Source organism: Thalassophryne amazonica, chromosome 11 (assembly GCF_902500255.1).
Source record: "Thalassophryne amazonica chromosome 11, fThaAma1.1, whole genome shotgun sequence".
NCBI lineage: Eukaryota > Metazoa > Chordata > Actinopteri > Batrachoidiformes > Batrachoididae > Thalassophryne > Thalassophryne amazonica.
The window spans coordinates 33,831,049-33,975,227 of NC_047113.1; the positions used below are offsets into that span (position 1 = coordinate 33,831,049).

The following is a 144,179-nucleotide window of genomic DNA, read 5'->3' on the forward strand; positions in this document are numbered from 1 at the left end:
AATAGTCCAGCCTAGAGGAAATAAATGCATGAATTAGTTTTTCAGCATCACTCTGAGACAAGACCTTTCTGATTTTAGAGATATTGCGTAAATGCAAAAAAGCAGTCCTACATATTTGTATATAATGTGTGTGTATGTATGTACGTATACAGGTATATATGCACGGCCCAAGCAGAGGGTCACCCCCTAGAGCCTGGTCTGCTTGAGGTTTCTTCTTAAGAGGGAGTTTTTCCTCACCACAGTTGCCTAGTGCTTGCTCTGGGGGTCGGCAGGGTTAATATGGAGTGACTTGGGCCAAGTTTGTTGTGATTTGGCGCTTTATACATAACATACTTATACATGAATTGAAATGTAATTGAATATTGAAGTGTATGTCTGTGTTGATATGTAGTGTGTTGTGAATTTGTGTATATGTTGTTATGACTGTTATAATTGTTGGACTCATTCTAGCAGGGGTGGCCGTTGATAAGCTTTGCTTCTGCCCACACCCTTTCGGACTCACAGGCTTGTTTATATAACATTCATATTATTGGTATGTTTCTGTTCTTTCAGATTTGTGTGTGTGCCGAATAAATCCATTCATTCATTCATAGTTAAAACCATTAAAAAGGGAAAGAAACTAGGAAATACACTGGCGGTGCCAGGAAATGTTTGTTGGGGGGGCTGAGTGGGGACTGGGGTAAAAGTTGGAGGACCTCCACAAAATGTCATCAAAATGAACAATATATAGTAAATTGCTTTATAAATACCAAGGCATATGTTTTAGTCACTCGTGCTCCCCTAAAATATGGTATCAATGCACACACACATCACGTAGAATGATTGCAAGTTCAGTAAACTTGCACATAGGTATACAAACTGAATTCACTGAAATGGTGCTCAAGACAATGCATGGAATCAACCTTACACAAATTGTCTATATCAAAGATTTATTGCCAATTTAACACCAAGGTTTTGGCCGAACAACGATATACAGCTTCTGTATATTCTGTGTATATTCTGTGTGCGGCCAACGTGCTTGATGAATTCCTGCACAAAAAGTGCTTCCAAGATAGTAAGTAAGTAAGTCCCTTCAGCTGCTCCCTTGTTTGCACTCGGGGTCACCAGATAATTGTGATATATTCCTGTGAGATAATAAGTATATCGCATCTAAATCAATTCTAAAATTTACCAGTAATAAAATTATAAAGATAAGTGAAGTTTTAAGAGTGGCCGTAATAAATATTTAGGAAACCTAAATTTTTGGAGTATGGAGTTAAATTTGTCTCATTAACACTTGCAAATGCACAGAGGGTGATTTACAAATATCCTTTGATTTGTACACGTGCTTTGTGATCCACAAACACAAATTTCTGATTCGTAACTTGTGTGTGGGTTTTTAAAAATGAATGTTTATTTGGAAAACTGAAACTTCTGTTTCTGAAGGGTGATTCAGCATTGGTGGATCACCGAAAACATACATTCATCACTTTGCTCAGTTATGCAATATTGAGACATTCTCAGCGCAAAACTGCAATTGAGATCCACAAATATGTCAGTCACTATTCACATTATTAGCAGAATTATTGGGGGGGACTGAGGGGGGGCCTGGCTCATTATTGGGGACTTAAACTCAGATAAAACTGAAGTTATTGTACTTGGCCCCACAAATCTTAGAAACATGGTGTCTAACCAGATCCTTACTCTGGATGGCATTACCCTGACCTCTAGTAATACTGTGAGAAATCTTGGAGTCATTTTTGATCAGGATATGTCATTCAAAGCGCATATTAAACAAATATGTAGGACTGCTTTTTTGCATTTACGCAATATCTCTAAAATTAGAAAGGTCTTGTCTCAGAGTGATGCTGAAAAACTAATTCATACATTTATTTTCTCTAGGCTGGACTATTGTAATTCATTATTATCAGGTTGTCCTAAAAGTTCCTTGAAAAGCCTTCAGTTAATTCAAAATGCTGCAGCTAGAGTACTGACGGGGACTAGAAGGAGAGAGCATATCTCACCCATATTGACCTCTCTTCATTGGCTTCCTGTTAATTCTACACTCAACAAAAATATAAATGCAACACTTTTGGTTTTGCTCCCATTTTGTATGAGATGAACTCAAAGATCTAAAACTTTTTCCACATACACAATATCACCATTTCTCTCAAATATTGTTCACAAACCAGTCTAAATCTGTGATAGTGAGCACTTCTCCTTTGCTGAGATAATCCATCCCACCTCACAGGTGTGCCATACCAAGATGCTGATTAGACACCATGATTAGTGCACAGGTGTGCCTTAGACTGCCCACAATAAAAGGCCACTCTGAAAGGTGCAGTTTTATCACACAGCACAATGCCACAGATGTCGCAAGATTTGAGGGGGCGTGCAATTGGCATGCTGACAGCAGGAATGTCAACCAGAGCTGTTGCTCGTGTATTGAATGTTCATGTCTCTACCATAAGCCGTCTCCAAAGGCGTTTCAGAGAATTTGGCAGTACATCCAACCAGCCTCACAACCGCAGACCACGTGTAACCACACCAGCCCAGGACCTCCACATCCAACATGTTCACCTCCAAGATCGTCTGAGACCAGCCACTCAGACAGCTGCTGAAACAATCGGTTTGCATAACCAAAGAATTTCTGCACAAACTGTCAGAAACCGTCTCAGGGAAGCTCATCTGCATGCTCGTCGTCCTCATCGGGGTCTCGACCTGACTCCAGTTCGTTGTCGTAACCGACTTGAGTGGGCAAATGCTCACATTCGCTGGCATTTGGCACGTTGGAGAGGTGTTCTCTTCATGGATGATGCGAAGGAGATGTGTTGCACTGCATGAGGCAAATGGTGGTCACACCAGATACTGACTTATCTCAGCAAAGAAGAAGTGCTCACTATCACAGATTTCGACTGGTTTGTGAACAATATTTGAGGGAAATGGTGATATTATGTATGTGGAAAAAGTTTTAGATCTTTGAGTTCATCTCATACAAAATGGGAGCAAAACCAAAAGTGTTGCGTTTATATTTTTGTTGAGTATAGAATAGAATTTAAAATTCTTCTTCTTACTTATAAGGTTTTGAATAATCAGGTCCCATCTTATCTTAGGGACCTCATAGTACCATATCACCTCAATAGGGCGCTTTGCTCTCAGACTGCAGGCTTACTTGTAGTTCCTAGGGTTTGTAAGAGTAGAATGAGAGGCAGAGCCTTCAGCTTTCAGGCTCCTCTCCTGTGGAACCAGCTCCCAATTCGGATCAGGGAGACAGACACCCTCTCTACTTTTAAGATTAGGCTTAAAACTTTCCTTTTTGCTAAAGCTTATAGTTAGGGCTGGATCAGGTGACCCTGAACCATCCCTTAGTTATGCTGCTATAGACTTAGACTGCTGGGTGGTTCCCATGATGCACTGTTTCTTTCTCTTTTTGCTCTGTATGCACCACTCTGCATTTAATCATTAGTGATTGATCTCTGCTCCCCTCCACAGCATGTCTTTTTCTTGGTTCTCTCCCTCATCCCCAACCAGTCCCAGCAGAAGACTGCCCCTCCCTGAGCCTGGTTCTGCTGGAGGTTTCTTCCTGTTAAAAGGGAGTTTTTCCTTCCCACTGTCGCCAAGTGCTTGCTCACAGGGGGTCGTTTTGACCGTTGGGGTTTTTATGTAATTATTGTATGGCCTTGCCTTACAATATAAAGCGCCTTGGGGCAACTGTTTGTTGTGATTTGGCGCTATATAAATAAAATTGATGATTGATGAATTGATGATTTAAGCCCCCCCCAAGTCCCCCCTTGGTGCCGCCACTGAGGAAATAATTCCATGAAGTTTGAAGAAAATTGATGCGCAGGTTGTTTTGGGTCATGGCAGTTATAGGATGTAATGAGTGCAACTCTAGTTTTTACTCAGTTGCAAATTGGCCAGTGACAAATCTTATTAGTGTCACTGTTATATTTAAAGCAATGGAACAAACACACCTGGTGTGATCACCACTTTGCTTTTAAAGCTATTTCTGAGATCAGTGTGGTTTACAAAAAAATCCTACTAAAATTCTATTTTGGGGTTACTGATACTTGTTGTGTCAGGAGCCCAAGATAGTTTATGACAAACAAATCTATGAAAATAACTTCCAGAAACCAAGTATGGTATTTATTTAACACATAAGGGTCAAGGAAAGCAATATATTGTTACGAAACTGTGCCCATAAATACTGTAATCCACCCAGGCATTGGTTTAAGGTTGATTTATTAGTGAAATTATTTTGGCATTATGACAGTTTACACATAACCACTAGAAGTGAGGTGTGAGTTTGTGGTGTCAACCTGTCACACATTCTTATGTATCTGTAAAGTGGTTTTTGTGTTTGTGTATTTGAGCGGCGTGTGCTCCACAGTTACACCACTGATACACACACCTTGTAGCTGCTCCAAAAGGTCTACAAATGCTTTCTTTTTGTTGTTATCAAGACTGTGAACTCAGAATGTCCACTATAATCTAAGCTACACAGACCAGTTCGACTACACTGTAGCTCTAGTTTTTGATGAATTTTATTTATTTATTTTAGCTGCTTTCACACTAGGAAAAGTAACACGTGAGGGACTAAAATTTCAGTTGCTTCGCTTTTATATTTTCTTCCTGTTTGTCTCTCTGGTCCTTCCTCCAACTCGTGTCCCCGAACTGGTAGAGGTGCAGCTACACACACACACACACACACACACACACACACACACACACACACACACACACACACACACACACACACACACACACACACACACACACACACACACACACACACACACACACACACATGCTACACGAGTAGCAGTTTCAATTTCAATTCAATTCAATTTCAGTTTATTTTCATTTATATAGCACCATATCACAACAGAGTTGCCTCAAGGCACTTCACACAAGTAAGGTCTAACCTTACCAACCCCCAGAGCAGCAGTGGTAAGGAGAAACTCCCTCTGAGGAAGAAACCTCAAGCAGACCAGACTCAAAGGGGTGACCCTCTGCTTGGGCCAGGCTACAGAACATAAATTACAGAACAATTCACAAAACGAATATACAGGCAATGCAGATGGTGCACAGGACAGGAGGGTCTCCAGCACAAATACCACACCCATCTCTGGATGGAGCTGCACCTTAAACAGAGAGAAAAAACAGAATCAGACATCAGAAAGACAAGAAATACTGTATAATTTGCCAGCGTTAAACAACAAGAAAAACAGGACATACAAAGGTGATCGCCTACCACTAACCCTGAGCTTCACGAAAAGACCCAGAATTTAGGTAAAGTTGAGGCTGTGGCACGCTCCGTTTACTAATAAAATTAATTAAAAGAGTAAAAAGCATAAAACTATACTATGCCAGTATGCTAGCCATACGAAAGGCAAAATAAGTGCATCTTAAGTCTGGACTTGAAAGACTCCACAGAATGACTGTTTTATTGACACAGAGAGATCATTCCACAGAACAGGGGCATGATAAGAGAAAGCTCTGTGACCCGCAGACTTTTTATTCACCCCTCAGCCACAGCATCATACCTCTTAAAGGAGTATCTTCCTTTGGCTGACCTGCAGCTTCCATGCCTGCAACCCTCTCTACAACCAGTATCAACATCTGTAAAGGTGTGATGTTTAAAGTTGTTCATTTACAAAGTCCTGACTAATGATCCAGTAACTTCAGTTCAACTCAATTCAATTTATTTATGCAGCACCAAATCACAACAGAGCCATCTCAAGACACTTCACATGGGTAAAATTTAATCTTACCAACCCCCTGAGCAAGCACACATTGGCAGTGGTAAGGAAAAACTCCCTCTGGCATTTTGAGAAAGAAACCTCAAGCAGAAAAGATTCTGAGGGGTGAACCACTGCCATTCTAACAAATAACAGAGACAACAATAACAAAAACAACCAAAATAAATAAATAAATAGACTGTAAATGGCACCATACGAGGTGTATTAGATAAGAAACCGACACTTTTATTTTTTTATAACTATATGGATTTGAATGACATGCGATTACACCAATCATGCTTGAACCCTCGTGCGCATGCGTGAGTTTTTTCACGCGTGTCAGTGACGTCATTTCCCTGTGGGCAGGCCTTGAGTGAGATGTGGTCCCGCCCTCTCGGCTGAATTCCTTTGTTTCACACGCTGCTCGAGACGTGAGGAATATCTGAGTGGACACTATTTGAGAAATTTAGCTGGTTTTTGGTGAAAAGTTTAACGGCTGATGAGAGATTATGGGGTGTTTCTGTCGCTGTAAGGACTTCCCACGGAGCGGGACATCGCGCAGCGTTTCCAGGCGCCGTCGTCGGCCTGTTTAAGGCTTAATTCACCCAGGACGCCGTGAGAGAACAGAGAAGATTCAGAAGAGGCCGGCATGAGGACTTTATGTGGACATTCCACTGTTTAAGGACATTTTGTAATGAAAGACGTGCGCGCAAATTCGCCGAGTTGTTTCCGTGACGACTCGGCGAATCTGTGTGCGCCGCGACAGGAAAAACACCTCCGTGTTGTAAAATTCAGGCGGCTTTTGATGGCTTTCAACAAGTGAGTAACTGAGAAATTGTTTAACAGCTTGGGCATGTTCCAACTTGCCCGTTAAGTTTTCCAACGGAGGTGTTTTTCCTATCGCGACCCCCCGCGGTCGGGTCCGGCCCGACGTGCGACTCTGCCCGCATGTTCTTTCATTACAAAATGTCCGTTAACAATGGAATGTCCGAATAAACTCCTCATGCCGACTTCTTCTGAAAGTTCTCTGTTCTCTGACGACTTACTGGGTCAACAGAGCCTGAAATGTGGAGGTTTTCAACTTGAAACGGCGAGACGCTGCCGCCTCGAAGCGCAGATCACCGTCAGGCGCCATGGGCCGTCCTTAAAGCGACACTACCAGACCAAAATCTCTCATCAGCCGTTAAAATTTTTACCGAAAACCAGCTGAATTTATCGAATGGTGTCCACTCAGTTGTGCCTTACAGTTTTTGAAAAAATTTTTATCAAACAAAGCAGCAGTCTCTGAGCCATTCCTAAACAATGAAAAAATCAATGAGAGGGTGGGTGACTCCTCACTCAAAAGACTGCCCACAGGTGAAAGACGTAACCGACAGGCGTGAAAAAACTCTTGCATGCCCACGAGGGTTCAAGCATGTCTGATGTAATCACACGTGATTCAAATCCATATGGTTTTTGAAAAAAAATAATAAGGTCGGATACTTTTCTAACAGACCTTGTAAAATCAGTGAGAGACATTTTGGATGTCCCCTTGTTTTCACTTGGGGTTGCCATAGCACATCAGAGGCTGTTGTGGCTGAATGTTGTATGAAAGTCAACAATTATATTGTCCCAACGAAGTCCAAGTCCTCCAGTGATACTATTCTGTGTTGCTCAGATTCTTAATGTCATCTGCATGGTGCAGGTAGCACCCCATCCAATCGTTCAGCATGCGGCTCTGTACAGTCCACAGCAGGGCCCAGTCACAGCCATAGTGCCTCATAAGAGAACACAAGCAATCAGGCAGAATTACCAGCAAGGTTGGGTAGGATTACTTTGAAATGTAATCCAAAAGTAATCAGATTACAAGTAATCCAAATGTATGTACATACATACATGTAATCCACATGTATTCTTTCAAAGTAATCCTACCCAACCTTGATTACCAGCATTTTAAAGTATTAGTTTCACTAACAGTAAATCAACAGAGAAACAGAAAGGGTATAAATCACCAGCAGCTAACCCTATGCTTCACCAACAAACCCAGAATTTAGATATATTGAGGCTGAGACCTGTTTCCTTGTTAATAACACAAATTAAAATGAGAGGAAAGATCATTCAACACTATGCACATATGTTAGTCATATGAAAGGGAAAGGAGTGAGTCTTTAATCAAGACTTAAAAGAATCTAGAAAATTAAACTGTTTTATTTCTACAGGCAAATTGTTTCACAGAACAGGTACATGAAAAGAGAACACCCAATGGCCTGCTGACTTAGTAGAGAAGCTTGAATCTTCGACTGGACTGGGTTGCTTGATGCGAGGACGTTTCGCTTCAAATCGCAGAAGCTTCCTCAGCTAAAATTCTTGCTGTGGTGGTCTGACTTCTGTCTTGACTCAGAAGTCCCAAAAGCTGGAGTTTTAAACCTAACCAGACCCCTCCTACCGAGAGGCAGACTGCTATAGGCTAGTGACTAAACAAAAGCTCTAATTAGCACCTATTGTGCTCTAGTTAGCACCCTCCTAATGACAGGGCAGCTGTCCCTCCTAATGATGGCACGGACCCTCTCCTGATGGCTCCCTTGATGACTCTGCTGATGACGTGGATGACTCATTACCATGAACAAAAGACTGAAACTGCTTTGACCTGAGTACCCCATTGTAAACAGGGGATAAAGTGTGTCTCAGACCCCCTCCCTGGTTAAGGCTGGGTTTCAAACGTTTCACAAAGAATGCTTCAGTCCTAATGATTTCTCTAAAGTCTACATCAGTGGTGTCCAAAATATTTTAGAAAGGGCCAAGGGGGTGCAGGTTTTCTTTGCAGCCACTGACTCCAACAGGTGATTTCATGCAATCACTTTAAGCAGATGGGATGCATTCGTCAGTGAAGAATGAAAAGAAAATAAATATTTTAAGTCTTTTATTTACTCCCAAAAATTGCTAGCGAAAATGAAAGTGTTGCATTTATATATTTGTTGTGTTAAGGAACTAGCTGAGTCACAACTCTGCATCCAGGCACTCAGTCTATACTAACGTTGATAAGTGACTGTGTCATAGGTACACCATTTGACTCAACTACACTTGTCCTTTGACCAGGATCTTAACAGATTATGCATATGTGCATACGCTTGGATGGTGCAAAAAATTTTATTTAGCAACTGTAGATGTTTTAAAATGGTTGGTACTTAATAAATAAATATTTCTGCAATGTCACAGCATCTTGGATGCCACTACCATTTTCATTTATGCCCATTATCTTTGAATTTTTCTTTTCTTTGGTTACCAGGCTCCAGTTGCCTCATCTGATAGTGTAGTGTTGTCCGTTTGTGCACTATGAAGGGTAGTACATTATTTAGATATTGTTCGACTACTACAAAGTGCCTACTGAGTATTTGGATACGCACTGTGGCATACTGCTTTTGGTCTAAGATATAGTAAGCTTCGTACAGATGTATGGCGTCTTTCCCTGCTACCTTGGCTAATTAGTATGTACTTTAAATCACAGCTCTTGTTGAGATTTAACTTCAATGCATCTGGAAAGTATTCACAGTGCTTCACTTTTCCACATTTTGTTATGTTACAGCCTTATTCTAAAACAGAGTACATTCACTTTTCCCCCTCAAAATTCTACTAACAATACCCCATAAAGACAACATGAAAAAGTTTTTTTTTTCAAATTTTTGCAAATTTATTAAAAATAAAAAACCAGGAAATCACATGTGTACATGTATTTACACCCTTTGCGCAATACTTTGATGCACCTTTGGCATTAATTACAGCCTCAAGTCTTCTTGAATATGATGTCACAAGCTTGGTGCACAGCCATTTTCAGATCTCTCCAGAGATGTTAAATCAGATTCAGGTCTGGACTCCGGCTGGGCCAGTCAAGGACATTCACAGAGTTGTCCCAAAAACACTCCTTTGATATCTTAGCTGTGTGGTTAGGGTCATTGTCCTGCTGACAGGATGTCTCTGTACATTGCTGCATTCATCTTTTTCTCAATCCTGATTGGTCTCCCAGTGCCTGCTGCTGATAAACATCCCCACAACATGATGCTCCCACTGTTGTGAAAGTGTAGTGACACGGACCCACAACAGGGGGCGTAAATGAACGGACAATAGAAGGAGTTAAATTCGAACACTTTACTGTTGTGAATGCCACAACCACACACAGCAGATTATAGAATAAATACAAAGTCAATGGATAAAGGTGTCGTGTGGGCAGGCTCGACGATAGGAGACGTCCGTCTAGAGAAGAACCGGAACCACACGATTTCCTCCGCCACCGAACCTGAAGGATACTGGAGCCGCCAGGTCCTGAGTCCCTCAGGTGGCCACCGTCTCCGCGTGTCGGATCTGGTACTGCTGGCGAAGAGCAAAGACAGTCAAGTGTGGGTGTGTGTACACCCAGTAACAACAACGGTGGGAATTCCACCTCCACCTCAAATCACACACTCGTGCAGCTCCTGTTTAACCACTTATCTGGTTGGGGTGTGAGGCGAAGCCATTGCTAATCACACCAAATGCCAATCCAGCAGATAAGGAAACACCACAGGAAAACGGCTGCAAAAAGAGCTCAGATTATTTGTCAGAGTTGACGACAGCTGAGAAGTTACCTCCGTAGAAGAACGATATCTCAGCGACGTGGTGGAGGTGTCATCCTGCTTTTATCCGGGGTGAGTGCAGATGATCGGTGACAGCTGTCATAGTTGATGAGTGACAGCTGTCACCTCGGCTGTTCCTGTGAGGCGGCAGTGCCCTCTCGTGCCTGAAGCCCGCACTTCAGGCAGGGCGCCCTCTGGTGGTGGGCCAGCAGTGCCTCATCTTCTGGCGGCCCACACAACACCCACTACCATGCTTCACTGTAGGGATGGTGCCTGGTTTCCTCCAAACGTGACAGCTGGCATTTATGTCAAAGAGTTCAATTTTTATCTCATCAGACCAGAGAATTTTGTTTCTCATGGTCTGAGAGTCCTTCAGGTGCCTTTTGGCAAACAACAGGTTGGCTGCCATGTGCTTTTTACTTTTTGAACTTCCATTTATGGATGATGGAGGTCATTGTGCTCATTGGGACCTTCAAAGCAGCAGAAATATTAATAATATTTAATAATATTAATTATATTAATAATAATATATGGCAAAGGCTGTGAATACTTATGTACATGATTTCTTAGTTGTTTTTTTTAAAAACATTGTCATTATGGGGTACTGTGAGTAGAATTTTGGAATAAGGCTGTAACATAAAATGTGGAAAAAGTGAAGCGCTGTGAATAATTTCCGAATGCACCGTAAATATGTAAAACTTTAGCTATAAAAAGACTTGGAATTATTGAACAAATTGGGGGGCATTTAGCATGATTGCTGACCCTGTTTTGGCACAAACTGGGCTTGGTGCCGCATTGTACCACTGGTGAGGTTTCAACCAAAGTATCATAAGAAACAAGTGCAAATTCAAACTGTTTTGAACATGTTCCAAATTAAAATAGCGTAAAATAAAGCCTTCTCTGTCTTCAGCATCCATGTTCCTGTTCAACAGGGCAGTTTGTCCCATGGTCCAGTCATTTCACACACATTTCAGCATGGCTCAACAAATGCTTATTGGGCCACTGACCCATCAGTCACATTCTCTGTTTGCCGACTGTTCAATTACAGTGAAAGATTTTAAAATTTAACACCCTCAGAAGTTATATCATCAGGAATCAAATGCTCTACGTTAGGCGGGAGGCTGTCTTGTGTTTTCACTGGATTTATTTGGGGATTGTTTGGTGACAAAATGGCTTGCTCTGGAAAAGGTTGACTTTCTGCAGATATTCAAATATTTTGTTTTAAATGTGCTAAAGGAGACAAAAGTAGGAACACACTGATTTTTCTCATTAACTCCAAGGGAAGACAGATAAAACGAGTCTTGAGGCATTTTCAGTGCTGAATCTGTTGTTGTTCACTGTGACACACTGCAAGGAATAAAACAACAAGCTGTGCCTCTGCTGTGCTTGATGAGGTTTGTTCATAGTATACTTTATTTATTTATTCAATGTACACTTAATGCATTCAGTATCAGTTTATTTTAAACCCTAAATTGTCTGATTAACCACGCTAGTCCAAAGTAAATTTATTTAGTAAATTAACATACAGTGAACACATAGAAACACACACATTTGCTCAAAAAACAAACTCAACAGACTTGTTTTAGTGCCAGCTGCATACTAATTTGCAAGATTGTCAGGAACGTATGTTGTGATTGAGACAGGTAGCAACATTCCACGTTACGGCTGGACCAGACCTGAAATAAGAACTCAAATGCGGGAAGCAGAATGAGTGAAATAGATGATTCGATTTATTACAATACGCAAATGTGCAAACAACAATTTGGAGAATTTTGCTGAGGTCTGGAGCGTGGAGACCCAGGCTGACCCATTGTGGAAACAGGTAGACGCAGTTGCTTCATATGTGTCATATTTAGCGCCCGCTCTCAAACGAGACTATGTGCCAGGTGGCCGCCCATGGAGCTGATGAGGTGCTGGATCTCTGGAGGTGAGGAGCAGACACAGGTAAGTGGCGTGCCAAGCACATGAGGACAGTTTGATCGATGGGGCGCTCACAGTTCAAACACAGATGATCAATCACAAGGTGCGCTAAGCGCTGGAAATTACTATAATCTGCGTAGGAACGCACTGAGTGTGGAAGATGTGAAAAGGCTGTGTGGGAAAGCACAAACTCTATCAAACACAATAGAGAGGCCAGGTTACCAAGTAATGAGAACTAAGTTTCTGGTGAAGGTGGAAGCGTTGAACCGGGGAATATACACTGCAGGAACTAATGAGTGTCAGGTGCGATCAGCTCAATGACACGCCACCTGGAAACAGAGAGAAAAGAGGCAGGACCAAGCAGGAACCAAGACGACACACAACAATCACATATGTAAATCCAATGAGTTGGCTTGTTGTGTTCTGAAAATAATTATTTTGAAAAAACGTACAATTTCAAATAAAATGCTGAGCTATTTGAAGGTTTTTTTTTTTTTAAAGCTCATCATTAGTGAATCTGAGAAAGTCTGAAGTTGAATCCACCTCATTATCCTGAAATTTTACAAGGTTTTCTATTAGTTGGCACAAAGTAAATGACTTCTTTATTGTACTTTTCTGTACTAAAGCCTTGGGCCCACCAAATAATAAGCCATGAATAATGAGCCACACATGGGTAGTGATTATTCGAAGAATGACCCACGTTTTCATCCATCATGTATCCACTACTAAAGCGCCTCTATGTGCCATGTAGAAGCCTCTAGTGAGCATTAGAGCCTCGAATGGCTCGTATCAACCACGCTAAGCCATGTATGAGCCATACAGTGCTGTGTAGCGTGACATTGGTGCACAAACGCACGTTTGGTCCTACCCTCCACCCCTCCCACCCTTGTTTCCTCACTGAGCAGGAGAGAGAGGATGAAACAGTCTTGGGATTCCAGAAGCGATTACAGGTGTTTTCAGCATCCATGTTTGGCAGGAAATGGTTATAATCCGCTACAAAATAATTTTTTTTATATACAGTGTGGCCAAGTGGTTAGTGCGCTTGGTTTCAGTGCGGAAGGTTCCTGGTTCAAATCCCACCCCTGCCACATTTCTCCATGTAATGTGGAGGTGCGTCAAAAGGGCATCCGGTGTTAAACCTGTGCCAGTTCGACATACGCGACCCCAAGTGCAAACAAGGGAGCGGCCGAAGGGACTTACTTTATATACAGCGCCTGGCGCACAGAGCAGGTGGAACTGAGTGAGGGCAAGAGGGCAGCCGCTCCAAAAATAGCCTCTCAGGTCCTGCGTAGCTGCCAGGTGCTGGGATAACAGCCTCAGAAGCACCACACACGCCTCTAAAATCCTTGTTAGTCCTCGTAGTACCTCGTAGACAAACTGCCCCACGCTGTTGTTGCTAAATTTTGAACATCTTGAAATTAGTGCCACACTCAGAGACGAGCCTCATTAGATAATGCCTCGAGCCACTATTCTCCCATAGGAAAAAAAATGCTGCGTGGCTCATTATTCATCCTTCATTATTTGGTGGGAGCAGGGCTTAATAAGCCTTTCCTTCAGAAGATGTCATTCTGACGGAAATTGCTCAAAAACACTCATGGGTCATGAAGGGTTCAATATTCTCCATCTCTTAAATTGCACCACACCCTTTCTTGTTGACTCACGAAACTGAATCTCCAGTCAGATTCGAGACGAAGTGAAGGGCAGCGGTGAGTGATGAGCAGCGACTGTGCTTTTCTGTTTAACATTTGGCCACTTTACAAATGTGTCTTGATGCCAGGAGCCATCTGCAACAGCTCCTGTGCGCTCTGATCCTGCTCTGTCTCTCTTTTCGCGCTGGCAGTGCTCATAACACAGCAGGAATAATAAAAGTGTGTTTGTGAGCCGAGTGGAGGTGGAGTGGAGTCGGGGGGTAGAACAGTGTCTATGATTGTATGTGAAGGGCCCCACAGCCGCCATCAGACCCAGATCTCCCCCACAGCACATGTTTTTCTGAGCGAGACTCTGTAACGCCTCTGTCATTCACAGTTAAACCAGCTCAGGTGAGAATTTTTTTTTCCTCCCAACTTTCGAGCAATTTGTAAAGTTTGCGGCGAAGTTCACTGAACAGAAATGACCAGGAAATGTCATGAATGAAGTGCGGATTAGATGCGATGTGATGGCTGTGGCTGGTTTCATTTGTCAAGTTGTGTTTTTCTTCAACGAGGGCTGCACAACTTACTTTGTAGTATTTTTCAGCACAGTAATGTAAAAATAATATGTTAAATATGCCTCAAAGGATCCCAAACGAGATGTAAAACCATGATTAACATCTGGATACAGTCATTTGTTCACGTGTGTGTTTGGGGGAAGTTGGGCGGGCGGGGCATGTTATTGCAGAGCAAGCCAAAGTAAAGTGAATGGGCGGAGTTAATGTAACCACTAGGGAAGGTAAAATGTTTTTAAAGGTGGATGAAACAGTCGGACAAGTTTTACAGTCAGGATGAAACTTCCTTCTGAAGGACATTTTCGGTAGCTCACACAGAGACGGTTTCACTTCAGATTTTTCCTCATTCGGTGTCCTACTGCATAATGATTTGGGAACAACATCTGGAATAAGATCTAGTGTTGTCACAGAAGCAATGGCAACGTCAGCTCTGACAGGTTTCTCTGTGCTGAGTCTGCTCAGCCTTGGGTATCTCAGCTGGGACTGGATGAGTCCAAACCAGGTGGACAGTGAGTCTGCCCAGACTTTGGGGGGCAGACCTCTGGGCCAACAGCCTCCTCACATCATATTCATCATGACGGATGACCAGGGATTTAATGACATTGGCTACCACAGCTCTGACATCAGGACGCCAGCACTGGATAAACTGGCAGCAGATGGAGTGAAACTGGAGAACTATTACATCCAACCTATCTGCACGCCGTCCCGCAGTCAGTTCATCACCGGCAGGTAAAGTGTCCTCAAAATAGAACATTTGGGAGACGTCTGTGGCTCTGACTACATGTTCATTCAGTGCCATTATGTGATACCAAATCATTTGAGGTAGAAATTCATTTCACAAACCCTCTCATGGGAGCTCACAAGGCACAGACCTCAATCAAGCTTTTCTAGATCAAATTTATGTCAACACTTTTAAACTAGGTCATCCATATGTTTGTGGCCTTCGTCATATGAGTACTCCACACCAAATCATTGAAGACGTAGATGTTAGGGATCTACTAACATCTGCTCATCTCCCAACCATCTTACATGAGTTCAGAGGGGACTAGCCCTAACCTACTTGACTGATTCAAATCAGGGAGGATTCAAGTGTCAGTAAGTGACCAAATCCACGCCCCTCTGCTGTGCAGTGCCAATTCAGTGGGAACTGCTGGTCCAAATGACTTATCGACAAACAGCAGACCAGCAGCAGACCACGTAGGTTATTTAAATTAAACAGAAAAAAAATACTAATATTGAAAATATCCAAGTCTTAGACAAAGACTTTAATAATTGTTCAAAAATTCAAAAACGTAGGTTTTTGCAGAATTCTCCATTCATCTTACATTTTTTGAAATTTGTTTACAAATCATAAAGATTAGGAACTCAATGTGAAAAATCTGTTTCCTATGTGCTATGCTTCAACCTTTGATTACAATCAGTCCTGGCGCCAGAAAAAAAATATTAAGGGGGCGATGAGTTTATCACAGGGGGCGGGGTCGCCCCACCCCAAAAAAAGTGCGCACCGGAGGAGACGTGCCTCTGAGCGTGCGTAATGAATTGGGTGCGCTCCTGGAAAGCTTGTGTATTTAGGCTACACCGTTGTAAGAGACTGACTAAGAGTAAAGAGTGATGACAGTATTTTTTTAATTATTATTTGAACGTATAGACTCGGTCAAGTGATCTCCTGCATACCACACAGAGCCGGTGTTCTGTCGAGATGAGGTGCGCCAACTTTCGACACTCTGAGCTGTGACGTACCTTCGTGTTGTCCAATAGGAACGACGTGTCGGGCCGAAACACGGAAGACTCGTGGCAGAAACCACTGATTTGTACAAAATGGATTGGACCAATCCGATTGGTGCAGAAACCACTGATCTGTACAAAACATTAACATGTGACAGGACTGCTCATTTAGAGAGCAGTTTTCTGAAGAAAAATCATTGGAAATGTTTTTTGTTGTTGTTACCTCAAAATTTCTGATTACTGTTAAAAAAAGTTTAGAACACTTGTAATTAAAATAGCTAAATAAATCAATAAATGGTTCTTTAGAAACCTTTCATCTGTAAATTAAAACCACCTGTTATTTCATATTAGATAATTTCTTGTTTAACATAAGGAACCTCAGACATTTATTTTTAGACAAATAAAACAACATGGAATCTTGTATATTTTTTTAAGTCTGGTAGATTATTTATATCTCATTTCAACCAGAAAAACAAACACTAAATAAATACAAATGTTTATTATAAATGCAAAAGGAAATAATTTAACAATGACTGCAGTGTGATTGTAAAGTAGGATTTCTGTGACATAAACCTCGTGATTAATTTTTTTATAGTCATTTAAACTTGTAATTTCGTCAAAATATGTAATTTCCTTTAATGTTATCAGGACAGAGTCATTTCTAAAATATGAATTTGAGCACAATAAGTGGAGAGCTTCTACTTGTGCAAATGTCTTTTGACTTTGATTCGTGGACTTTTTAATGATCCTTTAATGTTAATTTATTGTTAAAATATAAAATGAAACAGCTTTTTAAAAAATAATAAAATAGTTGCTGTTGAAAGAGCCTTTTATTTAGAAGCAGGTGATGTTCTGCTGGATTCTCGGGACCAGATGAAGGTCTCTTCTGCAGTTTTTAACTCTTGTGGTGTTGCTGAAAAGCAGAGATGTTTTCTTTCAACTGGACTTTGCGTTGTTCAGCTCATCAATGGAAGTTTGGTTGTCTGCACAGCAAATGTTCCTGATTGGGACAAATAAAAATATTTCTTTAAATATAAAGAAACACTAAACAGTTTATACATAAAAAAGGGGAAAAACGGCAAAAAAAAAAAAAAAAGATGGAAAAAACGCCTGAAAAAATAAGTTATTTAAAGCTGAGCTTTTGTGGTGTCTGAAAAAAAGCTGTAGCTTTATTTGGTAAAAGCGTGATTCTTAGACTACGGGCACTTATTATGTCCTTTGATCATATTGTATGAAAAACAGAAAAAAGGGGAAATTTCACACTTTTATAGTTATCTTTAAAATGAAAGTGTGTTAAGAAATTTGTTCTAGTAGTCTATGATGACTTTTTCACCTTTTTTCAGCATCATTATATGCAAATATTGCTGTTTTGTGCTTGTCCCACACCCAGACTTTTGATCTTCAATGATAAAAATGAATGGTAAAGAAACGTTTTTTTCTAATGTTTTAAAATATCTCTGAATAAAATATCAGTAAAATAATCAAAACATAATTGGGGTATTCAATGTCATACAACTGTTGTGATTTTTTTAAACAAAATGTAGTTGTCCCACACTATTGCCGTAATTTCCACCACAACACTAATGTCCCTTTAAACAGTTTGTATGAAAGATTGTTTGGGTAGTTTCTATGGAGATAAACAGTGACATCAGAGCACATGTATATAGCGCCAAATCACAACAAACAGTTGCCCCAAGGCGCTTTATATTGTAAGACAATGGTGTGGTGGAAATTACATTTACAAGGCCAATAGTGCCCGTAGTTAAAGGATCACCCAAAAATAAAAAAAGACTGAACCATTTACAAATTAAAAGTGTTCACTCAGATCAACTGTGCTAAAAGGCTAAGCTAACGTTAGCCGATCATTAAACTTTCACAGTTCAGTAAACGTCACGTTTTATTTTTACATTATTCTCACCTCAGTAAAGCTGCAGAACTAAACTCTGTTGGGCAAACTGGGACTTCGCATGTATCTAAAACGTGGGAGATTTCGGACTGACTGGGTTTGCTCCATCACCCCGGCGGCCTGGATCCCTCTGCCCAGTGATGATGCCTGAAGGTCGGCTTCTCCGTGCGGGTCGGCCTGCTGTCGCGGTTTGATCGATATCCCACCAAGACGTCAGTCCTCCCTCGGTCAGTGTCACTCCGAAAAGTAGCTGAAAAAAGCTTCTCCCAGCAGGGTGATGGGAGAATCGTTCTACTGCTGTTTTTTTTTTTTTGTGGTTCAGGTGACGCAAATTCAAGATGGTGATCGCTGAACTTTATACAGGTTGTGGAAACAGCCAGAGTGTGACGTAGCAATCTCCCCTTGCCGCTTCAGAAGCGACGCGTCTGACGTCACAACGCGTTGGAAACGCACTGCCATCTGCCGCACTGACAAGCGCAACCCTCAACCTATCAAATCCCTTGAACACAGACACACGCCATATCCGTTTGTTTTAAAATTAATTACTTTAGTTAATTAATTTGGTTTAACTCAGCCACATGGGGTGTGCAGCCAGTACATTCTGAGTGCCGGTCCCAAGCCCAGATAAATGAGGAGGGTTGCGTCAGGAAGGGCATCTGGCGTAAAACAAGCCAACCGAACTATGCAGACTCAGAATCGAATTCCCATACCGGATCGGTCGCGGCCCGGGTTAACAACGTCCGCCACCGGTGCTATTGCCCAACAGGGTGCCGGTGGAAATTGGGCTACTACTAGGCGAAGACGACGAAGAGGAGGAGGAAAACGTTGCCATGAACAGCGGGAGAAGAAGAAAACTAGAAGGGTGGAAATGAGAGTGGGGACTTTGAATGTTGGTAGTATGACTGGTAAAGGGAGAGAGCTGGCTGATAAGATGAAGAGGAGAAAGGTAGACATATTCTGTGTGCAAGAGACCAAGTGGAAGGGAAGTAAGAGCAGGAGCATCGGCGGTGGGTACAAGTTGTTGTACCATGGTGAGGACAGGAAGAGAAATGGTGTTGGGGTCATTTTAAAGGAAGAGTATGGTAAAAGTGTGTTGGAGGTTAAGCGAGTGTTTGACAGGGTGATGAGTGTGAAGTTGGAAATTGAAGGGGTGATGATGAATATCATCAGTGCATATGCCCCACAGGTTGGTTGTGAGAAGAAGGAGAAAGATGATTTCTGGAGTGTGTTAGATGAGGTGGTGGAGGGTGTGCCCAAGCATGAAAGAGTGGTGATAGGAGCAGACTTCAATGGGCATGTTGGTGAAGGGAACAGAGGTGATGAGGAAGTAATGGGTAGATATGGTATCAAGGATAGGAATGGGGAAGGACAGATGGTAGTTGATTTTGCAAAAAGGATGGAAATGGCTGTGGTGAATACCTACTTTAAGAAAAGGGAGGAGCACAGGGTAACATATAAGAGTGGAGGAAGGTGCACACAGGTGGACTACATTCTTTATAGGAGATGCAAGCTAAAAGAAATCACAGACTGTAAGGTGGTAGCAGGAGAGAGTGTCACTAGACAGCACAGGATGGTTGTTTGTAGGATGACTTTAGAGGTAAAGAAGAAGAAGAGAGTGAGAGCTCAACAAAGGATCAGATGGTGGAAGCTGAAGGAGGAAGACTGTTGTGTCAAATTTAGCGAGCAGGGGAGAGAAGCACTAGTTGGAGGGAAGCAATTTTGGACAACTGGAAAAGTACTGCAGATGTGGTGAGGGAGACAGCTAGGACAGTACTGGGTATGACATCTGGACAGTGGAAGGAAGACAAGGAGACTTGGTGGTGGAATGAAGAGGTCCAGGAAAGCATAAGGAGAAAGAGGTTGGCGAAAAAGTTTTGGGATAGTCGGAGAGATGAAGAAAGTAGACAGGAGTACAAGGAGATGCGGCGTAAGGCGAAAAGAGAAGTGGCAAAAGCAAAGGAAAAGGCATATTGCGAGCTGTACAAGAAGTTGAATAGTAAGGAAGGAGAAAAGGACTTGTACCGATTGGCCAGACAAAGGGACAGAGCTGGAAAGGATGTGCAGCAGGTTAGGGTGGTAAAAGATGCACATGGTAATGTGCTGACAAGTGAGGAGTGTGTGCTGAGAAGGTGGAGGGAATATTTTGCAGAGTTGATGAATAAAGAAAATGAGCGAGAGAAAAGGCTGGATGATGTGGTGAGAGTAAATCGGGAAGTACAAGAGATTAGCAAGGAAGAAGTGAGGGCTGCTATGAAGAGGATGAAGAGTGGAAAGGCAGTCGGTCCAGATGACATTCCAGTGGAGGCATGGAAATGTCTAGGAGAGATGGCAGTAGAGTTTCTAACCAGATTGTTTAATAAAATCTTGGAAAGTGAGAGCATGCCTGAGGAGTGGAGACGAAGTGTGCTTTTCCTATTTTCAAGAACAAGGGTGATGTGCAGAGCTGCAGTAACTACAGAGGCATAAAGCTGATCAGCCACAGCATGAAGTTATGGGAAAGAGTAGTAGAAGCTAGGCTTAGAAAACAGGTGAAGATCTGTGAGCAGCAATATGGTTTCATGCCAAGAAAGAGCACTACAGATGCAATGTTTGCTCTGAGAATACTGTTGGAAAAGTACAGAGGAGGACAAAAAGAGTTACATTGTGTGTTTGTGGACTTAGAAAAAGCTTATGATAGGGTGCCAAGAGAAGAGCTGTGGTCTTGTATAAGGAAGTCTGGAGTGGCAGAGAAGTATGCTAGGGTAGTGTAGGACATGTACAAGAATAGTGCGACAGCGGTGAGATGCGCAGTCGGAATGACAGACTCATTCAAGGTGGAGGTGGGATTACACCAAGGATCAGCTCTGAGTCCTTTCTTGTTTGCAGTGGTGATGGACAGGTTGACGGATGAGATCAGACAGGAGTCCCCATGGACTATGATGTTTGCAGATGACATTGTGATCTGTAGTGAGAGTAGAGAGCAAGTTGAGTCTAGTCTGGAGAAGTGGAGATATGCTTTGGAGAGAAGGGGAATGAAAGTCAGTAGAAGCAAGACTGAGTACATGTGTGTGAGAATGAGAGGGAGCCCAGTGGAATAGTGCAGTTACAAGGAGTAGAAGTGGTGAAAGTAGATGAGTTTAAATATTTGGGGTCAACTGTTCAAAGTAATGGAGAGTGTGGTAGAGAGGTGAAGAAGAGAGTGCAGGCAGGGTGGAGTGGGTGGAGAAAGGTGGCAGGAGTGATTTGTGACTGAAGAATATCAGCAAGGGTGAAGGGGAAAGTTTACAAAACAGTAGTGAGACCAGCTATGTTGTATGGTTTAGAGACAGTGGCACTAACACAAAGACAGGAGGCAGAGCTGGAGGTGGCAGAGCTGAAGATGTTGAGATTCTCTTTGGGAGTGACAAGAATGGACAAGATTAGGAATGAACATATCAGAGGGACAGCTCAGGTGGGACGGTTTGGAGACAAAGTCAGAGAGGCGAGATTGAGATGGTTTGGACATGTGCAGAGGAGGGACCCAGGGTATATAGGGAGAAGGATGCTGAGGATGGAGCCACCAGGCAGGAGGAGAAGAGGGAGACCAAAGAGGAGGTTCATGGATGTGCTGAGAGAGGACATGCAGGTGTTTGGTGTGACAGAGGAAGATACAGAGGACAGGGTGAGATGGAAACGATTGATCTGCTGTGGCGACCCCTAACGGGAACAGCCGAAAGACAAAGAAGAAGAAGTTAATTAATTTGATTTATTTGTTAAATACGTGATATTATTGAATAACTAATATTTTGCTATATTTTCCAGTATTTCTTTTTCTTTCTTTTTTATTTTTTTGATAACTCTAACATCCGAGGGGGCGAGGTTGATGACGTGAGGGGGCGTCGCCCCCAACCACCCCCTCGTGGCGCCGGCTATGATTACAATCTGATATAATTTCAACTTTTTGACACTTTCCTTAACTGTCATTTCTGCAGGTATCAAATTCATACGGGCCTGCAGCACTCAATCATCCGACCACGCCAACCTAACTGTCTGCCTTTTGACCAGATCACTTTCCCTCAGAGACTGCAGGAGCTTGGCTACGCCACCCACATGGTTGGAAAGTGGCACCTGGGCTTCTACAGGAAGGAGTGCTTGCCCACTCGCCGTGGCTTTGACACATACTTTGGGTCCTTAACCGGCAGTGTGAACTACTACACCTATGACTCCTGTGATGGCCCCAGGATGTGCGGCTTTGACCTCCATGAAGGAGAGACTTTAGCCTGGGATCAGAGGGGTAAATACTCCACACATCTATACACTCAGCGGGTCCGTAAGATCCTGGCAACTCACAATCCACACACTCAGCCGCTGTTCATCTTCCTCTCCTTTCAAGCTGTACATACACCACTGCAGTCCCCACGAGAATACCTTTACCCGTACCGTGCGCTGGGCAACGTGGCGCGTAGGAAGTATGCTGCTATGGTGTCCACAGTAGACAAGGCGGTCCATAATGTAACATACGCCCTCCGCAAGTATGGTTACTATCAGAACACAGTCATCATCTTTTCTACTGACAACGGTGGCCAGCCATTGTCTGGTGGCAGCAACTGGCCACTCAGAGGACGCAAAGGTACATACTGGGAAGGTGGAGTCAGAGGTCTTGGGTTCGTTCACAGCCCTCTGTTGAGAAGGAAGAAAAGGGTGAGTAAAGCCCTGGTGCACATCACTGATTGGTATCCCACATTAGTGGGATTAGCAGGTGGTAATTTGTCCCTGATGGAGGGGGTGGACGGGTATGATGTTTGGGATGCGATCAGTGATGGCAAGGAGTCGCCCAGGTTGGAGATCCTCCACAACATTGACCCTTTGTATAACCATGCTCGCAGCGGCTCCATGCAGAAAGGATATGGGATTTGGAATACAGCTGTACAGGCCTGCATACGAGTTGGAGACTGGAAACTCCTAACAGGAGACCCTGGCTATGGAGACTGGATCCCACCTCAGCTGCTTCCAGGATTCCCAGGTAGCTGGTGGAACCTGGAGAGGCAGACTAATAATCAGAAATCACTGTGGCTGTTCAACATCTCTGGTGACCCTTATGAACGCTGTGATGTTTCTGAGCAGAGGCCAGATGTGGTGAAAGAGTTGCTGGCTAGACTTGTATACTACAACCGCACTGCTGTGCCAGTACGGTACCCATTAGAGGACCCACGTGCAAACCCAGTCCTGAATGGAGGTGCCTGGGTGCCCTGGATGGGAGAAGGGGAGGAGGACCGCTGGGACAGTATCTACTACAAAAAGAACAAGGACTGGAAAAATAAGCTTAAACTGTCTGAAAGCAGGTGGTTTTTCAGGAGACTTAACACTAAGATTATGTCCAACAGGATTTAAGAAAGGATCTAAATGAAAATCACTAAACGTTCGTTATTATGTATGTTTGTTGGTGGCACTTTCTAAAGATGTCTATTATGCAATAAATAAAGAGAAGGAGATTGTGCAAGATTTGCACACATCTGCAGTTACTGGTCTCTGGAGAAATTGATCAATAAGTAGAGGCAAGACATTTATTTTGAGGATTTCCTTTGCTAAAAGATATGCATTCACTGTTGTGCCACACAACCCCCTTAAAGCATGAGCCCAACTTATGGTACTTTTTGTTAGCATATAGCATGAGATTGATCACTTTATAACATGAGAATCATTGTATTTGTGGTAATAAAGAGCAATAGGCTGCATGCAGTTATAGTAAGTGAACATAAATCATTTCTATAACTGCCTTTTTTATATAAACTTATTACACACCTACTGTGTTCACGGCCCAACACCAATTTATGTTACTGTTAGATGCAGAATAAATTAGATGGGGTAAAATTAGATTGCAGTATTTACAAAAGATTATACATAAAGTCAAACACTTTGCTAATGCAAATCTTTGACATTTCAACGAGCATTCTGATGGTTTTTTAAAGTGTATAAATTTTTTTCTGATTTGAGGATATTTATTGAAATCAGATATGTTGGCTTGTTACTGGTGATTTCTTATTACAATTTTATTAGTGGTAAATGTTGATATAAAAAATATTTTGCAAGTGGGAAGAGTCTCATTTTTTTTTATATAAGTTAATATATTTAAAGCTACAATGTGTTGAATGTGTACAATGTGATTTAGGGGTGTTTATTAGGAGAAATGTAATGTAGCATTCACAATCATATATTCATTTGTCCATAACTGCCTGCAACAATGAACTGATGTGCTCTTATAAGCTTAGAAAGGGACTTTCAAATCTACATAGGAGCAGGGCCCCTCGTGGAGGCTGCCATGTTGGTACAGTAGCCCAAAAGAGACAGGCTTACTCCACCTTTTGCATTTTTTTTTAGTATGGCGGTGCACCTCGTGGAGACTGCAATGTTGGTACAGTAGCCCAAAAGAGACAGGCTTACTCCACCTTTTGCATTTTTTTTTAGTATGGCGGTGCACCTCGTGGAGACTGCAATGTTGGTACAGTAGCCCAAAAGAGACAGGCTTACTCCACCTTTTGGATTTTTTAGTATGGCAGGGCCCCTCGTGGAGGCCAGCATATTGGTACAGTAGCCCAGAAGAGACAGGCTTACTCCACCTTTTTTATTTTTTTAGTATGGCAGGAGGACTGATGAACAAAAAGAAGAGGAATCAGTGGTTGCTCCCCTATACACTGTCTACCGGTTGCTTGTATAGGCCAACAAGTTTATTTTTGTGAAATAGTGGGTCATACATAGCATTGTTCATCACAAGAGAAGACAAGGGAGTATGATATTGCTATCGACAAAATGTCAAGGTAAACAAAATGCAGTCTGCAACCTCAACACTAGAGGACACTAAAGCCAACACACTGTAGCTTTAACACAAAACATGGGACAAAAAATAATCTATAACACACTCCACTACACAGAAAAAAACTGTAGTGTTAAATCTTTTACAGCAAAACATTTTAGAATTAATTCTCACCCTCTTAGTGTTATTTTAACACTCAGTTTTAAGCCTTGCACAGTGTTGGAGCTACGTATTTGCAGCGCTGATTCATCTCTGAATGTAATTCAGTTTTCTTGAGGTTTAATTTGAACTCTATCCATGCATTGTATCCGAAATGAGAAAAACCCAACCTGCCTTTGTATGTGGTATTCCAATAAACAATTCCTGAACAGTTACACTTTTAAATTCAAACCATGTTAAAATGCCCTCCAAAGCATTGAAAATTACATTTTTTTTTAGATGAAATCTGAACTGTGACAGTGTTGAATAATGAACATTTTTGGGATGTATGATGAGACATCCTGCTTGCTCCCTGGGAGTTGCATGAAAAGAAGTCAAATTAGAATTGCTGTCACAATACCATAGTATGTCATAATATGTTTTGTCGTTGGACAAATTGAAATGTCTGCATATCACCTCACATGCTACTGCAAAAACAAATCACTGCTCTGCAGCGATTTGTTTTCTGTTCCTCTGGAGAGGTGTTGCAAATCTTCCTGCCATTGTCATGCAAGAATGCATGCAAATGCAGAAAAAATGTTTCCATAGATCATGACAACATTTTACAATGGGGGATTGTGAAAATAAAAACGGTTTAAGTGCTGTGCATTCTGTCTCTGTGCAACATCAAGGTTAAATGATGAATTTTAGCACACACATCGTATGACATTTAACATGATCTGTCCCTTAATTTGCACTTAAAGATTCGGACCCGCACCAGATCTTCAAGAATAGAGCAGTGTTTTATCTCTTTATCTGTCTGATGCTGTGGTTTGTCTGTGCTGTACTTACTCGTACAGCTGTTTTAGGGAATAAATACTCTAAACCCGAATCTAATGCACACCTAACATCAAATATAACATGATTTCATTGGATTGACATTGACACTGGATTTCTTCACATGCATGTAAGTATTGCCCAAGACTGACACTCTGCAGCAGGTTGCCAAACAGATGTGAGAAATGTTTCATTTCCTGTATTACGCCCCTTTAACTTTGCTTCCTTTCAGATTAGTGCAAACTTTTCTGAGTGTGCATTGCTGTAATTTGGCGGTTGTAGCACAGTATTCTCTGTTGCCTCTGTGGAGCTCACAGTTGATGATCCTATGGAGGATGTTCTTATTGTCTTTCTGATGCTGGCTAGAATAAGCCACGGTAAGATCAATACAGTAAAAAAAATCAATACAGTGCAATTATACAACTTTGTTAACATCTAAAAGTTAAGTGAATAAATGCTTGTTTCCAGCTTTCTTTCCGGTTGCTGACACCTCATGCAGTGCCCTGCAGAACACATCTGTATGCTCTGTTTCTGCTGGTGGATCGGTGTATATCCAGGTGAAGGTCAGTGGCAGCAGCCATAAGCTGAGATGTATGAAACAGCTTCAAAGCAGAGCCATAAATGTGTTCACCGTGAAGAAAGGAAAGGTGGACATAGCTGAGGCTTTGAGGAACAGAACTCAATTCTTTGTCAACAACTCCACACTCAAGATCACCAACGTGGACACCACTGATTCTGGTCAGTACACCATAGAGGACTTCAATTCTGATGGCATCCTCTTGAGCAGTACGAGTGTGAAATTGGAAGTTAATGAGCACGGTAAGGAAATAAATTCTTTAATGATTGAGAAATGATTGCTATCTTTGTAGAGGGAGAGTGAAAATATAAGAGATTAGTTTGCACTAAATGTAATAGATGAAAAGGTCTCAGCTGTCATCTTATGCAGAATGTTCAAGTGGCTGAAGGCATCTTACCATAAACTGAAAAACAAGAAATGCCAATTCTTTTATTTCCTCAGTATTAGTTTTTTTTTTTACTGTTGTAATTTGCAGCAAAATAATGCTTTAACCTTCATTTGATTTTTTTTTTTTGCCCTGCATGCCAGCGAAGTGATGGTAGCATGGTATTGTTTTCACTCAGAAACAACTCAAAAACAGCTAGAAGGATTTCCTTCAAACTCAGCGGGGATATTACTTGGATAGATATCTAGAGGTGATTAGATTTCGAAGTAGATTTGTTAAAGGTCAAAGGTCATAGTCAAGGAAAACATGGTCTGAAAAACAGCTTTTTTGTATAGTTCAACAACAAAGAAACCTCGCTGGATGATGTAAAGTGCATATTGAGCAAAATATTTGTGACTGACTGGTATTGAAGGACTTCACAAAGAAGTCACACGGAAGTCATACGATGAAGTCATAACATGATCAAAGACACCATTACACACACACACACACACACGTATATTTACTGTGGTGCATATCCTGTTTTTTACTTCAAGTGGATGCTGATTTTGTGATGGACTGTGCTACTCCACATGATATTTTAAGTGCTCTTTCATGAATAATGCACATACAGACTGCAGTTTGATTTTTGGCCTATTGGTGGCACTGTGGTGCAAAGTCACTTGGTAATGACAGAATAAGAATCTCCAGGATTTGTGCCCACTAACCAAACTGGCTGATTATTTAGGGGTAGAATCTTGTTGAATAATCAATTTGTGTGACTCCATATGTGATGGTCTTGCATGGCCACACTGACCAATACATGCTGTGGTGTGTCTCTGTCCAAGTTAAGTAAAAAGCAGCTTCAACAGTGCACGGATGCCCTGGTTGTTAGGTCTGCTTTAAGAAACTTAGGAAAGTGTAAATGCAACGAACAAAATCTTAGAAAGACGTACATGTAGCTTTGGACCCCTCAAGCTTGACACTGAACTAAGCCAGAGTGTAATTATTGTATGTTGTACTTCAAATACGTATGCACATGAACTGAAACTTGAACATCCTGCGTGTGTGCTGTTGTGCGATAAAGCAGTTTCTGCTTTTTCCATGTGTGAGATGAATGAAAAAACAGAAAAATACACACCAGAAGTGGTTATGGTGAAGAAACTTTTTTTTTTTTAAATGTACTGAACCTGCATCACCTTTCATGTCATAGGTTCAATCCTCAACCAAACAGGAAAATGTGGGCAGGAAAGGTATAAGAACACCACAATTTTTTTAAAAAAATCACTCATTCTGAAGTTGTGCTTTCTCACAGTTATTACATGCTAAATCATAATAAGTCATAATTATGAGACTAATTGTGAGCTAAGTCTTGTGCCGATCACTATTAGAATTATAACTTATCTCACAATAATGATTTGTTCTAACTTCCACAGTCCACATGCAGTTTGTTTTTTCTTGTTCTTGATGCAAGCAATGTCCTTTTAGTTCTTGTATCAGATGTTTTTTGGAAACATTTGCAGCAATCTGCTTTTGTTTTTGGAAGAGTCTTTGACACAGTGCTGAAACTGTGCATCTGACATATAGTGATGGAATTGCATTTTCCCAGTTGTAATTTTGCATGATGGCGAGTCGACACTCAGGTGTGAGCGCTGTGCCGCTATATGAATTTGATGTATGATAATTATTTATTTCCATTAACCTTGCGTATCGGCTTCAAAATAATTTATTGTGTAAGGAACTGCGCTTATGTTTAGAATTGTTTCATAATTAAGCTTCATGCCGTCTTACTCGTGATTGATCTCACTTTATGTTTCAAAAGGTGAACTATACGAATCTGCTGTCGTTGTTGTGGCAATCTCTCAGTGGGGAGGAAGATTGTCTCTTGATCAGTTCCTGGACATGCTGACTGGACAGGCCCAGTCTGTTTTCCTTCACTCAGCTAAGAGTAGAAGATCTGCTTGGGAAGTTGGCTGTCATCCATCCTGACAACACAATCCACCCACAGAAGCTGGTTCTAGATGATGACACACTTGATGTTCTGGAGCTTGGCTTCAGCTATGAGGCTGATGTTGGTACAGTAGTCTTCCCAACCTGATGAGGATACTCCTCAGGCAACATTGGATGGAATTGCTCAAGGGTCTTAAGGTTTTGGCGGTATGTGGTCCAGGTCTCACATTGGTACATCAAGGTTGACAGGACGAAGGATTTGTAGAGTTTTGCCTCGTGTCAAAGGTCTCTGTTGTTGAAAACATTTTATTGGAAAGGCAGTTTCTCCACACTTGAGTCGGTGTTGGATCTCATCAACGTCAGCGTTTGATGACACGTAGTTTCCCAGGTACTGTCCGTGCAGTTTCACTGCATGGAGCTTTGTTCTGACGATGCTGGGTGGAGGCTGTTACAGGATCTGTGTCTTCTTCAGGTTGTGTGAAGACCAAGCTTGGTGTAGACTTTGTCTAATGTTTCAAGGGTTTTTCGAAGACCTTTTTTCTGTAAAGGATGACACAATGCTGTCGTTGGCATCCTAGAAGTCCTGGAGTGAAGTGTTGATGGATTTCTTCTTGGCTCTCAGTCAGCTCAGTATCAGACTCAGTGGGTGCCAGGCATCCGAAGTGTTAGGACCCATAATGCAGACTCCCGGACTAGGCTTGGATGTAAAAGAAATCATGGTCTTTAATTCAGGCTCAGGTTCGGTACACAGATGATCAGTCGGCGAGGGAGAAGCACAAACAGGGTCAGGCAAAAACGCAGTCATGGGCAAGCAGGGTTCAAAGGCACGAGCAGACACAGACATCATGGATGAGGCAAAAGGCGCAGTCAAAAAACACAAAGCAGGATCTGGATACACGGCTAATCAAAAACAGGACTTGATACAGAGCTGTGGTATGTGTACAAAGTCAACAAACGAGCAAGGTGTGGTGGCTGGGTGGAGATTAAATAAGACACAAGGTGCATATGAGGAACAATCAAGAAGGGGGCGTGGCTAGTGAACGAAGATACTACATTGTGCAAGACAGTAAGGGAGGACAATACAAGGTGGAATGAAGAAAAGACAAAGATATGAGAACAGGTGCACAGTGCGTGGGTGAACGGAAACACAAAGCAGACAGAGTTAAAGTGGGAGAGAACATAATCAACTGGGTGTGAGAGAGGAAGACAGGAATGCAGGTGCAGGATGTGGAGTGAAACAGAAATAAGCACAAAGCTACAACTGAATATAATATTACTGTGAACAAGAACCAAACATGAACATGAGAACTGATACAAAACTAAACTAAACATGAACTGACAATGCGGACTTGAACAGGACAGAAAAGCAAACCAGAGGATAAACTACCTACAAACTGATCAGAGAATTATAAGAAATTAAACACAATGACAAAACTAAACTGGAACAGGCAGACATAAACTATAAGTAGAACAGAAACTAAGTGATAACAAAACCTGACATTAAAATAGTACAAATAACAGAAATGAAAACAGCAAAAATAAGTAAATTATAAATTAATGAACAATAAATGAAAACACAACTGACTGCAGAATCTAGAACTAACATAAATCATAACAAAAAGAACAAAGTGACAAGGAAACATAACAGAATAAATCATGATGAAAATAAATATTAATAAATCAAAGCTGAAGCAGACGGGAGACAACAAAAAGGGGGAAAACATGGGCTCAGCGCCCTGACCCGGCCAAATCCCTGACACTCAGGTTGAAGAGCTTTCCATCTGTTCTGTACAGGATGTCAATTAATGGTGGCACCTTGTACTTGATCAGGTGGAGGATTGTTACCACAAAGATGATAAACAGTGTATGGTCGATGACTCAGCCCTGCTTTACTCCTGAAGATTGAAGGCTTCAGTTTTTGTGGCATTTACCAGAACTGTGGCAGACATGTCTTGAAGAAGAAGCCTCAGGATCTTTATGAATTTTTCTGGGCAGCTTTTTGCTCAGAATCTGCCACAGAAGTGAGTGTGGCAGGCTGTCAGTCACCTTTGTCAATTCAGTGAAGGTAAGGTACAATGGTTGGTGTTGTTCTCAACAATTTTCTTGCAATTGGTGGACAATGTGTTTGTTTGTCTATATGTGGCCCTATATGTGCGATAGACTGGTGTCCTGTCCAGGTTGTACCCCGCCTCACGCCCTGTGACTAGTGGGATAGGCTCTAGCCCCGCGACCCTCAGTTTGGACTAAGCGGTTGAAGATGTGTGTGTGTTTTGTGCTAGTGGTCTCAGATGGTTGTTTGCAATCTGTAATCTGTACCTTGTCTGCAGCAGACAGCAAAAAGATTCCACAATGGTTTCCACAGTCAGACTTGCTTTCTTTCCACTTGTAAATGGTGACAGTCATTGAGTCTTTCAGGTCTGCGAGTGTTTCTTCTTGAATCCAGATTTTGACAGCGAGTTGGTGCAGTTGGCATTGGCAAAAGGGACCTCCTTCTTTTAAAGGAGGTCTTTTGTAGGTAAATGGCTGAGCACTTCCTCCTCCTCCATGACTGGGTTGGTGTTCAAGAGGTCTTCAAAATGTTGTTTCCATCAAGCACTGATGTCATCGCTATCTTCAGCTAGCTCAAGCCTGGATTTCAGCAGCCTGGTTGATCCATCACTGATTTTCAGTTTGCAAGTTTCACTTTGCAGAGTTGCTTTGCTTTCTCTCTTGCGAGGTCAGATATTTCTGGAGGTCGATGAGTTGTTGGAGGACCTGGCCATTCTCATCAAACCAGTCCTGGTGCTTCTTATTCTGGTGTCTGAGTATTTTCTTGGCAGTGTTTATGGCTGTCTCCTCCCAATGATTAGGATCCGAGACAGAGTACTTTGTGGGGAGTTCTTTAACCAGGCACTGCTGAAGCTCTGCTTTTGTTTCTGGGTCTTCAAGCTTGGTGATGTTGAATATTTGACAGTTTTGCTGTTTTCAGGCCTTCTCTTGGGGTGGATACTGGAGCAAATCAGATGATGATCTTTCCAACAGTTATCTGCACCAGTCATTGCCTTGGTGGACAGGACACCTTTATGGTCACGCTTTTGGATAATGATGTAGTCGAGCAGGTCCCATTGCTTTGAGTGAGGGTGTTGCCAGGAGACTGAATTTTACTTTTTCCTGAAGATTGTGATGGTGATGACAAGATCGTGTTAGGTACACTTCGTGAGAAGCAGGGTACCATTGACGTTGTACTTACCTACTCTGTTTCTCCCAGTGGTCTTTTCCAGAGCTGGTGGTCCTTTCTGAATTGGGTTTTGAAGTAGCCGAGGAGGATGATCTTGTGAGATGCTTGTATCGCAGACAGAATGGTTTCCACCTTGGCATAGAAGGTTTCCTTCTACTCATGGTTGTCATCAAGCGTTGTTGCATAAGCACTCCTGATGGTGGCATGGCAGTCACTCACAGGTTGGAGATGGAGTTTCATCCATTGTTCACTGACACCCACTGGGACTTCAGTCAGTTTTGGAAGGAGAGAGTTTTTGATGGTGAAACTGACACCGTGGATTCTTTGTTTCTCCTCAGGAAGTCCTTTCCAGAAGAAAGTGTAGCCCCTTGCTCCTCCTGTAGCTGGTCTTTGCCTGCTCTTCTTGTTTCACTCAAGGAAATGATTTTGAGGTCAAATTTCTGGAATTTGCGAGACTTAAGACCTATTCATGTTTCTGGTTGGTCCAACATTTTGTTGTCCATCAATGTTCATATGTTCCATGTACCAAATTTCATCACTTATGTTTTTGTTTTTCTACCGCAGAGCTGAAGACCCTTTGACCATGACAATCCTCACAGGTTAAGGTGAAGCAGATTATGTTTAGAGCATCTTTTCTAGCCCCCTCCCTGTTCAATGTGAGCAGAGCGGATCCTAATAGGGCTGCTCAGTTGTAGATGCAGATTCAGCTACTGAAACCTTCCTGCGTCTTCCAAGGGTCTGATGACTGAATCACACATCTGCTGCTCCCAATCGGACCGGGAGTGACATGTTTAGCCGCATGTTCTCCTTGAATTGCTGGCTGTCTGAGTGGTGTCCAAAAAATGAGGTGGGCTTCATAGATAATTGGCAAAGCTTCTGGGGAAAACCTGGTCTTTTTAGGAGAGACGGCATCCATCCCACTTTGGATGGAGCACCTCTCATTTCTAGAAATGAGATGCCATCCCCTCATTACCCCATCCCCGTAGAGACGGTGCCTGCTCCCAGACCACCAATAACCAGCAAAAATCTATTTAAGCATAAAAATTCAAAAATAAAAAATAATATAGCACCTTCAACTGCACCACAGACTAAAACAGTTAAATGTGGTCTATTAAACATTAGATCTCTCTCTTCTAAGTCCCTGTTAGTAAATGATATAATAATTGATCAACATATTGATTTATTCTGCCTTACAGAAACCTGGTTACAGCAGGATGAATATGTTAGTTTAAATGAGTCAACACCCCCGAGTCACACTAACTGCCAGAATGCTCGTAGCACGGGCCGAGGCGGAGGATTAGCAGCAATCTTCCACTCCAGCTTATTAATTAATCAAAAACCCAGACAGAGCTTTAATTAATTTGAAAGCTTGTCTCTTAGTCTTGTCCATCCAAATTGGAAGTCCCAAAAACCAGTTTTATTTGTTATTATCTATCGTCCTCCTGGTCGTTACTGTGAGTTTCTCTGTGAATTTTCGGACCTTTTGTCTGACTTAGTGCTTAGCTCAGATAAGATAATTATAGTGGCTGATTTTAACATCCACACAGATGCTGAGAATGACAGCCTCAACACTGCATTTAATCTACTGTTAGACTCGACTGGCTTTGCTCAAAATGTAAATGAGTCCACCCACCACTTTAATCATACCTTAGATCTTGTTCTGACTTATGGTATGGAAATTGAAGACTTAACAGTATTCCCTGAAAACCCCCTTCTGTCTGATCATTTCTTAATAACATTTACATTTACTCTGATGGACTACCCAGTAGTGGGGAATAAGTTTCATTACAGTAGAAGTCTTTCAGAAAGCGCTGTAACTAGTTTAAGGATATGATTCCTTCTTTATGTTCTCCAATGCCATATACCAACACAGGGCAGAGTAGCTACCTAAACTCTGTGAGTGAGATAGATTATCTCGTCAATAGTTTTATATCCTCACTGAGGACAACTTTGGATGCTGTAGCTCCTCTGAAAAAGAGAGCCTTAAATCAGAAGTGCCTGACTCCGTGGTATAACTCACAAACTCGCAGCTTAAAGCAGATAACCCGTAAGTTGGAGAGGAAATGGCGTCTCACTAATTTAGAAGATCTTCACTTAGCCTGGAAAAAGAGTCTGTTGCTCTATAAAAAAGCCCTCTGTAAAGCTAGGACATCTTACTACTCATCACTAATTGAAGAAAATAAGAACAACCCCAGATTTCTTTTCAGCACTGTAGCCAGGCTGACAAAGAGTCAGAGCTCTATTGAGCTGAGTATTCCTTTAACTTTAACTAGTAATGACTTCATGACTTTCTTTGCTAATAAAATTTTAACTATTAGAGAAAAAATTACTCATAACCATCCCAAAGACATATCGTTCTCTTTGGCTGCTGTCAGTGATGCCGGTATTTGGTTAGACTCTTTCCTCCGATTGTTCTGTCTGAGTTATTTTCATTAGTTACTCCCTCCAAACCATCAACATGTCTATTAGACCCCATTCCTACCAGGCTGCTCAAGGAAGCCCTACAATTAATTAATGCTTCGATCTTAAATATGATCAATCTGTCTTTATTAGTTGGCTATGTACCACAGGCTTTTAAGGTGGCAGTAATTAAACCATTACTTAAATAGCCATCACTTGACCCAGCTATCTTAGCTAATTATAGGCCAATCTCCAACCTTCCTTTTCTCAAAAATTCTTGAAAGGGTAGTTGTAAAACAGCTAACTGATCATCTGCAGAGGAATGGTCTATTTGAAGAGTTTCAGTCAGGGTTTAGAATTCATCATAGTACAGAAACAGCATTAGTGAAGGTTACAAATGATCTTCTTATGGCCTCAGACAGTGGACTCATCACTGTGCTTGTTCTGTTAGACCTCAGTGCTGCTTTTGATACTGTTGACCATACCATTTTATTACAGAGATTAGAGCATGCCATAGGTATTAAAGGCACTGCGCTGCGGTGGTTTGAATCATATTTATCTAATAGATTACAATTTGTTCATGTAAATGGGGAATCTTCTTCACAGAATAAGGTTAATTATGGAGTTCCACAAGGTTCTGTGCTAGGACCAATTTTATTCACTTTATACATGCTTCCCTTAGGCAGTATTATTAGACAGCATTGCTTAAATTTTCATTGTTACGCAGATGATACTCAGCTTTATCTATCCATGAAGCCAGAGGACACACACCAATTAGCTAAACTGCAGGATTGTCTTACAGACATAAAGACATGGATGACCTCTAATTTCCTGCTTTTAAACTCAGATAAAACTGAAGTTATTGTACTTGGCCCCACAAATCTTAGAAACATGGTGTCTAACCAGATCCTTAATCTGGATGGCATTACCCTGACCTCTAGTAATACTGTGAGAAATCTTGGAGTCATTTTTGATCAGGATATGTCATTCAATGCGCATATTAAACAAATATGTAGGACTGCTTTTTTGCATTTGCGCAATATCTCTAAAATTAGAAAGGTCTTGTCTCAGAGTGATGCTGAAAAACTAATTCATGCATTTATTTCCTCTAGGCTGGACTATTGTAATTCATTATTATCAGGTTGTCCTAAAAGTTCCCTGAAAAGCCTTCAGTTAATTCAAAATGCTGCAGCTAGAGTACTGACAGGGACTAGGAGAGCATATCTCACCCATATTGGCCTCTCTTCATTGGCTTCCTGTTAATTCTAGAATAGAATTTAAAATTCTTCTTCTTACTTATAAGGTTTTGAATAATCAGGTCCCATTTTATCTTAGGGACCTCATAGTACCATATCACCCCAATAGAGTGCTTCGCTCTCAGACTGCAGGCTTACTTGTAGTTCCTAGGGTTTGTAAGAGTAGAATGGGAGGCAGAGCCTTCAGCTTTCAGGCTCCTCTCCTGTGGAACCAGCTCCCAATTCGGATCAGGGAGACAGACACCCTCTCTACTTTTAAGATTAGGCTTAAAACTTTCCTTTTTGCTAAAGCTTATAGTTAGGGCTGGATCAGGTGACCCTGAACCATCCCTTAGTTATGCCGCTATAGACTTAGACTGCTGGGGGGTTCCCATGATGCACTGAGTGTTTCTTTCTCTTTTTGCTCTGTATGCACCACTCTGCATTTAATCATTAGTGATTGATCTCTACTCCCCTCCACAGCATGTCTTTTTCCTGGTTCTCTCCCTCATCCCCAACCAGTCCCAGCAGAAGACTGCCCCTCCGTGAGCCTGGTTCTGCTGGAGGTTTCTTCCTGTTAAAAGGGAGTTTTTCCTTCCCACTGTCGCCAAGTGCTTGCTCACAGGGGGTCGTTTTGACAGTTGGGGTTTTTCTGTAATTATTGTATGGCTTTGCCTTGCAATATGCAGCGCCTTGGGGCAAGTGTTTGTTGTGATTTGGCGCTATATAAATGAAATTGATTTGATTTGATTTGATTTGCTCCCAAGCCGGGTCCAAGCTAATGTCTTCCAGATTCACAATCTTGCCCCATCACTCTTTGCCGATTGCAAAAAGACTTGTGGGTGTGCGGGTGTGTTTAACATGGGAATGTCGTTACATGCTGACAAACACATCGTTCTTGACATAGCCTCATCCTGGTCCAATGGCTGGAAAATCCCCAACGATTGGGGACTGAGGATCTGCTGCAGCCTTCATTCGCCTTCACAGCCATTGGATGACAAAGCATCACCTTCTCCGCCTGATCTGCCAGTGAGGACTTCTTGTTTCACTACAGCCCCGTTAGCCATTCAAGGTTCCTGTTGTGCCTTCATGGCTACCGTAACTGCCACGAGCCAAACAAGGTCCCATACCTGATCCATTGCCCATGTGCCACATTGTGGATGTGGAAATGAACTTTGACACCCAGATCTGCTGCACATTGTCATAACAATAACCCTCTCACCTGCCGTGTAGCTTACAGCTTTGGCCTAGAATAGATTCATTCACATTGTGGTGCAGATAGAGACTCCAGAAACTTCACTCTGAATGCAGCCCATGTTCATGCTAATAGATTTGAGTGCATGTTTAATTGATGAAATATGCAGAAGATTGTGTTTTCTTTCATTTTGCAGTTATTTTATTCAGTTGTCACTTTTGATGGCTAAGGTGCTGTGAAAAACATTGATGTGCACAATAACCAAAATGGGCACTATGTTTTGTAATGCCAAATATGGATAACTGACTGTTATGCTCTGTTTGTGGCAGGAACGTTCCTGTTCATAGTGAAATGTGCATCACTGGTGGTCGTGGGGCTGCTGATAGTACTGGTGGTGTCTTGCTGTGTTTACAGGAGATGGAGACGTCGCCAGCAGAGAGGTGAGACGGGAACTGTGCAATGAAACAAACCAACATGCACAGGCCTGCCTATAGTTATAATCAAGTAAAGACTTCATCTAAATGTTACATTTCAAACAATATTCTGTACAATAGTCTCATGGGCATGAAGACAGTAAGGGCTATGATAATCTGACATTTGGTACCAGTGACCTTCATCCAAATGACCTGAGCTCTGGCTGAAATTACCAGGGCAGTTCTGGAATCTACCAAAGTGTGTGCCATATTAGATGCAAATCAAGTTGGAAATCAAATTCTTTGACCTTTTCTAAAATGAATTCTGTAATTGCAATTTTGGCATCAACCTTCATTGACATACCAACACTGGCAGGAATCAGGAAGAGCACCAGGGAGGAGTAAGTCAACAAACAAACAGGCTGGCATGACCTCAGCCCCAGTGACTGACTTCTGGCAAATGTGACCTTGCTTTGCAATTCTAGAACCCACCTCCAAATATGAGGCAAGTTTGGAGGACATCGGAGTAAAAATAAAAATTTTGATCTTTAATCCCAATTACCTTTACCGGTATTTCCAGGGTTGACCTTCATCCACATGCCAAGTTTGGTGGAAATTGGACATTTAATTTTAATTTAACCTTTATTTAACCAGGTTAGTCCCTTTGAGATTGCAATCTCTTTTGCAAGGGAAACCTGGGCAATTATATAGTTTCCAATTCACCCATGCAAACATGGGGAGAACATGCAAACTCCATGCAGAAAGGCCATTGGTGGGAATCAATCCCATGATCTTATTGCTGTGAGGCAACAATACTACCTACTATGCCACCATGCTGCTCTAGGACATAGGACCTGAAAGGAATAGGGGAACAAACAAACATGACATTCATTATAACATGATCTAGTGTTGTCAGGGATCAATAGAAACTCTAATCATGAATGTCAAAAAAATTCTTATTGCAGCAAAACTCCAGTGTCATTAAAGTCAGTAAGTTATCAAGTTACTGACCTTATCGATCTTATCTTGAGTTCATTGTAGCTGTTCTGATAATACAATACAACAAATTTTTCTTATAAATCACAAGGAGCCATCTAAAAATAGTTAAATGGTAAATAGACTGCATTTATATTGCGCTTTTCCATGTGCATCAGATGCTCAAAGCGCTTTACAATAATGCCTCACATTCACCCTGATGTCACGGTGCTGCCATACAAGGTGCTCACTACACACCGGGAGCAATAGGGGATTAAAGACCTTGCCCAAGGGCCCTTAGTGATTTTCCTGTCAGGTAGGGATTTAAACCGAGGATCTTCTGGTCTCAAGCCCAACGCTTTAATCACTAGACCATCACCTCCCCAGTTACATTTTAACAATCTAAAAAATTGATTATTTTAAAAGATGAAGAGTGGCCAAACATTTCATATTATCAGTATGATATTACTGACAGAGTTTTGTTAATTTTGAGAAACTTTAAATTATCCCAATTTAACCAAAAGCCATTTTAAACTTTTTTTATTTTTGCAGTTGTGAGTGAGAAATTTTAATAAACTACATAATATTTATGTGTTTATTTTTTTGTGTGAACTGACCTGATAACTATTATCATCAACAGGTGCTGAGCTGAAGGCCTCAAGAATCAACAACAAAGAGGAATTTTGGATAAATGGATAATTTAATAATAATTTATGAATTGTATTTTCATCACACAAAACATTGCAATGTTTTTGCCAGCGAGACACTGAATCACAGCAGAAATTACGTGTTATTTTGGCGGACCATAGTATGGCAGCTGCTGTATTTGTGATGTCACAGAGGTAAAGTTGCATTATTGATCTCATTGTGCTGAATCCGAATACAAGGATGCCAGTTTTGTTTTAGTCTGTTGATCAAAACAAATACCAACATCTCTCCCATGCCATCATAACACCAATGTAAATTTGAACATTTATCTGTTGTTCATTGTGTGTCCTTGCACTGAAACATTTATTGTTGAACTTGAGAGTGAATGTAGCCTACATTATTATTGTATTGAGTTTTCTTTTTCAAAAAAGGTTACAGGAACAGTGTGTTTTTGTTGGTCACCTTCCCACCTACCTGTTCCAGGTTTGTGCAGAGTCTTATGAGTCATGTATATGTGTGTGCATTTGGGTTGCAATATTTCAGTGATTTTACTTTTCATTGTAAATTACTGTGCAGTTGCCAAAGTGGACATAAATGATGCAAATTTAAAGAGAGGCTATAACATGCAAGAAACATAAAGGATTTGTAGACGTAGACACACTGGCTATTTTTAACTGCTGTTGGTGTGCTCAGGGCTGATTTAATCACAAATCAAAAAAAATATACCACAATGCTAAAATAGCCTCACCCATATGAAAATTGTCTTCTTTATAATTTGCAGTTGTTTAATTAATTATTATGATCCTATTGTGTTACGTACAATTTGTACATGTTCAATAAAGCCCCCTATCAATCAATCTATCAAAAACAATATTTACGTTTTAACGGCGTCTGCAGGAGGCTTTGCATGTGTGTGTACATGAGCTTTTGACAAGAGTGGAAGTTGTGCAAATCAAGGAATATTTGTAAATCACCCTCTGTACATTTGCTGGTATTAATGAGACAAATTTAACTCCATAGCTTTGCATTAGATTGCATGCTAACGCCGTAAAATATCTTTTAATTGACTCCAGTCCAGAGGGATTATCAAGTTACAAAAACAGTTTTTAGTTCTGCTGGAGGTTTCTTCCTGTTAAAAGGGAGTTTTTCCTTCCCACTGTCGCCAAGTGCTTGCTCACAGGGGGTCGTTTTGACCATTGGGGTTTTTACGTAATTATTGTATGGCCTTGCCTTACAATATAAAGCGCCTTGGGGCAACTGTTTGTTGTGATTTGGCGCTATATAAATAAAATTGATTGATTGATTGATTGAGTTATAGAAGTGTTTATTTCTCACTAGCTTTTACATAGTACTCGTATATGACAGAAAGGATACCAGCTTGTGACGTCACCATGCTAATGTCTGCAAAATGTCATCTAAATAACTTCAGAGGTGTTATTAGGTTACAAAAACGTGTTTCAGTTTTAGAAGTTTTTATTTCTCACTAGCTTTTACAGAATATATGAGAAACATGTATATAAATACACATCGACCAAATACAAATAAATACAATAACTACAAATTAATACAAATTGGACATTTTGTGCTTCCAGCATTGGCCTTTTCTGTTGTGCACCTCTGGAGTCTAACAAGCTCAAAGCTGATCTCTTAAGCTGGGTTTACACTGTGCGAGTTTTGGCCATTTTTGAGCCGACTTTTGACTCGTACGAGAATTTTTTAGATCATTATTCAGCTTAATCGTGCGTCCTGCATCGTGTAGGGTACATGGAGTAACGAGCTGCATTTAACCTCTCACAACCACCTCCCCATCGGCAATCGTATGGTCGGATGAAAATCAAACCTGTTTGATATTCTGGTCGACCCTCGTGAGGGGATCGTGCTGTTGAAGAAGCGCTACAAGCATCTACGAGCCGACTTACCCCAACCTCTCGCAGTGCGCATGTGCAAACACTGATGAGGAATCGGAGAGAGCATAAACAGAGATCATTTCTTTAGGAGAGAGCAGCTTCCGTTTATGTTTTACTTCTGGAAACACGAGTCCGACGTGTGGTTTTTGAACGTACAATGTGAGTAGTCAGATTGCATCAGAGCATCGGGCCGTACAGTGTGAGAACATACTGTAAATCATGTGCTCTGAACAAAAACCCTGCAGTTTTGTTGTACAGTTTGAGCTGGAGCTGAGTACACCGATTAAAAATATCGTACAGTGTCTGCCCAGCTGTCTCTTAAATGGTTTAGGGTTAGGATAAACGTTAGGATTTAATTTCTCAGAAATACGTAAAAACCATGAAATACTTCTGGAATCCGGCAATGGCTTTTTGTGCTGCTGGAAGTCAGAATTCCGATATGGTCCAGGTCTACCTATGCAACTTTCCACTTTATAAAACTATATGTAATAACAATGAGCAGCATCATGTCTGTGTTGCTACCTTCTTCTTGAAGGTTCTATAAACAAAAGGGAACCATGATGAAAGGTCTGTGGTCATGACATGTTTTTCAGTCAAATCCATAGTGATTACTGAAACTCTAGTGTTGAACGTGCAACTGTTCTGAGATCAGTAGGAAAGTCTTACTCTTTTGGTTTCCATTTAGCATTTTATCTTCAAATCACCCCAACCAAATGTGTGAAATGTAATTATTTCAAAGTGCTAGTGCTGTGCCCAACAGCTTCTGAGTGCCAAATAGCAAACAAGCAAACAAACAAACAAAAAAGTAGGTAGGACCCTGAGGAACATCGACTTTTCTTGTTCCTACATTGGAATGTTTTTCTGTTACACTGACCTTCTTGGTGGCAACCACAATTACAGACTTTAAAGAATTTTTCAGGTCATAGAGAAGCTTCTCGGCAAGAGGGAAGTGCTTCATATCAGCGGAGTCTCCATAGCCCTCATTATCACTGTCAGTATGGCCACAACTCTTCATGACCGCCAGCGTCCACACAGACAGAGATGACTGACAGACTCACTCAGCATACAGCTGTCTCCACTTATGTCCTTTTAACCATAAAGATGAGAAATCTAGGTTCAAGCTTGCCAAAAGGCACATTGGAGACATAGTCTTTTTTATATTTAATGATGATGTGGAAATGTCCCCCTGATTTGTAAATGTTCTTGTATCCATCTGACTTTCACTTTCTTGTGTTAAATTAATGGGGCTAAATACTGTTTCAAATCATTATTGTGGATTCTACTCTTGACTTGTCTTGTCCAGCTGTTTTAAACTTTGAGATTAACCATCATTCAAAAAATTGTATAAAGAACCCGATAACAATAATAATAATAATAATAATACAAACTTTTTTGTTATCTGCTGTTGTTACAGTCTGTGTACATTAGATGTCACACTTCCACTCTGCTACATCATGATGACTTTCATGGTGAAGACATAAATTTTCTACGTGGGTTTCACATCCGCTGTTAGTTTGCCATACAGTGCATCCGGAAAATATTCACAGAGCTTCACTTTTTCCACATTTTGTTATGTTACGGCCTTATTCCAAAACAGATTCAATCTTTTTTGTTGTTGTTGTTGAGATTTTTGCAAATTTACTAAACAAACAAACTAAGGAATCACATGTACATAAGTATTCACAGTCTTTGCCATGAAGCTCAAATTGAGCTCAGGTGCATCGTTTTCACTGATCATCCTTGAGATGTTTCTACAGCTTTTCTAGAGTCCACCTGGGGTAAATTCAGTTCATTGGACATGACTTGGAAAGGCACAAACCTGTCTACATATAAGGTCCCACAGCTGACAGTGCATGTAAGAGCACAAACCAACCATGAAGTTAAAAAATTGTCTGTAGACCTCAGAGACAGGAGAAATCTGGGGAAGGGTACAGAAACATTTCTGCTGCTTTGAAGGTCCCAATGAGCAAAGTGGCCTCCATAAAGTTCAGATCCACCAGGACTCTTCCTAGAGATGGCCGCCAGATTGAGGGAAAGATGAATGCAGCAATCTACAGAGACTACAGAGGCTCTCTTGACCTCAGACTGTGGTGATGGTTCATCTTTCAGCAGGACAATGACCCAAAGCACACAGCCAAGATATCAAAGGAGTGGCTTCAGGACAACTCTGTGAATGTCCTTGAGTGGCCCAGCCAGAGTCCAGACCTGAATCCAACTGAACATCTCTGGAAAGATCTGAAAATGGCTGTGCACCGGTGCTCCCCATCCAACCTGATGGAGCTTGAGAGGTGCTGCAGAGAGGAATGGACAAAACTGCCCAAAGATAGGTGCATCAAGGTTGTGGCATCATATTGAAGAAGACTTGAGGCTGTAATTGCTGCCAAAGGTGCATCAACAAAGTATTGAGCAAAGGGTGTGTATACTTATGTACATGTGATTTCTTAGTTTTTTAATTTAAAAAAAAAATGCAAAAAATAAAAAACCTAAACAAACAAACCAAAAAAGCTTTTAAAGAGATTTTTGGTTGTTTAATTTCAGTTGCATTCAATTCCTGTATATGTGCTGTCATTTTGGCTGCTCCCATCTCGGGATGGGGTCGCCACAGCGGATACAGCCAGATACGCATTGGTAATTGGCACAATTTTTACGCCAGATGCCCTTCCTGACGCAACTCCAGTTTCACCCGGAGAGGTCTTCCATCCAAGTACTAATGAGATGCTGCGCTGCTTAGGGCTCTGTCCCACTGGGGAGAGGATTATTTGCGCATGAATTGAGTACACAAATTGCGGGCGTTCGTTGTCGTCCGCAACAAAAATGGCCAAAAATGACAAATGTCCCAGTATGAATTACGGATATATTAATAATATATAGCGAATATATGATGAACAATCACGGTTATATAATGCATGTAGTGAGGAAACTGATCCGACACATTGAGATTATTTTGGGTGTATGACGGGTGTATTATGAATGCATCGTGCACGTGTTGCGCGTGCACGGCATCTGCATTGCAGTCATAAAATAAGCGCACTCGGGCCATCTGCATCACTATTCACACCAACAATACAATCTCTGGAGCAAGTGCTGGACTTGGACAAGTTGATCACAGAGTGTTGTCATGCGAGGGTTAACTGTTCATGAGTTTGGGGAGCGGGAGGGGGGAAGCCGCTGGGGGTGTGAGTGTTTTTTTTCAGCGTGAGTTGTCGGTAAACAGCAACTCTTGCTTTTGTTGGTGTTAAATAAAAGTCCTGGATTGCAGCAGCTACGTCTTTGTGCATCTACACAGCCGGACCGGCACTGACTGGCAGGTATGTCGCATTCATCACCGTAGCTATACTTGACTTGGGACAAGGTGGCGCCTGTGTTTGTTTTGGCTGCTGCTCGTCTGTTGCCGTGTCAAATTTTTGTTTTGGTTCTGATCGTGTGTGCTGTTATATTAGCTTTGACAGGCAGCGGTTGTGTTTGTGCTGTAAGGACTTACGACCGCAGCTCTCTTTTCAAAATTAAAGAGTCAATGGAATGCCTCTTTAATGACTGGGATCGCTACAAACAAACTTTTCCTCCCCTGTTCGTCTGCCCTCCTTCCTCCCAGGAATACCTGATGTTGTTGCGATGTCCAGGTAATCCTAAAAGGAGGAGAAGAAGAGGCTGCAGAGCAGGCGTCCAGGTTCGGGTCAGGCGTGAAGTATGGGCGGCGGCCCGTATACATCGGAGGTGTAGATGGCTGCGCCCGGTCCTCCTCCTGCAGGATATGGCTGGCTGTGCTGCCCTGTTTACACATCCCACCACCCATCTGCATAACGAGGTTCGGCCTGTATGTCCCTGGATTCCTGATGGATGTGCCTGGACTTCGGGTTCATCTCGGCTCTCTGTGTGTGCATCCACGGAGCAACGTCGGTCCTGCTGGTACAGTTGGGCGTCACGTGATCGTGGGAGATGTCTGCAGGCAATCCCGCTGCGCCCCGTCGGCTCGACGGATTCGTTAATGCTGAGTCGGATCGGACTACTGAATGCCTGCTCCATAGCAAGTAAAACGCTCTCTATTAATGAGCTTTTCGTCAGGAAAAACCTGGATTTTCTTTACCTCACAGAAACATGGCAGAGGGAAAATGAGTTCATTCATTTAAATGAGCTCTGTCCTGTGGGTTGCTTGGCTGTTGGGAAGCCCCGCCCCTGCCGCCGTGGTGGAGGACTGGCTGCGGTGTACCGGGACAGGTACACATGCAGACTCACGAGCGCAGAACACGCCCCCTCTTTTGAGGCGCTTATGATGGAAGTTGGTTCCTCGAATAAATTTTATTGCATATTGATTTATCGCCCTCCAGGTCATGCTGGGACTTTTCTTAAGGATTTTACTGATTTTTTAACATCTATAATTTGTCTGGAAAAGGTTTTGATTATTGGTGATTTTAATTTACGCATTGATGATGACACTTCCAGCCCAGCTAGGGAACTTATATCAATGGTTGAGGCTTTTAATTTTAAGCAGTACGTGTCAGGCCCCACCCACACTGAAGGTCACACCTTGGATTTAGTTTTTGCATTGGGCTTGCATATTGCCATTAGGGGGTGGTGGCCAAGTGGTTAATGCGCTTGGTTTCAGTTCAGAAGGTTCCGGGTTCAAATCCCACCCCTGCCACATTTCTCCATGTAATGTGGAGTTGCATCAGGAAGGGCATCCGGCATAAAACTTGTGCCAATTCAACATGCAGATCCACCTTGGATTTGCTGTGGCGACCCCGAGTGCATACAAGGGAGCAGCCGAAGGGACTTTACTTTATTGGGCTTGCATATTGCCAATGTGTGGGTGGAGGATGTTTTTCTGAGTGACCATTGCTGTGTTTTCTTTGATCCGATGGCCCCACCTGAGCCTAGATCAGTACTTACTAGGGTGGAGAGGAGGATTACCACAGACGCAGTCGCTATGCAGTTCTGTGATAAATTTGACCCTTTACTTTTTAATGAATTTACTGAAATTGATGGCTTTATGCACTGTTTTAACAGCCATTGTGCTATTATTTTGTATCAGATAGCACCACTTAAAGCTAATAAGGTTTCCCATGGCCGATTCTGTCCTTGGATCAATGATGCGATCATGAATCAAAGGAGATTATGTCGCCAGATTGAACATTTATGGAAATCAACAAAATTGGAGGTCCACAGGCTACATTTAAGAGATCTAATATCCTCCTTAAATAAGATGTTAGAGGAGGCCAGGGAAAGCTATTTTTATCGGCTGATTGCCTCAAATAAGAGAAATCCCAAAGTGCTCTTTGACACAATCAGCTCTATTGTGTCACCTGCTGCTGCTGTAACTCCTGTTCTTCCTAAAACAAGTAGTGATGAGTTCCTTAATTTCTTCATTGACAAAGTCAGAGTCATAAAAGATAGTTTGCCGCTCTCACTGCCCTCTTGTTGTGATTCCCGGTATTTGGGACCTCCCACTCAATGCTGGACCTCTTTTAAGCTTGTTACAATTGAGGACATTCTATCTGTCATCAACATAATGAAACCAACCTCTGGTATTTTGGATGTAGTTCCTTTTAGATTATTTATGAATGTTTGACTCTATTGGGCCTTGTATTGTTAAAATGTTCAATATGTCTTTGTCGACTGGTGTGTTTCCTTGTTCTTTTAAACATGCTGTTGTGGAACCACGGCTAAAGAAAGCAGGATTGGACTCTATGGAACTGAAGAACTTTAGGTCAATATCAAAGACCCCCTTTTTGGCTAAAGTCTTGGAAAAGGTGGTCTGTGTCCAACTTAAATCATTTTTGCAGACTAACAACATCTATGACACATTTCAGTCCGGGTACCGTGAGTTTCATTCCACTGAAACTACCTTGTTGAAGGTGGCTAGTGACATTATGATGGCCGCTGATAGTGGTAAATGTTCTGTGCTTGTTGTGTGGGCCGCTGAAGAGGAGGTACTGCTGGCCCACTACCACCAGAGGGCGCCCTGCTTGGAGTGCGGGCTCCAAGCACGAGAGGGCGCCAGACCCAGAGGAAGTGACAGCTGTCACTCATTACTCCAGCTGTCACTCATCTACACCACCATATAAGCCGGACTGCAACTCCACCTCCCTGCCGAGAAATCGACTACCAGTACTAAGGTAATTTCTCTGCTGAATTTAAACTGTGACTTACGTCTGATCTGTTTGCAGCCGTTGTCCTGTGGTGCCCTTTCAACTGGGTTGGCGGTCAGTGAGAGAAGCGACGTCTTCGCCTCTCACTCCATCCAGATAAGTGGTTACAGGAGCTGCTAGTGTGTTCCTAGGTTGGAGGTGGAGGTGCTTCCTCCCAACTGTGTTTGGACTGTTAATTACTGAGTGTGCGGACTCACACTCACACATCATCTTTCTGTTTTCTGCCAGCAGTACCAGGGTCGACAGCCGAAGACAGAGGCCACCTGGGGACTCGGGACTTGGCGGCTCCGGTGTTCTTCAGGCCGTTGGTGGTGGAAGCCGTGTGGGACGCGGCTTCTCTCTCGTCGGGCGTCTTCTATCTTCGAGCCTGCCCACACGTCACCTGGTGTTTATTGACTGTGAAAATTAAGACACGTTTCGTTGTGTAATATCACAACATTAAATTGTTACCTTTTGGCTTACTCATTGTCCGTTCATTTGCGCCCCCTGTTGTGGGTCCGTGTTACGACACTTTCCCAACAGTGCTGGTTTTATTGGATCTGTCATCTGCATTCGATACCGTTGATAATGGCATTTTGATTAATAGATTGCGGGATACGGTTGGCATGTCAGGTCCTGTATTAGAGTGGTTTAGCTCTTACTTGGTTGGTAGAACTTTTAGTGTTTCTGTGAACAATGTGATGTCTGAATTTGCTGATCTTTTGTGGGGTGTCCCGCAGGGCTCAGTCCTGGGTCCGATTTTGTTCCTGCTGTATATCCTTCCTCTTGGTAAGCTGATCCAGCAGTTCTGCGATGTGTCCTACCATTTGTATGCCGATGACTTGCAGCTGTACTGTTCTTTTAAGACAACTTAAGCACAGAAAATTTGTTCTCTCATTAGTTGTCTCACTAAAATTACAGAATGGCTTACTGAAAACAGCCTGCAGTTGAATTCTAATAAGACTGAGACATTGATTGTAGCTCCAGATAATGCTATGTCTGTCATTAAGAATCACCTTGGTAATCTGAGCAGCTCTGTTAAAGGCAGCCTGCGTAACCTGGGTGTCATGTCTTTGGAACATCACACTAGGCAGCTCGTTAAGAACTGTTTTTTCCAAATTCAAAACATTCCCAAATTACGCAAAATGGTGGCATTTAATGAGCTAGAGATGATTGTGCATGCATTTGTTTCTTCACGACTTGATTATTGTAACAGTCTCTTTACATGCCTCAGTAAGAAAGAGCTGGCCCGCCTGTAGGTAGTGCAAAATTCTGCTGCACGACTTCTTACCCGCGCCCACAGGAGAATGCATATTACTCCTGTCCTCAAGTCTTTACATTGGCTCCCTGTTTTTTACAGGATAAATTACAAAATCCTCGTGCTGACCTTTAGAGCTCTACATGGGCAGGCACCGGAATACATTAAGGACCTGATCCAGCCTTATGTTTCCAGCAGGAGTTTGAGGTCTTCCAATCAGAACCTGCTGATGGTTCCCCGAACTTGTTTTAAAACTCGAGGGGACAGATCTTTTAAAGTTGTGGCACCTCGCCTCTGGAATGAGCTTCCCTGTTCTCTTCGCTCACTAGATTCTGTGGATGTTTTTAGACAGCAACTAAAACACATTTTTTTAAACTGGCATTTTAGTGTCAATTTATTTTATTGTTCTATATTTGTATGTGTTGTTTTTATTGTCTATTTATATCGTGTGAAGCACTTTGTGACCTTGGTCTGTGAAAAGTGCTATATAAATAAAGCTTACTTACGTACTTTCTGCCACATATAGTACTTTGGGTTTACGTGACGTGTTTGTTTTGCATTCACAGATTGTCTGCAAATCAGCTGCAAAGCAGATGTAATAAAAACGCTTTATTCGTGGCCAATCTGTCTGCATTCGCTACAACATATTTTAGTTTGTGATGTGGACATGATGGGCACGCAATATTGGGCCAATTTTGTGCTCAATCCATACGCAAATCCTCCTAAACGCCCGGACAGGGCCCTTAGCTTCTGAGATCTGATGGGATCAGGCTGACACAGAGCAGAACGGCTGCATTCAATCACTGTATATACGTACACTTATAAATACAATGAAATTTGTCCTCCGCATGGAACCATCGTAATTACAGTTAGAAATAATCCAACCACTGGGAGCAGTGGGCAGTCACGGTACGACGCCCGGAGATCAACTCCAGATGTAGAGACGCTGCCTTAGTCAGGGGCAGAGAAAGGGGCATGACCTATATATGCATGTTTTTGATGCTGCAGCTCAGCTGGTTTACCTGTTTACCGTTGTACTATGTGGTTTTGTGGTGTAATCAAGCCAGTGTGCTGCTGTAGAAATACACAACCGCTGTGCATGTTAGAGTTGTTTTAAACTGCAACACATGGCCAGGAGCATTGCTCATCATGATATTAACTTGTAATGCATAAAAATAAACAGCAGAACACTGCATATAATGAATTTGTATTTTTTTTTAATATTTTACATTTTGCTACAGTATTAAAATATTCACCTCTGTGTTCACTTTTAAGATGATGTATGCAAGGCAGATGCATGGATTTACAAAGAATGCACAAAGTATTCCACTGTAATTCACTGAGACAGTTTAAGGGAAGAAAATATATATATATTTTTAAAATCAAATGCATCTGTAGTAAGTGCTAATAATTCAGTAATTTTCAGATAAATTCATGCACTGCTTTGTTGTGGAGTGAATGGTTTAGATTGGTTTCAGTGATGGTGAACGACTCCACATTATAGCAGATGTGCAACACACATACAATACAGAAAGTCTGCCTTCTATATTCTATTATATTTCTCTGTGTGCTGGGTAAAAATTTTTGGTTTCCAAAACTTCAAAGGAGTATGAAGATAGCGTGCCTTGATTTGAGAGAGTGGTGTCAACAGCTGGAACCATTTTGGTTCCAACTGTGCTGAACTACTGAATGAACCTTTAATGTTTTCAACATTTAAAAAAAAAATCATTTAACTACATAGAGCAACACATCCAGGTACAGATGCTATCAAAATATATATAAAAATAATTAAGCTATCAAATTTACAATTTATGATAATTTATTTAATTAATTTAAAGCCAGATTTATGCAGCTGCAGCTTTGTAACTCCGTGTCGTGTGTGACAGTTTAAAGTTCTCCATCTCTGAATTATGCTTTGTTCTGGACTAATTTGACCCCCAACTAGCTTTTCTTTCTACAATCATTACCTCCAGTTCAAAGATAAGCTGTACAATTTCCTCTTTTATCAACTTTGTGTTGTAAATGTGTGGACATTTCTACATTTTTAATCAGTGTGCGCACTGTAATAACTGTTATAATATGATCGCAGATGAAGGATTGAAAGCAGAAACGTGTCAAATCACAGCCGTTTGTGTCTGATTTAATAGGTGCACATCTGGCTTCAGGTCACAGTCTGAATACGGTTTGAAAAAGTAAACAGTTGGATTTTTAATCAGGGAAATGACTCCGGCCCCACTTGTTGTGTGTTGGGGGGGCGTGGCTGGATGTTTTGGTGTTCTTTTCTTTTCTTTGCTCTCCAGGTGGCATGAGGGCTGATTTGTCTGTGAAGAAGGTGCTGGCTGAAGAGTCTTCACCCTCATTAACATCATGGAAAGCACCTGTGAGTGGTGCTCACGTGCAACCTGGACGACTTGCAGCTGAAGCAGATAATTGGATGGCGTTCTGCATTTAAGTCATGTGTGATTCAAGCAGAACTGCCGGGAACTCGACCTTGTGACGTTCGTTTGTGAGACGCTGAGGACCGCGCCTGGGTTTTGACACATCGAGCCCGTAAAGCGGGGAGGGGTGAGGACACATGCTGTCAGCACACACGAAAGGTAATTGAGTGTTTGAGTAGTTGTTGATAGTGGCTTGGTGTTTTGTTACGCAGTATACTGGAATTGTGAAGAGAATTGTGCAGTTTGCTTCTCACTGCTGTGGCGTGAAGGATAAGTGATCCTCCACTTGTTGTGAGAAGCTGCTCATTTGCATAAAGTAAAAAAAAGGACACTGACCTGAGTGTGTTGCTGATAGCGTGTGTTTATTGGAAGATATAGTTGTATCTGTTGCCTTACCTCACCTTCTCTTTGCTTCACAGAGAATCAGTTTGTCGTGTCCACCTGGGGGGTGTTTGGCGGTGGTAGGAAGTCCAGGAGCGCCGGCTTTAATCCTTGCGGGCGCTGGAGAGCGAGCCACGAATCACTCCACCAGAGGGACGTTGTTTTTATGTTTTTACACTTTTAAGCACAGGTGAATAATAAATAGTTTCTGTTTGGAACCGCTCTCTGGTTATTTTTAGCGCTGGGTCCTGTCTGACGCAGGTCCGCTCCTCAACCTGCGTCAACACATAACACCACTTTCCTGAAACTGGCGAGCGTCAGAGCTGAACTTTAATTTGTACCTCTGCACATCCAGACTGCTCGGGGTTTTTAATGGAAATACATTGCGATTGGACTTGACATTTTATCCGATGTGAGCAAAATGTATGTAACGGATTAGTTACAGTCAGGAGGTGCAGAACATCTACGGGGAATCCTGAATCGGGACCTGTGCCTCATTTAATGACCGGGTCAAAATTGCCAAATGTATTTCATCCATTATCAAAATGGAAAAGCAGCAACGTGTTTGCTGCTTTCACTGCGCAACCTGCAACCTGCAACCTGTGGCCTGCGGCTCGAGTCTGAGCACAGTGTGAAAAATATAAACAGTCGGACTTTTAATCACGGAAATGACTCCGGTCCCACATGTGAGGGATTTAATGGAAATACATTGCGATCGGATGGGACATTTTATCTGATGTGAGTGAAAATCTGTACAAAAGGCGTTATATACGGTGTTTATTACATGGAAAACAATACAAATCCTTTGGGACTTTTTTGGTGTGGTGACTGCGAATATCTGGTTTATACAATGACAGTTTAGGTGAGTTTTACTGTACATGGGACTGAACAATATGTTCAGTTGTTGTTGTTACCTGTTGTTACCTCTAAAAACTTTGAGATGAAGTCACTTTCATCCCACACAACTGATTTTATTTTCTCAAATGTTTCTTCTGTTCGGATCTGAAGGGAATCTGTACGTCCTGAAGCCCTTGTTGTGTCTATTTGTGCATCCAAATGCACAACAACCTGGCATTTTCAGTGAATAAATAAATAAGATAGCTGGATTTGCATGCAGATAGATTAACAGTGAACACTATTTTGAACCCAAGATGCCACCATGAGTCATGTGGCCGATTTTTTCGACTAGTCATGTCACCACTTTCTCTATCAAGAAATGCTATATGAAGAGGTGTGCAGCTGCCACCTGCTGGTTCACACAGGCTTTACTGATAGATTCTGCTTTTAACAAAATAAAATGCCTCATACTGCCACAGTTTTAAATATACAAATGAATGAATGAATAAATTAATAAAAATAAACATGAATGTGTATGTATGAATAATGTATGTATAAAAACATAGTGGTCAGTAACATGTTGACCACTAATACTTCATAGAGATTTAAATTAAATCAAATAAAGCAAATACATTTTGCCTGTAAGTTAATTTTTCATGAGCAGAACGTATTGATGACTTCTGATCTTACCATAACTTCTTTGCCTATTTTCCAACTCTAATCTTTATAAATCCAATCCTATCCACTTTATTTCTATAGCACATTTTACAAACAGAATGTTACCAAGGTGCTGCACAAAAATTGAGTGAAACAGTGCTCCTACCATGAAAATAGTATAAATGCATTAAAACCATAAATAAATAAATGACTATATCATTAGAAAAGTACAAACTCAAACCATAGGTAAAATCCATTATAAAATATCATAAAAGCAGAAGTTAAAACATGAAAAGACAACAGAGGACCATACAACTCACATGGAGCTAAAAGCCAGAGAATAAAAGTGGGTCTTTAGGCGAGACTTAAAACACTCCACTGTGGGGGCAGTTCGGCTGTGGAGGGACAGAGCGTTCCAAAGTCTGGGACCTGCCACAGAGAAGGCTCTGTCCCCCCTGGTTTTAAACCTGGTCTTTGGCACCACGAGCTGGAACTGGCCCTCAGACCTTAGAGCACAACGAAGAATAAATTTGGAGGAGGTCCACGATGTACTGTGGGGCCAGTCAATTTAAGGCTTTATAAATAAAGAATAAAATCTTAAAATCGATTCTAAGATTTACAGGGAGCCAGTGCAAAGATGCAAAAATAGGTGTGATATGAACATGTTTTTTGCTCCCTGTTAAAAGGCGTGCAGCAGCATTCTGGACTAACTGCAATTGATTAAGGGTATTTCAATTTATTCTGAGATAGACTGAATTGCAGTAGTCCAGTTGTGACAAGATTAAAGCATGCATGATGCACTCAAAATTTGAGAAGGATAAAATAGATTTAATTTTAACTAAAAGACGAAGATGATAAAAGCTAGATTTAACAACCGTGTTGACCTGCTTGTCAAATTTAAAATCAGAGTCCATAATCACACCAAGGTTGGTGGCTGTGGGTTTTATGTGTTGGTTCAGAGGGCCCAGGTCTAAAGGAAGTGTAGAACTGACACTGGGCCTAAACACAGTCACCCCAGTTAAGGTTTCATTCAAATTAAGAAAATTTTGTGATAATCAAACCTTGATGTCATTAAGGCACTTGAGCAAGTGTGTCAGGGGGTCAGAACAGAGCCATCAAGTCGTGCTTACAGGACTTAGGCATTCTCAGGTGATATATATTTGTCTAACGAGGGACTGTATGGCCCAAAGTAATTATAATTATTAAGCAACTTCTTTACCACAGGCAAAATGGGCTAAAAAGGAGCATTAACAAACAACGAAAAATCAAAATTGGAAAATGCCTTTAAGAGGTGCAACAGTCTTGAAATTGCTAAGCTAGCATGAGATATATTTGTGTTTATTTGTTATTATATTTTATTTTAAAGTTATCAAGTATTTGCTTTTGTTGTCTGTTTAGAAGTGCCTGGAACTTGGTTCGGGGTCTCACCAGTGGAGTTGAGTTTCACTTGCATTGCACATGCACAAGTTTCAGATCTAGGAAGGGTTTCCTTCTGTCTGTGGGAGGCCAGTAAGATTAGGTTTGTAAGGTTTGAGCAGTGTTTAGGGTCGTTATTTTGTTGAAAGATCCAGCCCCGGCGCAACTTCAACTTTGTCACTGATTCATGAACATTGTTCTCAAGAATCTGCTGATATTGACTGGAATCCATGTGACCCTCAACTTTAACAAGATTCCCAGTACCTGCACTGGCCACACAGCCCCACAGCATGATGCATGCTGCCCCTTGTTATGTCCAAATAACTCAGTTTTAGTTTCTGCAGTCCACAGCACCTTATTCCAAAACGAAGCTGACTTGTCCAAATGTGCTGTAGCATACCTCAAGCGACTCTGTGGTGTGTATGCAAAAAAGGCTTCCTATGCATTACAGCTTCATACAGCATCTCTTTGTGCAAAGTGCGCTGTATAGTTGAATGATGCACAGAGACACTATCTTCAGCAAGATCATGTTGTAGGTTTTTTGAGCAGGTCTGTGGGTTGACTATGACTGTTCCCACCATCCTTCGCTTCAGCTTATCTGAGATTTTTCTTGGTCTGCCACTTCGGGCCTTAACTAGTACGTAGTCTTCCATTTCCTCACTATGTTTCTCACAGCGGAAACTGACAGCTGAAATCTCTGAGATAGTTTTTTTTGTATCCTTCCCCTAAACCATGATGTTGAACAATCTTTGTTTTTAGGTCATTTGAGAGTTGTTTAGAGGCTCTCATGTTGCCACTCATTAGAAGAGATGCAAAGAGGGAAACATTTGCAAATGGCCACCTTAAATACAATTTCTCATTATTGGATTCACCTGTATAAGGAGGTCAAGGGTCAATGAGCTTACCAAACCAATTTTTTGTTCCAATAATTAGTGGTAAATGTATTCAAATCAATACAATGACAAGGGTGCCCAAATTTATGCACCTGTCTAATTTTGTTTAAATAAATATTGCACACTTTCTGTAAATACTAGAAACTTCATTTCACTTCTCAAGTGTCAATGTGTTTGTCTGGTATATGATATACTCAACAAAAATATAAACGCAACACTTTTGGTTTTGCTCCCATTTTGTATGAGATGAACTCAAAGATCTAAAACTTTTTCCACATACACAATATCACCATTTCCCTCAAATATTGTTCACAAACCAGTCTAAATGTGTGATAGTGAGCACTTCTCCTTTGCTGAGATAATCCATCCCACCTCACAGGTGTGCCATATCAAGATGCCGATTAGACACCATGATTAGTGCACAGGTGTGCCTTAGACTGCCCACAATAAAAGGCCACTCTGAAAGGTGCAGTTTTATCACACAGCACAATGCCACAGATGTCGCAAGATTTGAGGGAGCGTGCAATTGGCATGCTGACAGCAGGAATGTCAACCAGAGCTGTTGCTTGTGTATTGAATGTTCATTTCTCTACCATAAGCCGTCTCCAAAGGCATTTCAGAGAATTTGGCAGTACATCCAACCAGCCTCACAACCGCAGACCACGTGTAACCACACCAGCCCAGGACCTCCACATCCAGCATGTTCACCTCCAAGATCGTCTGAGACCAGCCACTCGGACAGCTGCTGAAACAATCGGTTTGCATAACCAAAGAATTTCTGCACAAACTGTCAGAAACCATCTCAGGGAAGCTCATCTGCATGCTCGTCGTCCTCATCGGGGTCTTGACCTGACTCCAGTTCATCGTCGTAACCAACTTGAGTGGGCAAATGCTCACATTCGCTGCTGTTTGGCACGTTGGAGAGGTGTTCTCTTCACGGATGAATCCCGGTTCACACTGTCCAGGGCAGATGGCAGACAGCATGTGTGGCGTCGTGTGGGTGAGCGGTTTTCTGATGTTAATGTTGTGGATCAAGTGGCCCATGGTGGCAGTGGGGTTATGGTATGGGCAGGCGTCTGTTATGGACGAAGAACACAGGTGCATTTTATTGATGGCATTTTGAATGCACAGAGATACCTCTTGCTTGCCTCTACTGGTGGTTGGCTCTCACTGCGGTATTGTATCACTTCCTGTTCCGGAGCACAGCGGTGTTTTGCTGCATCTGTTAGCTGTTTAATCTGCGCAGTTAGATTGATCTAGTTACCTAGATAACGATTTGCTTCACAGTGTAATCTTCACGTGCCTTAACTAAAGCACTCACTCTGCTGAATCACCTCTAAATTATTTACACATTATTCACTTTGTGTGTTTTTAGGAATCCGCTAGCTTAGCGCAGCTACTAGCTCTTAGTCGGTTTAGCATGGCGGCTTCTCCTGTCTCTCCCGCACTTTTCTGCTCTGGGTGTGAAATGTTTAGTTATTCCTCGGCCTCCTTTAGCAGTAATGGTACTTGTAATAAGTGTAGCTTATTTGTAGCTTTGGAGGCCAGGCTGGGCGAATTGGAGACTCGGCTCCGCACCGTGGAAAATTCTACAGCTAGCCAGGCCCCTGTAGTTGTTGCGGACCAAGGTAGCTTAGCCGCCGTTAGTTCCCTTCCAGCAGATCCCGAGCAGCCGGGAAAGCAGGCCGACTGGGTGACTGTGAGGAGGAAGCGTAGTCCTAAACAGAAGCCCCGTGTACACTGCCAACCCGTTCACATCTCTAACCGTTTTTCCCCACTCGGCGACACACCCGCCGAGGATCAAACTCTGGTTACTGGCGACTCTGTTTTGAGAAATGTGAAGTTAGCGACACCAGCAACCATAGTCAATTGTCTTCCGGGGGCCAGAGCAGGCGACATTGAAGGAAATTTGAAACTGCTGGCTAAGGCTAAGCGTAAATTTGGTAAGATTGTAATTCACGTCGGCAGTAATGACACCCGGTTACACCAATCGGAGGTCACTAAAATTAACATTGAATCGGTGTGTAACTTTGCAAAAACAATGTCGGACTCTGTAGTTTTCTCTGGGCCCCTCCCCAATCGGACCGGGAGTGACATGTTTAGCCGCATGTTCTCTTTGAATTGCTGGCTGTCTGAGTGGTGTCCAAAAAATGAGGTGGGCTTCATAGATAAATGGCAAAGCTTCTGGGGAAAACCTGGTCTTTTTAGGAGAGACGGCATCCATCCCACTTTGGATGGAGCACCTCTCATTTCTAGAAATCTGGCCAATTTTCTTAAATCCTCCAAACCGTGACTATCCAGGGTTGGGACCAGGAAGCAGAGTTGTAGTCTTACACACCTCTCTGCAGTTTCTATTCCCCTGCCATCCCCTCATTACCCCATCCCCGTAGAGACGGTGCCTGCTCCCAGACCACCAATAACCAGCAAAAATCTATTTAAGCATAAAAATTCAAAAAGAAAAAATAATATAGCACCTTCAACTGCACCACAGACTAAAACAGTTAAATGTGGTCTATTAAACATTAGGTCTCTCTCTTCTAAGTCCCTGTTAGTAAATGATATAATAATTGATCAACATATTGATTTATTCTGCCTTACAGAAACCTGGTTACAGCAGGATGAATATGTTAGTTTAAATGAGTCAACACCCCCGAGTCACACTAACTGCCAGAATGCTCATAGCACAGGCCGAGGCGGAGGATTAGCAGCAATCTTCCATTCCAGCTTATTAATTAATCAAAAACCCAGACAGAGCTTTAATTCATTTGAAAGCTTGACTCTTAGTCTTGTCCATCCAAATTGGAAGTCCCAAAAACCAGTTTTATTTGTTGTTATCTATCGTCCTCCTGGTCGTTACTGTGAGTTTCTCTGTGAATTTTCAGACCTTTTGTCTGACTTAGTGCTTAGCTCAGATAAGATAATTATAGTGGGCGATTTTAACATCCACACAGATGCTGAGAATGACAGCCTCAACACTGCATTTAATCTATTATTAGACTCAATTGGCTTTGCTCAAAATGTAAATGAGTCCACCCACCACTTTAATCATATCTTAGATCTTGTTCTGACTTATGGTATGGAAATTGAAGACTTAACAGTATTCCCTGAAAACTCCCTTCTGTCTGATCATTTCTTAATAACATTTACATTTACTCTGATGGACTACCCAGCAGTGGGGAATAAGTTTCATTACACTAGAAGTCTTTCAGAAAGCGCTGTAACTAGGTTTAAGGATATGATTCCTTCTTTATGTTCTCTAATGCCATATACCAACACAGTGCAGAGTAGCTACCTAAACTCTGTAAGTGAGCTAGAGTATCTCATCAATAGTTTTACATCCTCATTGAAGACAACTTTGGATGCTATAGCTCCTCTGAAAAAGAAAGCTTTAAATCAGAAGTGCCTGACTCCGTGGTATAACTCACAAACTCGCAGCTTAAAGCAGATAACCCGTAAGTTGGAGAGGAAATGGCGTCTCACTACTTTAGAAGATCTTCACTTAGCCTGGAAAAAGAGTCTGTTGCTCTATAAAAAAGCCCTCTGTAAAGCTAGGACATCTTACTACTCATCACTAATTGAAGAAAATAAGAACAACCCCAGGTTTCTTTTCAGCACTGTAGCCAGGCTGACAAAGAGTCAGAGCTCTATTGAGCCGAGTATTCCTTTACCTTTAACATGTAATGACTTCATGACTTTCTTTGCTAATAAAATTTTAACTATTAGAGAAAAAATTACTCATAACCATCCCAAAGACGTATTGTTACCTTTGGCTGCTTTCAGTGATGCCGGTATTTGGTTAGACTCTTTCTCTCAGATTGTTCTGTCTGAGTTATTTTCATTAGTTACTTTATCCAAACCATCAACATGTCTATTAAACCCCATTTACTACCAGGCTGCTCAAGGAAGCCCTACCATTATTTAATGCTTCGATCTTAAATATGATCAATCTATCTTTATTAGTTGGCTATGTACCACAGGCTTTTAAGGTGGCAGTAATTAAACCATTATTTAAAAAGCCATCACTTGACCCAGCTATCTTAGCTAATTATAGGCCAATCTCCAACCTTCCTTTTCTCTCAAAAATTCTTGAAAGGGTAGTTGTAAAACAGCTAACTGATCATCTGCAGAGGAATGGTCTATTTGAAGAGTTTCAGTCAGGTTTTAGAATTCATCATAGTATAGAAACAGCATTAGTGAAGGTTACAAATGATCTTCTTATGGCCTCAGACAGTGGACTCATCTCTGTGCTTGTTCTGTTAGACCTCAGTGCTGCTTTTGATACTGTTGACCATAAAATTTTATTACAGAGATTAGAAGCATGCCATAGGTATTAAAGGCAATGCGCTGCGGTGGTTTGAATCATATTTATCTAATAGATTACAATTTGTTCATGTAAATGGGGAATCTTCTTCACAGACTAAGGTTAATTATGGAGTTCCACAAGGTTCTGTGCTAGGACCAATTTTATTCACTTTATACATGCTTCCCTTAGGCAGTATTATTAGACGGCATTGCTTAAATTTTCATTGTTACGCAGATGATACCCAGCTTTATCTATCCATGAAGCCAGAGGACACACACCAATTAGCTAAACTGCAGGATTGTCTTACAGACATAAAGTGTTGTATGGCTGGGGGTGCCTGGCTGCCTTTTTGTTTCTGTCTTTTGGTTTTCCTTCCAGGTGGCTTGCATTTGGGACTGAGTGGCTGTGTTGCTGAGGTTATCAGGACCTCACCCTGATCACCTGCGGCTCGTCAGGACTCACAGCTGTGGTGCATCTATATGGATTGGAACATGGTGGCATTTAAGACTGGAGTATACAGTGTGTATTTGCCAGAGACTCGACCTTGTGACCAGATGGGTGAGATCGTCGTCTCAAGAGCCATCTCATCATCAGTGGATGCAGAGAACGTCCAGGGTTTGATGCACAGTCTGTGAAAGAGGAGGGGGTGAGGTCTCACGCTCGTCAGCACACTTCCTGAGGTACGTCAGATTTTGTGACTAACGTTTATACAGTCAGTAAATGTGGTGTCCCTCACACCTTATTATATTGAGCTGTACGTTAGTCATGTATCGGCTTCCACTGCAGTGGAGTTTTGTGAACTGGATGTTCCATGCCTGCAGGTTGGGAAGCTGATTAGTAATTAAGCCAGGAAGTGTTTGCTGTTTATGTACACCTTTGAGTGGTCTCTCTGTGTGTAGAGTGTGGACTCACATAATGGTTCCTTCTTTCACAGACTCGGTTTGTTGCGGCCACCTGGGGGGTGTCGGCGGGGTCCTTGGGTCCGAACGGCTACTGGCTCCGGACCGTTAGCGCTGCTGGGAGCGCACCGTATCACCACCACGCCAGACCGCACACTCTTTTGTTGTTTTTGTATCACATCACTGTTATGTATTAAATTCAGTTAGCCTTTGTACCGTGCTCTGCTTATTTCATACTGGGTCCTTCAAACGCTGGTCGGTTCTCCGAGCTGCGTCCGACACATAACATAAAGACATGGATGACCTCTAATTTCCTGCTTTTAAACTCAGATAAAACTGAAGTTATTGTACTTGGCCCCACAAATCTTAGAAACATGGTGTCTAACCAGATCCTTACTCTGGATGGCATTACCCTGACCTCTAGTAATACTGTGAGAAAACTTGGAGTCATTTTTGATCAGGATATGTCATTCAAAGCGCATATTAAACAAATATGTAGGACTGCTTTTTTGCATTTACGCAATATCTCTAAAATTAGAAAGGTCTTGTCTCAGAGTGATGCTGAAAAACTAATTCATGCATTTATTTCCTCTAGGCTGGACTATTGTAATTCATTATTATCAGGTTGTCCTAAAAGTTCCCTGAAAAGCCTTCAGTTAATTCAAAATGCTGCAGCTAGAGTACTAACGGGGACTAGAAGGAGAGAGCATATCTCACCCATATTGGCCTCTCTTCATTGGCTTCCTGTTAATTCTAGAATAGAATTTAAAATTCTTCTTCTTACTTATAAGGTTTTGAATAATCAGGTCCCATCTTATCTTAGGGACCTCATAGTACCATATCACCCCAATAGAGCGCTTCGCTCTCAGACTGCAGGCTTACTTGTAGTTCCTAGGGTTTGTAAGAGTAGAATGGGAGGCAGAGCCTTCAGCTTTCAGGCTCCTCTCCTGTGGAACCAGCTCCCAATTCGGATCAGGGAGACAGACACCCTCTCTACTTTTAAGATTAGGCTTAAAACTTTCCTTTTTGCTAAAGCTTATAGTTAGGGCTGGATCAGGTGACCCTGAACCATCCCTTAGTTATGCTGCTATAGACTTAGATTGCTGGGGGGTTCCCATGATGCACTGAGTGTTTCTTTCTCTTTTTGCTCTGTATGCACCACTCTGCATTTAATCATTAGTGATTGATCTCTGCTCCCCTCCACAGCATGTCTTTTTCTTGGTTCTCTCCCTCATCCCCAACCAGTCCCAGCAGAAGACTGCCCCTCCGTGAGCCTGGTTCTGCTGGAGGTTTCTTCCTGTTAAAAGGGAGTTTTTCCTTCCCACTGTCGCCAAGTGCTTGCTCACAGGGGGTCGTTTTGACTGTTGGGGTTTTTACATAATTATTGTATGGCCTTGCCTTACAATATAAAGCGCCTTGGGGCAACTGTTTGTTGTGATTTGGCGCTATATAAATATAAATAAATAAATAAATACCGTGACGAGATCCTGAGGCCCATTGTTGTGCCAACATCCAAGAACATCACCATGTTGCAGCAGGATAATGCACGGCCCCATGTTGCAAGGATCTGTACACAATTCTTGGAAGCTGAAAATGTCCCAGTTCTTGCATGGCCGGCATACTCACCGGACATGTCACCCATTGAGCATGTTTGGGATGCTCTGGACCGGCGTATATGACAGCACGTACCAGTTCCTGCCAATATCCAGCACCTTCACACAGCCATTGAAGAGGAGTGGACCAACATTCCACAGGCCACAATTGACAACCTGATCAACTCTATGCGAAGGAGATGTGTTGCACTGCATGAGGCAAATGGTGGTCACACCAGATACTGACTGGTATCCCCCCCCAATAAAACAAAACTGCACCTTTCAGAGTGGCCTTTTATTGTGGACAGTCTAAGGCACACCTGTGCACTAATCATGGTGTCTAATTCAGCATCTTGATATGGCACACCTGTGAGGTGGGATGGATTATCTCAGCAAAGGAGAAGTGCTCACTATCACAGATTTAGACTGGTTTGTGAACAATATTTGAGGGAAATGGTGATATTGTGTATGTGGAAAAAGTTTTAGATCTTTGAGTTCATCTCATACAAAATGGGAGCAAAACCAAAAGTGTTGCGTTTATATTTTTGTTGAGTGTATATTTAACTGAAATTTCTGATCCAGACAACCAATGATTTATAAAGGAACATCATGAAAGTTATCAGGGGTGGCCAAACTTTCGCATACAACTGTATATATTTTTTTGTAAAAGGAAATGGATTGGCTTGGAATCCATTATATTGAAAATATAAAATATGCAGGAACTAATATTAATAATTTGATCTGTATGTCCGTCTGTTTGTCTGTCTCTGTCTAGCTAAACTGTCTGTCTGTCTTTTCTTTCTTCCTTAGTATCTAAATTGCTTGCTTACGTAAATTTGTGTTGTTTTATACATTTCTTCGATTATACATTCCAAATCTAAGGTGGAACTCTACTAGTATTTACATAGTGTGAAGTTTGGTCGACGTCTGGTCGATTACGGTGAAATAGCATGAAACAGTTCGGAATTAGCGCACCACAAAACATTGCACCGATGGGCAGGCGTGCATGAATCCGGTGCCAGAGTTCATGCACACAACAGTGTCTTTCGAGCAGGAACAGTGTGAGGTGCAACACATGGCGCCGCTTATGTGGTCTAAATAAAAAAGTGAAAAACAGCCGGTACCTGTGGAACCACATCACGGCGCTTATGTGAAATAAATTTTTAAAAAAGAAGAGAAAAACACACCACCCACTTGACGCAAACGTGCTCTTTCAAAAGCTCTGATTACCAGTCAGACACTTTACCACTGAGCTACAGAGGTGTAGTTTGAAAGCTGTGGAAATCTGCCTCATATCAGGAAGGACATGGAAGTGTTACAAAAATAAAAATAAAAATCACACCATATAAAAAACCCCAGTTATCAAGCGAGCCAAACTATTACGATCCATTCTGTTCCTCTGTAAATGACCTATGGTCACAGACATACAGTCATGAAATGAAATGAATGAGAAGTACTTCACTTGTCTCATTCATGTCCACATCTGCTGGCACGTCTCCAAGTGGCCACATGCCTCTTGTGGATGACGCGCCGCAGGACACCGCGTCATGTGGAACAGAGCTCACGTATAACTAAATATAAGGTTTAGAAAGGCAAGAAGTGTTCGACAGTCTGTTCACTGGCTGCCATGCAGAGTTAACTGGGTCCCTGAACCTGAAGCAAGTTCAGCCCTGGAGGACAACAGAGTGTTTTCCCCTATGCCACGAACCACGGTCTGGGAGCCAAGTAGGAAAGTTCAACACTATGCAACGCAGTGACGTGGTATTAACAATTTAATATGGTAAAAGTGTCTTGATTACTTTATTTAAGCACAGTTCCAGAAAAATTTGAGGGCATTTCTGGATGCAAAAGATTTGAAATACTTTAAAAATGGATAGAGGTATTTTTTTTTTAAATTGGGGTACATTGCAAACAAATGTATGTTTAAGTATAGAAAAAATAATTATGGTGGTAAGAATGGATGTCGAGTAAATAATATTTAGTGTTGTGTGACATCTCCTGCCCCACACAAATATTTCTGGAACTACCAATTGTTTATTTTCTTAACATCAATCCCAAATATTATGTACCAGCTTTCACATAGGGGCCTTGTACTTTATCAACCTCTTTGAGCACATGGCTAAGATACTGACATTGGACTGTTTATACCACACGAGGAAGCAAAATCTCTTTGTAGCATATGATATAGGATTTCCAGCATCAATCTTGTTCTGCACAGATATTTCCTCAAGGTTACATAAAGCTTGGCCTGAACTTTTAATGCACTGCTGCAATAAGGTTCAAGAACATTCACACATACCTATCACATTCTCCTAGGGTTATTCTAATGTTTCTTGTAATGTTCACATAACGTATTTAGTACCGTTGAGAGGACATCAAGAAAACCGTCCATAAGAACGTACTGCAAACATTTTACATAACATTCTGGGAACATTTTTTGTTACCTGGGATGCACCTTTGAGGACAAGAGCCTCGACATTAAGATTAGGCTGCTTTTTAAGCTTGTACTTGGCCCACCCCCAGGTGGGCGGGCCTTGCACTGTCGTGTGGATCAGTGGAGCTATGTGATTGGTTGTTGACTAAGACTAAGACCAAGACTGACTAAGAGTGTTGCGTTTGACATTGTAAGCGGGTGACCGTGATTGCGATGCTATATTCAAGCGGTTATATCACGAGTTATATCAAAACTTCGTGATGAATGTGTTTGTGTCAGCATGATAAGCAAAGAACAGAACATTTCATGGTGCCGTCCCAGACAGAGATACGAAGACCTTGGTATTATTAGTTTAGACTGTACACAAATGATGACATTTTTGGGCATGCTTTAGAGCCGCACACAAAGCAGTCAGGTCAAATCCAGTCCGTAACATTCATAGGTCTGAGGACAAGCGTCATGGAACATTCCATCCAACACAGACCTCTCCATTCTTTGTAGGTGGGAAAACTTGCAAAATCAACAGTGGATCAAATACTTATTTGCCTCAGTGTAGATTCTACGAAAATGTAAAGCATTCACAGTATTATGCTATTTGAAGGGATGCAAACAAACAATTAAAATGTACCAATTTTAATTTTAGTCCAAAATATTCAGCAGTCCAACAACACTTCAATCTTTACCCGAACAAAACCCCCCATAACTGGCCCTGAGCACAATTTATTTAAACCTTCCACACACAGTACAGAAGCTAAGATTACATTTATCAACTGATTTCTGAAATATAATCCAAACTGTGGAAAATTTCTGTGTTAATTTCAGGGATTCACTGGTGCTAATTTTAAGCAAACAACAGTTTTTTTTTGTTTTTTTTAGCTCAGTTGACTCAGTACTTTCAAATTACAACAATGGCATGCAACAATGACATTATGACAAATACTACTGTAAACAGACATATTGTCACTCCCAACTCAACGCATTTTTAAATTTGGTCTGTACCACTTTCCCCTCACTGTGTGACAGGTTAGGTAGTCCCATTGCGATATTTAGCGATGGCAGGGAGACACATTTTTTGCCAGAGCGTGGAACTGTCTGCTTCACTTCAGCGTCTTCAAGGAACAGTTATCTGTGTTTGGTTATGGTCATGGTTAAGGTTGCAGTTGGGGCAACAGTCACACAAATGGGTTCCCCAGCTCATCACTTCACGACATTCAGTCAAACTGAACTGCTTCAATCAGCATGTGAAGACTTGGGTCTGAGACTGCAGTGCTTTGTTGTGATGCTGGGCCAACGTTTGCATTGATATGCTTTTATTGTGAAGGACTTTTAAAATGACAGTTATGAGATGTTATTTAACTTTGCTACCAGTGGCATGAGAGGCCGACACTTGATGGTGCCCTTAGATTTGCAGATTTACCTGACTCAGCCACATGGGGTGTGCAGCCAGTACATTCTGAGTGCCGGTCCCAAGCCCGGATAAATGAGGAGGGTTGGTCAGGAAGGGCATCCGGCGTAAAACAAGCCAACTCAACTATGCAGACTAAGAATCGAATTCCCATACCGGATCGGTGGCGGCCCAGGTTAACAACGTCTGCCACTGGTGCTATTGCCCAACAGGGTGCCGGTGGAAATTGGGCTACTACTGGGCGAAGACGACGAAGAAGAGGAGGAAAACGTTGCCACAAACAGCGGGAGAAGAAGAAAACTAGAAGGGTGGAAATGAGAGTGGGGACTTTGAATGTTGGTAGTATGACTGGTAAAGGGAGAGAGCTGGCTGATATGATGGAGAGGAGAAAGGTAGACATATTGTGTGTGCAAGAGACCAAGTGGAAGGGAAGTAAAAGCAGGAGAATCGGCAGTGGGTACAAGTTGTTGTACCATGGTGAGGACAGGAAGAGAATGGTGTTGGGGTCATTTTAAAGGAAGAGTATGTTAAAAGTGTGTTGGAGGTTAAGCGAGTGTCTGACAGGGTGATGAGTGTGAAGTTGGAAATTGAAGGGGTGATGATGAATATCATCAGTGCATATGCCCCATAGGTAGGTTGTGAGATGAAGGAGAAAGAAGATTTCTGGAGTGAGTTAGATGCGGTGGTGGAGAGTGTGCCCAAGGACGAAAGAGTGGTGATAGGAGCAGACTTCAACGGGCATGTTGGTGAAGGGAACAGAGGTGATGAGGAAGTAATGGGTAGATATGGTATCAAGGATAGGAATGGGGAAGGACAGATGGTAGTTGATTTCGCAAAAAGGATGGAAATAGCTGTGGTGAATATCTACTTTAAGAAAAGGGAGGAGCACAGGGTAACATATAAGAGTGGAGGAAGGTGCACACAGGTGGACTACATTCTTTATAGGAGATGCAAGCTAAAAGAAATCACAGACTGTAAGGTGGTAGCAGGAGAGAGTGTCGTTAGACAGCATAGGATGGTTGTTTGTAGGATGACTTTAGCGGTAAAGAAGAAGAAGAGAGTGAGAGCTCAACAAAGGATCAGATGGTGGAAGCTGAAGGAGGAAGACTGTTGTGTCAAATTTAGCGAGTGGGTGAGAGAAGCACTGGTTGGAGGGGAAGAAATTTTGGACAACTGGAAAAGTACTGCAGATGTGGTGAGGGAGACAGCTAGGACAGTACTGGGTATGACATCTGGACAGTGGAAGGAAGACAAGGAGACTTGGTGGTGGAATGAAGAGGTCCAGGAAAGCATAAGGAGAAAGAGGTTGGTGAAAAGGTTTTGGGATAGTCGGAGAGATGAAGAAAGTAGACAGGAGTACAAGGAGATGCGGCGTAAGGCGAAAAGAGAAGTGGCAAAAGCAAAGGAAAAGGCATATTGCGAGCTGTACAAGAAGTTGAATAGTAAGGAAGGAGAAAAGGACTTGTACCGATTGGCCCGACAAAGGGACAGAGCTGGAAAGGACGTGCAGCAGGTTAGGGTGGTAAAAGATGCACATGGTAATGTGCTGACAAGTGAGGAGTGTGTGCTGAGAAGGTGGAGGGAATATTTTGAAGAGCTGATGAATAAAGAAAATGAGCGAGAGAAAAGGCTGGATGATGTGGTGAGAGTAAATCAGGAAGTACAAGAGATTAGCAAGGAAGAAGTGAGGGCTGCTATGAAGAGGATGAAGAGTGGAAAGGCAGTTGGTCCAGATGACATTCCAGTGGAGGCATGGAAATGTCTAGGAGAGATGGCAGTAGAGTTTCTAACCAGATTGTTTAATAAAATCTTGGAAAGTGAAAGGATGTCCGAGGAGTGGAGACGAAGTATGCTGGTTCCTATTTTCAAGAACAAGGGTGATGTGCAAAGCTGCAGTAACTACAGAGGCATAAAGTTGATCAGCCACAGCATGAAGTTATGGGAAAGAGTAGTAGAAGCTAGGCTTAGAAAACAGGTGAAGATCTGTGAGCAGCAATATGGTTTCATGCCGAGAAAGAGCACTGCAGATGCAATGTTTGCTCTGAGAATACTTTTGGAGACGTACAGAGAAGGCCAGAAAGAGTTACACTGTGTATTTGTGGACTTAGAAAAAGCTTATGATAGGGTGCCAAGAGAAGAGTTGTGGTATTGTATGAGGAAGTCTGGAGTGGCAGAGAAGTATGTTAGGGTAGTGCAGGACATGCACAAGAATAGTGTGACAACGGTGAGATGCGCAGTCAGAATGACAGACTCATTCAAGATGGAGGTGGGATTACACCAAGGATCAGGTCTGAGTCCTTTCTTGTTTGCAGTGGTGATGGACAGGTTGACGGATGAGATCAGACAGGAGTCCCCATGGACTATGATGTTTGCAGATGACATTGTGATCTGTAGTGACAGTAGAGAGCAAGTTGAGTCTAGTCTGGAGAAGTGGAGATATGCTTTGGAGAGAAGGGGAATGAAAGTCAGTAGAAACAAGACTCAGTACATGTGTGTGAATGGGAGGGAGCCCAGTGGAATCGTGCAGTTACAAGGAGTAAAAGTGGTGAAAGTAGATGAGTTTAAATATTTGGGGTCAACTGTTCAAAGTCATGGAGTGTGTAGTAAAGAGGTGAAGAAGAGAGTGCAGGCAGGGTGGAGTGGGTGGAGAAAGGTGGCAGGAGTGATTTGTGACCGAAGAATATCAGCAAGAGTGAAGGGGAAAGTTTACAAAACAGTAGTGAGACCAGCTATGTTGTATGGTTTAGAGACGTACTAACAAAAAGGCAGGAGGCGGAGCTGGAGGTGGCAGAGCTGAAGATGTTGAGATTCTCTTTGGGAGTGACAAGAATGGACAAGATTAGGAATGACCATATCAGAGGGACAGCTCAGGTGGGACGGTTTGGAGACAAAGTCAGAGAGGCGAGATTGAGATGGTTTGGACATGTGCAGAGGAGGGACCCAGGGTATATAGGGAGAAGGATGCTGAGGATGGAGCCACCAGGCAGGAGGAGAAGAGGGAGTCCAAAGAGGAGGTTAATGGATGTGCTGAGAGAGGACATGCAGGTGGTTGGTGTGACAGAGGAAGATACAGAGGACAGGACGAGATGGAAACGATTGATCTGCTGTGGCGACGGGCCTAACGGGAACAGCCGAAAGACAAAAAAGAAGAAGCTGTTCTCAAAACTCACTCATAGAGTTTGTTGTTGTTATTTTGTGTCTGAAAGAATAGTTTTGCTTCATTTTGGCATCAGAAAGTTGTCACATTAGGTCACTAACATTTGCTGTGCCATATGGGCTAGGCCAAACACAATGTGCATAGCGAGCATATAAGGAAGCCCTGCTCTGCATTTGATGTCAGGGTGCTGAAATGTAACATTTTTCATATGAAGGTATTTGGTACAAAGGCAGAAAAGGAAGTAAAACAGCTTCCTTCCCCTTGTGACTATTAAAAGATGAATACCGCATCACTCTACTTGGTCAGAGCTTTTTCCCATCTGTCATACACACTTATTGCAGAGTGAGATACACATATTTTTGACTGATCTCCTGGGACACATGGAAGCTCTGGTTGGACTGTTGCTGGTGATACTTGCAGTCTGTAATGGTGAGCTGATTATACATTGTGTTAAATTCATGACTTATTAGTTTTCTTCTGTTAACCATACACAGCATTCTAGTACTCAGCAGTGCTTCTTTACAGCTCATGTTGATTTTTCTGCAATGTGTTTGATTTCATTGCATGCGGGGAGATTTTACACAATCACTAAAACGTGGCTGCACATCAAAGCCAGCCAGCCTATACAGGGGTAGCGTGAGTGCTGTGTGGAACAAGGGTAGAATCTCTGGAGTTTTTACTCATGGAAACTGGTGTTCATCAGGGATGTGTCTGTGGCTCTCACACTGTTCGATGTTTGCATTGACTGACTATGAGCTCATGTGATGGAGGCCAGCAGGAGTCACTGTGCATATACATCACTCCCCAAAGCATATCTGAACAGAATTTATTTTTTGAAAAAGTGATCATGTTTTCTTGTTGTGAGGTTTGTAAAGTGTTTCAGGGTAGCTGAAGTACCAGTTCTGCCACTACATCTCCAGAAGGGTTATTTGTATGATGTAGTCCCTTAATGCTGAATAATACCGTGCCTTGAATGTACATGCACAACTTCAAGTAAAAAGGAATAACAATATTTATTAACTAGTAGCACTCAGAGAGTGCAAACCTCTGCCAAGGCCATGGGGTCACTGACCGAAAAGAGATTCCCTCCTTGGCACAGTGATCTATTCAACAATTCAGTGTTACAACCAAAACTATGATACATACACTTTTCTTTCCTTTATATTTGACATCCTTGACCATGAAAACATACCACTAGAACTTGGAATCACTTTTATGTCTTTATTAGTTCAAACGTTATTGTATAAAAATGATTTTTCGGTAATGGCGGTTTTCTTCTGGATCTAGCTCCATAACATTTGAAGCTACATCAAATCTGATGACACCTTACTGAATCAGTACAGATTCAGCTACAATTTGGTGTTAGTTGTGCATCTCTAGCTTCATTTGTCACCTCACACTGACACATTTTCTATTTTCCTTACATTTTTGCATATTCTGGATCACCAGATCTGGAATCCGGATCCGATCATCACCAAAATTTGTTGTTTGATAGAACATTTGACCATGTTACACCCTAATTTTTGTCAAGCCTTTCTGCCTTGTTTTTGTGGAGTTAGAAAATAGAATGTCAAACTTACCCCTATCCCGCAATGGTGAAGAATCCTTTAAAAATTCCTGGATCCAGATCGTGATCCGGATCACCGCTAAAATTTAATCACTTGTTCCTCTTGTCATTTCCAACCACTCAACAAAATTTCATCAAAATCCGTTCAAAACTTTTTGAGTTATCCTGCTGACAAACAGACAGACAAACAAACACATGTGACCGAAAACATAACCTCCATGGCAGAGGTAATAATATCTAACCACATGGCAAATCTTTGCGGATTTTGAGGAGTTCGAACGCTTGGTGTCCCGGCTTGCCACAGAGCCCAGTCGGGCACAGCCCGAAAAGGCAATGTGGACCTTTCATCTCCACGCTGTGGCTCACCACCTGCAGGGGTTAACGCTGGTGTTGGGTGTGCTGCCCCATGGGTGGCAGTGAAAGTCGAGGGCTTTGGCGGACCAGACCGGCGGCAGGGGCTAGCTCTGGGGGTATGGAACTCCACCTTGCTGTGGGGGAAGGAGCCGGAGCTTGTGCGTGAGTTGGAGCGATACCAGTTACATCTGGTGGGCCTCGCCTCCACGCACAGCCTTGGCTCTGGGGCCACTCTCCTTGATAGAGGTTGGACCTTATTCTTCTCTGGAGTTGCCCAGGGTGTGAGGTGCCAGGCGGGTGTGGGGATACCCATGAGTCCTCGGCTGAGGACAGCTACCTGGTAAACTAGGAGTTTACTAGGGTAAACAATAATAATAATAAACACTGAGGGTCACCTCAATGCGCCTTAGGGTGGCGGAGGGTGGGGGTGGGGTAAAACTCTGACTGTTGTTTGTGTGTATGCACCGAAGAGCATTTTGGTGTATTCAGCCTTCTTGAAGTCCCTGAATGGAGTCCTGTATGGGGTTCCGGTGGGGGACTCCATTGTTCTGCTGGGGTACTACACATACGTGGGCAATGACAGAGACACCTGGAGAGGCGTAATTGGGAGGAACGGCCTCCCATATCTAAAACAGAATGGTCATTTGTTATTGGACTTCTGTGCTAGTCACGGACTGTCCATAAGGAACACCATGTTCGAACATAAGGATGCTCATAAGTGTGTACATGGTACCAGAGCACGCTTGGGCGAAGTTTGATGATCGATTTTGTGATCGTATCATCTGATTTGAGGCCGCATGTTCTGGACACTGGTGAAGAGAGGGCAGAGCTGTCAACTGATCACCATCTGGTGGTGAGTTGGATCAGAGGGTGGGGGAGGACTTTGGACAGACCTGGTATGCCCAAATGGATAGTTTGGGTGAACTGGGAACATCTGGAGGAGCCCACTGTCCAACAGATCTCAGCTCACACCTGTGGCGGAGCCTTTCTAGCATCCCTGTGGAAGTTGGGGGCATTGAAACAGAATTTTCAAAGTTTCCATTGCTGAAGCTACAGCAGGGAGCTGTGGCCTGAAGGTCTTAGGTGCCTCAAGGAGCGGCAACCCTCGAATACCGTGGTGGACACCAGTGGTCAGGAAAGCTGTCCGACAGAAGAAGGAGTCCTTCTATATGTTATTTTGGAGGACTCTGGAGGCAGTTGCAAGGTACCGACATGCCCGAAGGCCAGCAGCCTCTGCTGTGGGGGAGGCAAAGCAACGGATGTGGGATGAGTTCAGAACAACCATGTATGAAATTACAGGAAGATGACAGTAAACATTTGGAAGGTTGTGCAACATTTCATCTGAAGAATAAAATAATATAGTCATACTTAAAGCAGAACTGAAAGCAGAACAACGTCAAAAGTGATGTAGGTACACTTCAACTGTGAGAGACAGAATCTTAAAAAAAAAAAAAAAAAAAAAAAAAAATCCAGAAAGTCACATTGTATGATTTTTAAATAATTAATTTGCATTTTATTGCATGAAATATGTATTTGATCCCCTACCAACCAGTAAGAATTCTGGCTCTCACAGACCTGTTAATTTTTCTTTATGAAGCCCTCTTATTCTGCACTCTTTACCTGTATTAATTGCACCTGTTTGAACCTGTTACCTGTATAAAAGATACCTGTTCACACACTCAATCAATCACATTCCAACCTGTCCACCATAGCCATGACCAAAGAGCTGTCTAAGGACACCAGGGACAAAACTGTAGACCTGCACAAGGCTTGGATGGACTACAGGACAACAGGCAAGCAGCTTGGTAGAAGACAACAATTGTTGATTATTTATTAGAAAGTGGAAGAAACACAAGATGACTGTCAGTCTCCCTCGGTCTGGGATTCCATGCAAGATCTCACTTTGTGGGGAAAGGTCCCACTTCTCAAAGGTCCCCCTGCTCAAGCCAGCACATGTCCAGGCCCATTTGAAGTTCACCAGTGACCATGTGGATGATCCAGTGGAGGCATGGGAGAAGGTCATATGGTCAGATGAGACCAAAATAGAGCTTTTTGGAATCAACTCCACTTACCATGTTTAGAGGATGAGAACAACCCCAAGAAAACCATGAAGCATGGGGGTGGAAACATCATACTCTGGGGGTGCTCTTCTGCAAAGGGGACAGGACGACTGCACCGTATTGAAGGGAGGATGGATGGGGTCATGTATTGCAAGATTTTGGCAAACAACCTCCTTCCCTCAGTAAGAGCATTGAAGATGGGTCGTGGCTGGGTCTTCCAGAATGACAATGACACCAAATACACAGCCAGGGCACCTAAGGAGGGGCTCTGTAAGAAGCATTTCAAGATCCTGGAGTGGCCTGGCCAGTCTACAGACCTGTACTCAATAGAAAATCTTTGGAAGGAGCTGAAACTCCAAACCTGAAATATCTGGAGAAGATCTGTATGGAGGAGTGGACCAAAATCCCTGTTGCAGTGAATGAAAACTTGGTCAAGGACTACAGGAAACGTCTGACCTGTGTAATGGCAGACAAATGTTTCTGTACCAATTGTTAAGATCTGTTTTTCTAGGCGATCAAATACTTATCTCATGCAATAAAATGCTAATATTTATTTAAAAATCATACAATGTGATTTTCTGGATTTTTTTTTAGATTCTGTCTCTCACATTTGAAGTGTACCTATGATAAAAATGACAGACCTCTCCATTCTTTGTAGGTGGGAAAACCTGCAAAACTGACAGGGGATCAAATACTTATTTTCCCCACTGTAATTCAGACAAAATGTCACCATACAAAAATTTCAATAAGGAAGATGAATTGTATGAAAACAGCGATTCTGACTTCTGCTAACTCAAAGCTAAGTTCCTATGGAGTTAAATTTACCTCATTAATCCCAGCAAATGCACAGAGGGTTGTTGTTGTAACATTTACATTTACCCTGATGGACTACCCTGCAGTGGGGAATAAGTTTCATTACACTAGAAGTCTTTCAGAAAGCGCTGTAACTAGGTTTAAGGATATGATTCCTTCTTTATGTTCTCTAATGTCATATACCAACACAGAGCAGAGTAGCTACCTAAACTCTGTAAGGGAGTTAGAGTATCTCGTCAATAGTTTTACATCCTCATTGAAGACAACTTTGGATGCTGTAGCTCCTCTGAAAAAGAGAGCTTTAAATCAGAAGTGTCTGACTCCGTGGTATAACTCACAAACTCGTAGCTTAAAGCAGATAACCCGTAAGTTGGAGAGGAAATGGCGTCTCACTAATTTAGAAGATCTTCACTTAGCCTGGAAAAAGAGTTTGTTGCTCTATAAAAAAGCCCTCTGTAAAGCTAGGACATCTTTCTACTCATCACTAATTGAAGAAAATAAGAACAACCCCAGGTTTCTCTTCAGCACTGTAGCCAGGCTGACAAAGAGTCAGAGCTCTATTGAGCTGAGTATTCCATTAACTTTAACTAGTAATGACTTCATGACTTTCTTTGCTAACAAAATTTTAACTATTAGAGAAAAAATTACTCATAATCATCCCAAAGATGTATCGTTATCTTTGGCTGCTTTCAGTGATGCCGGTATTTGGTTAGACTCTTTCTCTCCGATTGTTCTGTCTGAGTTATTTTCATTAGTTACTTCATCCAAACCATCAACATGTTTATTGGACCCCATTCCTGCCAGGCTGCTCAAGGAAGTCCTACCATTATTTAATGCTTCAATCTTAAATATGATCAACTTATCTTTGTTAGTTGGCTATGTACCACAGGCTTTTAAGGTGGCAGTAATTAAACCATTACTTAAAAAGCCATCACTTGACCCAGCTATCTTAGCTAATTATAGGCCAATCTCCAACCTTCCTTTTCTCTCAAAGATTCTTGAGAGGGTAGTTGTAAAACAGCTAACTGATCACCTGCAGAGGAATGGTCTATTTGAAGAGGTTCAGTCAGGTTTTAGAATTCATCATAGTACAGAAACAGCATTAGTGAAGGTTACAAATGATCTTCTTATGGCTTCGGACAGTGGACTTATCTCTGTGCTTGTTCTGTTGGACCTCAGTGCTGCTTTTGATACTGTTGACCATAAAATTCTATTACAGAGATTAGAGCATGTCATAGGTATTAAGGGCACTGCGCTGCGGTGGTTTGAATCATATTTGTCTAATAGATTACAGTTTGTTCATGTAAATGGGGAATCTTCTTCACGGACTAAAGTTAATTATGGAGTTCCACAAGGTTCTGTGCTAGGACCAATTTTATTCACTTTATACATGCTTCCCTTAGGCAGTATTATTACACGGTATTGCTTAAATTTTCATTGTTACGCAGATGATACCCAGCTTTATCTATCCATGAAACCAGAGGACACACACCAATTAGCTAAACTGCAGGATTGTCTTACAGACATAAAGACATGGATGACCTCTAATTTCCTGCTTTTAAACTCAGATAAAACTGAAGTTATTGTACTTGGCCCCACAAATCTTAGAAGCATGGTCTCTAACCAGATCTTTACTCTGGATGGCATTTCCCTGACCTCTAGTAATACTGTGAGAAATCTTGGAGTCATTTTTGATCAGGATATGTCATTCAAAGCGCATATTAAACAAATATGTAGGACTGCCTTTTTGCATTTACGCAATATCTCTAAAATCAGAAAGGTCTTGTCTCAGAGTGATGCTGAAAAACTAATTCATGCATTTATTTCCTCTAGGCTGGACTATTGTAATTCATTATTATCAGGTTGTCCTAAAAGTTCCCTAAAAAGCCTTCAGTTGATTCAAAATGCTGCAGCTAGAGTACTGACGGGGACTAGCAGGAGAGAGCATATCTCACCCGTGTTGGCCTCTCTTCATTGGCTTCCTGTTAATTCTAGAATAGAATTTAAAATTCTTCTTCTTACTTATAAGGTTTTGAATAATCAGGTCCCATCTTATCTTAGGGACCTCGTAGTACCATATTACCCCATTAGAGCGCTTCGCTCTCAGACTGCAGGCTTACCTGTAGTTCCTAGGGTTTGTAAGAGTAGAGTGGGAGGCAGAGCCTTCAGCTTTCAGGCTCCTCTCCTGTGGAACCAGCTCCCAATTCAGATCAGGGAGACAGATACCCTCTCTACTTTTAAGATTAGGCTTAAAACTTTCCTTTTCGCTAAGGCTATCCCTTGGTTATGCTGCTTTAGATGTAGACTGTGGGGGGGTTCCCATGATGCACTGTTTCTTTCTCTTTTTGCTCTGTATGCATCACTCCGCATTTAATCATTAGTGATCGATCTCTGCCCCCTTCCACAGCATGTCTTTTTCCTGGTTCTTTCCCTCGGCCCCAGCCAGTCTCAGCAGAAGACTGCCCCTCCCTGAGCCTGGTTCTGCTGGAGGTTTCTTCCTGTTAAAAGGGAGTTTTTCCTTCCCACTGTAGCCAGGTGCTTGCTCACAGGGGGTCGTTTTGACCGTTGGGGTTTTTCATAATTATTGTGTGGCTTTGCCTTACAATATAAAGCGCCTTGGGGCAACTGTTTGTTGTGATTTGGCGCTATATAAAAAAAGGTTGATTGATTGATTGATTGTTGTCCATTCTCTTCAGGTTCGCCACAGCGGATACAGCCAGATCCGCACTGGTATTTGGCACAAGTCTTACGCCGGATGCCCTGCCTGACGCAACTCCAGTGTTACCTGGAGAAACACACACAGCCGCTGGTGCTCCAAAGAGGTCTCCCATCCAAGTACTAACCAGATCCTGCACTGCTTAGATTCTGAGATCTGACAGGATCAAGCTGACACAGAGCAGACTGGCTGCAAATGCACAGAGGATGATCTACAAATATTCCTTGATTTGAGTAACTTCTGCTTTTGTTAAAAGCTCCTGTACACGCACACACAAGGCCTCCTACAGACAGATAAATGAGGCCTAATATAGCTGTAAATGGTTAACTTTATCCATGTAACTGCTGATTTTGAGAAGGACATTGAATGATTATTGTGGAATTGTAGTAATTTTCCGACTGTTCATTTGAAAGCCTGTGATCAGGCAGGGAAATCTATTGGCACACCAGCCCACCAAGATTTCGTTTCACCAGCTGCCACTGAGATGAGTTGGATGAAAGCAGCGATTCTGACAGGTGAGGAGGTGTCAGTGGTGTCAAGCTGAAGCCAGCAGGAGCTCCAGAACAGAGTCGAGAACTGAACCTCTCCAGCCTGGAACCCTGTGTGAGCCTGAGTCTGTAGACCAGGTCTCATCCAGAGGCATCATGGATGAGAGAGAGTTATCAAAGTGGAAAATCAGACTTCTTTCTCCAGAAAGTATAAAACATACACACAAAGAAGGAACAAGCAGCAATCTGACTTCACTTGAGTGACTGTGTTTGTCCTTTTCTTCGTTAACATTTGCAAATACATGAAACACAGCAATTAATTTTATAAAAGCACCTTGGTTACATTTGTGAGTTCTTACAACTTATATTTTTAATTTCTGTAGGTGAGGAAACGTACTGTGATGGCAGACAGAATGGAGCTCAGTGTTACGGAGCTTTAGGAGGAACTGTGTCTCTCCTGCTGATGACGAGCGCCTCAGAAATACATAAATACGACTGGTTTAAGAAGATAACAAAAATACTCAGTATGAGAAAGAATCAAATTTTTTTAAATGCTACTGAAAACAGATCCATCTTCACTCCCAGTGATGGAACATTCAGGATAAATAACCTGAGCAGAAGTGATGGTGGTGAATATGTTCTTAACATATTTGATTCAAATGGAAAACTATACGAGACATGAACTCTACAATTATTCATTCAAGGTAAATAACCACAAATTATATTTAAATTTAACTTGATTACATACATAAAGTAATCATAGTTTATTGATAATAAAATGATAGTTGATGCTTTTTTGTTTACACCTGTGAAACATTTTATTGTGAAATGTCTCTTATCAATAATCAGCTGCACTCAGTGTCTCGTGTATTTCTGATTGAAATGTCTCTGTGAGCAACATTCTGAGGATTTCACAGTTTGACCAGTTTGGTGTTTTTGTCTCAGCTCCTGTGTCCTCTGTGCTGCTGGTCTCCGAGTGTCTGTCCCGGGGGGAGATGAGGGCGTCCTGCTCCTCTGAGGGAGGTGACAGTCCTCAGTACAGCTGGACTCTGGATGGACGCACACTGACAGACACTGACCTCCTCTCAGGACACAGTGAGACCACAAATATCACTCTGAAACAAGGTCTCTCAGGACGACTTGTCTGCACAGTCAGCAATCACATCAGCAAAGTCAGCAAAGAGGAGAACATATCTATCTGTGCAGGTGAGCCATAACATGAGCAGAATACTAAATAATTACATGTTTTAAATTCAAGAGCTGCACATTCTCCAGTGGATCTGATGCTGTGGGGGTCTGAAGTCAACAACATTGTGTATTGTGACAATGTTCATTAAAACCTCCACTCTGATTATCATCTGACATGATGTTTGGTTTTCTCTCTGTCTCTGAACAGATGTCTTCCTTGTCATGTCCATTTTGAAGTTTGGAGTCATGATGAGTGCTTCAGCAGCTGCTGCTGTGGATTATTTTTTACGGAAGAAAAAGAAACATGAAGAAGCTCAAGAGGAATTTTCAGTAGTTGAATTGAGGACATCTGCATCCACACATTAGATTTCTGAAACAGACACTGATGTCTCAACAAGAGCTCAGCTGTTAGCTGTACCGTAAATTCTCATCTTCACAAACTTTGTTTTACTGCTGAACCGTTAGTCGTCATCTCAGCGGCTCACGTTTGATCACTTTTTGTAGCAGTGTGCAGGGCTGGATCCAGAGTGAAAATGTGACAGATGCATTTTGCCCAATGATAAAATAAAAATCGGACTCGTCATGTTATTCAATGATCTTCATTCTTTTATTCGTATTTTATTTTGTTCGTGTATCACATGGCTGTAGAACTTCCCTATAATTTAAAAATAATCAAGTTTTTAGAATTTTGCAGAATTTATTTATTTGCTCCAGAAGAACATTAGCTCTGCAAATTTACAGTGTAGTTTTTGGAATTTTATAGAATTTATTTTTAATATTTATATTTGCTCCAGAAGAAAAAAAAATAGATCTACAAATTTACAGTGTAGTTTTTGGAATTTTATAGAATTTATTTTTAATATTTATTCGGTCCAGAAGAAAAAAAAATAGATCTACAAATTTGCAGTGTAGTTTTTGGAATTTTATAGAATTTATTTCTAATAGTATTTATTCGCTCCAGAAGAAAAAAAAATGGATCTACAAATTTACAGTGTAGTTTTTGGAATTTTATAGAATTTATTTCTAATAGTATTTATTTGCTCTAGAAGAAAAATATAACTACCAAATTACAGTGTATTTAAAATATGAAGAAAGTTCTGTGTGTCAACAATGATTTAATTTCTTTGATTATCGGAAAGTGTCCTATGCCACGTGACCGAATGAGTGCCTTTGTTCGGATACATGTATTTAGTAAATAAATAAAATGTTTTCCAATCTGAAAGTTCGTGTGTGGCATAAATACACTTAAACCAGGCATACTTCCATGATGATTTATGGATAAATTAAATTCTTTTACAATCAATGCATGTTGCATGTCTGATATCGTCGGCATCAACAATCGGCAGCGACTGAGCGAGTGGGTTTTTCAGCCATCGATCGTCCAACGATTTTAGTCGGAAAACCACCAAAAATGTAATTTCAGTCATCATAGAATGCCTTTCAAACCACACTATTGTCTGAAAACTATTTATAAACCACTCACCGTTTCTTGCTGAAATAAGCGCCCAATTTTCCTTGCACAACAACTTTTTTTCCTGGATGCCATTGTTGGAGTTATTCTGTAGATACACTGTTTTATTTTATCATGCATGTTTTGTGTTGTCTGCTCTGGTAGAATGTAGTTCTCTCTGCTCTGATAAAGTGTACTGTACTGATGTGATGGGTGAAGGTTACTTAAGATATGTGACATGAAGTGTTTCTGCAAGTTGTGGTATCTCTGTGTGCACGCTAAGCTCTTTTTCAGGATATGTGAAGATGACCCAGGCAGAATGCAGCCGTAAGCGGAGCAGTGAGATAAAGAATAGAGAATTGAATGTTCCAACCATAGTGTGATTATGATACATTAGTCCTTGTGTCAGAAGAAGTGTGATTAATCGATAGATGTCTTAAACACATCTTAATCGAGCCCAAGATTAAAAAGGTTCTGAACGTCCTGAATGTATTGTGCAATCAGCGGTTCTGCGGCAACAGCTCACGCGCTATCACTCCTCCCCTTAGGAGCTGTACCGCCCATGTATGTAGGGAAGTCCTTAATAAAAAGAGCGGGAGCGCAGGCCAGACTTTAGTGTAGCTTTGGTGTACAGCCTGACTGCACTCCTTGCGAGCTAAAATTGACATTCTGTCTCACTGGTGTTTCTTGACTCTGTTTGTCTTATCAAGGTTTTAAGAATGTTTGGAGGCGAAAATACCCAATATTGACTGGGGGCTACGTCCGGGATCTCAACAACACCGGAGGTGTCTGGCGGAGGTCGTCAAGTCCAGACGTAAATCCTTGGCCAAGGTCCGATCGATTGATTGTGTCTGCAATTGTCGACCGCCGTTGGCATCATCTGGTTGATGAGATTTTCCCGAAGAAGACAGGCAGGAAGTCGAGTCAGTGAGTAGAATTTCTTTGTAAAAAGTACTGAATGAGTGGTGATCAGATCACATAAAACAGTTAAACTCCGTAAGCGATGGCGTGGAATCGTCTGTTAATGTAACACAGTTAAACTCCGCGGGGAGGGCGGACTCCTCTACGGTAGCGAGGAACGCACGTAGTTAAATTCCGAAGGAGGGTACGGACTCCTCTGTTTTAATACGTAAAGGAAATACCGGTTAGAAATAAGTGCACAGTGAAAAGGCAGTTAAACCTCGCACGGATGGTGGACTCCCTTAATGCAGGACATTAGTTAAATTCCACGGGAGGGCGAGCTCCCCTGGCCTAAGAATACGCGTACGGTTATTAAAAGTGTTTCTATGTATTTGTGTAAATAAAATAACTGTGTGTGAGTGTAATAAAGGTGACTGAGTGAGAGTGTGGAGTCACTTCGACTCCCCTCTATGAAAATCTCACAGGAAAGTAAGTAGTAAGTTTTGAGAAGAAGCAAAGGCAAGGCCTTCCCGTGCCCTCCGGGGTGGCGAAAGGGAACGCACTTCTCAGAATAGTTGATTACTACCCTGTGATTGTAACAACACCAGTGGATTAGGACCCTGTAGGGGCAAAACCATCACTGGTCTAAAACGTTCTGAAAACACAAAATGGGAAAATCTAACAGTAAAAATGAGAGACCTAAGTCCCGGGACGATCTAAAAACAAAAGATTGGATATACATGAATAAAATTGATCCAAATTCAACAAAACACTTAGATAAGTGGATAAAAGATCATGGATTTGATGGACGCCTGCAGAAAGAGTCATTAACTAAACTAAAGAACAGTATTGAGAAAAAGTGTGGAACAAGTGAGAAAAAAAAAAAAAAAAAAAAAAAGGAAAAAAAGAAGGTCAAGGTGAAATTGTAGCATGGGAAAGAGAAGTTGAGAAACGAAAGAAGGGCCTTAGAGGAGCAAAGGAAAGACAGAAAGAAACAGTAAATGATAAGAAGGAGCAGGCGAACGTGATGTTTCACAGACAAGAAGATAATGAGACAGGGCCTGCGGCTCCAAAAGTAGAAATGGTAGTAAAATTGGATACTACAAAACACAGTTAGCCAGAAGCTGAAATAAAGGAGAATAAACTCTATCCAGATTTACCACAGGGACAACCCCCATCATATGTAGACCCTACACAACACGTCATGAGAACACGATCCAAAACACCAAAAGATGAAGAAAAACAACCTGGACCATCAGCCAGCTGATCAGGAACCAGGTGGATCAGGAGTCTATCCAATGATTCATGTGGCAAATCCACATACGTCAGGACCATGAACTATTCTTGTGTACCGAACTTGGACACAAGCAGACGTTAAGGCAGCTGTGGAAGGTGTAACTCCCCCACGAGAAGATGTAGCCCAGTACATTATTGACGTAACCGCTTTGGTTAAATCCTACAATCTTAGAGGGGATGAAGTTCAACAAGTCATAATGGCAACTGTGACAAAGGATTGGGCTGATGTAACAGGAGATTGGGATCCTGCAGAGGCAGACCACACTCCATTAGCCCATGATAGTCAGGAATTGGAAGATCGATTGGCCGCACTATTGCTGAGAATTAAGCAGAAATACCAGCAGAAGTCAAATTACACAGAAATAAATCGCACAAAACAGAAAGATGATGAACCATTCGAAGACTATCGACATCGAATGGAAAAAGTTTTTAAAGTGCACAGTGGTCTTCTACCACTGAAAAATGATAGCGTGTATGAACAACAATTGAAAAATGCACTCCATGCCAACTCCAGATCAGATATCCGAGCATGGGTAGACAAACACATGATAACGCTCCCAACAGCTGGGTTACAAGAGTATGTAGACCACGCCATACATGCAGAAAGAAATCTGAAAACAAAAAAGGCAGCCCGCTACTGTATATACAAATTTGGCCCAGGCCTGGCAGTACTCTTTGGATCTGTCGGAATTGAGACAAACTGAATTATTGGAGGAAGGTCTGATGACCTGTGAAAACAGCGAACATGTAGTAATGATGTCACCTAAAGATCTACACATAACTATGCTATTCACTCCACGAAAGGATGAAAGGTATGGAGCAGGATTTCTGAAAATTCCATCAGAATTACAGACAGTAGCACACCTATACACAGACAGAAAAACCACCTCTGTGTGTAGTGTAGTGCTGACCCAAAGTGCAGACAAAGGGTACAGAGGAAAACCTGAGGCTGTGCCGCATATTTCACTGATAAGGGCAGACACTCAGTCCTGGAAGGACCTTGGAAGAATTGTTAAAATAGCTGAGGAAGCAACTGATTGGCATGAAGCAGATGCAATGTCGGTGTGGGATTTCAGTCCATCCACAGGCTTGTATCGGAAATACAAGTTTGTAAGTGCTTGGACGACACCGCTGATACATGAAGTAGATCTGGATGATTGAAATTTAACAACATCTGTGTTGTTGACACAGGAAGATGAGACTTTATTGGCCAAACTGCCTCCTCATCTCTGGGTGAATGCACCCACAGATGTAGGACTGTTGAAAAATACTCCGCCAGTCAAAATTAAGCCACGATCTGATTGGAGACCACGGATCAAACAATATCCGTTAAAACCTGAAGCAGAAAAAGGAAATGATGACTTTTCTAGGTATCTGTAATTATTGCAGAGCCTGGATTCCATGTTATGCAGAGATGGTGCAGAAATTGCAGGATTTAATACACTCTATACCAATGGCTATGACTGACAAAATACAGTGGAATAAAGAAGCTGAAGAACAGTTTACAGCTCTTAAACAAGAACTTGTGAGTTCCACAGTATTATCTCTGCCCAATTATGCCAAGCCATTCTCATGGTGGACACAAAACGGGGATTCATGTGTGCAGTCTTGCTACAACAACATGGTAATAAAAATAAACCAGTTGGCTATTATTCCAAACGTTTGGATACATTCTTATCGCCTGCCAGACAGACAATGAACCATTAATAGATTCTGACCTTTTATTGGATATGCAAAAACAGGCACCAGCGCAGGAACGACATTTGTGGTTGAAAAATGGGGCAACCCCAAACCCCAAAGGACTTTATTGTATACATAACAAACTCATCCTACCCAAAAGCTTATTCAAAGCAGCTGCAATTGCGACACATGGGTGTGTCGACAGGGGGGATGGTATATATGGTAGACCAATACTTTACTACCTATGGATTTAATTTATACTCAAAAAATTTTTGTAAAGCCTGTGTTACCTGATTGAAACACAACCCACAGGGAAGTATAAGACCCCGGAGAGGGCAATTCCCAAAACCACAGTATCCTTTTCAAATTGTTCATATGGACTTTATTGAACTAAATCGATGTGGACCTTATCAATACTGTCTAGTATTAATTGATGCCTTTTCAAAATGGGTAGAAATTGTTCCATCACAAAAAGCAGATGCTTTAACAGTAGCAAAAGCACTGTGTAAGACAATTATTCCGTATTATGGAATACCAGAGACATTGTACAGTGATAATGGAACACATTTTGTAAATGAAGTTGTACAAAGAGTAGCAGAACACATGAAAATTAAGTTAAAACATCATTGTGCTTACCACCCACAAAGTGCAGGATTAGTGGAAAGGACAAAGGGCACAATAAAAATAAGATTAAGGAAATGTATAGAAGAGACAAAACGAACCTGGATTGAATGTTTGGACCTAGTAAAATTGTATATGAGAATAACACCAACACCAACAGGTTTAACACCATTTGAGATACTTTATGGACGACCATATCGTCTACCAATTTTTGACATGGATACTAAAACAGCAGATGAGGAACAAACATTAGCAGATTTTATGAAAAAGACATTAACACAGAAAGAGATAACTTAAACACATTTACTGCCAAATAATTTTGATCTTCCACAGGACGGCCTTCCAGTAGTCCAGCCAGGAGACTGGGTGTTCATCAGATTAAGAGGAAGAACTGGTCCAGTCCTCGTTGGGAAGGTCCATACCAAGTGCTGTTAACAACACCAACTGCAGTAAAGATAGCGGAGAGATCAACGTGGATACATCTACGTCATTGTAAGATACAGCGTGTGTTGGCTGCCTCCACAGTGTAAGGGGAAGTCTGGCTACAAAGGGAGTCTATTTAATTAGCAATAGATTGTCTCAATGCCAGTGAAGCAGGGAGATCCTTGCACTATTAGGTGAGGTTGGTTAACAACACTGTATCCTAGCAATCATGACTGAACTACAGCAGACCCCGGAGCAGCGTGCTCAGCGCCGCCGCTGTCGGACTGCTGGTAGGGCAGCCGGTTGCGTTGTGATCTTAGTGTGTTTCGTGCTCCTCGGATTCCTGGCCTGGTGGTTGACCCAAGAATTGCAGCTCACTGTGGACCGAGCCAGAGAACAACGCAAGCAACGTCAGAAGAGGTTTATTCATAATGTGAATGAGACAGATGGACACCCTCATATATACCATACTAATTTGTGGTACAGAGATGTTCATTTATTGGCTATGGAATTACGTTACTAATTGTTATGTTTGTTCGCAAATGCCTATATCCTCAACACACCCAGCTCTGACGGCTAAACCGTACCCTGCTAGGGTAACAGAATGTCTTATCATACGGATGCATAATCAAACTGTATTTCGGGGGCAACAGTTCTCAGCAAATCTGACAAGACGTAACACCACTTGCCTCAGTGCAACCACTTATATGATAGGGATTTCAACAGAGGACGTACAAGCGTGCCCAAGTGCTGCTCCATTGACTAGACTGAAGGGAAATGCAAAAATATCATCACGTTAAATTGTCATCACAACGGCCATTCCCGATTTGCTTTTACAGGACAGGGAATAAAACTGTAGGTAAAATTAAGAAACGTCTGTGTACCCAAACGTATGTTTTATCAAATAATTTAAGCCTAACCAAAACATAATATGTGGATGGTACTTATCTTCATCACATTGGACGGGGATGTAATTATACAGGCTCCTGTCCATGGGGAACGGATGAATCATGTGCTTATGTTAGTAAGTTTTTGCTACCACCTGTAAATGGTACTCCGGTGTATGATGACATCTATTGGCTTTGTGGTTCCAGACTGTACATGAGTCTCCCACCAAATTGGGGTGGTGTGTGTGCACCTACCCAGGTGACTGACCATACATATGTGGTAGTGCTAAGGACCTCCACAGAGAAGAATGGCAGCACCAGACGGAGGAGATTGATATACCCAGATGTGTTACCACATGATCACATGTGGGGCTCGGATGTACCAAAGGATCAAAAATTGTGGTCTGTAGGAGATAAAATAGCACATTCATTGTTCCCCTGGATAGGAGTGGAAAAAAAAAATTCATTAATGATTGAAACTCTGAATTATCGATTGGGTCTGTTCATGAATGTAACTGAGAAAATAGTAGCAGCTCAAAACACTGAAATAGATGCTTTACGTACCATGGTGATGCAAAATCGCATGGTTTTACACTTGCTTACTGGTTCACAGGGAGGAGTTTGTGTTCTGCTGAACACAACATGCTGTACTTTCATCCCAGACTCCATTCATTCAGTGGATGTGCAGGACGCATTGGAAGAGCTGAATAAACTTCGTGATGCAATGCATAAAGACACCCTAGCCGTGAACCGGTGGAATCCCTGGTCCTGGTTGACTTCAGGACCATGGTGGGAGTTACTATTGAAAATGGTGACACCAGTTATTATAGTCCTAATTCTGATTGGACTTTGCATGTGTTGTGTGATCCCTTATATCAAAACAATGGTTGGCAAAATGGTGTCAAATACATTTGTACAGTGTAATCTGGCTTTCCAACAAACTATGCCAAAATATCAAGCATTGAAACAGTCAGACCTTAGTGGAGAAAACTATAATGACTGTGTTGAGAATTATGATGATATTGAAAAGCTCACAACTCCAGTTCAAGCTTGAACTGTTGACGTGATGAGTTAACACACTCTTAGCCTATGAAGCTTTAGCTGAAAATGTAATAAGACAAGTGGTGTAGTCGAATAATACAGATAAACGGTTCATTTATACCAGTCAGCCGAAGTGGCGTGTGGTGGTGGTGTGGAGATAATAGAATTTTTGACAGATTGCCTAGGAATGTGTCAGGCTACTGTGCTTTAGTGTCCCTACTCCTCCCAGTAAAAGCCATTCCTGTTTTAGCCAAGGACTTGTTGACGCACCTAAAGTCTGTGGTGCCTGAGAATTGCAGCTGAAAATCTGAATAAGAAGTGGTTGCTTAGTAACAATTGTTTACTTTTAGGTGAAGATGTAATACCGTTGGAATGCATGATAAACAGTGGGGAATGTTGGAGTTATTCTGTAGATACACTGTTTTATTTTATCATGCATGTTTTGTGTTGTCTGCTCTGGTAGAATGTAGTTCTCTCTGCTCTGATAAAGTGTACTGTACTGATGTGATGGGTGAAGGTTACTTAAGATATGTGACATGAAGTGTTTCTGCAAGTTGTGGTATCTCTGTGTGCACGCTAAGCTCTTTTTCAGGATATGTGAAGATGACCCAGGCAGAATGCAGCCGTAAGCGGAGCAGTGAGATAAAGAATAGAGAATTGAATGTTCCAACCATAGTGTGATTATGATACATTAGTCCTTGTGTCAGAAGAAGTGTGATTAATCGATAGATGTCTTAAACACATCTTAATCGAGCCCAAGATTAAAAAGGTTCTGAACGTCCTGAATGTATTGTGCAATCAGCGGTTCTGCGGCAACAGCTCACGCGCTATCACTCCTCCCCTTAGGAGCTGTACCGCCCATGTATGTAGGGAAGTCCTTAATAAAAAGAGCAGGAGCGCAGGCCAGACTTTAGTGTAGCTTTGGTGTACAGCCTGACTGCACTCCTCGCGAGCTAAAATTGACATTCTGTCTCACTGGTGTTTCTTGACTCTGTTTGTCTTATCAAGGTTTTAAGAATGTTTGGAGGCGAAAATACCCAATATTGACTGGGGGCTACGTCCGGGATCTCAACAACACCGGAGGTGTCTGGCGGAGGTCGTCAAGTCCAGACGTAAATCCTTGGCCAAGGTCCGATCGATTGATTGTGTCTGCAATTGTCGACCGCCGTTGGCATCATCTGGTTGATGAGATTTTCCCGAAGAAGACAGGCAGGAAGTCGAGTCAGTGAGTAGAATTTCTTTGTAAAAAGTACTGAATGAGTGGTGATCAGATCACATAAAACAGTTAAACTCCGTAAGCGATGGCGTGGAATCGTCTGTTAATGTAACACAGTTAAACTCCGCGGGGAGGGCGGACTCCTCTACGGTAGCGAGGAACGCACGTAGTTAAATTCCGAAGGAGGGTACGGACTCCTCTGTTTAATACGTAAAGGAAATACCGGTTAGAAATAAGTGCACAGTGAAAAGGCAGTTAAACCTCGCACGGATGGTGGACTCCCTTAATGCAGGACATTAGTTAAATTCCACAGGAGGGCGAGCTCCCCTGGCCTAAGAATACGCGTACGGTTATTAAAAGTGTTTCTATGTATTTGTGTAAATAAAATAACTGTGTGTGAGTGTAATAAAGGTGACTGAGTGAGAGTGTGGAGTCACTTCGACTCCCCTCTATGAAAATCTCACAGGAAAGTAAGTAGTAAGTTTTGAGAAGAAGCAAAGGCAAGGCCTTCCCGTGCCCTCCGGGGTGGCGAAAGGGAACGCACTTCTCAGAATAGTTGATTACTACCCTGTGATTGTAACAACACCAGTGGATTAGGACCCTGTAGGGGCAAAACCATCACTGGTCTAAAACGTTCTGAAAACACAAAATGGGAAAATCTAACAGTAAAAATGAGAGACCTAAGTCCCGGGACGATCTAAAAACAAAAGATTGGATATACATGAATAAAATTGATCCAAATTCAACAAAACACTTAGATAAGTGGATAAAAGATCATGGATTTGATGGATGCCTGCAGAAAGAGTCATTAACTAAACTAAAGAACAGTATTGAGAAAAAGTGTGGAACAAGTGAGAAAAAAAAAAAAAAAAAAAAGGAAAAAAAGAAGGTCAAGGTGAAATTGTAGCATGGGAAAGAGAAGTTGAGAAACGAAAGAAGGGCCTTAGAGGAGCAAAGGAAAGACAGAAAGAAACAGTAAATGATAAGAAGGAGCAGGCGAACGTGATGTTTCACAGACAAGAAGATAATGAGACAGGGCCTGCGGCTCCAAAAGTAGAAATGGTAGTAAAATTGGATACTACAAAACACAGTTAGCCAGAAGCTGAAATAAAGGAGAATAAACTCTATCCAGATTTACCACAGGGACAACCCCCATCATATGTAGACCCTACACAACACGTCATGAGAACACGAGGAGGAGACAGAGATGAGAGCTGAGGAAATGCTTAGACTGAAGTAAACATCAGATTCTATAAACTGTGATGATGTACCGGGCACCACAGTGGCAGCACCAGATTAACAGATATTATCCTGAAATACAGGAAAGAAATGATGAGGCGGGGCAACAGCGTGTCGATGTCTCAGGGTTCTCTGCAGTCTTCCTGAATAATCATCTCAATGTTCTATGTGTCGACTATATTTGTCAGGCTGAGTAGAGGCGAGGCACAGACAGAGGCTGGACACAAAACACATACTCTCAAGCGGGATGTATGAGAAAGAATAAGGGCCTTTAATACAGGCAAGGGTTCGGTGTACAGGAAGGCAGACCGTGGAGCAAAGGTACCAGACAGGGGCGAGACAGAGGATGTGGTCATTAACAAGCAGGGTCAGTACACAAGCGAACAGGGTTAATCAGAGCTGAGGCTAAAACCAAGATCCGGTAAACAGAGCAGAGGGGAAAAAGGCTAGGCAAAAACAGGGCAGTGACAAAATACTGGCAAGTGATCAAAATCAACAAACGTGCAACGAGGAAGTGAACAGACGCAGTTTAAATAAGGAAGACAGTGACAGGAAAACAAGATGCACATGAGGTTGAAGGATCTGGATTTAATGTCTTTCAACATGAGCATTAAATTAAGTCCTTTCGTCAAGACAAAACCAATAACAAACTATTTCTAAGTAAACAAAATACAAATTCACAAGTTCCTTTGTCTCTGTATTTTACACTACTGGCAAATGTAAAGTATATTCACCATGGTATATCATTATTTATATAATGACTGAGTGGATCCTTGCCATTTGATTGGTAGTTTGTATGTCACGTGACATGGACATGACATGGCAAATGATACTGTCATGGTTGGAGTTTGTTTGATGGTATGTTTACTTTGTCTTGTGTTCTTGTGTGGATTTGTTTTCTGCTTTGTTTCGTGACCTGCACTCTCATGCCTTTTGGTGTGGGCTTTGGTTTGGGGTGTGTCTGTTCCCTTTGTTTGCCATGCCCTTCCCCTGCTTGTCCTCCACACCTGAGTTTGATTTGCTTTAATCACTCCCTCTATTTTACTCCTGCTGCACCTGGGGCCTGGCTACTGGGTAACTTCTGGAGTAAGTTGATGACGTGTGGAGTAACTTCCCGGTTAACCCGTACTACGAAAGGTGGATAGCTTTCGATCGAGGCATGCTGCCATGGCAACTTATTCTTTGCGCCAAACCTGCTCTGAGCAGGTTATGTTCCAGGATTAGTGTGAGGTTTCCGCTTAACCACTCCCTTTATAAGTACCGTCCATCCACCTGCATCACTCCGAAGACAATGCCGGCCTACCTGGATGATCCGTTCGATAATGGGGCACAAATTGTGAGGGGCTATCTCCGCAGGGCGAGGGTTTTTAAAGACCGCCGGAATCCGCTGACATACCTGGACGATATTCTCTATGAAAGATATAGATCCTCAGCCGAGGGAATTCGTTATCTTTGACAGCTGATCGGGCCAGACGTCTGTAACATCATCCATCGTACACTGTGATAAAAGTCTGTTTTTACAGGAAGACGCTGGCAGCTGTGGTCACCACTGTAAAAAATACAGCGGTTAAATGTACAAAAAAAAAAAGAGCTCTTGTTTGTAGATGTAACAGTTCCTTTAATGTGAGTCAGCCGTGGTTCATTCACTGTAAATCCACATACATATTATGTCTGTAATGTTATCTACTGTGCTGCTGTATGTTTTACAGGAATTCCCTGGTAACCACAGCTGCCAGCATTTTCCTGTGAAAACAAGTCATTTTTTACATTGTAACAATGCCCCGACGATCGAACAGATAATGTGCCTTGTGTTTAGATATTCTGCCAGTGGACAATATTCCATCGGTGATGCTGAACATCTGAGCAAGAATACTGTATGTCGTATGATTCGCAAGGTAGTACTTGCTCTATCTAAACTGTTGCATGCATTTGTCGTTTTCCATGGCCATTTATCCGCAATGCAAATCAATGAAGGGTTTTATGCAATCGCGGGTAATTACTAATATCAAAATAGGTCTAATGCATGTCCATTAATTAGGCGAAGTGGAGCTTATCAAGCTATGAATATAAACCTACCGTTCTGAACGATGTTTTTATATTTCATCTTCACCTGCTGCCAGGTGCGTTTGGCACTGCTATTGCATCTGACATATTGACAGGATTAGGAATAGCAATCATACAGTCAAGGTAGCCTATTTAGGAAACATTAAATTAACCTAACATTTATTAGGAGGCCTATGGCCACTTCTGAATCGTGTTGCATCTGGGCGTAACTAATGGAAGAGGGGCATTTTTCATTCCACGGGTTAATCATACGGGTTACGACACACAACAATGACATTATGACTTTGACAATCAATGTCAGTGTTCAACACATTCTCACTCCCAATTCAACACATTTTTAAATTTGGTCCGTACCACTTTCCCTCACTATGTGACACGTTAGGTAGTCCCATTACGATATTTAGTGATGGGGAGGGAGACACATTTTTTTGCAAGAACGTGGAACTGTCCGCTTCACTTCAGCGTCTTCAAGGAACAGTTATCTGTGTTTGGTTATGGTCATGGTTAAGGTTGCAGTTGGGGCAACAGTCACACAAATGGGTTCCCCAGCTCGTCACATCACAACATTTAGTCAAACTGAACTGCTTCAATCAACATGTGAAGACTTGGGTCTGAGACTGCAGTGCTTTGTTGTGATGCTGGGCCAACATTTGCATTGATATGCTTTTATTGTGAAGGACTTTTAAAATGACAGTTATGAGATGTTATTTAACTTTGCTACCAGTGGCATGAGAGGCCAACACTTGATGGTGCCCTTAGATTTGCAGATTTACCTGACTCAGCCACATGGGGTGTGCAGCCAGTACATTCTGAGTGCCGGTCCGAATAGTTTTGCTTCCTTTTGGCATCAGAAAGTTGTCACATTAGGTCACTAACATTTGCTGTGCCATATGGGCTAGGCCAAACACAATGTGCATAGCGAGCATATAAGGAAGCCCTGCTCTGCATTTGATGTCAGGGTAATGAAACGTAACATTTTTCATATGAAGGCATTTGGTACAAAGGCAGAAAAGGAAGTAAAACAGCGTCCTTCCCCTTGTGACTATTAAAAGATGAATACCGCATCACTCTACTTGGTCAGAGCTTTTTCCCATCTGTCATACATACTTATTGCAGAGTGAGATACACATATATTTGACTGATCTCCTGGGACACATGGAAGCTCTGGTTGGACTGTTGCTGGTGATACTTGCAGTCTGTAATGCTGAGCTGATTATACATTGTGTTAAATTCATGACTTATTAGTTTTCTTCTGTTAACCATACACAGCATTCTAGTACTCAGCAGTGCTTCTTTACAGCTCATGTTGATTTTTCTGCAATGTGTTTGATTTCATTGCATGCGGGGAGATTTTACACAATCACTAAAACGTGGCTGCACATCAAAGCCAGCCAGCCTATACAGGGGTAGCGTGAGTGCTGTGTGGAACAAGGGTAGAATCTCTGGAGTTTTTACTCATGGAAACTGGTGTTCATCAGGGATGTGTCTGTGGCTCTCACACTGTTCGATGTTTGCATTGACTGACTATGAGCTCATGTGATGGAGGCCAGCAGGAGTCACTGTGCATATACATCACTCCCCAAAGCCTATTTGAACAGAATTTATTTTTTGAAAAAGTGATCATGTTTTCTTGTTGTGAGGTTTGTAAAGTGTTTCAGGGTAGCTGAAGTACCAGTTCTGCCACTACATCTCCAGAAGGGTTATTTGTATGATGTAGTCCCTTAATGCTGAATAATACCGTGCCTTGAATGTACATGCACAACTTCAAGTAAAAAGGAATAACAATATTTATTAACTAGTAGCACTCAGAGAGTGCAAACCTCCGCCAAGGCCATGGGGTCACTGACGCCATAACATCTACACGCCGTGGAATCATTGAACTTAAAAAAGTCTAACAATGATGTTTGCTCAGTAGTAAAAAAAGTTTCATCTGCTGTGACTGGATAGCATGTATCCTTAGTGCTTGGCATCACAGTTTATTGCAACTTGCACCTTTCCCAGAAGTTGAGCACTGATATTGATATTGCATGTGCTTATAGACAAAAACAAATGAGACAAAATTCAATTTATTATTCAACTAAACTGCAAATATATGAATTTTTTAACATTTATGAAACACTTCTCTAAATAAATAACAGTAAATTCTGAAATAGAACTATTTTTTAAGTGTTGCATGTGCTACATAATGAAGTGCACCTCCTATATATTCAGTGAAGTGCACCAAAACAGAATATATGTGACAGTAAGGTGCTGATGTCAGCCTCTGGGTTTTCTGGATCCTAGGCGTGATTCATCAACACCTGGGAGTGGGTTTTGCACCTTGTGTACTTTGTTCAGTGATGTGCACTGAACCAGAACTTAACCACTGCAGAGTATACTGCTGACTCATCACTTTGCTTTTGCTAAGTGAAGTAATCTGGATAGTGATATTCATTGCCACTAAAATATAATAATGCCAAATGATAGTCCTTCATCTAATAAATTCATTGTGCTCCCCAGCCCAGTATAGTTTGTCATGAGGGATTTCCTCTTTGCAGTGTGTTGTATTTGACATCGTTTACTAACAAGGCCATGGGGTCACTGACCCTAAAGAGATTCCCTCCTTGGCACAGTGATCTATTCAACAATTCAGTGTTACAACCAAAACTATGATACATACACTTTTCTTTCCTTTATATTTGACATCCTTGACCATGAAAACATACCACTAGAACTTGGAATCACTTTTATGTCTTTATTAGTTCAAACGTTATTGTATAAAAACGATTTTTCGGTAATGGCGGTTTTCTTCTGGATCTAGCTCCCTAACATTTGAAGCTACATCAAATCTGATGACACCTTACTGAATCAGTAGAGATTCAGCTACAATTTGGTGTTAGTTGTGCATCTCTAGCTTCATTTGTCACCTCACACTGACACATTTTCTATTTTCCTTACATTTTTGCATATTCTGGATCACCAGATCTGGAATCCGGATCCGATCATCACCAAAATTTGTTGTTTTATAGAACATTTGACTATGTTACACCCTAAATTTTTTCAAGCCTTTTTGCCTTGTTTTTGTGGAGTTAGAAACTATAATGTCAAAATTCCCCCTATCCCACAATGGTGAAGAATCCTTTAAAAATTCCTGGATCTGGATCTAAAATTTAATCACTTGTTCCTCTTGTCATTTCCAACCACTCAACAAAATGTCATCAAAATCCGTTCAAAACTTTTTGAGTTATCCTGCTGACAAACAGACAGACAAACAAACAAACGTGACCGAAAACATAACCTCCTTGGCAGAGGTAATAATATCTAACCACATGGCATATCTTTGCAGATTTTGAGGAGTTCGTACGCCTGGTGGCCCGGCTTGCCACGGAGCCCAGTCGGGCACAGCCCGAAAAGGCAATGTGGACCTTTCATCTCCATGCTGTGGCTCACCACCTGCAGGGGTTAACGCTGGTGTTGGGTGTGCTGCCCCATGGGTGGCAGTGAAAGTCGAGGGCTTCGGCGGACTAGACCGGCGGCAGGGGCTAGCTCTGGGGGTGTGGAACTCCACCTTGCTGGGGGAAGGAGCCAGAGCTTGTGCGTGAGTTGGAGCGATACCAGTTACATCTGGTGAGCCTTGCCTCCACGCACAGCCTTGGCTCTGGAGCCACTCTCCTTGATAGAGGTTGGACCTTATTCTTCTCTGGAGTTGCCCAGGGTGTGAGGCGCCGGGCGGGTGTGGGGATACCCATGAGTCCCCGGCTGAGGACAGCTACCTGGTAAACCAGGAGTTTACTAGGGTAAACAATAATAATAATAAACACTGAGGGTCACCTCAATGCGCCTTAGGGTGGCGGAGGGTGGGGGTGGGGTAAAACTCTGACTGTTGTTTGTGTGTATGCACCGAAGAGCATTTTGGTGTATTCAGCCTTCTTGAAGTCCCTGAATGGAGTCCTGTATGGGGTTCCGGTGGGGGACTCCATTGTTCTGCTGGGGTACTACAACACATACGTGGGCAATGACAGAGACACCTGGAGAGGCGTAATTGGGAGGAACGGCCTCCCATATCTAAAATGGAATGGTCATTTGTTATTGGACTTCTGTGCTCGTCACGGACTGTCCATAACGAACACCACGTTCGAACATAAGGATGATCATAAGTGTGTACCTGGTACCAGAGCACGTTTGGGCGAAGTTCGATGATCGATTTTGTGATCGTATCATCTGATTTGAGGCCGCATGTTCTGGACACTGGTGAAGAGAGGGCAGAGCTGTCAACTGATCACCATCTGGTGGTGAGTTGGATCGGAGGGTGGGGGAGGACTTTGGACAGACCTGGTATGCCCAAACGGATAGTTCGGGTGAACTGGGAACATCTGGAGGAGCCCAATGTCCAACAGATCTCAGCTCACACCTGCGGCGGAGCCTTTCTAGCATCCCTGTGGAAGTTGGGGGCATTGAAACAGAATGTTCAAAGCTTCCATTGATGAAGCTACAGCAGGGAGCTGTGGCCTGAAGGTCTTAGGTGCCTCAAGGGGCGGCAACCATCGAATACCGTGGTGGACACCAGTGGTCAGGGAAGCTGTCCGACAGAAGAAGGAGTCCTTCCGGGATATGTTATTTCGGAGGACTCTGGAGGCAGTTGCAAGGTACCAACAGGCCTGAAGGCCAGCAGCCTCTGCTGTGGGGGAGGCAAAGAAACGGATGTGGGATGAGTTCAGAACAACCATGTATGAAATTACATGAAATGTAATTTCAAGAAGATGACAGTAAACATTTGGAAGGTTGTGCAACATTTCATCTGAAGAATAAAATAACATAGTCATAATTAAAGCAGAACTGAAAGCAGAACAACGTCAAAAGTGATGTACAGTGGGGAAAATAAGTCTTTGATCCCCTGTCAGCTTTGCAGGTTTTCCCACCTACAAAGAATGGAGAGGTCTGTATTTTTTATCGTAGGTACACTTCAACTGTGAGAGACAGAATCTTAAAAAAAAAAAATCCAGAAAATCACATTGTATGATTTTTAAATAATTAATATGCATTTTGTTGCATGAAATACAACACCTGGCAAAAAATTATGGAATCACCGGCCTTGGAGGATGGTCATTCAGTTGTTTAATTTTGTAGAAAAAAACAGATCACAGACATGACACAAAACTAAAGTCATTTCAAATGGCAACTTTCTGGCTTTAAGAAACAGTATAAGAAATCAGGAAAAAAATTGTGGCAGTCAGTAACGGTTACTTTTTTAGACCAAGCAGAGGGAAAAAAATATGGACTCACTCAATTCTGAGGAATAAATTATGGAATCATGAAAAACAAAAGAACGCTCCAACACATCACTAGTATTTTGTTGCACCACCTCTGGCTTTTATAACAGCTTGCAGTCTCTGAGGCATGGACTTAGTACTCTTCATCAATCTGGCTCCAACTTTCTCTGATTGCTGTTGCCAGATCAGCTTTGCAGGTTGGAGCCTTGTCATGGACCAGTTTCTTCAACTTCCACCAAAGATTTTCAATTGGATTAAGATCCGGACTATTTGCAGGCCATGACATTGACCCTATGTGTCTTTTTGCAAGGAATGTTTTCACAGTTTTTGCTCTATGGCAAGATGCATTACCATCTTGAAAAATGATTTCATCATCCCCAAACATCCTTTCAATTGATGGGATAAGAAAAGTGTGCAAAATATCAACGTAAACTTGTGCATTTAGTGATGATGTAATGACAGCCATCTCCCCAGTGCCTTTACCTGACATGCAGCCCCATATCATTAATGACTGTGGAAATTTACATGTTCTCTTCAGGCAGTCATCTTTATAAATCTCATTGGAACGGCACCAAACAAAAGTTCCAGCATCATCACCTTGCCCAATGCAGATTCGAGATTCATCACTGAATATGACTTTCATCCAGTCATCCACAGTCCACGATTGCTTTTCCTTAGCCCATTGTAACCTTGTTTTTTTTCTGTTTAGGTGTTAATGATGGCTTTCGTTTAGCTTTTCTGTATGTAAATCCCATTTCCTTTAGGTGGTTTCTTACAGTTCGGTCACAGACGTTGACTCCAGTTTCCTCCCATTCGTTCCTCATTTGTTTTGTTGTGCATTTTCGATTTTTGAGACATATTGCTTTAGGTTTTCTGTCTTGACGCTTTTATGTCTTCCTTTGTCTACCAGTATGTTTGCCTTTAACAACCTTCTCATGTTGTTTGTATTTGGTCCAGAGTTTAGACACAGCTGACTGTGAACAACCAACATCTTTTGCAACATTGCGTGATGATTTACCCTCTTTTAAGAGTTTGATAATCCTCTCCTTTGTTTCAATTGACATCTCTCGTGTTGGAGCCATGATTCATGTCAGTCCACTTGGTGCAACAGCTGTCCAAGGTGTGATCACTCCTTTTTAGATGAAGACTAACGAGCAGATCTGATTTGATGCAGGTGTTAGTTTTGGGGATGACAATTTACAGGGTGATTCCATAATTTATTCCTCAGAAATGAGTGAGTCCATATTTTTTTCCCTCTGCTTGGTCTAAAAAAGTAACCGTTACTGACTGCCACAATTTTTTTTCTTGATTTCTTATAGTGTTTCTTAAATCCAGAAAGCTGCCATTGGAAATGACTTTAGTTTTGTGTCATGTCTGTGATCTGCTTTTTTTTCTACAAAATTAAACAACTGAATGAACATCCTCCAAGGCCGGTGATTCCATAATTTTTGCCAGGGGTTGTATGTATTTGATCCCCTACCAACCAGTAAGAATTCTGTCTCTCACAGACCTGTTAATTTTTCTTTAAGAAGCCCTCTTATTCTGCACTCTTTACCTGTATTAATTGCACCTGTTTGAACCTGTTACCTGTATAAAAGACACCTGTTCACACCCTCAATCAATCACACTCCAACCTGTCCACCATAGCCAAGACCAAAGAGCTGTCTAAAGACACCAGGGACAAAACTGTAGACCTGCACAAGGCTGGGATGGACTACAGGACAACAGGCAAGCAGCTTGGTAGAAGACAACAACTGTTGATTATTTATTAGAAAGTGGAAGAAACACAAGATCACTGTCAATTTCCCTCTGTCTGGGATTCCATGCAAGATCTCACTTTGTGGGGAAAGGTCCCACTGCTCAAAGGTCCCCCTGCTCAAGCCAGCACATGTCCAGGCCCATTTGAAGTTCACCACTGAACATGTGGATGAACCAGTGGAGGCATGGGAGAAGGTCATGTGGTCAGATGAGACCAAAATAGAGCTTTTTGGAATCAACTCCACTTACCATGTTTAGAGGATGAGAACAACCCCAAGAAAACCATCCCAACCGTGAAGCATGGGGGTGGAAACATCATACTCTGGGGGTGCTCTTCTACAAAGGGGACAGGATGACTGCACCGTATTGAAGGGAGGATGGATGGGGTCATGTATTGCAAGATTTTGGCAAACAACCTACTTCCCTCAGTAAGAGCATTGAAGATGGGTCGTGGCTGGGTCTTCCAGCATGACAATGACACCAAATACACAGCCAGGGCAACTAAGGAGGGGCTCTGTAAGAAGCATTTCAAGATCCTGGAGTGGCCTGGCCAGTCTCCAGACCTGAACTCAATAGAAAATCTTTGGAAGGAGCTGAAACTCCAAACCTGAAAGATCTAGAGAAGATCTGTATGGAGGAGTGGACCAAAATCCCTGTTGCAGTGTGTGATAACTTGGTTAAGAACTACAGGAAACGTCTGACCTCTATAATGGCAGAGGGTAAACTGAGCGACCTTATGTCAAAAACTGATTTATGGCCCTGTCAGCCAATCAGAATTGACTACGTCACTAAGCCCCGCCCCTAATACCGCCCCCTTGTGATGTCACAGCCAATCAGAATCAGCTATGTCACTATGTCCCGCCCCTAACCATGCCCCTAACCCCTCCCCAGTCCCGCCTCCAAGCCCTGCCCATGGCTCCTCCCCTAGCCCCGCCCCTGGCTCCTCCCCTGGCCCCACCCCAAGCTCTGCCCCTAACCCCGCCCTAGCACCTCCCCTAACCCCACCCAAGCTCCGCCTCCAAGCCCTACCTCCCCTCCCACCCGGGTCTAATATTTTAATGTCATTTTATTTCATGAATTAAAGAATGATTAAAAAAAACCTAGATCTTTTTTAATGTATTAAAGAATTAACTAATTCTGAAATAATTAACCATAAATCAGTGTCTAATATTTAATACCCCTTTAATATTTTTTAATTCTTAAATTAAAGTGCATCCTTTTATGGATTTTAATGCCTCAATTAAAGAAGGATTAAAAAAATACCCGTATCTTTTGCACAATTATGGGAGGTTTTCTTCAATTTAGTGATTAAACATGAATATTTTAATACCCCTTTAATATTTTTTAATTCTTAAATTAATGCGTCTCCTTTTCTCTTTTTTAATTCTTAAATTAAAGAAGGGTTAAAAATAACCGTCTCTCGGCTGTAACGGCTGTAAGTCTTTGCAGCAAGACGGTCAAATACCCACGCATAGAGCTCCTCACGGAAACATGACCTCACGGCTGTAATACCTGTTGCAGACGCTAGCTGTGTGCATGTGTGTCTGTCTAGGGGTGTGTGTGTGTGTGTGTATTTCGGAGGTGTGTGTGTGTGACCTGCGCAGTGGGGGTGTCACGCCGGATGGTCTTTTATAACATAGTAGAGAAGCTTGAATCTTTGGTTGAAGCTTAAATGTTTTATTACATCCGATTTCCTGATGACGGGGTCGTTCGCTGGGCTTGTTTGAAGACGGAACAACAAATCTTATTCTTAGTCACGATAGATGCAGTTTCTTTTAAGATATTACCCGGTCGATCAGGGGCTGCGGGACACCCGCTGATCGGAGATGCCGCCCGAGGTGATGAAGGCGGAAAAAACAAAGTTTCTTCTCAGTCACGTCCCCCTGTGGGAAGGAGTCACCTCTCATTTCCACTACGACCAGTGAAGAGTGAAGGCGTCTGGACCCCGCGATGGGTATAAAATAGAATTAATTTGCGGTAAAATAAATCCCCTGGTCCTGAAAAACCATGTTGTTTAATTAAGTTTTCTCGTCTTCGAGCAGAGTGCGAAAACCACATCAGCTTTCAGGGTAAGTGATTTAAGTAATCTTTTTTGATAGAAATGACTGTTTTTAAATGATGCACGCAGTCTGAAACTGTCTTTTTTAGACAAAACCGCACAGATGCTCCAGAGTGCGTTCAGACCCGGCCTCTGTAATATATTTGAAATATTACAGAATATCTGCTTGCGAGGGTGCTGCTTTTTATTTATTTATTTATTTTAATTCTAGAAATCAGAAATCAGAGCCCCCTGAAGAAGTTCGAAGGCTGGAAGCCCTGACTTCACCACGCAGATGTAAGTACACCGACTGAAATTAAATCACGGTTAAAACTCTGGAATAACCTGATTTTTTCTGTTACAGCCCGTGGATAAGTGGGTCAGCGGCAGAGAACCGTAAAACGATCCACGGATTTACACGGTAAGGAGTCGGAGTTTATGTATTTATTTATTTTAAATATTTAATAACTAACGTTTTTCTCTTTTTTTTTTCAGCATGCGGTGGAGGGAGACCGTCTATTTTCCACCCAGACGCAAGGCTCGAAGATATTCTGAGCTGGATTAATCTCATCTTGCAACTTTTTTGAAAATGTGTATTCTGTTTTTTTTTTTCTTATTCCGATGGAACTAGAGAATTCATTTTGAAGAGGTATATTAATTGATTTTCTTGAGGTAGATTCATCCTGGTACGGATTTTAAAAGATGGAAGGAGAGAATTCAGGTCGGGAAAATAACTTCGGACGTGTATTGGATTTAAACGCTTCAATAATCGACTCAGCGGGGAGCGCTCCTGGAACAGATGGCCCATTACCCGAGGCGTTAAATTCGCCGCCTCGAAATAACATCGAGTCCAGAGAGAGACTTTTAAGCCGTGTTCGTTTAACACCGCTAAATGATGCTCTTAACAATTTGGCGGCTGAACGAGAATCGGAAGAAATTAACCCCTACATCATTTCTGCGATTAACGCTATAAATTTGACGGTCCAGTCTGATACCGAAGAGCCCCCTGACTCCCCGCACACCCCGCCTCCAAACGAGTCCGGTCCTGCGGCGTTGAACCAGATACGTCTGACTCCTCTAAATAACGCCGTAAACCTCCTCGTGTGTGAAGTTAATCCTCATGTCCAATCCGCGGTGGATGAATTAAATCAAATGCCTAACGACGCGTGTGTTTTTTCACCTTTAAGAAGTCCCTCCCCGCGCAATGCGCACGGAGAAGATATTTTAAACAGAGCTCGTTTAACCCCGATAAACGTGGCAATCTCTGTTTTGATGGAAGGCGGGGATGATGCACAACCAGCCGACACTCTCGCATGACGGGCGGTGGGGCTGCTAACGTCATCAGGAGACCGATTTTTAACAATATCGAAATCAGGCAGCCTCTAAATTTCCACCGCGTCGACGAAATTCCCGACTACTCGGAATTTTATCGTAACGTCGTTGGGACTCTTCAGACCTCGGTCGAAAAGGCTACAACAAGGCCGCTTTGATCAGCTCATATAACGACGCGGGCGATGTGACGGGCTTCCAAAATCTGCTAGAACGATTGATACAATCGAATTCCAATGTTTTATCCGATGAGTCTCTGGAATTAGTGGTCCAAGTCATCCGCAACCAGAACGGCGCGGGGAAGCACAGAATAGATGACCTCCTCCATCACGAGGTTCTGAGGAAAAAATCCAAATGCCTTAATATCATGTATAATTCTGACAACAGTTTATGTTTCGCGATAAACCTCGTTCAATTATTGAATCCTCATCTGACTACGCACGAGGCGGAGCAGCGCGGGCTGGCATTACAAATTAACGTCAGATTAACGGCTGCTACGCCGGTATCTTTAGAGCAGGTGGGAAAATTTGAAAACGTTCTGGGTTGTAAAATTGTGGTGTTTTTCAGAGCTGAAGGGGAGAGAAAGCTGACAAAATTCCAAACAGGAATACCGGCGCAGCAGAAAACTCTTTTCTTTTTTCTGTTTAATAATCATTTTTACGGAATCACCGATTTAAAGAGATTTTTGGGAGTGAGATATGTATGTGAGTTTTGCTTTGAGGGGTACAATAACCCCGCCTCCCATAATTGTTCGTCATATTGTAAAATTTGTGAATCCACGCAGTGTTACGAGAAAAATAACCCGGTATTCTGCAGCGAATGTAACAAGAAGTGTCGCTCGCCCGCCTGTTACAGCCTGCATAAACAGCCGAAGTATTGTCCTTCCGCCGGTAAGTTCGTTAATGTGTGTGATAACAGAAAAAAATGCCCTCGATGTAAACGCGAGTATTACATAGCATTTTCTAAAAACAGCGCTCCGCACGTGTGTAAGCAGAAGAGGTGTCATATATGCGGCGAGGCTCTCCAGGAGCCAAGCGAGGGTCACCTCTGCTATATGACGCCGGTCAAAGCTGAAGAGATGCATTCAGAGAAATATGTTTTTTATGACTTTGAAACGTATGTCGATAATAACGACGTCAGCGCTGTAACAAAGACGGGTGATTTTTGGAGCGCATGGGGGACAGACTGCGTAGCCCGCCTCTTTAAACATTTTAGAATGAGAAAATTCAAGGAATACGTGTTCATCGCTCACAACTCAAAAGGTTTTGATGGCTATCTGTTTCTAAAGTATTTAGTCCAGCAGGGCGTAACCCCGCTGTGATTATGACCGGGAGTAAACTATTACTCATGACAGACGCCGCCTTTAAACAGAAATATATAGATTCGTTATCTTTCCTTACAATGTGCTTATCTCAGATGCCTAAAGCCCTGGGAATCCGGCTGAAAGACGAATTCGTCCGCAAAGGTTACTTTCTGCACCTGTTCAGTTCAGACAAAAATCTGAACTATGTCGGACCGTACCCTGACTCTGCGGCTTACGGGGTCGCAAATATGTCAGAGGGAGAAAGAGAGGAATTTAACGCGTGGTACGTGAGCAAAAAACACGCGATTTTCGATTTTAAAGCCGAGGCCGTTATGTATTGTGATAACGATACAAAAATCCTGGCTGCAGCCTGCTCCAAATTTATGGCTGAATTCATCGCTGAAACACACGTGGATCCTTTTACCTGCGTTACAATCGCCTCGGCGTGTATGAAAGTCTTCCAAACTAACTTTCTCACTCCAAAAACGCTGCCGATCCCCTCCGCCGACAATTATAGAACGAAGCATAAAAAATATTCGGACGTGGCCATGCAGTGGTTAGAATGGGTTGCTGAGACTCAAAACATTACCGTCGATCACGCTCTAAACAGGGGCGAGAAAAAAATAGGAGGTTATTATGTTGATGGGTATGCTCAGATTGACGGGCGGATAAAAGTGTGGGAGTTTCTCGGGTGTTTTTACCGCGGGTGTGCAACGTGTTTTACACAGCACGAAATAAACCCTCTCACAAACACCTCATCTGGAGAGCTCCACGCAGCGTGTCAGAAAAAAATAGCCTTTCTGCGGGCTATGCCGGGCGTCACCCTCAGCATAATTTGGGAACATCAATGGCTTGAAATGAGGCTGAGGGATGAGAGCGTTCCCCGTTTCCTCAGCCGCAGGGGGTTACCGCCGCCCCTCACACCCCGCGACGCTTTCTACGGAGGTTGGACTTGCGCGTCCCGTCTCAGGTACACGGCTAAGCTAGATGAGAGGGTCTACGTCGACGTGACCTCGCTGTATCCTTACGTTAACATAAATTTCACATATCCCACGGGGCATGCGGAAATTATCGAGAGAAATTTCCGAGACCCCAGGACTTATTTCGGGCTCATCAAAGCCGTCGTGTATCCGCCCCGGGGGCTAAAATTCCCCGTCCTCCCACACAGAACTCCTCACGGTAAACTGGTGTTTACTCTGTGTCGCACCTGCGCTGATGAAAATAATCAAGCGGGAGCGTGCACACACAGTCGGCAGCAGAGAGCTCTGTCTGGGACTTGGACGACCCCGGAATTCCACAAAGCTCTGGATACAGGCTACGTTGTAGCTAAGATTTTTGAAGTCTGGCATTTTGAGGAAAAAAGTGATAAAATCTTTGAGGGGTACATAAACACCTTCTTAAAACACAAGCAGGAAGCCTCCGGTTTTCCTCCCGAATTTGATAAAGACCCCGAGAGCAGAGAAAAATATATCACGGACTACTGGCTGAATCAGAAGATTCGTTTAGACCCAGAAAAAATCAGTCACAATCCGGCAAAACGACAGATGGCTAAGATCTGTCTCAACTCCTTCTGGGGGAAATTCGCCCAGAGGTCAAATCTGACGCAGACCGCGCTCGTTAAAAACGCTGACGATCTGTTCAGGTATCTGTTTTCTGAAGAGTACGAGGTCACATATCTAACATTCCTCAGCAGTCAGGTGGCTATGGTTCAATGGAGGTACGGCCCGCGGTACGTCAGCCGACCGGGTAAAGCCGTCAATATTTTCATCGCAGCGTTTACAACAGCATATGCGCGTTTGACTTTGTACGGTTTTATGGAGGCTGTGGCAAATCCTGACAGGATTCTGTATTATGATACCGATAACCTGATTTACGTTTGTAGGTGGGGTGAAACCCCGCTGCCTACCGGTAATTATCTGGGGCAGCTCACCGACGAGTTGAACGGTGATGTACTAGACCCTCTCATCTAGCTTAGCCGTGTACCTCAGACAGGACGCGCAAGTCCGACCTCCGTATAAAGCGTCGCAAGGTTCGAGGGGCGGCGGTAACCCCTGCGGCTGAGGAAATGGCGAACACTCTCATCCCTCAGCCTCATTTCAAGCCACTGATGTTCCCAAATTACGCTGAGGGTGACGCCCGGCATAGCCCGCAGAAAGGCTATTTTTTTCTGACACGCTGTGTGGAGCTCTCCGAATGAGGTGTTTGTGAGAGGGTTTATTTCGTGCTGTGTAAAACACGTTACACACCCGTGGTAAAAACACCCGAGAAACTCCCACACTTTTATCCGCCCATCAATCTGAGCATACCCATCAACATAATAACCTCCTATTTTTTTCTCGCCGCTGTTTAGAGCGTGATCGACGGTAATGTTTTGCGTCTCAGCAACCCATTCTAACCACTGCACGGCCACGTCCGAATATTTTTTATGCTTCGTTCTATAATTGTCGGCAGAGGGGATCACCAGCGTTTTTGGAGCGAGAAAGTTAGTTTGGAAGACTTTCATACACGCCGAGGCGATTGTAACGCAGGTAAAAGGATCCACGCGTGTTTCAGCGATGAATTCAGCCATAAATTTGGAGCAGGCTGCAGCCAGGATTTTTGTATCGTTATCACAATACATAATGGCCTCGGCTTTAAAATCGAAAATCGCGTTTTTTTTTTGCTCACGTACCACGCGTTAAATTCCTCTCTTTCTCCTTCTGACATATTTGCGACCCCGTAAGCCGCAGAGTCAGGGTACGGTCCGACATAGTTCAGATTTTTTTCTGAACTGAACAGGTGCGGAAAGTAACCTTTGCGGACAATTTCGTCTTTCAGCCGGATTCCCAGGGCTTTAGGCATCTGAGATAAGCGCATTGTAAGGAAAGATAACGAATCTATATATTTCTGTTTAAAGGCGGCGTCTGTCATGAGTAATAGTTTACTCCCAGTCATAATCACAGCGGGGGTTACGCCCTGCTGGACTAAATACTTTAGAAGCAGATAGCCATCAAAACCTTTTGAGTTGTGAGCGATGAACATGTATTCCTTGAATTTTCTCGTTCTAAAATGTTTAAAGAAGCGGGCAACGCAGTCTGTCCCCCATGCGCTCCAAAAATCACCCGTCTTTGTTACAGCGCTGACGTAAAACGGCACGTGTTCCCCGTTATTATCGACATACGTTTCAAAGTCATAAAAAACATATTTCTCTGAATGCATCTCTTCAGCTTTGACCGGCGTCATATAGCAGAGGTGACCCTCGCTCGGCTCCTGGAGAGCCTCGCTGAATATATGACACCTCTCCTGCTTACACACGTGCGGAGCGCTGTTTTTAGAAAATGCTATGTAATACTTGCGTTTACATCGAGGGCATTTTTTTCTGTTATCACACACATTAACGAACTTACCGGCGGAAGGACGATACTTCGGCTGTTTATGCAGGCTGTAACAGGCGGGCGAGTGACACTTCTTGTTACATTCGTTGCAGAATACCGGGTTATTTTTCTCGTAACACTGCGTGGATTCACAAATTTTACAATATGACGGACAATTATGGGAGGCGGGGTTATTGTACCCCTCAAAGCAAAACTCACATACATATCTCACTCCCAAAAATCTCTTTAAATCGGTGATTCCGTAAAAATGATTATTAAACAGAAAAACGAAAAGTTTTCTGCTGCGCCGGTATTCCTGTTTGGAATTTTGTCAGCTTTCTCTCCCCTTCAGCTCTGAAAAACACCACAATTTTACAACCCAGAATGTTTTCAAATTTTCCCACTTGCTCTAAAGATACCGGCGTAGCAGCCGTTAATCCGACGCTAATTTGTAACGCCAGCCCGTGCTGCTCCGCCTCGTGCGTAGTCAGATGAGGATTCAATAATTGAACGAGGTTTATCGCGAAACATAAACTGTTGTCAGAATTATACACGATATTAAGGCATTTGGATTTTTTCCTCAGAACCCCATGATGGAGGAGGTCATCTATTCTGCGCTTCCCCACGCCGTTCTGGTTGCGGAAGACTTGGACCACTAATTCCAGAGACTCGTCGGATAAAACGTTGGAATTCGATTGTATCAATCGTTCTAGAAGATTTTGGAAGCCCGTCACATCACCCGCGTCGTTATATGAGCTGATCAAAGCGGCCTCGTTGTAGACTGAGTCCCCACGAATCTCCATTTGTATAAAGTCCCCGGCCCTGGCGTGTGTTAAAGCCTTTTCGACCAAGTTCTGAAGAGTCCCAACGATGTTACGATAAAATTCCGCGTAGTCGGGAATTTCGTCGACGCGGTGGAAATTTAGAGGCTGCCTGATTTCGATATTGTTAAAAGCCGGTCTCCTGATGACATTAGCAGCCCCACCTCCCGTCATGGGAGAGTGTCGGCTGGACCCCGGTCGTGCATCATCCCCGCCTTCCATCAAAACAGAGATTGCCACGTTTATCGGGGTTAAATGAGCTCTGTTTAAAATATCTTCTCTGTGCGCATTCAAGTTTCTCTACTATGTTATAAAAGACCATCCGGCGTGACACCCCCGCTGCGCAGGTCACACACACACACACACACACACACACACACACACACACACACACACACACACACACACACACACACACACACACACACACACACGCACACACACCCCCAGACAGACACACACGCACACAGCTAGCGTCTGCAACAGGTATTACAGCCGTGAGGTCATGTTTCCGTGAGGAGCTCTATGCGTGGGTATTTGACCGTCTTGCTGCAAAGACTTACAGCCGTTACAGCCTAGAGACGGTTATTTTTAACCCTTCTTTAATTTAACAATTAAAAAACAGAAAAGGAGACGCATTAATTTAAGAATTAAAAAATATTAAAGGGGTATTAAAATATTCGTGTTTAATCACTAAATTGAAGAAAACCTCCCATAATTGTGCAAAAGATACGGGTATTTTTTAATCCTTCTTTAATTGAGGCATTAAAAACCATAAAAGGGCGCGCTTTAATTTAAGAATTAAAAAATATTAAAGGGGTATTAAATATTAGACACTGATTTATGTTTAATTATTTCAGAATTAGTTAATTCTTTAATACATTAAAAAAGATCTAGGTATTTTTTTAATCGTTCTTTAATTCATGAAATAAAATGACATTAAAATATTAGACCCGGGTGGGAGGGGAGGTAGGGCTTGGAGGCGGAGCTTGGGGCGGGGTTAGGGGAGGTGCTAGGGGCGGGGTTGGGGTGGAGCTTCGGGGCAGGGTTAGGGGAGGGGCTAGGGGCGGAGCTTGGGGTGGGGCTAGGGGAGGAGCCAGGGGTGGGGCTTGGAGGCGGGAGTAGTGGAGGGGTTAGGGGCGTGGTCAGGGGCGGGGCTTAGGGGCGGGACATAGTGACATAGTCGATTCTTATTGGCTGTGACATCATAAGGGGCGGGATTAGGGGCGGGGCTTAGTGACGTAGTCGATTCTGATTGGCTGACAGGGCCATAAATCAGTTTTTGACGCACAGTTTACTCTCTAATGGCAGACAAATGTTTCTGTACCAATTGTTAAGATCTGTTTTTCTAGGCGATCAAATACTTATTTCATGCAATAAAATGCTAATTATGCTTTTGTTAAAAGCTCCTGTACACGCACACACAAGGTCTCCTGCAGACAGATAAATGAGGCCTAATATAGCTGTAAATGGTTAACTTTATCCATGTAAATGCTGATTTTGAGAAGGACATTGAATGATTATTGTTGAATTGTAGTAATTTTCCGACTGTTCATTTGAAAGCCTGTGATCAGGCAGGGAAATCTATTGGCACACCAGCCCACCAAGATTTTGTTTCACCAGCTGCCACTGAGATGAGTTGGATGAAAGCAGCGATTCTGACAGGTGAGGAGGTGTCAGTGGTGTCAAGCTGAAGCCAGCAGGAGCTCCAGAACAGAGTCGAGAACTGAACCTCTCCAGCCTGGAACCCTGTGTGAGCCTGAGTCTGTAGACCAGGTCTCATCCAGAGGCATCATGGATGAGAGAGAGTTATCAAAGTAGAAAATCAGACTTCTTTCTCCAGAAAGTATAAAAAATACAAAGAAGGAACAAGCAGCAATCTGACTTCACTTGAGTGACTGTGTTTGTCCTTTTCTTCGTTAACATTTGCAAATACATGAAACAGCAGTTAATTTTATAATAGCAGCTTGGTTACATTTGTGAGTTCTTACAACTTATATTTTTAATTTCTGTAGGTGAGGAAACGTACTGTGATGGCAGACAGAATGGAGCTCAGTGTTACGGAGCTTTAGGAGGAACTGTGTCTCTCCGGCTGATGACGAGCGCCTCAGAAATACAGAAATTTGCATGGTTTAAAAAATCAACATTAATACTCATTGGGATAAAGTATAGTTTTTTATTGAATGCGATTGAAAGCAGATCCATCTTCACTCCCAGTGATGGAACATTCAGGATAAATAACCTGAGCAGAAGTGATGGTGGTGAATATGTTCTTAACATGTATAATTCAAATGGAAAACTGTATGGGAAGCGAACTCTACAATTATTCATTCAAGGTAATTATTATTTAAATTTTACTTTTATGAGACAATAAAATTATTTTTAATAATAAAATGAAAGTTGATGCTTTTATATTTCCACTTGTAAAATGTCTCATATCAATAATCAGCTGCACTCAGTGTCTCGTGTATTTCTGATTGAAATGTCTCTGTGAGCAACATTCTGAGGATTTCACAGTTTGACCAGTTTGGTGTTTTTGTCTCAGCTCCTGTGTCCTCTGTCCTGCTGGTCTCTGAGTGTCTGTCCCGGGGGGAGATGAGGGCGTCCTGCTCCTCTGAGGGAGGTGACAGTCAGTACAGGTGGACTCTGGATGGACGCACACTGACAGACGCTGACCTCCTCTCAGGACACAATGAGACCACAAACATCACTCTGAAACAAGGTCTCTCAGGACGACTTGTCTGCACAGTCAGCAATCACATCAGCAAAGTCAGCAAAGAGGAGAACATATCTACCTGTCCAGGTGAGCCACAACGTGAGCAGCAAACAGCTGGATGCTGATAATCCTGACTGATATTTGAGCTTTCTGTTCACTTACAGGTTTTAGATTCATAAACTGCACTTTATCCAATGGAACGCTCATATCACAGTGGGTGTTTGAAGCCAATAACACGCTGTGCATTGAGCCAACAACCACCGAAACCACTGTTCAAGAAACTCCAGCCTCCACCATCAGTAAGGAGACTGACAGTGTGTCCAACAAAACTGGTCTGTTACTGTAGCTTTCTGAAACAGACACTGGTGTCTCCACCAGACCTCAGCAGTTATTATCAAGCTGCCAGTTCTCTTCTTCACAAACTTTCTGTTCATTTTACTGCTGAGTTGTCACTCACCATTTCAGCAGATCCCATCAAAAAACATGGAAGCTGTGTCATGTTTTCATAGCAGTTTGCAAAAATGAACAACAAAAAAGAGCAACAGTCGCGGTGCTCTTTGATGATGACCTTTTTGACCTGTGATTTAGTTATTGACCATTTGAAGGTGATTGTTCTCATAAGATCGATACGAGTGGAAAGAATATTTTTGTAACCACTGGCTTAAGTGAACGGCACATTCCACTGTTACAGGAGTTTTTGTCATGGAAAGAGGAGCGGAGGAACTCCACGCGTCGCGGCAGAGCCGCATGGCGCAAAGCAACGCCGTGATGAAGCCTCACAGGACATGTTGGGGCATGTCCAGCTCATGCACAATTTCTCAGATACTCACACGACTGAAAAGCAACCGGAAGCCGTCTGAGCCATCTGAAAGCCGAGACCAACATGGAGGTGGTTTTGTTCCACGCCATGAGCGGCATGGTGGCGCAATCATCCGCTTCTCTTTCCATGAAAAAAACTCCTGTAACAGTAGAATGTGCCGAAAAAGTGCTGATGTCCACGCCTTCTGCCTTTTTTGTGAAAGTTAGACGACGTCCCGGATCAACAAAGCCTTCACGTTGGAAATGATCTGGTTGTTTGAGTGGGGTTTGAGCCTGTCGATCGGCGCTCGGAGCGCGCCGTGCTCTCAGACGCTGTGGGCGGTCTTTAAACCGGCTGGAGCACTCCTTAATCCAGGGGTGGGCAACGAGGGCCGAGACAGTGCAGGTTTTCCTTGCAACCAGTCACCTCAACAGGTGGGTGCTGATGAGCTTCTCCTCTGAACATAAACACCTGATAGTCAATGAAATCACCTGCTGAGACACCTGATCTTTAATGAAATCACCTGCTGAGGTGATTGGTAGAAAGGAAAACCTGCAGTGTTTCGGCCCTTCATGGCACATGATTGCCCACCCCTGCCTTAATCTGTGTAATCCCGATAAAATCGTTGCTGAAAGCCATCTAAATTTTCCGAATGGTGTCCAGCTGGAGGTCTCTCACAGTTTCTGGAAAAATTTGATGCAGCAAAGCTCCAAATCGTTCAGACATTTATTCGCAATAAAAATCCGACGAGAGGGGTGGACCACTGCTCACACAAAGCCTGCTCACAGGCGAATGACGCAACCGACAGGCGTGAAAAAACTCACGCATGCGCACGAAGGTTCAAGCTTGGCTGATGCAATCACACGTGATTCAAATCCATATGGTTTTTGCAAAAAATAAAAAGGTCCGATACTTTTTGGACAGACCGTATGATTTTTTAATAATTTATTTGTTTGTTACTGCTGCAAATAAGTATTTGAACACCTGTGAAAATCAATGTTAATATTTTACCTTTTGTTTGCAATTACAGAGGTTAAATGTTTCCTGTAGTTCTTGACCAGGTTTTCATACACTGCAACAGGGATTTTGGTCCACTCCTCTGTACAGATCTTCTCTGGATCTTTCAGGTTTGGAGTTTCAACTCCCTCCAAAGATTTTCTATTGAGTTCAGGTCTGGAGACTGGCCAGGCCACTCCAGGACCTTAAAATGCTTCTTATGGAGCCCCTCCTTAGGTGCCCTGGCTGTGTGTTTGGGGTCATTGTCATGCTGGAAGACCCAGCCATGACCCATCTTCAGTGCTCTTACTGAGGGAAGGAGGTTGTTTGCTAAAATCTTGCAATACATGACCCGATCCATCCTCCCTTCAATATGGTGCAGTCGTCCTGTCCCCTTTGCAGAAGAGCACCCCCAGAGTATGATGTTTCCACCCCCATGCTTCACGGTTGGGATGGTTTTCTTGGGGTTGTTCTCATCCTCTAAACATGGTAAGTGGAGTTGATTCCAAAAAGCTCTATTCTGGTCTCATCTGACCACATGACCTTCTCCCATGCCTCCTCTGGATCATCCAGATGGTCACTGGTGAACTTCAAACGGGCCTGGACTTGTGCTGGCTTGAGTAGAGGGACCTTGCTGCCCTGCAGGATTTTAAACCATGACAGCATCATGTGTTACTAATGTAATCTTTGTGACTGTGGTCCCAGCTCTCTTCAGGTCATTGACCAGGTCCTCCTGTGTAGTTCTGAGCTTTCTCAGAATCATCCTTACCCCACAAAGTGAGATCTTGCATGGAATCCCAGACCGAGGGAGATTGACAGTCATCTTGTGTTTCTTCCACTCTCGAATAAATAATCATAACAGTTGTCTTCTACCAAGCTGCTTGCCTGTTGTCCTGTAGTCCATCCCAGCATTGTGCAGGTCTACAGTTTTGTCCCTGGTGTCCTTAGACAGCTCTTTGGTCTTGGCTATGGTGGACAGGTTGGAGTGTGATTGATTGAGTGTGTGAACAGGTGTCTTTTATACAGGTAACAAGTTCAAACAGGTGCAATTAATACAGGTAAAGAGTGCAGAATAAGAGGGCTTCTTAAAGAAAAATTAACAGGTCTGTGTGAGCCAGAATTCTTGCTGGTTGGTAGGCGTTCAAATACTTATTTGCAGCAGTAACATACAAATAAATGATAAAAAAAAAATAAAAAATCATACATTGTGATTTCCAGATTTTTTTTTAGATTATGTCTCTCACAGTGGACATGCACCTAAGATGAAAATTTCAGACCCCTCCATGATTTCTAAGTGGGAGAACTTGCAAAATCGCAGGGTGTTCACTACTTATTTTCCTCACTGTATGTGCAGATATTTAGCAAAGTGTAAAGTCAGTTATTCATTCCAAAAATTGCAGTAAATGTAAAATGTTGTATGAAAAAGTCAGCAAAGAGGAGAACATATCTACCTGTCCAGGTGAGCCACAACATGAGCAGAATACTAGACAATAGAGGTGGGCGATACCGGCAATTGATCTGATACCAAGTAAATGCAGGCCCAGTATCGCTGATATCAATACCGATACTTTTCATATTTAAGCTTCATAGATCCAAAGGATCCAAAAGACCTAGGATAGAATTTCGCCAAACATTGTACGTGACAACAAAATACTTTATTCATATCACAATCAACATTTTTGTTTAAAAATATCACTCAACACAACTTAAAACAAAATCTCCTGAAGTAGAGGGCTGACAAACCACAATACAAGGGTGCGCTGCTGTGTGTTGTATGACACAGCGCAGCACTGCTCTTACAGAGAGTAGACTTTGATGAATCTGCGTGCACAGCAGTCAGTGCATGCGGTAGAGAAAAAAAAGGATGAGTAGTATCGATCTTTTTACACAAGGATTGTTCAATATCGATATCGATCGTTGGTGTCAATATTAGCGATATTAGGATCGATCCGCCCACCTCTACCAGACAATTACATGGTTTAAATTCAAGAGCTGCACATTCTCTAGTGGATCTGATGCTGTGGGTCTGAAGCCAACAACATGCTGTGCATTGTGACAATGTTCATTACTACCTCCAGTCTGATTATCACCTGACATGATGACAGTTAATGTATATTTTGCATTATATCTTAATCAAACATGCCCCAATCACCCTCATATTTGAAAGTGAGGTGCAGACTGGCACTCACTATCACCTGACTGAGTTGGATCTGGATCAGATCCGGATTGTGGATTTTGTGGACATTTGAATTTAATACTGAAAAGCCCATTTGGTGTACAATTTGTATTATATCTCAATCAAAAGTGCCTCAATCACTCTCATTTGTGACAATGAGGTTCAAACTGGCGCTCTAAATGAATAGACTAAGTTTGATCCACATGTGATCCGTATTGCGGATTTAACGGATATTTGATTCTTTTTAACATTGGGAAGTCCTTTCAATCTATATGTTGTATTTCATTTTAGCATATGAAAAGTAACTTCTCACAGGACTTTGTCCTTGATTTTTTTAAGGTAAAAATTTGTGGAATTGGAAACTAGTGTTGGTGGAGGTCTCAGCTCTATGAGCGCGGTGCTCGAGTTTTGTTTTTCAGTCTTCTAAAGCCCCATCAGTCGGGTGTGAGGTCACCCTGTGCTGGTTCATAGAGGCTTTGAGCCAATCCAAAAATAAATCACTTTCATGCCACGAATTTCATACAAAAGAAAATGAAAATGCTTTTATAAGTATGACAGTATTTACAAGTAGTTTTCAAATATGATGTCAAATCCCACAATACACTGAAACAAAAAATGGAGAAATGAAAAAAAATTGCATATTCAATCATAATTCATCTATAAACTCATCAAGTAATTTCTATGCACATTGTCGTGCCAATAAATGAAACCAAAGCTCCACCTTCATCTCCCACTCATCATGTCAAAGCCGATAATTTTGATGAGAAGACAGAGCTATACTTCACAAAACGAGACAGGAACAGTAATCAGGTAAACCTGTGTTTGATGATGGCCCCTGAGCAGAATTCACTTCTGGCCCTACGTAGTTCCAGATCTGCTCTGGAAACAAAGTTCTCACAAGTTTTGACTTGACTAACTCTCCATTTCAAAACTTTCAAATGCATTAAAAGGTGGAAAACTACAACTAAGAGAGGAGGATAGACATGCAGAGGGGAACACAGGACCAAAAAAGAGAGAAAAGAGGGCAGACAAAAGGAGAGACTGGAAAAGGAGATGAGGAGGAGACAGAGATGAGAGCTGAGGAAATGCTTAGACTAGAGTAAACATCAGATTCTTTAAACTGTGATGATGTTAGCGCCTTGGGGCAACTGTTTGTTGTGATTTGGCGCTATATAAATAAAATTGATTTGATTTGATGTTACCACAGTGGCGGCACCAGATTAACAGATATTATGCTGAAATACACAAAAGAAATGATGAGGCGGGGCAACAGCGTGTCGATGTCTCAGGGTTCTCTGCAGTCTTCCTGAATAATCCTCTCAATGTTCTGTGTCGTCTATATTTGTCAGGCTGAGTAGAGGCGAGGCACAGACAGAGGCTGGACACAAAACACATACTCTCAAGCGGGACGTATGAGAAAGAATAAGGGCCTTTAATACAGGCAAGGGTTCGGTGTACAGGAAGGCAGACCGCGGAGCAAAGGTACCAGACAGGGGCGAGACAGAGGACGTGGTCATTAACAAGTAGGGTTCAGTACACAAGCGAACAGGGTTAATCAGAGCTGAGGCTAAAACCAAGATCCGGTAAACAGAGCAGAGGGGAAAAAGGCTAGGCAAAAACAGGGCAGTGACAAAATACTGGCAAGTGATCAAAATCAACAAACGTGCAATGAGGAAGTGAACAGACGCAGTTTAAATAAGGAAGACAGTGACAGGAAAACAAGATGCACGTGTGGTTGAAGGATCTGGAAAGAGGGCGTGGTGGACAGATGAGAAACAGGTGCAAGAGTGTGAGGGAACAAAAAACACAATGCAGACAGAACCAAGAGAACTAAGTGATTCGAAAAACTAATGGTGGAAAATGTGATGTGCTAAAGGCAGACAATAATTAATGGGTGCAAAAAAAAAGGCACCAAACTAAGAATTAATGTGACTAGTCTAAAAAAGTGGAAAACAAGAAAACTACTGATCAAAACCAAAACTAGAGTGGAATAGATACTGAGTGATACATAACGCGAATGTTGGGAAAGTGTAGTGACACGGACCCACAACAGGGGGCGTAAATGAATGGACAATGGATGAGCCAAAAACAACAATTTACTGTTGTGAATGTGCACAACGAAATACAGACAATCACAGAATTTGTATGCAGTCAATATACAAAGGTGACGTGTGGGCAGGCTCGAGGATAGAAGACGTCTGTCCAGAGAAGAGCCGGGTCCCACACGATTTCCACTGCCAACGGGTCTGAAGCACACCGGAGCCGCCAAGTCCTGAGTCCCCAGGTGGCCACCGTATCCAGCTGTCAGACCTGGTACTGCTGGCAGGAGGCAGAAACAGTTAATGGTGGGTGTGTGTGTACACACCCAGTAAACAGTCAGCAAAAACGTTCTCTCTGTAGTCGGGTGGGAAAAACACCTCCACCTTTAAACCCAGTTCACAGTTAGTGCGGAGTCAATCTCTTACTTAACGTAGTTCGGAGTGAAATCCGTTCACAACTCGACCATCCATGAACCCCAGCCTCCAGCTGGAAGTAGCGAGCTGAATCACCTGCAAACAGATCACAAACGAGAGAAGCAAAGCACGTGCGTAGGCACAACTACGGCTGAGAAGTTACCTATTTGGTAGACGATATCTCAGCAGCGAAGTGGAGATGCTGCCCGGTTTTTATGGTGATGATGGTTTGGTGAAGATGAGTGACAGCTGGTGTTGATGATGATGAGTGACAGCTGTCACTCCCGGTTTCTCCTGTGAGGCGGTTGCGCCCTCTCGTCCTGAAGCCCGCACTTCAGGCAGGGCGCCCTCTGGTGGTGGGCCAGCAGTACCTCCTCTTCAGCGACCCACACAACAGCGAATACAATAAACATGGCAAACAAACAATAAGTTGTACAGAGGATAAAAGATGAACAGAAACAAATAATACAATGAATAACCAAACATACCATGAATGATAACTGACAGTAAAACCCAGGAAAACAGAACACAACCAGACCAAAAGACACTGAAGATAAATAATAAGCAAAACCCGAGAATACATAATTACTACTGAAGATAACAAATACATGAATGACAAATAAAATAAAAGATAACCACGAACGAAATTAGAGACTCAAGCATACAGAAAGAAAAGCAAGAAATGACGGAACCGAAAATACATGCTCAACAGAAAATAAATATTAATAAATAGCAATATTTAATGTCTTTCAACATGAGCATTAAATTAAGTCCTTTCATCAAGACAAAACCAATAACAAACTGTTTCTAAGTAAACAAAGTTCAAATTCACAAGTTCTGTTGTCTCTGTATTTTACACTACTGGCAAATGTAAAGTATATTCACCATGGTATATCATTATTTATATAATGACTGAGTGGATCCTTGCCATTTGATTGGTAGTTTGTATGTCACGTGACATGGACATGACATGGCAAATGATACTGTCATGGTTGGGGTTTGTTTGATGGTATGTTTATTTTGTCTTGTGTTCTTGTGTGGATTTGTTTTCTGCTTTGTTTCGTGAACTGCACTCTCATGCCTTTTGGTGTGGGCTTTGGTTTGGGGTGTGTCTGTTCCCTTTGTTTGCCATGCCCTTCCCCTGCTCATCCCCCACACCTGAGTTTCATTTGCTTCAATCACTCCCTCTATTTTAGTCCTGCTGTGCCTGTTCTCCATGCGAGATTGTTGTGCTTTACTGCCTTTGCTTCCAGCCTTCCTTCCGAGTTATTTTTGTCCAAGTTCTGATTGCCTGCCGTGTTTTTTGACCACCTGCCCGTTTTCTGGACCACGCCCTGCCTGATGTACTTGTTACTGCTGCTGATTATTGACTGCCTGCCTGTGACTCAACTAAACCTCTTTGAACACCAAGTGCCTGAGTCTGAGTCTAGCATTTGTGCCCAGCCTCCTCTGGTTCCTGAGCCTGATGGGTACGAATACAAGTAGTACCATTTGCCATTCTGTTCATTTAATGTGTGCAATAGTCCTTTATAGCATGCAATTTTGGTTCTATATGAAATGTGCTATTGCCCTGACCACCACATGGACTCACACTACCAGGGACGGTGTTTAGCTAAACATGGCAGAGTATGTCTTGCTGACAGATGATGATTTGAATAAGCTAATTGACAGTGCTAAATCTTCTAGCACACACGCGCACACACACACACAAACAAATCCCCAATGCTGTAAGCTGTCTAGAGGCATGAAGAGCTGTTGGTCCGGGAGCCCAATGGGGTTTCATTAGCAATTTTTGCCCAAGAGGTTTGAGGTGAGCACTACATGTGGTGTTACTTAGGGTCTTTAGAAACAGCATTCTTAAGTTCCACAAATGTGGGATAAAGGAGGGGGAGCCACTGAAAGTAACCCCAAAATAGTTATAAACCAGAAATTTGTGCCAAAATAAAATATTACTGTCTACTGAAAGGTATTGGTGTACTGATCCTAAAAATACAACTTAAGAAAACTTATTCAGCGTGAAAGGCCTCTTAAGAAGTCCCCCAATTAGCAGTAATTAAGGTGTTAATTAGCAATTTGAGCCCATCAATGAAACTTTGACTAAAACATAGATCGGAGTGACCAAAATCAAAATTGCTTACTTAAGAATCTATTTTTTGTGAGCTTGTTTAAATAAGAAGGGGGTTCCACTTAAAGTCCCCCTAATATAATAAATGAATTAGTAATTTGTGCCCAAATAAAATATGACATTCTGTTTAAAGGTATTGGTGTACTGACTTCAAAAACATAAATTAAGAAAATATTTTCAATGGGAAAGACCACTAAAGAAGTCCACTAATTAGTAGTAATTAAGGGGTTAATTAGCAATTTGCACCCATCAATGAAAGGATGAAGCGCTGGACAAATGTCTGAGATTTTTCACTGAACTGAGGAAAGAAGACAGCAGTCTGTACACAAAGTCAGTGCACGGTGTCATGGACTACATCGTCAGAATTGTTTTTGAACTATCCATCTGACTGTTTTTTCAAGTTGACAGAACAATTCTGGACTCTTATTTAAAGTTTGTGTTGGGCTGTTTGGAACCTGTTCATGTCAAAGAACCAATATTGCACACCAAAATGTAAGTCCTTTTTCTGATGTTTCTAAATTAATAAAATATCAAATGACAAGGATCTGTTTTAGCGTTATATAAAACAAATAATGATTTTTTTTATTATTAATTTAATAGAATAAATATTTCATGAGGCTCTGTTAACTTCAGCCAAAGCATACTCAGCACCTAGCAGACGTGCCGGTTCTTGCACCAGCTATACCGCTCTCAATAAAATTTGCCAAAAATAAATAAATAAACAAATAAATGAATAATAATAAAAAAAATTGATCCAGGCTGTTTAACTCAGCCACATGGGGTGTGCAGCCATTACATTTTGAGTGCCGGTCCCAAGCCCGGATAAATGAGGAGGGTTGCGTCAGGAAGGGCATCCGGCGTAAAACAAGCCAACCCAACTATGCAGACTAAGAATCGAATTTCCATACCAGATCGGTCGTGGCCCGGGTTAACAACGTCCGCCACCGATGCTATTACCCAACAGGGTGCCAGTGGAAAGTGGGCTACTGCTGGACGAAGATGACGAAGAAGAGGAGGAGAACGTTTCCACAAACAGCGGGAGAAGAAAACTAGAAGGGTGGAAATGAGAGTGAGGACTTTGAATGTTGGTAGTATGACTGGTAAAGGGAGAGAGCTGGCTGATTTGATGGAGAGAAGACAGGTAGACATATTGTGTGTGCAAGAGACCAAGTGGAAGGGAAGTAAGAGCAGGCGCATCGGCGGTGGGAACAAGTTGTTGTACCATGGTGAGGACAGGAAGAAAAATGGTGTTGGGGTCATTTTAAAGGAAGAGTATGTTAAAAGTGTGTTGGAGGTTAAGCGAGTGTCTGACAGGGTGATGAGTGTGAAGTTGGAAGTTGAAGGGGTGATGATGAATATCATCAGTGCATATGCCCCACAGGTAGGTTATGAGATGAAGGAGAAAGAATATTTCTGGAGTGTGTTAGATGAGGTGGTGGAGAGTGTGCCCAAGCATGAAAGAGTGGTGATAGGAGCAGACTTCAATGGGTATGTTGGTAAAGGGAACAGAGGTGATGAGGAAGTAATGGGTAGATATGGTATCAAGGATAGGAATGGGGAAGGACAGATGGTAGTTGATTTTGTAAAAAGGATGGAAATGGCTGTGGTGAATACCTACTTTCAGAAAAGGGAGAAGCACAGGGTAACATACAGTAGTGTTCAGAATAATAGTAGTGCTATGTGACTAAAAAGATTAATCCAGGTTTTGAGTATATTTCTTATTGTTACATGGGAAACACGGTACCAGTAGATTCAGTAGATTCTCACAAATCCACAAGACCAAGCATTCATGATATGCACACTCTTAAGGCTATGAAATGGGACTATTAGTAAATAAAAGTAGAAAAGGGGGTGTTCACAATAATAGTAGTGTGGCATTCAGTCAGTGAGTTTGTCAATTTTGTGGAACAAACAGGTGTGAATCAGGTGTCCCCTATTTAAGGATGAAGCCAGCACCTGTTGAACATGTTTTCTCTTTGAAAGCCTGAGGAAAATGGGACGTTCAAGACATTGTTCTGAAGAACAGCGTAGTTTGATTAAAACGGTGATTGGAGAGGGGAAAACTTATACACAGGTGCAAAAAATTATAGGCTGTTCATCTACATCAATGATATCCAATGCTTTAAAATGGAAAAAACAAAAACAAAAAAAAAAAACAGAGACGCGTGGAAGAAAACGGAAAACAACCATCAAAATGGATAGAAGAATAACCAGAATGGCAAAGGCTCACCCATTGATCAGCTCCAGGATGATCAAAGACAGTCTGGAGTTACCTGTAAGTGCTGTGACAGTTAGAAGACGCCTGTGTGAAGTTAATTTATTTGCAATATATATTTATAATATTTATATTATTATTAGGGTATATATATATATATATATATATATATATATATATATATATATATATATATATATATATTTCCCTCTGTTAAATAAAAGACATGTGCAGAAGAGATTACAATTTGCCAAAGAAAATATCAACTGGCCTAAAGAGAAATGGAGGAATATTTTGTGGACTGATGAGAGTAAAATTGTTCTTTTTGGGTCCAAGGGCCGCGGACAGTTTGTGAGATGACCCCTAAACTCTGAATTCAAGCCACAGTTCACAGTGAAGACAGTGAAGCATGGTGGTGCAAGCATCATGATGTGGGCATGTTTCTCCTACTATGGTGTTGGGCCTATATATTGCATACCAGGTATCATGGATCAGTTTGGATATGTCAAAATACTTGAAGAGGTCCTGTTGCCTTATGCTGAAGAGGACATGCCCTTGAAATGGGTGTTTCAACAAGACAATGACCCCAAGCACACTAGTAAACAAGCAAAATCTTGGCTCCAAACCAACAAAATTAATGCCTCACAGATGTGAAGAAATCATGAAAAACTGTGGTTATACAACTAAATACTAGTTTAGTGATTCACAGGATTGCTAAAAAAGCAGTTTGAACATAATAGTTTTGAGTTTGTAGCGTCAACAGCAGACGCTACTATTATTGTGAATTCCCCCTTTTCTACTTTTTTTTACTAATAGCCCAATTTCATAGCCTTAAGAGTGTGCATATCATGAATGCTTGGTCTTGTTGGATTTGTGAGAGTCTACTGAATCTACTGGTACCTTGTTTCCCATGTAACAATAAGAAATATACTCAAAACCTGGATTAATCTTTTTAGTCACATAGCACTACTATTATTCTGAACACTACTGTATAAGAGTGGAGGAAGGTGCACACAGGTGGACTACATTCTTTATAGGAGATGCAAGCTAAAAGAAATCAGACTGTAAGGTGGTGGCAGGAGAGAGTGTCGTCAGACAGCATAGGATGGTTGTTTGTAGGATGACTTTAGAGGTAAAGAAGAAGAGAGTGAGAGCTCAACAAAGGATCAGATGGTGGAAGCTGAAGGAGGAAGACTGTTGTGTCAAATTTAGCGAGCGGGTGAGAGAAGCACTGGTTGGAGGGGAAGAAATTTTGGACAACTTTTAAAGTACTGCAGATGTGGTGAGGGAGACAGCTAGGACAGTACTGGGTATGACTTCTGGACAGTGGAAGGAAGACAAGGAGACTTGGTGGTGGAATGAAGAGGTCCAGTAAAGCATAAGGAGAAAGAGGTTGGGAAAACGTTTTGGCATAGTCGGAGAGATGAAGAAAGTAGACAGGAGTACAAGGAGATGCAGTGTAAGGCGAAAAGAGAAGTGGCAAAAGCAAAGGAAAAGGCATATTGCGAGCTGTACAAGAAGTTGAATAGTAAGGAAGGAGAAAAGGACTTGCACTGATTGGCCAGACAAAGGGACAGAGCTGGAAAGGACATGCAGCATGTTAGGGTGGTAAAAGATGCACATGGTAATGTGCTGACAAGTGAGGAGTGTGTGCTGAGAAGGTGGAGGGAATATTTTGAAGAGCTGATGAATAAAGAAAATGAGCGAGAGAAAAGGCTGGATGATGTGGTGAGAGTAAATCAGGAAGTACAAGAGATTAGTAAGGAAGAAGTGAGGGCTGCTATGAAGAGGATGAAGAGTGGAAAGGCAGTTGGCCCAGATGACATTCCAGTGGAGGCATGGAAATGTCTAGGAGAGATGGCAGTAGAGTTTCTAACCAGATTGTTTAATAAAATCTTAGAAAGTGAAAGGATGTCCGAGGAGTGGAGACGAAGTGTGCTGGTTCCTATTTTCAAGAACAAGGGTGATGTGCAGAGCTGCAGTAACTACAGAGGCATAAAGTTGATCAGCCACAGCATGAAGTTATGGGAAAGAGTAGTAGAAGCTAGGCTTAGAAAACAGGTGAAGATCTGTGAGCAGCAATATGGTTTCATGCCGAGAAAGAGCACTGCAGATGCAATGTTTGCTCTGAGAATACTGTTGGAGAAGTACAGAGAAGGCCAGAAAGAGTTACATTGTGTGTTTGTGGACTTAGAAAAAGCTTATGATAGCGTGCCAAGAGAAGAGCTGTGGTATTGTATGAGGAGGTTTGGAGTGGCAGAGAAGTATGTTAGGGTCGTGCAGGACATGTACAAGAATAGTGTGACAGCGGTGAGATGCGCAGTCGGAATGACAGACTCATTCAAGGTGGATGTGGAATTACACCAAGGATCACAAGTCCTTTCTTGTTTGCAGTGGTGATGGACAGGTTGACAGATGAGATCAGACAGGAGTCCCCATGGACTATGATGTTTGCAGATGACATTGTGATCTGTAGTGAGAGTAGAGAGCAAGTTGAGTCTAGTCTGGAGAGGTGGAGATATGCTTTGGAGAGAAGGGGAATGAAAGTCAGTAGAAGTAAGACTGAGTACACTTGTGTGAATGGGAGGGAGCCCAGTGGAATAGTGCAGTTACAAGGAGTAGAAGTGAAAGTAGAGGAGTTTAAATATTTGGGGTCAACTGTTCAAAGTAATGGAGAGTGTGGTAGAGAGGTGAAGAAGAGAGTAAAGGCAGGGTGGAGTGGGTGGAGAAAGGTGGCAGGAGTGATTTGTGGCCGAAGAATATCAGCAAGAGTGAAGGGGAAAGTTTACAAGACAGTAGTGAGACCAGCTATGTTGTACGGCTTAGAGACGGTGACACTAACAAAAAGACAGGAGGCAGAGCTGGAGGTGGCAGAGCTGAAGATGTTGAGATTCTCTTTGGGAGTGACAAGAATGGACAAGATTAGGAATGAACATATCAGAGGGACAGCTCAGGTAGGACGGTTTGGAGACAAAGTCAGAGAGGCGAGATTGAGATGGTTTGGACATGTGCAGAGGAGGTACCCAGGTTATACAAGGAGAAGGATGCTGAGGATGGAGCGATTGATCTGCTGTGGCGACCCCTAACGGGAACAGCTGAGAGACAAAGAAGAAGAACCAGGCTGTTTTCGGCATGCGGGCGGTGATGATAAAGTAATGTTGCTGTTTTTATGGGGCCTAATGGCCATGTGGGCTATTAAGCATTTCAAAATAAACCAAAGTGGAGAATTATCTATCCAGCAAAACAAATGTGTCACTGTCATTTGCTAGCTTCCCTCAGTTAGGCGTAGCTTTGCCATAGCTGAATCTTAAACAATGACAAAACCAAATGTCTGACAAAACTACTTAGTCAAAGTAGTTAGCTGACATCCTAACATGGTTTTATCCTGTTTTATTGTTGTTTTACACATAACCAACCTGAAACACAGAAAAGAAATGACAAGGCCCGGCAACACTATGTCAGTGTCTTATAGTTCTCTGCAGTTACGAGAATGCAGAGAAAAACACTACTCGTCTCTGCCCCCTGCTGGTATGGAGTAAGTACAACAACTCCATTTAATCGAGGAGCTTTTGAAATGTATAAATGTTGCATGTTTCTTTGGCATCTATTTCTTACCAAAATAAAATTTATTCCCTTATTTTCAAGGATAACATGATATTCTCAAAAATACAATCATCAAAACACAAATTCTACACTTTTGTTCATATCAGTGACAATATCTGGGCTTGTCCTCATACTACAGGTCAGGACTTGGAGTATGAGCTGGTGCACATGTCATCACATTCACCACATTACAGAACTGTCACACACTGAGTAAATATAAAGTCTTAAGCTGACCTGTTAACATCTTTTCATTTGGTTTCATCACCACAGCATGACGGTAAGATGTCCCTGTTTTGGAAGACAACTGAGAAATACTTCAGTTCCTTATCATGGCAATTATTGAAGAAATGCAGTGTTTTTAAAGAAATCCCTTACCACAGTGCTCCATTCAGGCATCCATTGTCTCAAAAATAAATTCCTTAAAATTTCAAATTCAAAAAAAAAAAAGTATAATAATACCAATAAACTTTATGCTTTTAAATAAGTCCCTCAATGTTTGTCTGCTCTGGGTGTACAGTGAGGAAAATAAGTATTTGAACACCCTGCTGCTTTGCAAGTTCTCCCACTTAGAAATCATGGAGGGGTCTGAAATTTTCATCTTAGGTGCATGTCCACTGTGAGAGACATAATCTAAAAAAAAAAAAATCCAGAAATCACAATGTATGATTTTTTAAAATAATTTATTTGTATGTTACTGCTGCAAATAAGTATTTCAACACCTGTGAAAATCAATGTTAATATTTGGTGCAGTAGCTTTTGTTTGCAATTACAGAGGTCAAACATTTCCTGTAGTTTTTTTTTGCCAGGTTTGCACACACTGCAGCAGGGATTTTGGCCCACTCCTCCGTACAGATCTTCTCTAGATCTTTCAGGTTTGGAGTTTCAGCTCCCTCCAAAGATTTTCTATTGAGTTCAGGTCTGGAGACTGGCCAGGCCACTCCAGGACCTTGAAATGCTTCTTACGGAGTCCCTCCTTAGTTGCCCTGGCTGTGTGTTTGGGGTCACTGTCATGCTGGAAGACCCAGCCATGACCCACCTTCAATGCTCTTACTGAGTGAAGGAGGTTGTTTGTCAAAATCTCACAATACATAACCCCATCCATCCTCCCTTCAATACGGTGCAGTCGTCCTGTCCCCTTTGCAGAAGAGCACCCCCACAGTATGATGTTTCCACCCCCATGCTTCACGGTTGGGATGGTTTTCTTGGGGTTGTTCTCATCCTCTAAACATGGTAAGTGGAGTTGATTCCAAAAAGGTCTATTCTGGTCTCATCTGACCACATGACCTTCTCCTATGCCTCCTCTGGATCACCCAGATGGTCACTGGTGAACTTCAAACGGGCCTGGACATGTGCTGGCTTGAGCCGGGGGACCTTGCTGCCCTGCAGGATTTTAAACCATGACAGCATCATGTGTTACTAATGTAATCTTTGTGACTGTGGTCCCAGCTCTCTTCAGGTCATTGACCAGGTCCTCCTGTAGTTCTGGGCTTTCTCAGAATCATCCTTACCCCACTAAGTGAGATCTTGCATGGAATCCCAGACCGAGGGAGATTGACAGTCATCTTGTGTTTCTTCCACTTTCTAATAAATAATCATAACAGTTGTTGTCTTCTACCAAGCTGCTTGCCTGTTGTCCTGTAGTCCATCCCAGACTTGTGCAGGTCTACAGTTTTTTCTCTGGTGTCCTTAGACAGCTCTTTGGTCTTGGCTATGGTGGACATGTTGGAGTGTGATTGATTGAGTGTGTGAACAGGTGTCTTTTATACAGGTAACAAGTTCAAACAGGTGCAATTAATACAGGTAAAGTGTGCAGAATAAGAGGGCTTCTTAAAGAAAAACTAACAGGTCTGTGTGAGCCAGAATTCTTGCTGGTTGGTAGGTGTTCAAATACTTATTTGCAGCAGTAACATAAAAGTAAAGTCCCTTCGGCTGCTCCCTTGTTTGCACTCAGGGTTGCCACAGCAAATCCAAAGTGGATCTGTATGTAGAATTGGCACAAGTTTTACCCCGGATGCCCTTCCTGACGCAACTCCACATTACATGGAGAAATGTGGCAGGGGTGGGATTTGAACCCGGAACCTTCTGAACTGAAACCAAGCGCATTAACCACTTGGCCACCACCCCTGCTCTGCAGTAGTAACATACAAATAAATTATTTAAAAAAATCATACATTGTGATTTCCGGATTTTTTTTTTTTTTTGATTATGTCTCTCACAGTGGACATGCACCTAAGATGAAAATTTCAGATCCCTCCATGATTTCTAAGTGGGAGAACTTGCAAAACCGCAGGGTGTTCAAATACTTATTTTCCTCACTGTTTGTCTCAACATAAAACACGGGACACGGCACTTTGTCCCAAAAACAACCAAAATTCAGGATACTGAAAGTTGGGGGTTACCTGTAAATTCTGGTAATTTTTTTTTTTTTTTAGCAGTTTATTGGTTTAGCATTATAAAAGTTAACTTTTCATTTAGTGGATTAGCAGTTACTAAAGCTAACTTTTCGGTTAACTGTGCCCACCAGTGTTTATACCTTTCTTTCTTTGGCTATTGTGACAAACAAACATGGATGTCATTACTGTACCTTCTGTAAATACAATGTTACCAAATCAACATCTCAAAAATAAAATACTGACCTTACTGATTTGTTAGCTTCTTACTTTTGTCTTTGCTCAGCACATAAAGGTATCATTCAAAAACCAACTCTGTTGCTCCATATGCCACCACACAGACAACATCACTTCCTAAAAGTACATTTCTTCACCATCAGCAAATGTGTGGCTGAACTTTAGAAAGTTACGCAATCTTCAGAGAGCAGGTTTCCTGTTTACATCCTGACACTTCACACTGATTCTTAGCCAGTGTTTAACAGATAACTTTATTTTCTATTTTACAAAAATTATTCATATCATAAACATACAGCAATACTGGCTGTCATTTTTCAATCATGTTAATTAATTCACAGCTGTTTTCTCTTAATTTTCAAACACAGTATGTCTGCCACGACACGAGATACGAGTGTGATCCTGAATTAATTTCATTAGGAAGTTAAGTTACAGATGGGAAATAATCAGGGGTGAAAGTAAGAGCTTCGCATGCTCGCATCATATTAAAGATATTAATATTAAAGACTGCTCTTAACCCACCTGCAGTGCTGCTTTTATGGACCACTGCTCCACGCCAGCCAGGGTGAAAATAAGATTATTCCAGAAAATCTGAAAACACTACACTGGAATATGGAGTATATCACAGAAAAATTAATCTCATTCTTGTATATTTTTATTTTAGTAGAACACTGTCAAACTGACTGTCATGTCACCCACCAAAATGAGAGAAAAAGCATTTCTATTCTATGAATACGCTCTTACAGAAAACCTGGATCTCAGGATGGAAAACCTGATGTGAAGGAAAAACCCAGAGGCTAATTAAAAAGGGATAAATTGAGACTTATGAAAGAGAGACTTCTAATTGAATCGCTAAATGAATGGTGCGATATTTATCACGACAAAGCATTCAGGCACTACTTGACAGTATGGAAGTCCGTTTGTGCCACTTGAAAAAAAGTTTTTTTGATTAATTGCGAGATATTATCTCACAATTCTGACTTATTATCTCGCAATTCTGAGTTACTATTACATGGAGTGATAACCATTGTTTTGTGTACATTTTTATAATAATAATACATAGTAGTAATAATAACAATAATAATAATAATAATATAATAATTCTGATGATGATTAGGATACTCTGAATAAATTAATATATTATATACAGACATAATACATATACAGAAAATAGGAATGGACGCTAATTTCAACAGGGTCCTCAAACGTTCCACAGTGATTCAAGCTGCATATTCATTTATAACATCAATGAATAAAATTAAAATCATTTAAACAAATAAACACTAAAACAAACACCATTGTGTGATGAAACGTCATAAAATAAACATGATAATATCAGATGCTTCGTTCCTACTGAACAAAACCAGCCAATTAGTGCTCGTAAATATGAACATATTCTGTTCACTCCCACATATCTGGAGACAACGTGAGATAGAATAAGGATCATATTGATTTGTGTACGTTTTTGTTGCGCAAACTGTGTATCTGTGCTGTTAAATGTGAGTTTAAAGGCGACGAGGTTCAAATGCGCGTTCCCGCAAAGGCGGTGCTTTTCACGGCAGGGGAGCTGAATCCGGCACAACACGTCTCAAGCGATGCCTTGCTCGTAAATCTACACCACCACCATCCATGAGTCTTAACAACAGATGGACAGTTTCTCTGTCCGTGGTTATGCCAGCCGTCCAGCACTTCTGGTGTATCCATCTGTCGCCGTGTTGTTGACCCGACATCTGTAGCTGCTGATGGATGAACTCCACCACTTCGACAACATCCATTTTATTTCGCCTACGCTAGAGATGGTTTCTTGCCAAAGTTCTTTGTAAAGTTCGGAGGCTTATTTCAATGTCATCCTCCTCATGTAATAGTGTCCGAATCTCACTGTTTGTGAAACCACACCGAAAATAGCTTTCAATGATCGAATGGAATGACCATATAGGGGGCAATGCATTTTGTAACGTAAAGTATCTCAGAATTGCAAGATAGTAACTCAGAATTGTGAGATAATAAGTCAGAATTGTGAGATAATAAGTCAGAATTGCGAGATAGTAACTCAAAATTGTGAGATAATAAGTCATAATTGTGAGATAATAAGTCAGAATTGTGAGATAATAAGTCATAATTGTGAGATAATAAGTCATAATTGTGAGATAATAAGTCATAATTGTGAGATAATAAGTCATAATTGTGAGATAATAAGTCAGAATTGCGAGATAGTAACTCAAAATTGTGAGATAATAAGTCATAATTGTGAGATAATAAGTCAGAATTGCGAGATAGTAACTCAAAATTGTGAGATAAGTCAGAATTGTGAGATACTATCTCGCAATTAACAAAAAAACTTTTTTTCAAGTGGTGCAAACGGGCTTCCATATGACAGAATACAGATTGGCACAAAAAAAAAAAAATCATTTTCTAACATTTATTCAGCAATTTTAATCATTTCCCCACATCATTTGTGAAAATCTCACTCAACAATCCTTTGTCAGCTTGTTGCTGCACCCAAACGCTACACAAAACGGCATTTTCAGATCACTTTAACCCAAGTTTAAGTCACCGCATTATCTATTTCTATTTAATCTAATGCCTGATGACACGCAATAACACTAAACAAGATGGCAGCTGCCTGGCAATAGCTCACAGGCTGCATCCACCATCTAGTGGTTAAATTGAAATTGATGAAGAAATCACACGTACGTAAGTATTCACACCCTTTATTCAGTACATTGTTGATGCACCTTTGGCAGCAATTACAGCCTCAAGTCTCCTTGAATATGATGCAGTACACTTGGCGCACTTATCACTGGGCACACTGTAAACCCGAACAAGTTAGCAGAACTCAAAAATATTGAGGCAGTTAATTGCCACAAAATGTTTGAGTTCATAAACTTAATTGTTCCCAGAATTTAAAACTTTCAATTATATGCTGTTTGTACCTCATGACAACAATTAAATGAAAGTGTTTATTCAGAGAAAATAAGTCCCTTCGGCTGCTCCCTTGTTTTTCATTTGGGGTCACCACAGCAGATCGGAGGTGGACCTGCATGTTGAGCTGGCACAAGTTTTACACCAGCTACCCTTCCTGATTCAACTCCACATTACATGAAAGAATGAGGCAGGAGTGGGGTTTGAACTGGGAACCTTCGGCACCAAAATAAAGCCCACTAGCCACTTGCCCACCATGCCTGGTAAAGTGTTCATTAAATCAACTCAAATATTTTCATATATAACTACTTATGTCTTTGAAGTTGTGCTTAAATTATGCTTTGAAATTTTACTTACTTATTATACAATTACTTCAAGTCAATCACAAATTCTGAGTTTAATTTACTCAAAGTACAGCCGTGTTACAGAAACTTGGAATATTTCAGTAAGTAGAACATTTTCTTAAAACTTTGAGTTCACACTGCTTAGTCTTTTTAATTAATTTGAACAGTCGGGTTTACAGGGCAGTTTTTTCCATTCCTCTTTGCAGCACCTCTCAAGCTCCATCTGGTTGGATGGGGAGCGTCGGTGCACAGCCATTTTCAGATCTCTCCAGAGATGTTCCATCAGATTCAGATCTTGGCTCTGGCTGGGCCACTCAAGGACATTCACAGAGTTGTCCTGAAGTCACTCCTTTGATATCTTAGCTGTGTGCTTTGGGTCATTGCCCTGCTGAATGAAGAACCGTTGTCCCAGTCTGAGGTCAAGAGCACTCTGGAGCAGGTTTTCATCCAAAATGTCTCTGTACATTGCTGCATTCATGTTTCTCTCAATCCTGACTAGTGTCTCAGTTCCTGCTGCTGAAAAACATCCCCGCAGCATGATGCCACCACCATGCTTCACTGTAGGGATGGTACCTGGTTTCCTCCAAACATGATTCCTGGCATTCACACCAAAGAGTTAAATCTTTGTCTCATCAGACCAGAGAATTTTGTTTCTCATGGTCTGAGAGTCCATCAGGTGCCTTTTGGCAAACTCCAGGTGGGCTGCTGTGTGCCTAAGGAGTGGCTTCTGTCTGGACACTCTACCATACAGGCTTGATTGGTGGATTGCTGCAGAGATGTTTGTCCTTCTGGAAGGTTCTCCTCTCTCCACAGAGGAATGCTGGTGCTCTGACAGAGTGACCATCGGGTTCTTGGCCATCTCCCTGACAAAGGCCCTTCTCCCTTGATCGCTCAGTTTAAACAGTTTGAAATCTGAGACTTCCTTCCCCTTTTGACTCTAAAAAGTTGAATACAGCAGCACTCTGCTCTGAGTTTTATGCCAGTATTCAGACAGTAGCGGGACTTATTTCAGGTGTAAATGTTTTCAAAGGCTGAACTTTGAGGACAGATGGAAGCTGCCGTTGCCTTGTTGTTGGTGATACTTGGAGTCTGTCACAGTGAGTTGATTTTAACATTTAGGATTTAATATTATGTCAGCTTGATGGACACATCATGTCCACTGACAGAAATACTCAAGAACCAAATGACCTTCAGTGTGAAAGCAAATTTTGTGCTTCTTTATTGATATTAAACAATAAAGAAACACAAAATTTGTTTAGGTTTTATCTGATTATTTTTTAGAGAGAGTGTAGATACTAGGCGCAGGAGCTGAACTTCACCGCCACTGTTGTGGAATGAAATTATATTTTTCCGCTTGTCAAAGTGCTGTAATGAACCAACAACCTTTAGTTTATTTTTAAAGTAGAAAAAAAAATAAACATACGATAACATAAGATGCATTTATTCAAGAAATGTGTTTAATCTGTACATCAGTACATCACTCTTCAAATACTTTTAGGTTAGGAGACCTGCTGTCTCTAATATAACTATATTATTTGTGAAACGTCCTTTGCTGATGGATCCTTTGAGGAAGTCATGTTTGATGTAATAATCCTAATTAAAGGAGCGCTGGTTATACTTTTTTCTGTTGCTCTCGTTAGGCGTCATCACAGCAGATCAGACACAGACCTTGGACAAGTTCAAAGATGGCTAACTGTGACCTATTTTAAGAGGTCAAAAGGTCACATTGTGATTCCTATTTTTATGCTCATATGACCGAGGGTATTTTAGCATTGTGTTATATTTTATGTCTTTACAATGATGAGATTTAGTCAGTAATTGTGTAACATCATCAGCAGAAAGACTGAATTATTTGCTCTTAATGTGAAATGAACAATTGAGAGCAGTATGCATGAAATCTCACACTTATATACAGTGTGTGAAATGAGTCATGGGAATATGATGCTTTCACTGAGAAGATGAATTGTATGAAAGCAGTGATTGTGAGAGCTGAGGAGGTGTCAGTGATGTCAGGCTGAACCCAGCAGGGTTAGGGTTAGGGTTAGTCAAGAACTGAACCTCTCCAGCTTGGAACTCTGTGTGAGTCTGAAGGCGGGCTTACACTGTGCGAGTTTTGGCCCTTTTTCAGACGATTTTTCACTCGTGCGAGAATTTTTTGGATTGCGCCGAGTTTCAGCTTAATCGTGCGTCCTGAATGGTGCAGTCTACATGGAGCAACGAGCTGCGATTAACATCTCACGACCACCTCCCGATCAGGAATCGTATGGTCGGATGAAAATCAAACTTGTTTGATATTTTGGTCGGCCGTCGTGGCTCCTGAGGGTTCCGCGCTGTTGAAGCAGCGCTACGAGCATCTACGCGCTGATTACCCCGCGCACTGTGCATGAGCAAACACCGGAGAGAGCACACAGTGATCTCATGTAAAGTCTTATGTTTTTTTTTTGTGTGTGTGTGTGTGTGTTCTCTCGTAATAACCTAATATCATATTAAAGTTCATGCCTATCAGCGCGCACAGAGAGGAATGAGGCGGTGGGAGACTGAATGTATATGCGCGCGCGCACACAGCAGACAACAGCAGGATTTACGACAGATGAGGGAGTAAGTTTCTGCACCTTGCACAGCTGTATGACTCCGTATGAAATATAGTTTATTTATACAACAGTGTAAGTAGCAACACCTGTTATGAATGTTTATGTTTTTTTTTACCGTCCTCTCATGGATCATGTTGCTGTCTGCTGTGTGTGTGTGCGCGCGCGCATATACGGTCAGTCTCCCCCCACCTGATTTCACTCACTGTGCGCACTGATAGGCATGAAATAATTTTTTTTTTTTTTAAGAAAAAAACCTTCCGACGTGTGGTTTTTGAACGTACAATGTGAGCAGTCAGATCGCATCAGAGCATCGGGCCGTACAGTGTGAGTACATGAATCGTGTGCTCTGAACTTTTAAACTCTGCGGTTTTTTTGCACAGTTTGAGCTGGAGCCAAGTACAACGATTGAAAATATTGTACAGTGTCTGCCCAGCCTGAGTCTGTAGACCATAGGGGCTTCATGGATGAGAGAGAGTTCTCAAAGTGGACAATCGGACAAAAAGAAAGCACTAAAAAGACAAATTGGAACAAGCAGCAATCTGACTTCACTTGAGTGACTGTGTTTGTCCTTTTCTTCCATCTGCATGTTTTTTTTTAAGGCTGTTTCATGTTGAAGATATTATTAACATGTGCAAAAACAATCTTTATTTAAAAGTAATTATGTTTGTGAGTTTTGACAAATATATTTTTAATTTCTGTAGGTGAGGAAACGTACTGTGACGGCAGACAGAATGGAACTGAGTGTTACGGAGCTTTAGCAGGAACTGTGTCTCTCCGGCTGATGACGAGCGCCTCAGAAATACAGAAATTTGCATGGTTTAAGAAATCAACATTAATACTCATTGGGATAAAGTATAGTTTTTTATTGAATGCGATTGAAAGCAGATCCATCTTCACCCGTCGTAATGGAACGTTCAGGATAAATAACCTGAGCAGAAGTGACGGTGGTGAATATTTTCTTAGCACGTTTGATTTAAATGGAAAACTATCAGAGAAGCGAACTCTACAATTATTCATTCAAGGTAATTATCATTTAAATTTGACTTTTATAACAATAAATTTACATTTAATAATAAAATGATAGTTGATGTTTTTATTTTTCCACCTGTGAAACATTTTATTGTGAAATGTCTCATATCAATAATCAGCTGCACTCAGTGTCTCGTGTATTTCTGATTGAAATGTCTCTGTGAGCAACATTCTGAGGATTTCACAGTTTGACCAGTTTGGTGTTTTTGTCTCAGCTCCTGTGTCCTCTGTGCTGCTGGTCTCTGAGTGTCTGTCCCGGGGGGAGATGAGGGCGTCCTGCTCCTCTGAGGGAGGTGACAGTCCTCAGTACAGCTGGACTCTGGATGGACGCACACTGACAGACACTGACCTCCTCTCAGGACACAATGAGACCACAAACATCACTCTGAAACAAGGTCTCTCAGGACGACTTGTCTGCACAGTCAGCAATCACATCAGCAAAGTCAGCAAAGAGGAGAACATATCTACCTGTGCAGGTGAGCCACAACATAAATAAAGAAGAGGTCATATATTCATGAACTACACATCATTAGATGTATTTCTCGAAAAGGGCCCTGTATGAGTTTTGAGAAGCACTTTTTGTAAAAGTTGGGAAGTTAACTTTTTAACACAATTAATGCAGGCTTAATTTAACTAACCCCTTACCTAAGTTTAATTTTGTGTTTTTCATGATCTAATTAGCATAAAAATAACTGCCAAATTTATGCAGCCCAGTGTCACGCTTTATTTTGTGCTCCTGTCACAAATATGTAGCTCATGTTTGACACAGATTTTTTATTTTACCATTTCTAAGCCTAACCCTTTCCCCTAATCCTAACCCTAACCATAACTCACCCTGCATTTTGTGCTCCCGTCACAAAAATGTGAGACTTTTTGTGATGGTATCACAAACCAATAGATTAATGTACTTTTCGTGATGCTCACACAAAATGCCATGAGATAGGGTTGCGCATATCTCAGCCAAGTGCCCAACACTGTCACCTGGGCAGCCATTTTGTTTATGCTTATTAAATGGTCAAAATGTCAAAATTCAGCTTGATAACACGTCTTCTTTTGCTTTCGGCTGTTCCTGTTTAGGGGTCGCCACAGCAGATCAATCGTTTCCATCTTGCCCTGTCCTTTGTAACTTCCTCCGTCACACCAACCACCTGCATGTCCGCCCTCAGCACATCTATAAACCTCCTCTTTGGCCTCTCTCTTCTCCACCTGCCTGGTGGCTTCATCCTCAGCATCCTTCTCCCTATATACCCTGGGTCCCTCCTCTGCACATGTCCAAACCATCTCAATCTCACCTCTGACTTTGTCTCCAAACCGTCCCACCTAAGCTGTCCCTCTGATATCTTCATTCCTAATCTTGTCCATCCTCATCACTCCCAAAGAGAATCACATCTTCAGCTCTGCCACCTCCAGCTCCGCCTTCTGTCTTTTTGTTAGTGCCACCATCTCTAAGCCGTACAACATAGCTGGTCTCACTACTGTCTTGTAAACTTTTCCCTTCACTCTTGCTGATATTCTTTGGTCACAAATCTTTTGGTCACAAATCACTCCTGCTACCTTTCCCCACCCACTCCACCCTGCCTGTACTCTCTTCTCCATTACTCTGGACAGTTGACCCGAAGTATTTAAATTCATCTACTTTCATCACTTCTGCTCCTTGTAACTGCACTATTCTACGGGGCTCCATCTCATATACACACACATGTAATCAGTCTTGCTCTGAATTACTTTCATTCCCCTTCAATCCATAGCATATCTCCACATCTCCGGGCTAGACTCAACCTGCTCTCTACAATCACAATGTCATCGACAGACACCATAGTCTTCCTGGAGACTCCTGTCTGATCTCAACCTTCAATCTGTCCATCACCAATGTCAAAAAGAAAGGACTCAGAGCTGATTCTTGGTGTAATCCCAACTCCATCTTGAATGAATCTGTCATTCCTGCTGCGCATCTCACCGCTGTCATGCTATCCTTGTACATTTCCTGCACTACCCTCACATAGTTCTCTGCTACTCCAGATTTCCTCATATAATACCATGACTTTTCTCTTGGCATCCTGTCATAAGCTTTCTCTAAACCCACAAACACACAATGTAACTCCTTCTGACCTTCTCCACACTTTGCTATCAGTACTCTCAGAGCAAACATTGCATCGTAGTGCTCCTTCTCTGCATGAAACCATATTCCTGCTCACAGATGTTCACCTGTTTTCTATGCTTAGCTTCTATTACTCTTTCCCATGACTTCATGCTGTGGTTAACCAACTTTATACCTGTTGTTACTGCAGCTCTGCACATCACCCTTGTTTTTAAAAATAGGAACCAGCACACTTCATCTCCACTCCCCTGACATCCTCTCACTTTCCAAGATATTAAGAAACAATCTGGTTAGAAACTCCCCTACCATCTCTGCTAAACATTTCCACACCTCCACTGGAATTTCATTTGGACCAACTGCCTTTCCATTCTTTATCCTCTTTATAGCTTCATCCTCTTTATCACTTCATCCTTACTAATTACTTCTACTTCCTGATTTACTCTCTGTCCACATCATCCAGTCTTTTCGCTCTCCCATTTACTTCATTTGTCAGCTTCCCAAAGTATTCCCTCCACCTTCTCAACACACTCTCTTTGCTTGTCAGTGCATTACCATGTGCATCCTTTACCACTCGAACCTGCTGCTCATCTTTTCCAGTTTGGTCCCTTGGTCTAGCCAATCAGTACAAATCCTTTTCTCCTTCTTTACTGTTTGTGTTCATGTACAGCTTGCTATATACCTTTTCCTTAGCTTTTACCACTTCTCTTTTCACCTTATGCCACATCTCCTTCTACGTCTGTTGGATTTATTCAATTCTCCGACTATCCCAATTGTTTTTCTTCAACCATTTTCTCCTTATGCTTTCCTGAACATCTTCATTCCACCACCAAGTCTTCTTGTCTTCCTTCCACTGCCCAGCTGTCACACCCAGTACCTTCTTAGCTGTCTCCCTCACCACATCTGCAGTACTTTTCCAATTGTACAAACTTGCTTCCCCTCCAACCAGTGCCTGTGTCACATGCTCACTGAATTACACACAACAGTCTTCCTCCATTTACTCCTTTGTTGAGCTATTACTTGCCTCTAAAGTCATCCTGTAAACCACCACCTGAGCATTATTTGTTATTCGCGGGTTTTGTTTCTGTTCATTTATTCTCTGTTTAGCCTATAGTTTGTTTGCCATTTTGTTATCTTTATTACCTTTTATACTTTAGCTATTGTCAGTTCCGTTGTAGTTTTTCTCCAGGCTGTTTGTTTCCCATTGTGTAATCATTAGTTGAATCACTTGTTTGTTTTGTTTTTATCATATGCTGAATTATCTGTTTATTCTACTTTTGCCACTTGTGAGTTCTGTTCTTGTTTGGTCTTAGCATTTATTTTCTGGTTGTTCCCTTTTCACTTCTATATTTGTTTCTTAGTACAATTCTTTTCATGTTAGTATTTTATTCCACCTTTAATTTTTGATTTATCTTTGTTCTTGTTCATCCTCATCTCATTTTGGTTAATTTCTCACTTCACTCTCTTGCACCTGCTCTTGTGTCTTTGTGTCTCTCATCGCTTCGTTCTGGTGCTGTCTGCTTTGTGTTTTCCTTACTTCACTCTTGCAACTGCTCTTCATCTTTCTGCCACGCCCCTTTCCAGAACCTTCTCCAACAGGTGTGTCTCATTACCTAATCACCACCTGCTCTATTTAAGCTGCTTCAGTTCACCACTTCCCTGCCAATTTGTTGAAATTGTTTCACTAACCAGCCTTTTTTCATAGTCCTGTTTTTTGCCTTGCCATGTATTGACCTCACTTTGTTTTGTTGGACCTTGACTTTCTGTCTGAAACCTTTACCTCACTAACTGTTTACCAGTGTACCGAACCCCAGCCTGTATTAAAGATTAAGTCCTTTTTTACTCCGACGCCTTGCCTGAGAGTCTGCATGTTGTGCCCAACCTCTTTTTGTGCCACACATCCACGTAGCCTGACACAATCAGAACAAAACTATGACAAAAATTAAAATCCAGAATACAACAGAAACATGATGTGCAACTCAAAAATAATAAGAGCACACACAAAATGAAAGAATGACACGTGACACAGGACTAAGAACAGGACAGAAATGGAACCATAAACAACATGCAAGGGAGTGGACACAATACATACACAGGTGACAGAGGAGGAACAGAGGCAACGGACATGACACAAACACACAATTCAATTTCAATTTAATTAACTTATATTGCGCCAAATCACAGCAAAAGCCGTCTCAAGGCTCCTTACATGAAACAATTCAACATATAATTTTAATAAATAATTAAAAATGAATAAAAAAAATTCTAATACATAATTAAAAACAGAAGTAAAAGAATAAAACAGATTAAAAAATAAAAACTATTCATAAGAAAGAGAATAAAAATAGGTTTTCAGTCTTGACTTAAAAATGTCCACGGACTCCAACTGCCTCACGGTCGCAGGAAGACTGTTCCACAGGGTGGGGGCACGATACGAAAAGGCTCTTTGACCCGTTGACTTCTTCTTCACCCTGGGAACACAGAGAAGTCCCGCATCTTGCGACCGCAAAGCCCGGGCCGGCACGTAAAGTTCCACCAGATCAGCCAGATAAGATGGCGCCAGTCCATGAACAACTTTATAAGTCAATAACAAAACCTTAAAATCTGCTCTCACAGAGACAGGGAGCCAGTGCAAAAATGCCAAAATGGGTGTGATATGTTCAAACCTTCTGCTACGTGTCAGAAGTCTGGCGGCAACGTTCTGAACCAGCTGAAGACCCCTGATGCTGGACTGCGGTAACCCTGAAAATAGATCATTACAATACACACACACACACAGAAGGCAGGGAGACGAAAGGCACACAGACATCCACCCACACACAGACGCACAGAGGAGGCAAGGAGTAGGTGCACAAGACAGATGAGGGGAGACACAGCCACGCACACACACTCAAACTGGAGGAACGATCATAATGAAAAAACACACAGAGAACCAAACAACAGATAACAACCCAAAACCACACAGGAACTGAAAACCATGGCCAAACAGATCAATGGGTGTAACCGCCACAAATGACACACTGTGCATTACAGTAATATTCATTACAACCTCCATTCGGTGATTATCACCTGACATGATGTTTGGTCGTATCTTTCTGAACAGATCTCTTCCTTTTCACATGTGGTTTGACCTTTAGAGTCATAACTGTTTCAGTAGCTGTATGGAACATGTAATCTTGAGCAACCAAGGACACAAGAAGAAATGTGAACTTAGTATGGCATCAATAGCTAACCTAAAAGCCAAAAAATGCTAAATCACCAAACACCTGGAGCCTTTACAGTCATTTATGTCTTTACGGTGATGAGGTTTGGTCACCAATTCTGTACTATACCAACACTAACAGGAAAAACAGAGTTCAACATTTGAAGGCATGAAGAAACACTGGACAGGCTGAAGTATTTGCTCCAAAGGTGAAATGCATGTTGTGCATGTGCATGAAAATTTGATGAGAGAGAGTTATCAAAGTGGAAAATCAAACTCGTTTTTCCAAACACTAGAAACCCACACACAGAGAGGGCAAAAGCTGATTAGAACAAGTAGCGAACTGACTTCACCTGAGTGACTGTTTCTCATTTTCTTCCCTTTGCATTTTTTACGTGTCTGTCTGATGTTGATAGACAGCTGCAGAAACTGTTTCATATTGAAGATATTAACATTTGCAAATGCATGAAACACAGGAATAATTTTTAAAGAGTTAGTTTGGATACATTTGTGAGTTTTTACAGCTGATATTTTTAATTTTTGCAGGTGAGGAAACGTACTGTGACGGCAGACAGAATGGAGCTCAGTGTTATGGAGCTTTGGGAGGAACTCTGGCTCTCCGGCTGATGACGAGCGCCTCAGAAATACATACATATGAATGGTTGAAGAACACAACAAAAATACTCACTGGGAAAGAAAGAAAATTTTCAGTGAATGCTATTGAAAACCGATACATCTTCACTCCCAGTGATGGTACATTCGGGATAAATAACCTGAGCAGAAGTGACGGTGGTGAATATGTTCTTAACATGTTTGATTCAAATGGAAAACTATCAGAGAAGCGAACTCTACAATTATTCATTCAAGGTAATTATCATTTAAATTTGACTTTGATGAGACAATAAAATTATATTTAATAATAAAATGAAAGTTGATGCTTTTATTTTTCCACCAGTGAAACATTTTATTGTAAAATGTCTCATATCAATAATAAGCTGCACTCAGTGTCTTGTGTATTTCTGATTGAAATGTCTCTGTGAGCAACATTCTGAGGATTTCACAGTTTGACCAGTTTGGTGTTTTTGTCTCAGCTCCTGTGTCCTCTGTGCTGCTGGTCTCTGAGTGTCTGTCCCGGGGGGAGATGAGGGCGTCCTGCTCCTCTGAGGGAGGTGACAGTCCTCAGTACAGCTGGACTCTGGATGGACGCACACTGACAGACGCTGACCTCCTCTCAGGACACGAGACCACAAACATCACTCTGAAACAAGGTCTCTCAGGACGACTTGTCTGCACAGTCAGCAATCACATCAGCAAAGTCAGCAAAGAGGAGAACATATCTACCTGTGCAGGTGAGCCACAACGTGAGCAGAATACTGGTCAAATAGATTACCAAACAGACACTGGTGTCTCAGCCAGAGTGCAGCAGTTATTATCAAGCTGCACAGAAAATTTTCTTCTTCACAAAATTTTTGTTTGTTTTACTGCTGAACTGTCAGTCATCATCTCAGGAGCTCTCATCAAAAAACATGGAAGATGGGTCACGTTTTTGTAGCAGTGTGCAAAAAACAAAAAGTGCAACAGTCATGATGACCTTTTTGACATGTGACTTAGTTATTGACCTTTTGAAGGTGATTGTTCGCAGAAGAGCATTACGAGTGGAAACAATATTTTTTGTGATGACAGACGTATCAATGTTTAAAAGCATGTTTGTCGTGTGGTTAACTTGTGCAGCTCACGTGTGTGATCACACCACCTGATATATGCCAAGCCATTACAATATATACAGTTGTTTGTAAAAGTTTGGTCACCCCTGAGGATTTCCATGATTTTCCTTTATAAATCATTGGTTGTTTGATCAGCAATTTCAGTTAAATACGAGGTCTGTCAATAAAGTATCAGACCTTTTAATTTTTTTCAAAAACTATATGGATTTGAATCACGTGCGATTACATCAGACAAGCTTGAACCCTCGTGGGCATGTGTGAGTTTTTTGACGCCTGTCGGTTACGTCATTTGCCTGTGGGCAGGCTTTGAGTGAGGAGTGGTCCACCACTCCCGTCGCAATCTCTGTCTGAGAACTTCCTGAAAGACTGGCGCTTTTCTTGATCAAATTTTTTCAAAAACTGAGAGGCACATCGAAGTGGACACCATTCGAAAAATTCAACTGGTTTTCAGTGAAAATTTTAACGGCTGATGAGAGATTATGGCGTGATGCTGTCGCTTTAAGGACTGCCCATGGAGCGGGATGTCGCGACGCGCTCTGAGCCGCCGCTGTCTGCCTGTTTCGAGCTGAAAACTTCCAAATTTAAGCCTCTGTTGACCCAAGACGTCGTGAGAGAACAGAGAACTTTCAGGAGAGGTCGGGATCAGCAGTTTAAAGGTGATTTTGTAATGAAAGAAAGTGCGGACGGGTCTGCGCTTCGGGACACAGCCGGCGCAGCATGGCGGCACAGGAAAAACACCTCCGTGTTGGAAGCCTTAAGGACAAGTTGGAACATGTCCAGCTGTTAAACAATTTCTCAGATACTCACTCAACTGAAAGCCATCAAAAGCCGCCTGGTTTTTACAAATGGTTATCAACACGGAGGTGTTTTTCCTGTGCCGCCGCGCGGTGCCGGCTGTGTCCCGACGCGCGGACCCATCCGCACTTTCTTTCATTACAAAATCACCTTTAACAGTGGAATGTTAAAGGCTTAAATTTGGAAGTTTTCAGCTCGAAGCAGGCAGACAGCGGCGGCTCAGAGCGCGTTGCAACGTCCTGCTCCGTGGGCAGTCCTTAAAGCGACAGCATCACGCCATAATCTCTCATCAGCCGTTAAAATTTTCACCGAAAACCAGTTGAATTTCTTGAATGGTGTCCACTTCGATGTGCCTCTCAGTTTTTGAAAAAAATCTGATCAAGCAAAGCGTCAGTCTCTCAGGAAGTTCTCAGACAAAGAGATTGCGACGGGAGGGGTGGACCACTCCTCACTCAAAGCCTGCCCACATGCGAATGACGTAACCGACAAGCGTGAAAAAACTCATGCATGCGCACGAGGGTTCAAGGTTGGCTGATGCAATTGCACGTGATTCAAATCCATATAGTTTTTGAAAAAAATAAAAAGGTACGTTAGTTTATTGACAGACCTCGTATATCATCTGGCAGACAAACACAGTGATATTTGAGAAGTGAAATGAAGTTTATGTGATTTACAGAAAGTGTGCAATAATTCCTTAAACAACATTAGGCAGATGCATAAATTTGGGCACCCCCCCCCCCCAAAAAATCAATATTTAGTAGATCCTCCTTTTGCAGAAATAACAGCCTCTAAATGCTTCCTATAGCTTCCAATGTCTGGAATTCTGGGTGAAGGTATTTTGGACCATTCTTCTTTACAAAACATCTCAGGTTTGTTGGTTTCCAAGCGTGGACAGCCCGCTTAAAATCACACCACATATTTTCAATAATATTCAGGTCTGGGGACTGAGATGGCCATTCAAGAATGTTGTACTTGTTCCTCTGCATGAATGCCTTAGTAGATTTTGAGCAGCGTTTAGGGTCGTTGTCTTGTTGAAAGATCCAGTCCCGGCACAACTTCAACCTTGTCAAGAATCTGGTGATATTGACTGGAATCCATGTGACCCTCAACTTTAACAAGATTCCCAGTACCTGCACTGGCCACACAGCCACAGCATGATGGAACCACCTCCAAATTTTACTGTAGGTAGTAAGTGTTTTTCATGGAATGCTGTGTTCTTTTTCTGCCATGCATACCGCCCCTTGTTATGTCCAAATAACTCAATTTTAGTTTCATCAGTCCACAGCACCTTATTCCAAAATGAAGTTTAATGTGCTTTAGCAACTCTGTTTGTGGCGTGTACATAGAAGAGGCTTCCTCTGCATTACACCAACCAAACACCATCTCCTTGTGCAAAGTGTGCTGTATAGCTGAACGATGCACAGAGACACTATCTACAGCAAGATCATGTTGTAGATCTTTGGAGCAGGTCTGTGAGTTGACTATGACTGTTCTTACCATCCTTCGCTTCAGCTTCAGCCTATCCGCGATTTTCCTTGGCCTGCCACTTTGGGCCTTAACTAGTACTGTGCCTGCGGTCTTCCATTTCCTCACTATGTTCCACACAGTGGAAACTGACAGCTGAAATCTCTGAGATAGCTTTTGGTATCCTTCCCCTAAACCATGATGGTGAACAATCTTTGTTTTCAAGTCATGTGAGAGTTGTTTAGAGGCTCCCATATTGCCACTCATTAAAAGAGATGCAAAGAGGAGAAACATTGGTAAATGGCTACCTTAAATACCCTTTCTCATGACTGGATTCACTTGTGTAAGGAGGTCAATGGTCAATGAGCTTACCAAACCAATTTTGTGTTCCAATAATTAGGGCTAAATGTATTCAAATCAATAAAATGACAAGAGTGCCCAAATTTATGCACCTGTGTAATTTTGTTTAAATAGTTATTGCACACTTTCTGTAAATACTAGAAACTTCATTTAACTTCTCAAATATCAGTGCGTTTATCTGCTATATGATATATTTAACTGAAATTTCTGATCCAGACAACCAATGATTTATAAAGGAAAATCATGAAAATTATCAGGGGTGTCCAAACCTTTGCATACAACTGTATATTGTAGCAAAGATGCTCTCATTTAGCAGTGACCCAATAAAGTGCATTCATTTTCTTTCCTAAAAGGCTGATCTCAAATTGAGAAAAGATTGTTTCACTTTTGACTTGAATTCCTGGTCCACCTGGAGATATCGCCTGAATCCCTCCCTCCAGCTGCATTATCCAGAGTTTATAATTCAGAGCTCTTCAATGATGCCCCAGAAACTATGCTTATCTGTGAATTTCCGGCCAGTGTAACTTATAGGAGGACATCTTAACAGCCAAGCTCTAAAATCAGAAGCTTTGATGACATGGGGAGAAATAAAAACGAACTGGATCATCCCAACCACATCTTAGCGTGCACAGTGATGACCATGATATCAAAGCTGCACCTGTCTGCCGCATCATTGCTATGCACAGCTGGAAAACACATATTGTGCCATGCAGAATATCACCTAACAAGATGCCACAGGTGAGGCATGTGCATCGGTGGGCTATGCTCACATTGTAATAAATAAAACCACATATCACCTTTGCAACACGGTCACCAGTGCTTCAGTGTGCACTGGTCAGAGGGAGCCAGCTGATGTGCTAATGATACAAGTGCATCAGGTCATTCATGTAAAAAATAAGAGAAAGAAAAAGTCATCCATGTCAGTTCCGTTCTTCCGTGTTTATGTCCAGGAGGAGGATAATTCTTGTATTGTCTGCTTAAAATTAAACAATGGCAGTGGATTTTTGAACAAAAATGTTTCAACAAAAGCCTGAAAAGTGAGAGGGTACCTGAGGAGTGGAGACAATGTGTGCTGGTTGCTATTTTTTTAAGAATAAGGGTGAAATGCAGAGCTGCAGTAACTACATAATAAAGTTGAATTGGACATTTATGGATGAGGTGAGGGAGGACATTCAGGTGGTTGGTGTGACAGGGGAACTTACAGAGGACAGTGTTGTGTGGGCCGCCAGAAGAGGATGTACTGCTGGCCCACCACCAAAGGGCGCCCTGCCTGAAGTGCGGGCTTCAGGCACGAGAGGGCGCTGCCACCACGGACACAGCCGGGAGTGACAGCTGTCACTCATTAATTCCTGACAGCTGTCACACATTCTTCATCATCGCACTCCATAAAGACCAGACGTCATCTCCACCTCATCGCCGAGATATCATACTTCTTTGGAGGTAATATCCTCAGCCTTTGTAAATCTGTTTATTGTGAGTGTTTGCAGGAGAACCGGTCGTTTTTGAGGAGGCTGTGCAAGACGGCGCTCCTTTTCAGCTGAGACCGCTGCAACGCGCTGAGTGTGAGGTGGAGGTGGCATTCCCACCGTTGTTGTTACTGGGTGTACACACACCC

General features: G+C 42.0%; 3 protein-coding genes and 2 long non-coding RNA genes across 8 annotated transcripts in view; 4 read left to right on the plus strand and 1 right to left on the minus strand.

Moving 5' to 3' along the window:
• The first annotated feature begins 14,695 nt into the window (after nucleotides 1-14,695).
• On the plus strand, nucleotides 14,696-23,517 carry arsia (arylsulfatase family, member Ia). Its single transcript, XM_034181552.1, has 2 exons — nucleotides 14,696-15,155; nucleotides 22,008-23,517. Exons 1-2 carry the CDS (start codon nucleotides 14,842-14,844, stop codon nucleotides 23,404-23,406), a joined length of 1,713 nt encoding a protein of 570 aa, XP_034037443.1. The 5' UTR covers nucleotides 14,696-14,841; the 3' UTR covers nucleotides 23,407-23,517.
• A 2,322-nt stretch (nucleotides 23,518-25,839) lies between these two features.
• si:zfos-741a10.3 lies at nucleotides 25,840-39,392 on the plus strand. The gene is made up of 4 exons (XM_034181553.1): nucleotides 25,840-26,178; nucleotides 26,270-26,620; nucleotides 37,069-37,179; nucleotides 38,768-39,392. Exons 1-4 carry the CDS (start codon nucleotides 26,130-26,132, stop codon nucleotides 38,824-38,826), a joined length of 570 nt encoding a protein of 189 aa, XP_034037444.1. The 5' UTR covers nucleotides 25,840-26,129; the 3' UTR covers nucleotides 38,827-39,392.
• Nucleotides 39,393-41,156: 1,764 nt separating this feature from the next.
• On the minus strand, nucleotides 41,157-57,839 carry LOC117520238. Its single transcript, XR_004563579.1, has 3 exons — nucleotides 57,829-57,839; nucleotides 52,692-52,693; nucleotides 41,157-41,324 (listed from the first exon to the last, which is right to left on the minus strand). It is a non-coding gene; the product is annotated as an uncharacterized LOC117520238 (long non-coding RNA).
• Nucleotides 57,840-68,813: 10,974 nt separating this feature from the next.
• LOC117520119 lies at nucleotides 68,814-78,176 on the plus strand. The gene is made up of 4 exons (XR_004563535.1): nucleotides 68,814-68,906; nucleotides 76,859-77,179; nucleotides 77,421-77,681; nucleotides 77,872-78,176. It is a non-coding gene; the product is annotated as an uncharacterized LOC117520119 (long non-coding RNA).
• Nucleotides 78,177-108,242: 30,066 nt separating this feature from the next.
• The window catches only part of LOC117520001 (hemicentin-1), a 103,513-nt gene continuing 67,576 nt past the window's right edge, over nucleotides 108,243-144,179 (plus strand). The window contains exons 1-6 of one of the 4 annotated variants that reach the window (XM_034181293.1): nucleotides 108,243-108,667; nucleotides 108,877-109,134; nucleotides 132,597-132,917; nucleotides 133,140-133,400; nucleotides 138,768-139,088; nucleotides 139,313-139,570. In XM_034181293.1, coding sequence (XP_034037184.1) covers nucleotides 108,427-108,667; nucleotides 108,877-109,134; nucleotides 132,597-132,917; nucleotides 133,140-133,400; nucleotides 138,768-139,088; nucleotides 139,313-139,570 — 1,660 coding nt within the window. In that variant the 5' untranslated portion in view covers nucleotides 108,243-108,426. Of the gene's footprint in view, nucleotides 108,668-108,876; nucleotides 109,135-130,246; nucleotides 130,402-132,596; nucleotides 132,918-133,139; nucleotides 133,401-138,767; nucleotides 139,089-139,312; nucleotides 139,571-144,179 lie in introns of those variants that run through there. The other 3 variants (XM_034181294.1, XM_034181295.1, XM_034181296.1) reach the window with 3 other exon arrangements.

What these genes read in the sequence shown, in the direction of transcription:
- si:zfos-741a10.3 (XM_034181553.1), top strand. Translation starts at nt 26,130, where the DNA reads ATGGAGGATGTTCTTATTGTCTTTCTGATGCTGGCTAGAATAAGCCAC. An exon ending in GCTGGCTAGAATAAGCCACG is followed by an intron (nt 26,179 to 26,269) that starts GTAAGATCAATA and finishes GCTTGTTTCCAG; the next exon opens with CTTTCTTTCCGGTTGCTGAC. An exon ending in ATTGGAAGTTAATGAGCACG is followed by an intron (nt 26,621 to 37,068) that starts GTAAGGAAATAA and finishes TGTTTGTGGCAG; the next exon opens with GAACGTTCCTGTTCATAGTG.
- arsia (XM_034181552.1), top strand. Translation starts at nt 14,842, where the DNA reads ATGGCAACGTCAGCTCTGACAGGTTTCTCTGTGCTGAGTCTGCTCAGC. An exon ending in AGTCAGTTCATCACCGGCAG is followed by an intron (nt 15,156 to 22,007) that starts GTAAAGTGTCCT and finishes TCATTTCTGCAG; the next exon opens with GTATCAAATTCATACGGGCC.